This window comes from Agelaius tricolor, unplaced genomic scaffold (assembly GCF_023055355.1).
Source record: "Agelaius tricolor isolate 1412-34295 unplaced genomic scaffold, bAgeTri1.0.p SCAF_2, whole genome shotgun sequence".
Taxonomy (NCBI): Eukaryota; Metazoa; Chordata; class Aves; order Passeriformes; family Icteridae; genus Agelaius; species Agelaius tricolor.
The window spans coordinates 45,318,040-45,462,218 of NW_027269262.1; the positions used below are offsets into that span (position 1 = coordinate 45,318,040).

The following is a 144,179-nucleotide window of genomic DNA, read 5'->3' on the forward strand; positions in this document are numbered from 1 at the left end:
GTGTGTGTGTGTGAAGGGGGATCTGTGAGGAGGGGTGTGTGTGAAGGGGGATCTGTGAGGAGGGGTGTATGTGAGGGGGCTGTGTGAGGAGGTGTGTGTGTGAAGGGGGGTGTGCGAGCGAGCCCCCGGTGGTGCGGGGCGGGGCGGGCCGGGGGCGGCGGGAGAGCACATATAAGGCGGGCGGGCTCGGCGGGGCGGGCAGCGTCCCTCCAGCGGCGGCATCAGCGATGGGCAGCGGCGGACGGTGGCGGCTGCTGCTGGCACTGCTGGCGGCGACTTCGCTGCTGTGCGTGCCGGGGCAGGGCCAGCCCCGAGGTGAGCGCAGAACGGGGGTGCGGGGGGTGAGCAGCTTAATGCAAAGCAGGGCAGTGCCTGCGGGGGTCTGCAGCCGCCCGCCGCGTCCCGTGGTAGCCTTTGGCTCCCGCGGGGCTGGGGCAGCCTCGGCAGTGTCCCCGTCCCGCCGGGCACGGCCGCTGCAGGGGCCGCGTTGGGCGGCGGAGGCAGCCCGCTGTGGGAGGCGGGCTGGGGTCCGGCAGTGCCGACCGCACGCTTCCCGACGGCCTCCCCCATCTCTTTTATCCCTGCTCTCTTCCCCCGTCTCCACGTTTTGCAGCCGCCCTCCCCCACTTCCCTGAAGTCCTTTCTCCTCCCTCGGCGGCGGGGGCCACTCCGCCTGGCCGCCTCCGGGGCCGCCCATTCCCTTTGTGGGAGACGCTGTGGAGCGGCAGAGACCCGGGGGAGGAGGGGGCGACCCCGCCGCTCCTGGGCCGGGGGCTGCGGCGGCGCAGGGAGCCCCTGGCCGAGCCTCTGTCCCGGCGGGAGATGGGGTCAGAGCCGGGTCCGGGCCGCTGTCCTGGGGGTCCATCTCTGGGGAATGAGAGGAGCCGGAGCCCTGAAGGATGCTGCACGCCATCGGTAATACAATCCACATTAAGCTCTGTTATAAGGAGCGAGAAGAGTCCCGAACCACTTTCCGGGCAGAGGTAGCATGAAGAAGTAATGGTGACAATTTAGGAAAGTTTTTTTTTTTTTTTTATTGCACGTGGGCCGGCCGGTGCGTTGCGGCCGGGACACCGGAACGCTCCGCGCCGAGTTCTTACCCTGCCAATGACTTCGTCACACGCATCCTCTTTGTTCCAAGTGCCGTAACTGGGGTTGTCCTGGAGAGACCCAAGTTGCTGAGCACATCGGCTCACTCTGTGGCTGGGTTAACAGTGATTGACTCTGCGGTGTGCTGGGTCGTGATGGGAAGCGCTGGTAGACACCAGATGCTCTCACCTTCGCCTTGGGTCAGCTGCTGCTGGAGTTCACCACAGAATTTCTACCGATCCCTACTCCCTGCACATGAATCCCCAGTCCCATTGGGTCTCTATTAAAAACAAAAAAAAAAAAAATCTTGAATGGAAAATGGTTGGAAGGCATATGTTGTGCAGATGCATGACTTGTTTTCTTTATGGTGAAGTAGGGTGTTTGAGATGGATATAGGGTGGGAGATTAGCATCTGGATGTTTACAGGCTGCAGTAAAAGCCAGTGTTTATTAATATAATTGTGTGTACAAAATAACCCCTAGGTAAAAAGGACAAAATCAAGCCCAAGTAAATTACAGAGGCCATATGTCTCAGCTTGAAAATAAATATGCTTTACTTGGCTTATGAAAATTCAGTTGTAGAAACAAATGAAATTCCAGACAAAGTGATATAAATTTTGCTTTTTAGTTTTTTTTTAAGGTACCATCTTACATCAAATAACCTTAATTCAATACTAATTCCTATTTGAATATATATGATAACACGCAGTGTAAAAGTTAGGAATTTTCCTGAAGCTTGTCATGTATTGGTGACAAGAGCGAATACCATTTTTGATTTTTTCATTGACATTTGCAGTGATCTCACTGCAGTAATGTGCTGCTTTTATATAGCAGCCCACGGGTGCTAGAGGCATCTGGATAAAATACTTGCTTTTTATGTCAGTAATTGAAGCTACCAATATATTTCATTGCTTCTAAGCCGCCCCTCCTGGGAATATTTAAATTCATAATTACGTTTTTCTAGTTGAAAGATCAGGTCGAGAGACCATTCCTCCTATTAGATTAAGTTGATAGAATTTTTTTTCTCAGCGTGAGAGCACAGATCATCCGAGGAAGCTGTGAGTTTCAACCCCCCTGGTGGTGAACTGCCTTACAAAAGCCACAATTCAAGATAACTGATCCTAAAACAATGTGAAGAATGTGATGCAGATTAGAGTAGCAATGTTGCTTTTACAGAAAGTAAACAACTTAAGCTCAGAATTGTAAGCATCTTGTTGAGGTATAAATACATTTTGAAGTGAGGATGGAAAGGTTTCTCAGAGCAGTTGTCAAGAGAAGTTTGGGGAAAAGGTATCTTGGCATGGTGGTGGAGAGGGCTGTGGTAAAACTCAAAGCATTTCTTGTTTTTCTGTTCAGTTTTGCTTTTGTCCTGTCAGCAAATGACAGGGGGGGTACCACAGCTGCAAGGGTCTGTCAGAAAGTGCTGAAGTCCATTTTAAGGAAAAGAAACACACGGTACTGAAGCCACTGCACTGAACAGCTTTCAAAGTTAATGATTGATTCTCTCAGCCTAAAGATTAATATCTACATAGCTATAAAATTTAGTTGGAATTTTAATTACAGGTGTTTTGTTAAAGTGTTCCTATCATGATGAAAAGTTTGGTTTGCATTTTCTGTTGAGTCTTTTGTATTCACTAATGGAGTAACTCTTCATGAAGCATGTAACTCAGTGTCTAGATACAGAGGAATTATTTTATGTCAGAAGCAAAAAAGCCATTTCGGAGGCGTGTTATAGCAGCTTTGCTCTGTTGGAATGCATTCTTTAATATACTGGAGTTAAGTGATACATGTCTTCAAAGTAGAAAGGAAAATCAGTTAATAATTTTTATCACTATTGCCTGTATTTCATAAATTTGACTCTGCCACTGCCAGGTGGTATTTTTTTCTGTAATTAAAAAAAAAAAAATCTTGCTACTGTAAACCTGTGGTAGTGTTAACTTGGAAGGCTGTAGTTGTAGACTAAATATTTCCTCAGCTGCATCTCAGTTTGTTTGTGTAAGCTGGTATGCTGAAGTAGCCTGCTCTGTTCCTGCCTGGGGTTTTGGATAAGTGCTGGTGCTCAGGGAACTGAATGGCCATGGGAAGGTGCTCCATCTGGGCAGAGATGAACATAGGAATTTCATATGCCTGCCACCCTTTGGGCTTCAGACCTGCTTTGCTTCAAGTATCTGGTTTAGTAAGTACTCTTAGGCTATGGCTAATATACAAATTATGACATTATGGTTAGCAACCACATTTTTTTTGCTGAAACATAAGTGATATAAATTATATTGTTAGAGCTCATTCCCAGGCAGTGGGAGATTTATGTTAATCTCCTTAGTTTGAGATGGTTTGAACCCACATCTCCAATCTCTGAATAGAGTGCTGTATTACCAAGTTGCTGTGACAGGTAATGCAGAGGAGGAGTGTGTGAAATCTCTCCAGACCTCTCTTTGAAAAGGAGCTACTGTACAGCCAAGATGGCAAGTTTCCTTCCAGAAGGACAAAAAGCTGATGCTTCAGTCAGATCATTACAGTGCTCAAAATGTAAGGAGAAATAAATCCAGGCCTCCCTCTCTTTTATTTATTTGCCACAAGCGGCAATAATGTGTTTGATTTCGGGAGAAACTCTTATTGTACCAGTGTCTGCTGGGATTTGTTTGTTTGTTTGCTGTTTTAGTCTTTAGTTGCTTTTTACTAGATTACTCAAGTCTGGCACCACTCATGGGTACCACTCACCCTTCACCACCTAGTGAAGAAGGGCTCTCTGGTGCCTAATTCAGGGTGGCGAGTTCCACCTCAAGTAGTGATGTACTTTAATTGTAGGAGTTACAGGATTTGACAGAAGTTTGGGGTGTTGTAGATTTGGCTGTTAGTCTGTGAGCCTGGGTAGGTGGATCTTACAGTCTCAGCTGCCTCACTACAACCTCATGCATTCAAACGTGTTCCGTGCAGTGAAATAGTTTCTTCTGACACTTTTAAAACAGAGAGACAGACTTCCAGAATGAGCTTGGAGGAAGTTTTTCTGGAGTTTCAAGATGACTTGGATGTTGTATTCACAATTGTTTTCTGTATGAGGTGAAAAAGTATCTTAAGTGGTTCACAATACTGCATCTTGGGTTCCTGTATGCTAGTAGCTTGAATAGACCTTGTTGCCAACAGTCTTAAATATCAGTTTTTTTCCCAACATCTGCAACAGAGTTAATTGTTCTAGAAAATGAGAAAGTTTATATTCCCTGCCAAGTTTGCCTTTACTTCTAAATATTTTCCTTTAACATTTCTCCTGTGTTTCCACCGATGTGGATATTGTTTCCTGATAAGAGAACACTAAAAGAAACTTCAAGTTCCTTGAGGCTTTTGGAAAACTTAAAAGCAGTGCTGTTTGCAGCTTGCAGTGTGAGGCAGGAGACCAGCGAGCTAAAAATATGACTGGAGTTTGAGGCAGAATCACTTAACATTGTGGTAAGGTAAAAACTTATTAATTTTTGGCAAAATTTGGTACAGTGGTATACTTGGCTTAAGTTTCCAATTTTCTTCAGGGTTGGAAATCTCAGTTACAGTGAACCTGTACATCTCTTGTGTCTTAGGGTGGGCTAAGTAGCAGGGCCCCAAGATGCTTATTAGCTGACTACACTCTTATTTAAGTTCTTAGGTTGTGTGAGAAGTCTCATGTCCACCCACAAATCAACACAAGATCAAGGTGCAGCAACATAAATAATGAACCCAGAGAAGTGAGCCCCTGCCAGGGCTCTCTGACAGCCACTGGTGTGTTATGGGAGCAGCTCATGAGAGCTCACAGGATGGGGGTGGTGGCAGTCTGCAGGGGTATGGGACCCGTCCTGGGATATATGGGAAGAACATTTTGGGATTGCACAGGACTAATTTTGGGATGAATGGAGGAAGGGCCAAAGATGCAGGGATCAAAGTGGTTGAGCAAAGAGTGAGTGTGTGATGGGGCTGGTGTGTGTGCAGGGCAGTTTGTGCCTCAGTGCCTGGGATGCACCTGTGGGCCCCTGGGGCTCATGTGCCAGATGCCAGCAGCGGGGAGACCTTGGGTGTGGGGGAGCACAGTTACTGGATGCAGTGAGTCTCCAGCTTTGGGTATTTAAGAAATCCACATTGTGGATGGGCATTGAAGAAATCCATCTCTGTGTATGAATCCATGTTTTTCCCTGGAGCAGGGAACAGGATGAAACCATTGGTGGTGGTTGCATTTGTGCATTTCTGTCTTTGTGAATATGCCATACCTATTTGCATATATCCATTGCATTATGTGGGTGGCTCTATATGTGCCTGTTGGGAATACTTGCTCAGCTTTACTAGTGGCTGGGCCTGGGAACATGGAGCTGCAGCAGTCACATCTTTCTTGGCCTTGGTGCACCTCAGCAAAACTGTGGAAGAGTAGATGTAATTCTGGAGCTCTTGGCTTTTGTTTCCTCTGAATCCATTTGACTGTCAAAGCCTTAATGTAGTGGACTTTATTCTATATAGCAATCTAAAAAGGTCAATTTAAGATGACCTGTTGATGATGTCACCTCAAGCAGAGGCCACATTGCTTGTCCTCGGGAATGCTGATTTTGTGGATACTATTGTCTTAAAGTTACAAGGTTCCCTAAGTTAATGATAAGCAACACAAATATATTTTGAAACTTTTATTAAGTAGAAATGAGGTTTTATCTAATTATAAGGAATATGTAGTGTAAAAAAGTAATTGATCTCAATTAGGGACAAATTTTGCTGGTTGAGACCTGACTTGTGGTTGGGGGAGAAGAAGAAAAACGTTTTTTTCTGGTAGTCTGGAAGGAACATCATGGACATTCTGTGGGGAAAATGTGCTTGGTGTTGATAAAAGCCCTAAATTTAAAATCTGCTTTGTGTTTTGTTCCCTGATTTATTTTGCAAGAAATCACCAACAAGCCACAGACCATTTTCTTTTTTCTTGGAGTACAAAGGTATGTGACAGAGAAAAATCCCATGAAAGCATTCTAAGTTAGATTGAAGATTAAGATAAAAAAATATTTGTCTGTCGTAAATATTTTCCCTATTCCCTGAGGGCTTAGAAAATGCATCTCTAGAAGTTTAGGGCTATCAGTGTATGTTAATCAGTTGTTGGTATTTGCATCAGTCTCAGAAAAGGTCTTCAGGTGGGGTTTGTTACTGCCCCCTACTTTTTTTTTTGTTTTTTCTTTTTTTTTTTTTCTGTCCTGCAGATATCCCTTCCTGACCAAACAGAGGAACAGTGTGTGGCAAAAGTTTTGCAAGGCAAGATTAGTTAGGTCAGCTTGCAGGAATTGTGATTTGTTAGTTGGTGTAAACCTTAGGAGCGCATCAGTCAAACTTTTTTATTTATGCTTTTAGGTACTTAAGTGACATCTGAGTCTCTGTACTGTGCCTCTGAGCTTGCAGATATGGGTACAGCCCTCTGTCTTTGAGATTTGAGGCCACTGCTTCATTTGCTTGTGTGTCAGAGCAAAAATAAGGCTAGATATATCTGTGCTTATTCTTTCTTAGTTACTTTTGCTATTTAAGGACTTCAATGATTTCTCAGTCATTCTATGCTCTTTTTTAGAAGCGGGAAAAGCTGCTTTTCCCCTGAAAATAATTATTTTATACACATTTTTGAGTATTAAATTGTTATACATAACAATTTTACAGGAAAACTGGACGATTTCTTTTGTAATTACAGTAGAGATAAATAACAATCTGAAAATAGGAAAACATAAAATTTTAAGACTAGAAACTAACTCTCAGTATTCTAATAGCAAATATTATAGATGCACATAATTTTAACTTTTCTTTCTGATGTGAAGCAGCAGTTCCAATTCCTAAGAAGTGCAGGGCAAAACATAGAGACAGAATGCTTAGCTTTTACCTGAAAACCTGATTTTTTCTTTTTATTTCCTTTTAAGTATCTCTGGAAAATCACAACTGTTCTAGTGGCCATGTGAGCTCAGAGAGCCATTGGAAAGGAGGTGGATTCATGGCAGGCATTTTCACCCACTGTCCTTTCCACAAGTTCGACTTGGCAGGCTTTGTAAGGCAGCAGCTAATGTGGGTCGATGGGCTGACACGGTTGGTTTTTTCCTTGTCATTTCTGGGCTTTTCCCACCAGGCAAAGGCCGAGAAGATCCCACTGCTGCTTTGTGTAAGCAGAGTAGATGTCAGCCTTCAGCAATAAATTCCTTCTGTTTTGTCATCTTTAACTTGTTAGCTTTTGCTGATTTTTTTTTTTTGAACTGTCATTCGATACAGTAACAACTCTGTCAGAGATATTCCCTAACCAATTCTTTTAGATTAAAGATTCAGATTTGAAAGTTGTTTTGCAAGCATAATGTAATTCCTTTCTGTGAACTCATTTATTGTGCTGCGGGACTCAACCCCCATCTTGATTCCCGCATGAAAATAAAGCTTAAAAAGCTTTAAGTTTAAGAAATGGTCTTTCCAAAGTGGAAACTTGTTTTTTCTCCTTGGCTCTGCCTGCATTTTTTATTGCTGTTTGCTCAAAAATGACCTTGAAAATAGGCTGATGTCCATTACCTTGTTAACTGTATTTCCATAACTTTTATTTGCTGAGAGTGTGAGAGGACAGTGCAGAATCTGTGCAGGTAATTCAAAACAACTTCTCTAGCCTTGATTTAGTTCTTTGATTAGTATTTTTTCTTGTGGACCTGATGAAGCAAGAAGTTTTTAATAGCAAAATCCTAACTCTGCAAATCAGTGGGGTAGGTCTCACTGACTGTAAAAAACATTGGAATTCAGTCATTGAGCATAAATGTGAATTGGGGCTGTCATTGATGGTAACTTAGATAAGTATTGATTGCTTTTATCAGGTTTTTTGAAAGCATGACTGGAATTTTGCCTTCTGTCACAAAACCCAAAGATGTGTGTAAAGAAATATTTGTGTGGGAAGGAGAGGAAAAAAGCCCAGTAGCAACTGAGACATCCAGTGCAATTTGATTGTGGCTGGGTGCAGCCTTGCTGGGGAGCATTGAAGCAGGGATCCAAGTTATCCCTTATTTTTTTGAGGATGCTGGCAGAGTGAGATTTGCAGGAAGCACACAAGGTGTTGGGCAGGCTGGGGAGCCTGACTCCGCTTCTGATGCTCCCTACCCAGGCAGAGCTGCTGCCAGGCTGGATGGTGTGCAGCCAGGCTTCACTGACTCCTTGGGGGACTCCTGATCCACTTAGGGCTATCTAGACAGTGAGTGAATTGGGAGAGTCTAGCACCAGCAGTGGGCTTGTACTTTAAAAACCAGTTAACTGAATTCCATCTTCTCTGTTTCTGGCTCTTTACAGAAGTGAGAAATCCAGCTCCTGAAAGTGCTCCACTACTGATAAAACTATGGCAGAGATTCCACTGCATTTTCCTGTCTGGTTTTATTCAAATGCATGAATAGCTAAAGTGTGTTATGCTATTCTCCATGCCTCACCGTTCATATATTTTACTTTCCTTTGCTGTGCTGTCTTTTGTGCATAGGACAGGAAGGCAGAAAAGGCTTGTAACATTGTGCCAATGCCTCTGAAGATTAGGCTGTTTCTACTTTATTGGCTGAGAAGGGCTAGATAACAGAAGTTTGATGTGAAGGTTCTTTGAATTGTCAAGATCTGTGGATACCCTGGTTTAAATTAGGGTTGTGAAATATATGCTGTTGAAATTTCTAGGATTCTATTTATTTACTTTAGCTTGTAGTCTCTGAAATGTGTGCTCAATGCCTTCAACTAGAAAGCGCCCTTTAAAATATGCTGAAGAGATAAAAAATTTGATGGCAAACTGAAGGATTAAATCTGCTTCACTGGCTTGGGGACAGTTGCTGTGATTTTACATTACATCTACTCACAGTTCTTCATTCCCTCAGTAGCTGCTAACTAATGCATTCATTTTGTGTGTCTCTTTTAATTGTCAGAGTAGTTAAATTGATAATATAGCTCTTACAGCATAAAGAAAATGTTTGTATAGATGGAAAGCAAATCTGCTAAGTGTCTCTGTGTTTGTTTTTTTTTTTATATGTAGCTAGGTTATTTAGATATTATCAATAAATCTCACTACAACTTGATTAGAATTTTAGGAACCACACATTTTTTTGCTAATGCAAAAATGTGAGCTTGATACTAAAGCTGTCTTTAGATGTAAACATGAATTTTAAACTAAAAGTTGCAGGAATTAAGTAATTTCCAGACCTATCCCAATTCATCTTCCTTGAAGTTGGTTTACAGTGTGCCAATGTTCTCCAGAGCAAGTTCATCAATTCTAAAGGCATGCAGCAAATGCGCAGTCCGTCCTTGGATGACCACACTTTACTTGGGAGTGGTCACACTGGGGACAGCTTGGTTTATGCACATTTGATAACATTGTAATGGGAATATTTCTAATTGAAGAAATGATTCTTCAAAGTGCAGTGCAGGTTTTCAGTGGTGTGGTGGAGGCAACCCTTGGCAGGCAATGAGAAAGAGATGTGTGTGATGGGATGGGGAACTTCCAGAGGAATTGAGTATCTTTCCACAGTGATCAGCAGTAGGATGTGACCTAAAGGCAGCAATGAAGCAAGAGGTACCAAACACAGCTGCTGATGTACAGCTGTGTTCAGTGGGTATCTTGGTGTGGGTCAGAGGTTTCCATGCTGGTGTTCAGCTCCTGTGATGTGTCAGGTTGCTCAGAAACTTTGCTGTGGGTACTTGGTGGAAAGATCTGCTTGTTGCTGTGCTGCCATGGCTAATAGTGGTAATAGACACATCCAAGTTTGGCTGTTTCTGGTAGGCTGAGAGCCCTGCAGGAGTGATAGGGAAAGAGGGTCAGAAAGGGATTCTTGGTGGTACAGTGGCAGGGAAGAGGTCAGGACGTTTGCCCCAAGGAGGGAAACCCTTTTTGTATACCACAGAGTATTGACAGATGATACAATCTCTCTAAAATTTGAGCAGCCCCCCTTATCTTTTCAGTTCTTAAGGACAATGGGAAATAAGCTGCCCACTCTGCAGCTCTACCCTTGTTGCTCTGTTTCCCACAGTCATCAGCAAAAAATGTTTGGGGTGTTTCAGGCAGGATCCAACTGTGCCTTGCTATTATTTTAGTGTCACTGAAAACATTGCTGAATTTTAAATTAAACTACTTGAACTCTCAGTATGTAAGAATTTTCCTTAAAAATTGTGCTTTGGGCTGAAATGCATCATTCTTGTTTTCAGGCCAAAGGCAAAATACTTTCAGAACACTTGATTAAAATTCCATGCGACTGGCTGAGTTCTTGAGTATTAATGGCAGTTCAGAAGAGAACTTGTTAAAATATTGTTTTCTGTTTCCTCCTTGTTTTTTGGGTACTTAAAATTACACTTTTTCAGGAATTTAACCCAAGTGATACAAATGCTTTTGAATTTCATTTCAAATAATGAAATAAGAATTTGCACGTGGTGAGAGTTTGAAGCATAAAAAATGTGCAACAATTGACTCGGTATGAATTTTTTTCAATAGTTGCAGTTTGTGCCCTGTACATTTGTTAAACTGTGTGCCTGGAGACCAGCAGATGCAAGACCAAACAAAGCATGGTGATTTGCAGTTTTACTTTGTTGCCTAGAGTAAAACGCCTAGGAAAAAAATAGTAGCAAGATATATTTTACTTTTTACAAAGAGCAGAAAGCTACCTCTATCATGTCAAACAGTTGGTTACTACTGAAATAAAATTTTAAAAAATTGCAAAAAATACCCCAATAGGTTTTTCCCAATTAATCTTGAAAATTAGAGATTGCTAAATCTTGTCAGTAGAGATCGGGGAATGACCAAGCTTTGCATGTCCTTGGGGTTACACAGTTGCAAATCCTTTCAAGTCCATTCAAGCCGGAGGAAATGTGCTTCCTTCTACCCAGGAAGATCTGGCACTGATACAGGGCTGTATATGCCCTGATAATGGTTTTGTGCCTGTTGGAATGAAAACATTTTTCTTCTGTGCCTGAAAACAGGAGAGCTGGTAGTTCTGAGATGCCAAAACCTCTTGAACTTGAAATAGTTTTTGTTAATAAATGGAAAAATTCTACTTAATTTAAATAGAAATTTAGCTTCATCTAACACAGCTGCAATTTCTAACATTAAGGAAGTGACAAATCTTTTTTTTTTTTAATTAAGAAAATGAAATAAAGTTTGGATTTGTGTACAGGTAGTTATTAACAAACTTTCACTAAGTGAAAAATACATTTCAGACTTCCTTTGTAGTGCACCTACTTCATTTATGATCACAAGGTGATGCCAACTGTCTCAAGGGCATTTCTGACTGTTTTAACCTTCTTAGTGTTTGCACAGGGCAAAAAGCAGTAACTTTTTGTTTGGTTGTGGTACTGAGTTACAGTACCAAAGCGAGTGGGACCTCTAAGCCTTTAAAATTCTTCTCAAGCTCAGGTCTCCCAGAGTTTGCTAGTGATAAATGGAAGTTTAGAATCAGAAGACAGCTAATAGATACTTGGATCATAAGTTCCTTTTTCTTATAATGAATGATTTGGTGTGCAGACTGAAGCTGCACATTTATACAGGCGAATTTAATTAGGATTAAACCCAAGAGGATTTTCATTCACTAGACAGTTGCTTCAGGTTGAAAACTGGTGATAGAAAAGAAGTTCAGGGGGAGATATTATTTAAGGAATCATATTAAGGAGGCATGAGGGAAGTCTGCTATGGATCCTACATCAGTAGGAACAAAAATGTTTTGTTTTGTTGGTATTGGGGCACATCATAAGTGACAAGTGACTGAGGTCCCTAGTCTTTGACATGCCAGTCACACTGCCAGTGCTTCTGTTATGTTGCTCTAAGCTAATACTATGTCTTAGGCAGCATATAAGCAAAACTGACAAGACACTGAAGTCTTTAATAGCTGTGGCTTGTATTTACTTCAGGTTTGAGCAAAGATTGTTCCCAACTGATGACTTCAGAAAAAAAGCTAGTGTACCGGTAAAAGAAAGAACAACCCCCAAACCAACAAGCACAATGATGCAGACTCCTCAACGTGTGGAAAAAGCTTTGGGTGAACAAGAAAGAACTAATTTCATGGTCTGGCAGGTTTGTTGTTCCTTGGCAGCCTGCCCATCTGTCAACTTGTGGCTCTTTTGCTTTGGTGTAAATGCTGTGACAATTTCTGGGCAGATTCTTGAACTGGCCAACAGCATACAAAAAATCAATACTTGCAAGACATGACTTGACAGAAGAAATATTGATTATAGTTTGGAAATGCATGATAGAATACTCAAAATGACTTACCTTTCATATCAAGTTGTACTGTCTGATGCTGAAAACTAGCATGAAATCTAGTTTTTTTTTATTCCACTACCCCTTAGTTTGTGCTGATCGAAATAAGCAGTAAGTTACTGTCAACATTGAAGGATTAGAAATACCTGTGATAGATTTTTTTATTTTTCCCCAGGAACTAATTTTTTTTTCCTCAAATCCCTGAAATCTGTGAAAGGACCAAGCCATAATACTGGGAACCACATTCAGGGTTGGGATGTAATCTATGAAACGTATTGAATTCATCAGTGTTTTCTCTGCTCAGGCTGTCAAAGATGATGTGCACTCCTTTGGGAAACAAGGAAGCACATTTATAGGAATGTCTGGTTGGGGCTGAAAACTTGAACTTCTTCAGTTTCAAGCATCTGCACCCTGACCATGTCTTTGCAGCCTTATTCTCTCCTTAGTTTTCCAATAATTTTGTATATAGCATGCTTCATACACTTTGAAATTTAAATAGTTTTTTTTTAGAACCCAGGTTTTCCTTTGGAAAAGAAAAAGCACTTTTTTAAAACCTTGTTCAAATTCTGTTAGATTGGGCCCATCAGCCTGGCTATATGCTGGTGCTTGGGAATTTTAAGGAAGACATGTAAGTTATGCCAGACACTTGCTCCTTAACCTTCACAAACTATATTGAGGAAACTAGTTGTGGGAGAAAAGTGCAGCTGGTGTTCATTCTTGACTGAGAAAACTTTTGCTTACTTTGGTTCCAGTCTGAGTTTCATGGAATTTTATTAATCTGTAGTGTTATGACTTTATTAACTTTATTAATTTGCAGCGTTGTAATTATTTTCAATACATTTCTGAGCACACAATACTAATTAGCACATCATCTAGCCTAAAGGAGACCACAGTAGGTAAAATGCTTTTGCTGTAGTAGCCTGTCTGCATTATGGCCCTCATTAATAATGCTGAGTGCACATAAGCAGCTGCAGAAAAAAATATTTGGCAGAGAAGACTTTGCATTTAGAAGAAGGGGCAAGGTTTCGTCCTCTGTAGCTTGTTTGTGCTCTAACAGCTTGTGGAGTTCAAACAGAATGTTTTTTGTCACATTAACTGGTGTAATGAACTTGTTTTGTTGTCCTTTTTTCTGGGGCTCCAGTTGGATTGCTTCAGTGAGTTTTGCAAAAGCTTGAGTGGATCAGAGCTGTAAAATAATCAGCAGACTGTTCTGAAAGCAAGTGGTTGAGTGTTCAGCAAATGGCTGCAAAGTAATCTGTTTTACAGATAACCTGAACTCATTCAGGGTCTGATGTGGAGTATGCTTCAACAGACCAGGATCTTTTACTTACCTTGGTGTGCAATGCAAGCAGAGCAGCAGTACCTGGAAAAAATACAAAACTTATTCTCATGTGTGTTAACAAAACTGTCAAGAGTTTAAGAAGTTATTCTACTCCAGTTGGCGCTGATGTGGTCTGAGGATCCAGACTGTTGGAAAAATGCAAGCTGCCAAGAACTCAAAGGATAAGAAGTTTAGAAGATGGACTGTAGAAAGATTGAGAGGATTGTTTACATAGTCTGGAAAAGGCTGTGTGATAACAGCTCAGGTAAACAAAAGTTGTAATCAAGATCATGACTGATGATGAATGCAGCAAAGAGGACTGAAAATTTGTAACTTTTAAAGTAATAAAATGTCAGAATAGACTTGTCAAGGATGTTGAGGAATAGCCTCGTTGGAAGCTCTTGAGAACAGACAAACTTAGTGTGTTCTTACATTAAAAGCTGATTAAATTAAATAAATGTAATCTTCACTATCTAGTATTTCTGTGATTGATTCATTAGCTTTGCTCTATAGCATGAGAAGAAATAGAGAATAGGTTTTAGGAAAAGATAATGCTCTGTCATGGTAGAGGTTTCTTTTAATACTGAAGTAGTTTTATTTAAATATGACAAATTAAAATTTACAGATGTTCTGCTAAAAAACCCTAAACATATTACATAGTTAAATCCTGTAAACTTGATGTTTTGCTAGCAGAAATTCTCCTCTCTGTTGAGCTACAAAAACAGGAGTGATGAGTTTCAAAATAATTTTTAACTAGTGGCTTGCTACCTAACCTTACTGTGTACCTAACTGTGGTGAAGCTTTCAGCTTTTCAAGTGGGCTAATGCTGCAGCTAACACACTTTAGGCAATGTCTCCACAAAGTGGATTATAAGGCAGGTTGAGTGGTAAACCCACATTTCTTGCTGACTGTAAGAACAGAGAATTAGTATCTTAATTCCTGTAGTTGGAAGTTAACAATTTCAGCCCATTTATTTTAGGGAAACCAGCCTAGATATTTGATGTGATTACAGGGTAGAATTCTGATGAAAGTGTATAGAGAAGGTTAAACTAGGGGCACTTGTTGGTAAAATATAATGAGGGTAAATCTATTGAGCAGGCTAGGAATCTGAACCCAAGCCTCATAGTTCCAGGGTTTTTATTTAGTAAACTCATTTAATCCAAAACTTGAATAAAACAGAACAACTAAATTAAATCTGTGCTATTGAAAACAGTCTGAGAATGTTACCAAGAATGTGACCTCAACTTCTGTGTGTAATGCTATTACATATTCTATACATTCTAATACTGTGACATTTTATTACATTTTGTCTTTAGTCTATTTGGTTCTCCTGAAGTGCATCAAACTATTCTGAACTGTGTACTCTGTGTATGTTTTCAGTGAAGGGAGAATCCGTTGCTTGTGAGCAAACTTCATCATTCCCAGCTTGTTATGAGCTGCTGATTGCCTTTACATTTTTAAAAAATGCTAACTTGCAAATGAGATTAGACCCCTTCAAGTATTTCTGTGTTCTGAAAAATTACACAATAAAAGCTCATTGTTACTGAACACATCAGCTCTTTATGTTTTTAAGTCAGATCTACTTTGTTCACTTGCAAATTACTGCTTTATTACACTCAGCACAAAAAAAGCCAAAATACTTGGAGAGCAATCAGGCTGTTGGCATCGCTGAATGTCTCGATGTTGCTCACTGAAGTCTGGTTTAGAGTCCTCATTGTATACACTGATGAGCAATCCAGAAAACTTTCTGAACTCAGTCCTTGGCTTGCTTCATATAATCTTTTGTGTTCATTTCCCATTAGTTTGTCTTCTTTTAAAAAGAACCCCAAGAAACACCTCCCTAATTTAGTTAGCTTTCTAGAAATATCAGACAGATCAGTGAATCTGGATTCAGGAAGAAGCTGTCTTAAACGTGGTATTTCTGTAAGAGTTTTGCCATCCTTACTGCGTTGACCTTCATACCAAAATGTATTATCTTTATTGTGCTTTTGAATATATTTGGTGGTGTAGTGAAGCCCATGTAGAATAGAACTCTCATGTGCATGCTTCTGTTTGTGCAGCAGTTTGTAAAAGAAATGATTTTAATCAGCTATGCCTCTTCAGGGAAGATTTTTATTCTTGGGACTGTCTTCCTTCACATACCGTTTGTAATAAGTAGTTTTACCCTGTCACACTGTGAGGATTCATACAGTTAAACATGGTCAAAACCACAGATCATGCATGTGTTTTGCCAAAATGCACAAATCCACTTATCTTCTACCCAAAACCCAGTGATTAAATATTATTAGTTTTCTGATTGAACAAAATCATTAATCAGAAAATGCAATTGGAGTTTCGTTCAGATATAGCTGTATAAAATGCAGCCAAAGATCCTACATCGAGAAAACTTAAATAGAAGGGAAAAAAGAATGTCTAAAAAGCCTTCGATAGATGGCACACAAATGCATATGATTTCCATATTTGCATTTAATGATGGATCTGTGGAGCATGGAGAGTAGACTGCACTGATGCTGCTCTACATGGACATGATATCTGAGCTGGACAAAATGCCCAGTAAGCCTAGATATGTCAGACTCATTGCACAGTACTATGGAATGATTATAATTGCTGTGATCTGCTTGTGTGCTGTAAATCAGGTGTATCCAGAATGAAGCCAGAAATATGCGTTGACGGCAGTTAGAATTACCAGAATCCTGCAAATGTCCCAAATCCTTGAAATGGTGAGAACTTCTATATATGTAACAAAGATAAAGCTTACAAACCCACAAAGAATTAACTTGAGTCCCCAGGAAAGATGGTGATATTTACATCAGCAACGAGGAGCTTCTGAGGACTTCTGTATAATCTGGTTTAAAGTAGAATAATTCCCAAAGAAATGTAGGCTGTATGCTTGACCATTAACTTTACAATAGAAGGATAGCTGTCCTGGCTAGAGTTGTCTTTTACTTAAGCAATACCTGCATGAATTATCAGTACTTTGTATCTCCACCAATAAGCTGCATGCTCCACCTGTCCCTGTTACTTTGAGGAATCCAAGTCAATAGGCATATTGAAGCACATAAAATAGAAATTGCCTCAACCACCTTAAAGCTTTTTGCCTGTCTTCTTTTCCCCTGGCATTCTGCATGCTGACCAACTGTTCATCATTTGAAAATGTTACAACTGGCTTCATTATGAGCAGGACTTTTTCCTAAGTTTTGCTGAAACGCTGATGCTATGTCCTTCACCATAAGGTCTGCCTGCTAGCTGTACAACAAATCCCTCTAACTTCATAATTACTTGTCATTTCTTGACGGATTGATTAATGTAGAATGTGGATGCGACAAATTCTGCACTGTCCACATTGCAGGTCGCCTTAGTAGGAATGTAATTCCCTCCATTTCCTCTGAGCTTGAGGTCTTTTGTCTCTCTAGGAAAGCTCTGAATGACATAATTCTGACAATACCCACTCATATTTTCAGTTCTCCCTTATTGAGTTTTAGTCATGCATCTGGCTAAAACCAAGTCCTTACAAATGAGAGCAACTTGTTTGAACTTCTAATGAAAACATTGTGCTTAGCTTTTTGTGCTGAGCGGTAGTGAACCAATTGTTATTCTTTCTCAAGGTCAAATTAACATCTACACACTTCATTTTCTGGCATTGGGGTGTGCGCAAATCTCTGGTTTGAGGCAAATGAGCATCTGAGTAGCTGGAAAATAATGAAAGAGTTCACCTTACCATGAAAAGAGCTGGCCAGCAGTTAGAAGTAAATGAGTTTAGTTTAAAAATTCTTCCAGCCTTTCTCAGGACCACCGTAGTCTCTTGCAAAATGCTGAGCAGTAATTCCCATGCTTTTGCATGGAGCACTTGCCTTGCTTTCTAGTGGGAATAATTTAATAAATCCAGTTTAATCTATCATTTGTGCTGTACTTTAGATAGAAAACCTTGAAAGTTAAATGAGTGAAGGGTCTAGAGGATAAGTCCTATGAGGAGGGACTGAGAGGGCTGGGGTTGTTTAGCCTGGAGGAAAGGAGGCTCAGGAGGGGCTTTATCACTCTCTGTAACTACCTGAAAAGGAGGGTGTTGCCAGGTGAGGATCTATTCTCCCAGGCAACAAGTAATAGAATGAAGGGACATACCCTTAAGCTGTGCCTGGGGAGATTCAGGTTTGACCTCAGGATCAGAATTTCTTCATGGGAATAGTTGTTAAACATGGGAAATGAACAGCCCAGGGAAGTGGTGGAGTCACTGTCCCTGGAGGTATTCAAGGTATTCATTCTGTGTGGCACTTGGTGTCATGGTCCACAATGTGGTAATCAGTTAGAGGTTAGACTTGATGGTCTCAGAGGTCCTTTCCTAAAGACTAAATGATATTGTGATGGCCTTAAAAATGCAAATATCATTGCTAAAGTTTCAGTTTAATGAAATCTATTATCTTCTGATGGAGTTTTATGTCAGTTACAGCCACTTGCATTAAACACCAAGATATGATGACAGGCCCCTGTTTATCTATAAATGGCTCACTTAAGTGACTGATTCTTTGGTTGATCATCTTTATCATACCTACTGCTTCCTACAAGGCATAAAAATATCTTAGCAGATGCTTGGTTTCCTGTTTTTTTGGGGGCTGGGGGAGGGTGAAGAAATGAGGGAGAAGGGAGGTTGGCAGAGCAGCATCTAAGAGCTTTTGAATTCCTGACTCTAAGTACCTGGCTCTCCTTAGTAAAAGAATCAAGGGGAGCAATGTTCTTTGAAGATGCAACTAATTTATTTGAAATTTATGTTTTTTCAATTTCATTTGTTACAGATGCTTATTGTTTCCTAGTAAATCATCTCCGACACTATTCTTGATCTTTCCTGAAATCAGTGGCTGCACCTCTGCAGTTTGCCTTAAAATTGAATTGTGGGAAAGAGATTCAGAGGTGAACATATTCAACTAGGATTTGAAGAGATGCAGTACTTTGCGGGACAATGCTAACAACCTCTTGGTTTTCATTTGTGTCCTGGGGCAAATCTCCAGTGCAACTCACTTGGATTGAAGTGCTCTATTTTTATGTCTGTGGGACCCAGAAAATAGTGTTGCTATTCCTTTGGCACAAGTCTGTTGACTGGCGGTTGTTGGAGACAAATTATTTCACTGTAGCAAATGGAAAGAAATGGCAGGGCTATTGTATAATGTGACTGAAGGTCATGGGTGACCTGGGAAGTAATGGATAGCTCTTGAAGACAGGCTGGTAGACCCCTGCATGAACAATAATTAATAGTGAATAAGAAAGATTTCATATCATTGGAGAGCAGTGTTAAAAAAGGTACCCTCTTCAACCACTGAGCATTCTTGTGGAGTAGGAAAACAGAGGCAGCATTTTTTCTTTGGCTCCAGCTTTACATCTGGAGATGCACTGCGCACATACTCCACAAGGTGAGAGAAGCCTGTGCAGAAAATATCTTACCGGCAGAAGAGCCTCACTAGAGTAGTCATTAGGATGTCTTCAGCATCCTCATCTGCATCAGATTTAGGTGTAATGAGAACAAGGCATCTGACCTAGTCTGGATTTAACATAAATGAAGTCGGGATTCAAAAAAATACAAAGCTCCATCTCTCTCCTATTAAATTTCAAGTATAGCACAATTGAAAATACACAGTTAGTTATTCATACAGTGGTGCAGAGGGTTAGAATTTAGCCAAATTTTCAGTAGCTGAAGGCAAGTCTTAAATAACACAAACTTGTCTCCAGGGTTTCTAAGGTAATACAATTACTGGCCAAAGGTGCTTGAAAGGAATATTGAATGTAGCCTTGTTGAATCACAGAATTGTTAGGGTTGGAAGGGACTTTTGGAGGCCATTTGGTCCAATGACACTGCCAAGGCAGGGTCACCATGAACATATAACACAGGAACTTGTTCAGGTGGGTTTTGTGTGTCTCCAGAGGGAGACTCCATAACCCCTCTGGGCAGCCTGTTCATTGCACTGCCACCCTCAGTGTGAAGAAGTTCTTCCTTATGCTGAGGTGAAACTTCTGTTTTAGTCTATGGCCATCACTCCTTGTCCTGTTGCTGAAGAGTGCTGAAAAGAGCTTGGAACCCTCCTCTTGGCACCCGCCTTTGAGATATTTATATGTATAGGCAGCTAAGGAAAGCAAAACTTTAATATTGCAGTCTCTTTTGATGTATATTGTGTATAATGAAGTAAGAGAATTCATGCAGTTTTACTAGTGGAATAGGAATATGTTTTCACAAATCTGGCTTGATTTTTGGTTTTTTCAGATTTCCTTTTAACAGAAGCCAAATGATTGTAATACCGTACTATTGCAACACAAGCAATTCTTGTGGCATTTTTCATGTGCCATACCTACTCTCTAGATTTGATTTTAGCCCACTGGATTTAATCTCTAAAGACAGGACTCCTCTTTCCAAAATTGCTTCTTTTTCAGAGTTACTTATGAGTGGAAATGGAGTATCTTTGTTACACCATAACCATGCAAGAAATAAAAGTTTTTAGCTCATGAGGGACAGCTGGAAGCTGATTGAGAAACTGTGCTTAACTTCTGTCACAGACAGTATTCTAGAAATTTTATCAGCAGCCTCCAAACCAAAGTAAAACATTACTCCTTTTCGAAAAAGAGCAGGATTTCTGGTCTGGTAACTGTAATCTTGAAATTTAGTCTGTTGTTACATTATTCCAGTGCAGAAAAGCAAAACTATTTGAAAGTACACTGAAGTGTTTGTATAAAGATTAATAAGTGGCAAGCAAAATATCCCTTAGACTTTACAGAGACTGCAGAAGAAGCCTGTAGCAAAGTTCTAAAGTTCAGTCCTTAAATTTTTCAAGTCTGGTGTGTCCTGTTCAGGCCAGTGGTGCTGCTGCTGCAAAGAGCTTGTGTAAAATGCTGATTTCCACACCAGCTGAGTGTGTGCTCTATACGCCCTCTTTGATTCTGACAGTGGGCCAGTTGTCCCCCAGGGTTTGATCAATTCACTGTGCAAGGGAAGGTTTAGTAACTGGGAGAGTTGGTTGGCAAACTCCTGTGTTCCTCAGTATAAAGCATCCAAATGTGGAGTGAAATAACAGGGATACTGCTGTCAGGGTGTCAACTTTGCATGCCTTACAATGTGGCTGATAAACCTTATTTCTTTCAAGGCCTGTTTCCTGCCATTTTGAACCTGGCCAGCAATGCTCACATCTCCACCAATGCCACCTGTGGAGAGAAGGGACCGGAGATGTTCTGCAAACTGGTGGAGCACGTCCCTGGACGGCCCCTACGCAACGCCCAGTGCCGCGTTTGTGACAGTCACAGTGCCAATCCCAAAGGCAAGCTTCACATGTTTTGGATTTTGTTTGTTTCATGAGTTTGTGTCTTTTTTTAACCCTTCCCCTTGAATACAGAGTGTATTGGAGTCAAATATGTTTTGGTTTTAGTCTGTCTACTCTGTGAGTGCAATTACCTTGGAGCAAAAGGCTGACAAAGTGTGAGCGCCATGTATCACCACTGAGCACTGTAAGATCCAGTGACAACCTTTTTGTCTGGGGGCAGATTTCAGCCTTTACTTCTTTATGACAGGAAGAGATTGTTCTTTGTGTGAAACAAATGTGCTGGGTCAGAAGAGCTCAGTGAGATTTATTTTCAAGAGATGTTTAATTTTTTTGCTTTGAAACAGAGCAGCACCCAATTTCCAGTGCCATCGATGGTACCAATAACTGGTGGCAGAGTCCCAGCATTCAGAATGGAAGGCAATACCACTGGGTCACCATCACCTTGGATTTAAGGCAGGTGAGTAACATTTATGGGAGTATCATTAAATGGATGTAGGATACAAGCCAATACAAATTGATTGCAGCTCTTTGTTTAGATTAAACAAAAACAGTTTTTAGTAAAAACTATCATCTGTGTTCTTTCTGTCTTGGTAACCAATTCCATCTGTACCAATTCCTTTGTCTTGGTAACTTTCCTCTGCCTAACCTTCTGTCTTTCCCCCAGGCTTCTGTCTTTCCCCCAGCACTCCTATGATATTGTTTTCCTCCACCTTTTATTTCTTAAAAGTTACTTGAAGTCTGTGTTTTCAAGAACTTATTTTTAAACAGGAATATTTTCAGGGTATTGGACAAAGCACATATTTTATATGTGAGGATGCATCTGACTGATTCCGATCATCATCTTGTTGGGAGGAGCACTGGAAAAACATGTTCTAAACTATATCTTCTAAGAACTTTTGCTGTCTGCTGTTCTGCAGAGCTGGAGTTTGAATTTCTGAAACAGTGATTTGTAACCCTGGGGAGTCTGGAACTGTCTGGGCAAAAGCTGTTTCCCCTGTTTTGGCCACTCTGTAAGGCCAAACTTGGAGGGATTTATCATTCTTAGGCAGGAGCATGCTAAACTGTACAGGGCATTTGCTAATTTATAAGTTTATCTGCTAGACACGAGAATCAGAACTCTCCTACCCTGCTCCAAGAATAGATAAAGTAATTGGTGAAGAGGTTAATTTTTCTTGCTTTTTCTGGTTGTTTTGCTTTGAACAGATCTATGTGCTGGCCTACCTAAGTTGTTTAAAAATCATAGCTCAACAATTCCTTATTAATATGGTGTTACCTCCCAACTCTGGAAGAAGCAGCTTTATTACTTACTAAGAAATGCTTACTTGAGGTGTAGAATTGGTAAGAAGCTTCTGCAGGATTTCTAGACCCTGCTTAAAAGTAATTTTAAAGATTAAAACAGTGGGTTTTACTTTGATGTTTTCCAATAAAGCATAGATTAAGCAGATGCCTAGTTTGCTCTTTAATTAGAAAGCAGAACTGTTAGGATAATGATCACAGGGTGTCTTTTGTCAGTGACAGGAGGTTTGGATAGGATGTTAGTGTTGTTGGAAGAGTTAACTTTGTATTTGGTTTGTAAATGGACAAACAGGAGGAAAAATGAAGGAGGAGGAGGGGATGCCTTAGTTTTTATCCTCCTAGAACAATTTCACTTTGGAAACAGACCAGCTGAGCTGCACTCTGAATCATTTCTTCTTCAGTCATAGTGCTGTTGAGGTTTCAACAAATACATATCTTTCCTCTCCTGACCCATGCTCAGTTTCACTAATTTGATTTGAAAAGTTTCCCCTAAGGGGCCTTTCTTCTGTTTTCCCTAGAGGGTTTGAGAGAGAGAAGGCATCTAGGGCTATGCAAACTGAATGTAAATTACTGCTCTGTGAGAAAGGATTTGGTTAATAGAGATTGCTTGAAGTCAGTGAGTTATTAGAGCTGACTTGGTGTGCTTACTTGAAACGAGTCAGCACAAGTAAAGAAAACACAAAAGAAAAGCATATGAAGGACCTTAGTGATTTTAGCAATCGTTTACTTCATACATTTTTTCAGAATTACTTTAAATAGGACCTGTAGAAATATTCCTGAAAGTCAGTACCAGTGTTCAGTATAATTTGATCATTGATACATTTCGTTTGCATTTCAAGCATTGTGCATTAAATCTGTCAAGTACCATATTAAAGCAAACAAGTACATCAACTTTCCTTGCCAGAGTATAGAATATATTCACACCTTTTTGTGATGTTAAAAATCCTGTCATTATTTATGGGTGGGTTTTTTGTGCAATTATCAGAAGTTCTAGGACTAAGAGCTTCTTGGGATTATTACACAGTTTAGAGATATAATCCAAGGCACAGTTTAGAGATATAATCCAAGCAATTGGGTTGGTAAGTGTGGAAACATACCCTTGGCTGGCAAATATGGGGAAGATTCCCGTAGCTGGTGAACACTGACTCCAATCCAGTCTTCTTAGGTGAACCTCTATGACTATTCATTTCTTGGCTTCAAGTTGAATGGAATAGAGGATGTTCTTTTAGCTAATCTACCTTGTTCTTAGTCTGTTTAGTCTAAAACCAGCTGCTCTACAGAGTAGTTTGATGGGATCTCAGTAAGAAAAGAAGTCTATCTAATTAAATCGGCATTGAAATTGCTGTTTTTATCTTTCTCCTTTGCAGAATCTGTGCTATTTGTAGCTAATATAGCATTTTATAAGGATAGTGAGTGCTTATGTTATGATTTTCTAGCTCATATACATCCTGACAGCTAGGTACATTTACTCTAGTGTGCCTTTCAGTCTTTCCAGGACCCACATGTATGATAGCCTTTCCTTCCCACGCCCTACACCGCTGCCTCCTCCTCCCCCTTTCCATTAAATGTATGGCAATGATCCAGAACTGAGGAAAGAGCAGTGTAGCAATGAGGTGTAGGATTGATGTACAAGACACTAAGATTTGATTTATGACCTTGTGCTTCCTACACTGGTAGTTCTACAGAAATAAAATGCACAGCAGTGGTTTTCTATAAAAACAGCAATTTTTGTCTGAGTTTGACTCCTCTGGGCAGTTGCACTGTGAAATTACAATTCTAATAAATCCTGGCTATGATACATTTTACTGGTGTGATTGATCCAGCTGTAAAATACTACTCTGACACCATTAAACAAAGACTACTTACCTCAGTTTTATTACCATGCTTTGGACTTTTAAAGGTATTTAAATGAACTCCGTATCCTCAGTGTAGCAGAAAGGCAGATGTTGGTATATCAAAAAGTTCTTGAATTGCAAAACAAGACTAGTTCTTCTTGGAAGACCCATAGTATTAAGCTGAGTTGAAAAAACAGCTCCACTTCTGATTAAGTCATAACTTATGAATATTCTATGAGTACTGGATTACCACTTGGAGGCTGATGTAGGAGTAATTTGTAGTTTCTGCTATTACAAAGTAAAAAAAAATGTAAATATTATAAAATTATTTTTCTAGAGCTTTCATCTTGAAATCAACGGGCAAGAACAGGTTTCTGTAAAGATGCATGGTTTGCTGATGTCAAAAAATGGTATTTTGTTGATTTTACAGGACAAATGCTGATTTATTGTATGTGGCAAGCTTTCTTAAAAGCCTTTTGTGGCCTTGTAAGACTGATGATGCAACATTCAGGGTGTTCATCTGTATATTCTTACAATAAAATTCTTGAGTAAAATGAATTTCCCTTCAATTCCAAATTAATGTTTGCACATAATGAATCAAAATCTTGAAGAAAAAATAATTAATGAGACTAGAAGTTTTTCTGGATTTAGTGTATTTTGCACTTTTAATGTCACAGAATCATCAGAGAAAAATATTGCAAACAAATCTTCTTCACAGTGTCAAAGAAGATGAAGCTGTCTTTAACTCTTAAAAAGATATTTCTGTAAACAATATAAGCTGATAAACATCCCTTCATCTAGTCTCCCACTCTGAGAGTACTCAAGAATGATGCATTTGGTGTTGCTGGATCAGCATTCAGGGAAACAAAGTTTTTTAGAAAGTCTAATTAAAGCAGAAATTTCTTGTTTTGTTGGCATTGCAGCTATGAAAAAGGTTTTTTAGTAGAAGTTTATTTGGTTGATCTTAAAAATCAGGATTGAAATGCCTCTAAAATGGCACTTTTAATATATGGCTTGGGAACTGCTAACTTGCTCTGACTTGCCTTTTTACCCTTGTAGTTCAATAAGGCAATTAGTTCTGAGAAAGTTATACAGTCAAATTAAAGTATACAAATCATTAGCTCTTGCTCAGGTTTATCGCATGGCTGGTTGGCGGGCACTGAATGAATGTGGAAAGTGGTAAGAAACTGCCATTGATGTTCAAACTTGAAGAACTTATAAAAGTCAGATTCTTTTAAAAAGTGCTCAAAGGAAAATCAGTTTTCATCACATGGGTTTCTTGACCTATTATGGGTTGCAGAGTCTGTGAGATAGGAGGTCTATTACAGATATTCCTTAAAACATCTTTATCTGTGGACCCTGTGGACACCTTGGTCCCTTTGTCCAGCTTCATTCCCTTGCTGGGAAACATAATCCCTGAGAATATAGGTCGTCCTGGTAAGCTGTCTTGTGATTTCTCAAGTCTGAGAGCATTTATACAAAATCCTTTTTTTATTTATTTAAGCTATATTATTTTCAGGTACTGACAAATTCAGGTACTGACAAATTTTCATGAAGTTGTTGTTATTCATTATCCTGTCAATTTGCCTGTGAAGTAAAATGGGATACCTGTGAGCTATGTGTAAATGGAAGAGTTGAGAGGAGATTTAATTTTTTGAATTGTGCATTGAATTTGTGCACAGTTGCTGTGAAAATGTTAATATTTGACTGTCTTTTCCCTCCACTCCCCCCTCACCAAGGAACTTGGTATTTAAAATAAGTTTAACTTGCATAATCTTGTAAATACCTGTTACTGCAGCAGTTAGTTCATGATGAAGGATAGCTCATTGTTACTAGTTGGAACTGGATTTAAAACTAGCCACATCAGCTGCAGACTATAATGGGTCTTGAAAAATCTCAAAGTAATCAAAAGTAGATCATTTGTTGTTCAGCCAACTGTGTAATAAGTAGGAAAGCAGTTTAGTTGATGACAGCAAGCAGAATGGGGAAAAAAAATAAAGGACATATGAGAGTTTTTGAGGGAGATTTTTTTACCAGGGTATTTGAAAAAGGTTTGGGTTCCAGTCTTGCATCTTTTATGCATTTGAGAAATATTACTGACTTCAAAGAAACTTGGAAGTGCATAGCTGTTTCTAAGCCCAGTCAATAAAACTTTTCTAGTTTTAATAGTTTTGTGATGTTCCCATGTGTGATGGAGAAAATACCCATACAAGCAACTCCTGTCACATACAAGTGTCTTCAGGTTTTGGGTACTGAAATGATGATACACAAGATTCTGCTTGGTTGTAACTGAGTGCAAAACTCCATACCACTAACTGAGTCAATGAAATCCAGGTTGTCTGTAGGAAATATAGTTGTTTGGTTTGAAGTCTGCCCAAATGGTGTACTTTGTTCCTTTAAAACCATGTATTTTGGCTTTTATTTTTCAGCTGGAGATTGTTGGCATGATGTAGGTTTTATTTAAAAGGCATTCCTCTCTTCATGGAAGCTGGATTATAATTCTTGATATTCATTTAACTTTGATCAGATTTTAAGGTTATGTGAAACAACAAAAGATTCACAGACCCCAGAGAAATTTTATTTCTAAGACTGACTAAAGAGTGAGTTGGCTTCTCCTGTTGCCTGTATCTGCTTGCATTGCTGAAAAGTAAAATCCTGATTTTCTGTAAATTTTTATATTTATTGCAACAACTAGAAATGTTCTGTTTGTGTCTGACTGATTTTAACAGGATAAATCTGAATTGCCTGTAAAGAAAGTCAGACTAAATAAACATTGTAGTTTAAATTGTCTGATTTAAAGAACAGTAAGATTGTTTTACTTTTTAAAAGATATTATATGTAGTAAATCAATGGAAGATAAATATCACCTTTTTTTTTTCTTCTCAGGTGTGCAAGATCTCCTAATCAAAGCTTTGTTCACCTAAATAATGTTTTGTTTCAAAAGTAATTTCCTGAATTGCATCCACAACACAGTTACTATTTATTTTTGTGACTTTATTTCCCCATTTGGCAAAATCAAAACCTGCTCTCATGTGGCAAGTATTGTTCTTGCCCTGGCTTTAATCTGCATTGCAAAAAAAATAAAAAAGTCCTAAAAATTTAAATTTATAGTGTATGAAAGAACTGATTGCAGCCAGATTGGAGCTCAACACAGTATTAACAGTGCACATGCAGGCAGGAATTATGATGATAATAGCAGCCTGCTCAAGTGGAAATACATTTCTCTGAGATGGCTGAATAATACAGAGCTTTCTTTCATCTAAACCTGCTTGTTACTCCAGTGTATATGAAACATTAAACTCCTGTACAGAAGTGTTATGAGTTTGCAAATGCAGCCTTTTTGAGTGGGGTGATGTAGCAGGTACTGGGTAAGGGAGAACATGGTGGCTTTGCAGTAAATGCTCTTCAGTGTTCATGTCTGATGCTGTCATGAGTTGGGGGGCAGTTCAGGTTATCTGGCTGCATGACAAAGTAATTTAAAAGGTGGTATGAGCTTAATTCCTGCCCTACCTACTCACAGAAGTGCTGAACAGTCCTGTTGTGCTCATGGGGATTTCACTTTGGGTTGTTAGAAAAATAGTCAAGATAGCTGCATAGCTCACATACATCTCAATGTTACTTAAGAATATTAGCTCTTTTATCATGGTCATTTTTGTCACATTCAGCTTATTTGTCTCCGTATATTTTTAGCAGTGACTGTAAGTAGTCTGCTGAAATAACTTCAATAAAGGATGAAATTGTAATGCAAGGAGGCTTTCAACATAGGGTATAAAAAGTTTTTCAGAAATGTTCTTACAGAGAAGATCACATTCCCTGCTACATTGTAAACCAAGGAGCTTTTTGCTCTATATCTATAAAAAACCTCACAAAAACAACCAACCAAGCACAAAAAAACAAGTAACAAAACCCAACCAAACCCTACTTTTTTGATGCTGTCAGTGGTTCAGAAAAGCTAAACATTTCCCACAGATTGTTATACCCATCTAATCCTGAGATGTGCAGTATAGATATAGCTTTCAGCTATTACATCAGCACGAACGGATGTCCTGGACACAATTAGATGGACCTCTAGTCAAGCATCTGTGCAAAAAATTTATCCAGCGTTACTTTACCAAATTTTACCCTCTGCCCAGGCAAACTGTATACTGCTTTGAAAATTGAAATTTATTACCCAGTTGGTTTCTGGTGGTGTTTTACAGTACAATGAAGTGTTAAAATTTTCTTGCATTTTTTTCAGGTCTTTCAAGTTGCATATGTCATCATCAAAGCCGCTAATGCTCCACGACCTGGAAACTGGATTTTGGAACGCTCCATAGATGGCATGGAGTTCAGGCCATGGCAGTACTATGCAATTAGTGATACCGAATGTTTAACTCGTTACAACATCACACCAAGAATTGGGCCGCCAACTTACAAGAGGGATGATGAAGTGATCTGCACCTCCTATTATTCCAGACTAGTTCCCCTGGAACATGGAGAGGTATCTTTGTTTTTGTAGTTGCAGTTTGTGATTAAGGACATGGAGTGATAACAATTTGAAAATATTTGAACTGCAGTTACAGAGTTTATCACCCTCAGAACTATCAGGTCATCTGCTATTCTTTTTTAGTAACATTATCTTTATATCATATAGTATAGCAAACTTCTAAATCATGGGATGAAATGTGTCTTTGGTTCTATGTGTTCCCATTGCTAAACTCTTTGTTCTCTCTTTCCATATAATTTGATGGTAGCAATTAGCTGTGAATTATTAGTTCCTTTATCCCGAAAAACTATAACAGAGGCTCTGTGTTCTGCCAGTTTTTTCATTTAGTAGAGAAAACTCCTGTGTTAGGAACACCTGGTTGTGTGAGATAAAGCAGCTAACACTGTTGAAGTGCTCTGCACAGCTGGAACTCCTAAACAAGCCTTGGCATTGTTTCAAGGATGCAGCATAATTAAAAGGGCTACGAGTTGTGCAGTCTTGCTGTTGTTCTTTCTTTTAGTAAACTCTATTCATAGTACTTGTGTAATTTATTATGGAGAGACAGCCACACAATGAAATGATACATTAAAACCAGTGGTTATTCCATCGTGAATGCTATAATGTATGACTGTGATAATAAGTGTGGTGTTATCCCATGGAGGGTGCTAGTAACTCCTAGCTTCATAGAAATCAATATGTTTTTATTTCTTGGTTAAAAAAAGGATTGGACTGTATGTAGACATTCACATAAAATTAAAACTAACAGCAAGAAAAAAAACCAGTGAAATTCAGTAAAGTCACTCTTACTTTAATTCAATGTTTATTGCAATGTTGTGAGCATGTGATCAATATAAAATCAACATAAAACTGACAGATCAGATGGAACAAAGGAACCTAAACCTGGCTCTCCATACAATTAACCAGAAAACCCTTACTGACTGTATAGGAACAGTGCTGCTTGTAATGTACATTTAGTAGGCCATACAACTCCAGCTCCAGGGATGCCAGAAATTCAATTTAGTTACATTTTTTTCTAATTCTTTTTTCCCTGATGGTACACATAATGAATTGGGCTATACTATCAAAACACTGCTTTTTTTCTGAGTGTGGTGATGGAAAAACATAACACAAAAAATTGGAAGAATTAAATTTCTGACTTTATGGAGAATCTCAGAATCTTTTAGGTTGGAAAAACTTTTAAGGTCATTGAGTCCAACTATTAGTCCTACTAATAAGGACCAAGGTTCAGCATTGCCAACTTCACCCCTAAACCATGTTCTTAAAGTAACACATCTTCATGTCCCTCCGGGGATGGTGACTCCATCACTTCCCTAGGCAGCCTTCTCCAATGCTTGACAACCCTTTCTATGCAAAAAACTTTCCTAGTTTCTCATCTAAAACTCCCTTGAACAATTTGAGGCTATTTCCTCTTCTTCTATCACTTGATGCCTGAGAGAACAGGCTGACCCTCATCTGGCTACAGCCTCCTGCCAGGTTAGGGGGTGATAAGGTCACCCCTGAGCCTCCTTTTCTCCAGGCTGAACACCCCCAGCTCCCTCAGCTGCTCCCCATAGAACTTGTGCTCCAGACCCTTCACCAGCTCTGCTGCCCTTCTCTGGACACACTCCAGCCCCTCAATGTCCTTCCTGGATTGAGGGGCCCAGAAGCGAGCACAGGATTTGGGGTACAGCCTCACCAGTGCTGAGTACAGGGGGACAATCACTGCTCTGGTCCTGCTGGCCACACTGCTGCTGACACAGCCCAGGATGTCATTGGCCTTCTTGGCCACCTGGGCACAGCTGGCTCAGGTTCAGCTGCTGTCAGCCAGCACGCCAGGATCTTTTCTGCTGAGCAGCTTTCCAGTCACTCTGCCCCAGCGTGTAGCACTGCCTGGGGCTGTTGTGACCCAAGGGCAGGACTCAGCACTTGACCTTGTTGAACTTCATCCAACTGGCCTCAGCCCAGCAATCCAGCCAGTCCAGATCCCTCTGAGGAGCCTTCCTGCCCTCCAGCAGATAAAGACACATGCATAAAAGCTGTCATTCACAAAGGAAGGGCTCCTCCTTTGTAGCTGGATTGTCTGTCAGACAGGAACATTGTCTGCACAGAGTATTTCACAACCTGCATTAGTGAATCTTGGAACTCTAAGGAAAATATATGTATTTAGAGCTTTGTAATTTGTTCTAGCCAATCTGTTGCACTTAAGAATGGCCCTGCAAACCAGCTGATCTCTGTAAATGCCTGCCTTGTATCCAGCATTTGCTAACATCCCAGTTTTCTGCCATCAGCTTGGAGTGTCTTGATGTGAAATAACTGTTAGCATAAAGAGACCACATATTTAAATATGGATGTCATTAATAACATTTTTTTGCCAAATGTGACATTTTGCCAGTTTGGCTGCTAGATTTTTCTCAGGTTTGAAAAGATAGAGCTGCTTGACTGTAAGTTCTGTTGTTTGCCTGATTTATACTGCTTGAAGATCTGCTTTTGCAATTTACACAATCAGTTTATGACTCATGATGAATTGCAAGGCTTAAATTGCAGTTGTTTGAAAATGGTCTTGAATTATGAAAGACAGGTAAGCCAAAAATACATAATAGAGAAATATCAGTTTGTATAAGCTTATATAAGCAATATATTAGACAAATGTAGCAGTGTGCAAGGAGAATCATGGCATTTCTTCTTTAGTATCTTAGTCAGTATCTTTTCTGTTTCTCTCTTTTTCTGTTTGTTAAGATTCCTCTACAGTCCCTATAAAGATTTAAGTGTATTGTTACAGAGTTTCTACTCAGAATTTCTAGACAGTAGAATTTCTACTGTTCAAGCTTTAAACTTGAGAGTAAAAAAGTGAGTCATAATTTAAATTTCATCACTTGAAGGCACTACTTTTGAGAAGTGAGAGTATATATTAGGCAGGAAAGACAATGTAGAATGAAGCGGCATGTGCCATGTGGCCAATTGGTTGGGACAGGCATTTTGGATCTTTAAATGTCTGGTGTCTAAGTGATAAAAAGCAAACACAGTGTGTTATAAATTCCAGTGCCATGGTTGGATCCTGCTGTCTTTGCTGAGGAAATCAAAGTATTGCAGCAAGCCCAGCAAATTCTATGTCTGTACTGAAAAGTAGATGGGAGTAGGATATGGTGCCCCATGCTGAAGTTGTGCTCATCTATAGTTGAGTATATATGTGTAAATTTTTTCAGTAAAAGGAGAACAGTGATATTTGAATATTTGACCAACAATTCTGCCTTGTGATTCCCAGCAGAAAACATAACTTCGGAATGAATATTGCACAACCAATTTGCCTGAAGAGAACAGACTGAGATGTGGTGGGCATGTTCAGTCTTCAGTTGCATAAAACATGGGTACAAAAGAGGAAAAATGTTTTCTGCATGTCTGTGACAGGATCCAGGAAGAGTTCTGAAATTGCAACAAGGAAAAACATGGTTTAGAGATTAGGAGCATTTCTAACGATAAAGCTGGATAGGCCTGAAGTACATTGCCTTGGAAGGTTGTAAAGTCAGCACCAACACTGGTCTTTGAAAATGGGTTGGTTAAACATCCAAAAAAAAAACTCTAATAAATCCTGCTTTAGCAAAGTAAATGGACTAGAAGAATTCTCTGTATTTCTATGAGAGCTGAATATTATATCAGGTGGTACAAATTTGCAGGATGAGACCTGGGAAAGATTTTGGTTATCATAACTGTTATTCTGCAGTTAAAAAAATGGATGGGCTATCAGAAAAGTAGAAATCTTTGAACATGCTATGTTAGAATATTAAGAAGGAATGGTGCTAATCAATAAATGTCAAAATTATAATTTTGGGAATGTGACCTCCATTACCAGTCTGTTTGTATGTCTTTTAAATAGCACAGTTACTCCCTAGGCAGCCCCTATCTCTATTAGATAATTAAGATTTTTTTTTTAGAATAATAATTTAAAAAAATCCATAACATGTAGGAATATTTTCAGGGGAACAATTTGACAGTACTGGACAAAGCTGAAACTATAAATTCAAGAGTAGTTTATGAGAGAAAGTTACTCTTCATAAATGAGAATATATCCTACACTCTGAAATGCATCTGACAAGCCCAAAACTTGACCCTTTGTTTGTTATGGACACCAGGTGAACTGTTGAATACTTGTTCATTGTCTGTAGGGTTGGGTCTTGTTTTTCTGTTTTTTACATAAAATGGAGCAGGGACTGTGTGGTCATAGGGGACTATATCCTTGTATGTTCCTAAGTAGCTTTGGAAAGAAGAAAGGGGCTGTGGCCAGAAAAAGCTGTGCGGTTTCACACCTAAAGTCATCTTAGTGGGGCCAGCTGGAATTGTGCAAGAAAGATGCAGGTCAAATGAGTGGGTTTGTGTTGACAACTTGCTTTCAGTTCTCGTCTGTGTTGGGTTTCCCACTGCATGTCTTATCACTGAGTACTTCTTGCTGATTGTACAGCCTTGTCACTGCTAGGTGTAGGATTAATGACCCCAGATTGAGAATGTGGACCAGATTGTGCTTTGTAATAAGATCTTTCTATTTGCAGAGAAGAAATCTGTAAGGACAAAATTGAGCTTATGGCCAGAGTTACATACTCTATCTCAGTGAGGGAGAGGAAGGAAGACTGCAGGACCTAGGGACTCACCTTGATACTGCACCTTGGTTTTTCTCCTTATTTTATCTCCACAAAAGCCCGGGATACTTGGGACTATGATGAGTTGATAATGGTGGTTTCAGAACAGTGTGACTCAGGCAGCAGGAATTTTACCTGCAGATAGACAATGGGGAAATATAAAGAACTCTAGGTAGTCTAACACATCACCATCCTGAGTTGTTGGGAAACAAGATTAAGTTCTGTGGTTTTGATTCTCAGACTAATGTTTGTTGTGGTAAGTGAATTGCAATGTTTGTGACTAAGTCAGCCTTTCTTTCCAGATTCACACCTCACTGATCAATGGTAGGCCTAGTGCTGATGATCCTTCGCAGAAACTGTTGGAATTTACTTCTGCACGATACATTCGCCTGCGACTGCAGCGTATTAGAACTCTGAATGCTGACCTCATGACTCTCAGCCATAATGATCCTAAGGAACTAGACCCCATTGTTACCAGAAGGGTAAGCTGATTATTCATAAATGGTATTCAGTATAGCTTGATGGGAGAGTCTATTCTGACCTATTTGAGAAGGAGAAATACTTAATTCTTGTCATTCAGAGTGGCGTTAATAGGTTTTAAATAATTCTTGCCTTGCCTTTGACACCATTAACAACAATATCTTGTCACAAACAGCTTTTAGAAAAAAGCTAAATATTTTTTCAATTTTCAAGATAGTTTTTGTTTTAATTTATTTGTTTGTGTGAATGATTTGTGCTAGGAGTAGTGTTTATAATGCTTTATCATCAAAATGCAAATTGTGGTTTGGCTGATGGAGATGACTTTTGTGGTTGTGCTTGATGCCACCGCAGTACTTTCTGTGGTGTATCATGGATTTCAGGACCTAGTGCTGTGGTCCATAAACATAATTACTTGAAAACATTGCTATTGTGAATTTTCATGTCTTCATTTCTTAAAAGCTGTTATAATCAATTGTTTTGGAGCTCATTAATTAACATAAAATGTTTCTGTAGAATTCTGAGAGCATTAACTGATTTCCAGGTTTGATACTGAAACTGTGGAAACTGAGCCCCAAGCACTTGGGCTGATTTCTTCAGGTTCTCACACAAATTTAACATTGGAAATCTCAACAGTTTTTCTGCTGGAAAAGGATTTCTGTTTTGTATCTTGCCATTATGATCTTAATTTGCCCATGTCTCATAGGTTAACACTTCAGAGACTTCAAGTTTTTCTGTGAAAGTAGGATTTCTGATGAGGACAGGAGAACATGAGAAGTGTTTCCTCCTTCCCTTTCCTTTGTAGCTCCTTTTCCTGAAAAACATCTGCAAGCAACTCTTCCTTGTGTGGCAATGGGATTCTTGCTGTTTGTGGCTCCTCTGATACAGGCAATCCTTGTGCTGCCTGGATAGCTGAGCACAGAAGGGAGGAAGGAACTTGGATTTGGTCAGGGATTCATGGGTGCTTTCAAGGTGTCCATTCAACTGCAGCATTGTAAAGTGTAAAATCTGGATGGTTTGCATTTTCTGTCAATGGGAATTGCTAGCATGGAGACTACAAGAGCAGAGTATTGGAGAGCTGCTCCAGCTGTGCCTTACTTGGCAATAGGGAATTGCACAGCCTGAGAGGTGAGATGTTCCCACAGAGCAAGCTGGTTGATACGTAGATCTATTGATAGTATTGGCATATCAAGACATACACCCCGAAAGGAAAAGTTTGACATGGAAGCATACAAACATACAGCTGGGAAACAAGAATTTTGAGGCCAAGCACTGCCACTGGTTTTGTAACATATACAGTTGTGCAATCCAGGGCTTATTACTTCTCCACCTAACACTGCTTAGCACAATTTTACATGAAGAACTGCACATATTGGCCAGGCTTCCCAAATCCTGATGTCTCACCTTGAGTCTCACTTTGTTGTGCAACCAGCTGCAACAAAGATAACCACTTCCAGCTTTTTGGATGCTGTTTTTATTGGCTTTGAAGACTTTGCTATGGTTGTTGATACCAATTATGTTTAGTTTCCTGTACATAGTCTTGAAAAATGGCCAATTCAGATTCTGAGTGTTCAACAGGACCTTTATTTCTGCGTTCTCTTTATTTATTTCTGTCTGTAGCCTTTGATTATTACTGGTTGCTCATTCAATTCCAAGCTGCACACAGCTGCTGTGAGCTGTACACTGGCAGAAAATAAGACAGAGATGTAGTAGGGAATACAGTGAGAAATTAAATTCTGCTATTGTCCTCTTCCTTTCTCAGCCTGAACCTCCTTCTTTGTAGTTTAGGATTTACTGTTCATGGTTAGTCCCTGAATGAATTTTGTAGTTCAAGCCGATAACATTAAAAATCCTCCCAAAATAGTGCACATAAGAAATTTAAGACCATAAAAAAATAAGTATGAAATCAAAGAAGATAGTTTGCTCCAAGTCCAAAAGCCTTCAAAGAAATAACAGTCCAGGAGTCAGCATGTCTGACCACCCAGGGCTACCTCTCTTCCTGAACCAGCTGACATTAGGGTTGCTAGGTCTGAGAGCATTGAACTCTTCCCTTAGAAGTATCCTCAAAAAGAGTTTCTTTTTCATTCCCCTGTAGTACAAACTTCCCAGGATACAAACAGGCCAACCATGTTGATACTGCAGCTGTAACTGAACCCAGATGGTCATTTCCTGCCTCCTCTTTGCCTTGAAAATTAAATCCTTTCCTTATGTATGTTGTTTCTGCTCACCACCTGGCAATATTAATGGATAGTATTCTGCTGTATCTGCAATTTTTAAGCTAAGAGTTTGGATAGAATATTTCACTGGCTACACAGTAGTTGCAAAGAGCTGGTCTGGAAATGAGTGTGCAAAGTGGTTTTAAGGGAGGGATAGTTCCCATTTTAAGGAAGCATACTCTTAGTCCCCAGACTGACTCTAAAATACAGCAATTTTTTATGCTTTATGGCTTCTTGTAAAGTGAAAAAAGTTGGATTTTTTTTTTTTGCAAGTACATTTCGGTTGAGGTCACATTTGGTGCTCTTTCTCAAAGCTGAGGAATTTTACATACATACCTAAAAGTTAAAAGCCAGTTCGTTTTTCATACCCAATAGGGAAAAATAAAACCCGCAAAAATGGAAGTTTTTCCCAAATGGCAAATAGTTTCAAGTATTTCTTTTATTTACACAGAGCAGTTTAATGCTGGCATTTTGTTTTGCAGAGTAGGGCAGGGAAATGTAAATAGGTGTAAATGTCTTTTATTCATACCTTTCTCATCTTTGTTTTTTTGTAGTACTACTATTCAATAAAGGACATCTCTGTTGGTGGCATGTGTATTTGTTATGGCCATGCTCGTAGCTGCCCTTTGGATGAAATCACAAAGGTATTCTTTAATCTCATTATTTTTGCAAAACAACTTTTCAAATTAAAATAACAACAAAAAAAATTCCTAAGGAGAATGAGAAAGAGGAAGCTAAAATAGATCTTATGATGCATACAAATTATTTGCTATATTTTTCTTTTTTTTTTCAGAGGAAGCATATCTGGGTTTTGTAGTGTATCTTTCTTGAAGTTAACTCTTCTTTGGCATTGAATTAAAACAATTCGAGGGACACAAGACATAGTCTGTCTTGCGTCAGAGGAGATTTGCCCCTCCTGTTCTGGAAAGGCTATTGCCTAGTAGTTGGTGTACCATGGTAGAGCCACTTGTGGGGTATTTGTGGGTCATGCCATTTTTTGAAGTAAGATTGATACTGAGCAGACTTTTGGCAAAATTGATTAGGTTGTACATTAAAAAATATTTCAAGAAAGTGGATTTTTTCTTCTTAGAAACTGCAGTGCCAATGTGAACACAATACATGTGGAGAGAGCTGTAACAAGTGCTGTCCTGGCTACCACCAGAAACCATGGAGACCAGGAACCCTTTCTGCTGGGAACAAATGTGAGAGTAAGTAGGCACAGGCATTTAGGTAGTTTCATGAAGCCTTACTGTTTTCTTGTTTGAGATTGAATTCATACAGATCTGTAATTTTAGTATGTTACTAATTCCCCAGAAGAAGGCACAAACTATGAACTGTTTTCATGGGATTGTTCAGAGGTAGAGAACCTACTTCTAATCATAAATGTTCAGATGGTTTTCAATAATCTGTTCAGTGTAACTCCTTGGCTAGTGGAGTTGTCATGTAGTATAGCTCCCAGAATCTCTTTTTCAAAGGGACTTGGGGATTTATTGTACTCCTGTAGAAACTAGCAGATTTGCATCAATCATTTTGTTAGCTACTTGAAGTGCAAACTTCATCAATTGATCATAAATTTTGTCAGATGAAGAACTTTGTTCTCATAGCAAATGTTTTGAAAGAAACTCCTTAATGGCAATTATGCTTCAGATTATCTGATAGATTGACTTAGGCTGTGCCAGTAGGGCTGAATGTGTTCCTAGGGCTAGTTGGTGCATTTTCTCACCTCACATTACTAATGCATAGCACAAGCTGCAGACAATTAAGAACCTATTGGATAAAATTTAAAGTTCCAGATGGAAAAGCAATGTTTTTAATTGAAATCTTTGCACAAGTCATAATACCACTCTTTAAACTTAATAAAATTTATACTTAAGTACTTTGACTTCTCAGATTTTGTCTCTAATACAAATAAGAGAAGAATTAGGCAGCTTTTCATCTGTAATGCAGAGGACAGAAGAAGGAACAGTTATTGCTAATTGCACACATCACTGTTGACAACAGTGCTGACAAGATTGTCTTAGTAGGATATACAGAATAGTACTAAAAACAGTGCTGTTAAAATGATAACAGTGGTTTTGAAATTTGCTTACTTGCTAAGAAATATAGTGTATTATATCTGATGAAGCACATGGCATGTTAAAGGGGGAAAACACACTTTTGAGGCCAATTCATGGGCTCTTCTACTTACATTTTAAACTTTGAAAAATGTCAGTATTCTAGGAAATGTTACACATTGTGAATAAGAAAAAAAAAATTATTTCTTTTCCGTTCCTTCTCAGAATGTAACTGTCATAACAAAGCAGAAGATTGCTATTACAACCAGAGTATTGCAGACCAGAAAAGAAGCATGGATATTCATGGCCAGTTTATAGGAGGTGGTGTGTGTTTAAACTGTACTCAACATACTACTGGGATCAACTGTGAAATGTGTGCTGATGGATATTTTAGACCACATAAAGTAAGATTTAGAAAATACCATTCTAATGTTTTGGTGAATTATAACAAGGTATCATGCCTATTTCAGCTGATTGTGATTAATATATTGTTTTTTTATAAGTTGCAGAATAGCTAAGAACTATAGAGGGGTTTTTTTTGGTAAATGACTTAATGCCAAAACTTTCAGAAAAAACCAAAATGCTTGTCCAGTTGTGTAGGAGGGCACGTCAAGATGTTGGAGAAGAAAATGATGTGAAAACTACATTTGATATCCTTGATAGTGTGGAAATGTACATGTTCTGATAGGAAGTCAATTTCTCCTGTGGGTAAAGCTCTAAAAAGGTCCAAAGTACTGAAGTTCCACTGTCTTCAAAAATGCCAAAATTGTGCACCATCCTCTATCAGCCCATTTCAACCAGCATTAAAAAGGACCTGGCTCAAGGATCAAAATCTTTGGCTGATAAGAAGTAGCAACAAATGCTCTTCTTGATATGATTGTTGCAGAACTTGTGCTCTGAATGTACTTTCCAGTGTCACTCTTTGGATAAAGGGCATAAACTCTACGAGACATTTGTTAAGATGTGGCTGACAAAGTTAAACATATGAACTTATGTAACTTAGCATTGCATATAACTGCAGTGTTAGAGGTCTCTGTATAATGAGACTGAACTAAATTTCTACTTCACATGGTCTTGCTTTGGTAGGTTCATGCATATTTTGAAAAACCCATACTTTAAAAATCTGGCATAAATTGGTGCAGAGGGCAAGGATGAGTCCATAGGAGTATGGGCATACAGCAGGTACAGCTCATCCAAAGAAGTAAATTGTGTCTCAGAGCTGCTGTAAAAAGCATTGAAGAAAGGTCTTTGATCAACTCATAGCCATTAAATGTGAGGTCATTACTAGTTTGCTTTAGAGCTGAAGCACCTCAAAGGACAGCTTTCCCTGCAAAAAAATAAAATCTTGCCATATGATTTTCCCTGCCTTATATTTAAGAGATTTATAGATCATGAACTCAGAATGGGTCTTTATTAATAGATAAGCTGTCCTTCCATTGAACACAGAGCCAAGGATTTCTTTAATTTCCTTCCTCTTTGAACCAGAATGTCTTTGCAAAAAGCATCCACACTTGTCTTAAACATTTCCATATCTTTTGGCAAACCTTCACAGTGGTTAATTGCTGTTACTTAAAATAAAAAAAGTATTATGCTGAATGTGTCAGACTTCAGCTTCCAGCCATTAGCAGTTACTATATCTTTGTGCTATTGAAGATCAACTTTTGTTCCCACATTTAAGCTTTTTGTAGACTGCAATCCCCTGATCCTTCTGCTTGCTAAAGTTAGACTAGTCCCTTTATCTATTGCTCCATATTATCTTTTTCCAGTCTTTATTCATTTTAGCTTTGGTGATTGAAGACAGGAAACAGATGTAACTTTACTGTTCCCAGTTAAAAATTTGAGAATTTGGCAGTGAACTTTTATTTTACAGGTTTCTCCCTATGAGGATCACCCCTGCTATCCCTGTGACTGCGACCCCTTTGGCTCTCTGAGTTCTGTCTGTGTTAAAGATGAGCACCATTCTGACTCCCAGCGTGGTAAGGAAACAGCAAGTGCCTTTTCCCTGAACTTCCAGTCTGGCTGGAGGTCATTGAAGTTGAGGGAACACTATCTACCCTTGAATAGCTGCCTTTTAGATACCACTTCAAAACACTGGTAAATCTTTGGGAAGGTGAGGCTGGGACATAACATAATTTCATGATTTTAAGGTATGTCAGGTCCCTGAACGTGTTCTCCTGTGGGGATTGTGGGCTCCTGCTGTGTAAAACAATGTGAGGTGTTGAGATCTAACACTGTTTGTGAATGCTGTTACAGCTGTAACAAAATTCATTTTGCTGCAATTTCTGTGCATTTCATTCTTTAAATGTGAAAAATAGATGGTGAGACTGACCTTGTGCCAAGTGTCTGCAGAATATGGCATGGAGTGTAATAAAAAATGAATGCTAAATTTTTCGTACCCTGTGAGACATACTGAATCCAGCCTATTGCCTGCTCTGTTTTTTTTTTTCCCCTCTCTACTTTTGCTATTCAAGGCACTTGGCCAGGCCAGTGTCAGTGCAGGGAGGGTTATGCAGGAGAGAAATGTGATCGCTGCGCATTTGGTTATCGGGGCTACCCGAACTGCCTGCGTTGTAACTGCAGCCTGGTTGGTAGCATCAATGAAGATCCATGCACGGAGCCTTGTCTCTGCAAAGTGAGTACTAAACTTCCACTTTTGTTCAACATGGAATCTGTGGTTTATTAACTCCTTTTTAATAGTGAAATTACTTCATTTACTGGGGACATCACTTCCTTTATAAGATGTAACCTGGTGTACACCTGACAGCCTAGAACTCAAAACTACTAATTATTCTCTGTACTGAAAAATATGGTAATTTATGTTGTGTAGTTCTGTATGTTACTGATACAACATTTGCTATAATAATTGGCCAGACTGACATTAAAATGAAATAAAACCTGTACATGTGCGAGGCAGTCATAGAGTGAGAATGCCTGGCTGGGTTTGGTTTTAGAAATGAGCTGATATTTCTCTTCAAAGACACTGATTGCTTGTAAACAAATGTTGTGTTTAAAACATCTGCTTTGTGTAAAGAAACAGCAGGCATTTGGAAAGAACTATTGGAACACATGCACTAGACATATGTATGAAATATTTAATTATTAATGAAGGTTTAATTATTCAATTACACAATATAAACCATAAAAATGTTTAAAAAGAGCAGTTTTGCAGCATTTTATTTTTTGGTAAATATCCAAACCTCTTAAAATTTCTTGCAGCTGTAGATTCCACTGAATTTTATTAAAAAACTGTGTTAATATTTAAAGAAATTACTCAATTTTCTGAACCAAATGTTGGAGTAGTTTATGTATTTCTTGCCAAATATGATAGTGAACAGGAGCCAAAGATAACATGGTTTGTTTGACAATTTTTCTGAAAATTTAGTCCTTCAGCATAATTTGTATGATCCAAAAATCAAACCTATTTAAATAATAAGACTCTGGAAGAACAAAATGGCTCCAATTGCCAATTTAAATACGCAAAAGGAGAGAAGTGCCTGATTTTGAGTTAGGGTGACACTGTATCTGCCAATGCAGCTAACCAGTGAAAATTTTGTTATGAATTGGACTAGAAACTGCCCCTTTTCAGTGCTACTGTGGGCATGAGCCTGGTATACAGAATTTTTAGGCCAGATCAAAAAGAGTGTCCCAGCCAGCAGACCACCTACGAAGATGAAAGGAGAAAAGTTGTGTGCTCCAAATAGCAAATGAAGGAAACAGGATTTCTAAGTCTTTGCAGACTCTATTCTTCTTTTATATAGTGCATTTTGTGATATTTGATCTTTCCTGAAACACAGCTCTTGAGTTCTAGTCACTGGGTAAGATTTTTATTTTTCATTAAGAAATAAATAATTTCTGTCTAATACTGTTAGACAGTGAAATGTTTGATCCAAATCCATTCTGAAGACTGAGAAATAAAAAAGTTCAAAATAGGATACAAATAGTATTCCTGTAAAAATTCAAGATTTTTAGTTCTCATTATCTCAGGGGGCACTTTACCTGAGATTTTTCCCAAGTTTGCATATGAGCAAATAGAAGCAGCCATCCTCAACCTTTGAGTCAGAACTGGAGATCATAAATTTTTAATATGCTTTGCAAACACAGGTTGTACTTTGCTTACAAAAAGACATAATCTGGCTGTGTAGAGAGGTTTTATGTAATCTTGACATGCCAAACACTGTTCCAGAAGGAAAGACAGTTGGAAGTCTCAGATTTCTCTCTGGTAAGCCTGAAATACACTCCATAGGACCAGATCTGATCTAAGTCTGCAATCTGGAGTGATTCTTGTGACTGACGTGAAGGTACCCTGGTAACTGCTTCTGGAATCAGACTTTGGTCCACAGGCTTTGCATTTCACGTGACAATGCAGAGCTTGTATAGGCCTCCTCAAAACAGTAAGATGGTTGATCTTCATAGGATACTTGCAGTCTTAGTGTCCTAACCATATGTATTAGAGAACTTTGTGAGGTGTTCTGTAAAGTTATTTTTGCCTTTTTAGTGGAGTTTTCCCATAATTGAAACAAAAGGTTGGGATTGAAGAGTGGTGTGTGTTCAGGTCTTGTCCTGATATGAAGCTGGGACATTATAAGTATCTTGTCTCTTGCAGTAGGAAATGTTCGTATCTTAGTATGTGAAGATGCCCATGGAGATCTGCTATTTACACAGCTTTGTGGGTATTTATCAAATATTTTCTCTGTTGGTTTGTTTGTCAGCAGCAATTGTCTAAACTTTTTTTAAGAAATAGCCACATATTTGCTGCACAAATTTTACGAGAATAGAATATTGGGTGCACCGTTTTGGATTTTTTTTCCCTGTAAATTCTGCTTCGAAAGATGTTTATAGCTGTATGTTCTGAACTACCCAATTTGCATGGCAGAATACCAATGAAAGGAGCTAAAGGAGTGCAGCATCTCTACTTCTGGAGCAGGAGTTTCTGGACCTTAGCCAGAGCATATTGGGTGGAGGAGTTGCCAGCTATCATAGTGTGGTGCTCTTCCAGGAAGAGGTGGCAGAAGTAGTGGACATCACAGCATAAATATTGAGAGATGGCTGAGAAACTATTGTCTTGAGGTGGCTGAGGTGGCTCCTAGAGCCTGGCTTTACAGGTGAACTTTCTGGATTCTATCTGGTGAGATATCTGAAAGGTAATCTGAATTCAGAAAACGTGAGATCTTTCTCCAGAGCAATCTACAAAGTCAAGCTACAAGAGAAGTAGACTGGCAAGCTGACAGAAACTTTTCAAACCCTGCATGTGTGTTGAAATTTTACTACAATAGAACCCTTGCTGGGGCTTGTTTAGATTTTGATGAACTGGCAAATTCTGATGAATTTTTCCAATCAGTTTCAGTTTTAAGCTCTGAGTCTTATTCAATAATCCTGCTGTGCTGAAATGTGTTTTCTTTTACAACCTTCTGAATGCTGTTATGCCTAAATCCCACCTAATCCATGGTATTTGTTACCATAATAATGCTGATGTGATCCAAATGTTATATGCCTTTGACAGGAAAATGTAGAAGGTGAAAACTGTGATCTCTGTAAACCAGGATTCTACAATTTGCAAGAAAGAAATCCTCAGGGCTGCACAGAGTGTTTTTGCTTTGGTGTTTCTGACGTCTGTGACAGTCTTACATGGCCTATCAGTCAGGTATGTAAATGTTATGTCCATGACCTAATATTCTTTCTTCAAGCAGCTCAAAAATGTACTATATTTCTCTTTGACACGTGCCCAAGTTAGCTTCAAATTCTGGTGTGTGTCTCCTTACAGAGGAATGGATCAGTATCATTGGGCAGCTCTGAGGTAGTCAGTAACTCATCCCAGTGCAGTCTTTGGCCCTGCTGGCTTGCAGTCATATTAGAAGCATTGGGTAGTGAAGGCTGCATTGGAAAAATTTTTTTTTTTCTGACTGTTAAAGTTTCTTTTCATGCTGAAGAGATAAACCCAAACCTGTTTCCTTGCTCTTATACCAAATGGACAAGGCTATTGGACCTCTGGCAATATGGCCAATACTCTTTCTTAGCAAACACTGTTTATAAATATAATTGTTTTCTGATTAAACAGTTCTTGAGTTATGGGCTTTGGGGCCACTCTTTTCCCACTAAATTCCTTATGTATCTTTGCAGAGCTAGCTACACTTTGGTCTCCTGCTTAGTGTGCAACAAAAAGGGAGGAAAACATATTGAATTGACTGAAATTCTAAGATGATTGAATAAAACTCTCTCTGTGAGAAGAACAAAGTTCTCTCATCTTGGCCTCTCTTCTGGGACTGTAGTTTTTGCTTTTCTCCAGCTCAGCCCTATCTATAAATGGGGACAAGTGGCCTTGAAGCCTTTGAAATTCTGTGTTTCTGTCTCAGGGAGCTGCATTGGTGTAATGTTCATTTTGTTGGAAGGATGAAAATCAAACTCAAATAGAGACCTGGAGACCATCCTAGTCTGAAGTGGCAAATTTGCATGGTTTGGGTGTCAGACTTGGCTAATGGAAGCGCTCTAGATCCATCAGTTTGAATGACTATCTAGGAAGAGGTGAATGCTTTCTCAGTGACACAACTGCCCAACTTTCATTAATATTACTACTCTTGCAGATTTCAGACATGACTGGATGGCTTATTACTGACCTGTACAAGGCAAGCAGTGTGCAGCCTCAGCGAAGCCAATTTGATGGACCCCATCAAATAAGTATTAACAACACTGAGGCTGTGAAAGTACTGAAAAATACTTATTACTGGTCAGCACCTGAGGCATATCTAGGAAATAAAGTAAGTACCCACCTAAGTGTCAAAACTCTTTCGTAGGTTCTCTATCTTAACCATAACCTGTTCTAAATATATAATTTCTGTAATTAAAGCTTGCACATAAAGCTCAGTATTACCAAACTTTTCACTGTAGCTCTGCTTTTTAAATCAGGATGTTCCTGTTCAGACATTCCCAGTACCTCTTTTTGCACTTTGAGTTCATCCATCTCTCCACTTCCTTCCCTGCCTATCCTTGACACAGTATAATTTCTCTTGACTGTTACTGACTTATATGCTCACATTTCCCATGCATTTGATTCCTATCCCAAAACTTACACCCTTAATGCCTTGTCCAATAACAGTAGATGGAACCATTAAAATCTCTTGCCTGCTCCTTGGCCATCATTTGTTTCCAAATAACTAGTCTCTAAATTTTTCCCTGTTTACTAGCTAAAGCTCTGGGTCTCCTAGTTTTTGCAGCAACTAGAATAGTTGAGGTTGGAAGGGACCTCTGGGGGTCGTCTTGCTTCAGCTCTGTCCTCAAGTAGGGACACCTAGAACAGGTTAACTGGTACCATAATCAAAGAGCTGCTTCTGAGTATCTCTGAGGATGGAGACTCCACAACTTCTCTGAGCAACCTGTGCCACTGCTTGGGCACCCTCACAATAGATGTTTCCTGATGTTCAGCAGGAACTTCCTGTATTTCAGGTTGTGGTCATTGCCTCTTTTCCTGGCAGTGGGCATCACTGAAAAGAGCCAAGCTCCAGCCTCTTTGCACCCTCTTTTAAGGAGTTTGAATATATAGATAAGATCTCTCTGAGCCTTTTGTAGGTGGGACAGTCCTGCTACTCTTGTTCTTTCCTCATATGAAAGATGCTTCAGCTCTTAATAATTTAGTGGCCCTTTGCTGGACTCTTTCCAGTATGTCCACCTCTCTCTAGTACTGGGAGGCCCAGAACTGGAGTCAGAACTCCAGCAGTGGCCTCACCAGTGGTGAGCACAGGAGATCCTTGAAGCCTTACCTGTAATTATTTTCAGTCCACTCTCTCTGCCCATGCAGCTGTGTTTATTATTAGTATAGTGACACAATAAATGAAAACAAGTGTAAGAAGTGTAACATTAAGGAGCAGATTTTGCACAGGGCAGCACTTACTCAAATTCTGATTTCTTATTCATTTATTATAGGTTTTACTGTTGCTTAACTTGCTTTTAGTAGTCAGCAGCAGGTGAGGGGCTAAGGACACTGAAAGGTGGTGTATGGAATGTGAAAAACTCCCACGTGCCCCTTGGCTGGGATGATAGATCTCAGCTGTCTGTTCAGAGTCCTGTTAGTGTTTCACTGAATGAGGGCACTTATCTGAATCACCTGTAGAGCCTTGAGCCAGCTCTCACCACCTGCACAGCAACAAGCCAACTCTTGTTCCTGTGCTGACACTCATGGCATGTTAAACTTTTTCTGTAAAGTGGTATTTGTAAGCCTAAAACTGTCATATAATTTGGAGGTGGTACTGACCCATGTAATTTCTTTGTGTTGGCTGGAGGTTGTAGTGTTGTTAAGACTTTGCTTTTTTATTTCAGCTCACAGCTTTTAGTGGAGACTTGAAGTATACAGTATCTTATGACATTCCAATGGAGACCGTGGACAGTGATATAGTGTCTAGTGTGGATGTCATCATTCAGGTGGGGTTTTTTCAGCTTGTTACTATTCAAATGTTATTAAGAATCTACAAAGGGGTTAAAAAATAAAATAATATTTCTATACTAGTAGTTTTGTCAGTTTTAAGTCCTTTAAATGTCACTGTCAAAATTTTATTACTACTCATTTCTCTGATTATCTAATCCATACCATACTAGTTTTAAATGCTTAATACCTAGAATTTAATCTGTATGTATATGGGTGAGTTGTTTATTACCAAATGTACAAAGCTGTGTTTACAAAACAAAGTGCAATAAACTGGAAAGACTTATGCCTATGAAAAAGGTGAGTGTGTTTGCTGATTGCTTACTTCTCTAGATTTATAGTGCAGTTAAAAAGTAAGGCTCTATACTGAATCCAGGCATCTCCAAAACCATAATTTTTTTATATGTACTAAGCAATAGAACAAAGAAGAAAGGAAATTCTGTTTCCTAGAGGTATTAGATTTTTGCAATTTAATTTATTCTTTTACAAAAGAATTCTGAAGTCTCTAAACCATGAGAGAATGGTGTTGTGGTCTCAAAGCCACAGAAAATGTTGACCTTTTACTTACTTTTTCTTAATGCAAAGAATTTATTTTGATTGCTTCTTCTCTGTGTTACATGGATGTGTATTTGACACTAAATGTTATTGCTTAATAAAAATTACATGCAAATATGCAGAATGTTTTCCCTTGTCCTTCAATTTCAGGGTAATGGGCAGATTCTGAGTACAAGAGCAGCGGGCTTGTCATTACAGCCATATGAGGAGTATTCTAATTCAGTGAGACTTGTAGCAGACAATTTCATAGAGTTTAATACAAAAAAGGCAATAGACCGAGAAATGTTGATGACTGTTCTGGCAAATGTGACCCATCTTCTGATCAGGGCCAACTACAACATTGCCAAAAAGGCTGTGTACAGGTAAGTGAGATAAAATATTCAAGTTAGTCTATATACTTCTATTATTTTTCTGCATATGAATCATGATTCTTAGTGGCAGTATTCCTGAAGTTTGATGTTAATAGTTTCTAGAAAAAATGTTGTTTATTGAATTTTCTTCGGACCAGTCATATAGAGTGTGGGGTAAGGGACATTTGATTTTAAAGATATCTGATAGCAGAGATGTTGTCTTCTGCTTTAAAATAGTAGTGCACTACGTTGTCTTATTACAATGGCTGCTTTTTAGGGGGAAATGCCTCCAGAACTCCCTGCAGTATGCTTATTTGGGTATGTGGCAAGTTAATCCATCACTGACTATTGAAAACCTATCAATAAGGACATTGATTTTAATTTCTTTTGATGCTTGTTTGTGGATGTTATTGAGACTCATCTCTAAGGGAGTCCTTAATAGGAAAATAAGGCTGCAATGGATTAGCTGATCATTCCATAGTCTCAAAGCAGCATTTGCAGTATCTGTGTGAGACCTTACAGATCTTTGTTTCACCTCTTCTCCAAGATACAGGAATAAAGTTGTGTTGCTCTCAAGGGAGTCAGCTTCATCATTTACTTAATTTCCTTACACTCACTGACAACTTTCTACGTCATTCCCTAGTGAGAGCATGGTACTAATAACACTAAAGTTATGGATTCAAATCCCCAAATGAGCCATTTATTTAAGAGCTGGACTTGATGATCCCTTTCAACTCAAAATATTCTGTGAATATTCTGTCATTTGGTAGCATTTTGTGTCAATAAAATAGGAACTGATACCAAATTTGCTTTGTGCACCCACACCACTCTGGTGAAATTTATGTTCATTTAGGGATAGTGTGTTTGTCTTTATGGAATGTTTGTAAAGATTTCTTACAAAAATGTGTAAGACAACCTCCTGTGGCTGAGGAGGTTGTCTCTTCCAGTAACAATAATGATAACAAGAGACATCTGGAAATGCTGTGATAAGAATATGATCACAGACTTCTTGGAAAAGAGATTTGTGCCTGTTCTTCCATTGTTCCTGCCAGGGAGCAGTGCTCAGTAGTGTTACCTCCCCAGAAGGAAACTGTCCTCCTGAAGATCAAGTCTGGGGAAACAAATGATGTGAGGTTTTCTTGCTTAACCCTAGGCTGGACTCTGTGACCCTGGATACTGCAAGTGCAAATGTTATAGATCTTTCTTCAGCTCCAGATGTGGAATTCTGTGAATGTCCTCAGGGTTACACAGGATTATCCTGCGAGGTAACCTCTTACAGTGTTTTGTGTATGCAAAATTATCTCTTATTGTGAAGGATCTAGGCTTAAAGGCAGGCTGCCTTTAATTAAGCTGCCATTAAAGTGTATGTTCTGTGGTGAATTGCTGCCTACTATACTTTATGCAATCCCGAAGGTATTTTCTTTCAGATACTCTAAACAGGATTTTAAACTTATTTATTGAATTATTTTCATGGCACTAAAATATGATGATGTGCTTCAGAATATCAGTGTTTCAGAGGGAGCAGCTGTTAAAGCTCTGTGAAGCTATTTTGAGCTTACCCTACTCATTAATAGTGCTTTTTCTGGAGCTGGAGCATGTGCAGTTTATTCCTATTATGTGCCATTAAGTTTATGGAGGCAATGAGAAACCTTAGCAGGGAGAAATGCTAGCTTTTGGAAGAGCCCACAAGGGTGAAATGCATTGTGCAAGCTGGTGTTTTCTGTATCTGTAAATAGAAGATTTAGAGAGGCACAGTCCTACTGCAGAATAGCAGGAATTATTTTAGCAAATAATTTCAGTATGAAAATACTGAAATTGTGCTCTAGCATTGTTAATGATTCTGCAGAGGTGGTAGAATATCTTTTCTATTGTCCCATAATAACGAATTTCACATATTAAAACACACAAAAGTTAACTTTCATGCCTCCAGGGAACAAAGGGATGAATCAAAGTTTTATGGAGTTAATTCTTATCCTCTTTATCCAGTGCAAGTAAAAAAACAACGACTTGAAAAGAGCTACAGTGACATCAATAGGGTTGAAAGAGCATTCAGTTACCACAGTGTGAAAGGGTTGGATGGTGGGTGGTCGGAAGTGCACTCTTTGAAAAAGTTTTGATGTGTATTTTCAGCACACATAATGCTACTGCTTTTTCTCCCTTCATTCCTTTTCAGTCCTGTCTGCCTGGGTACTACCGTGTGGATGGAATACTCTTTGGAGGCATTTGTCAGCCCTGCAAGTGCAATGGGCATGCAACTGAGTGTGACATTCACGGTGTTTGCTTTGTAAGTCATCCTTCAAAGTGTTCTGCATTTTAAGTACCTATTTAGGAGTTAAGAGAGCATTTTGACTGTAGGAGACAAGTTTACAGTGTGCATAATTTCAAGCTGTGGGTACCAAGTGTTTATTTTTGTTGGTTTTCATTGTTTAGTTCAGAGTATGTTTCAAGACTCCATTATTGTGTTTTCCAATAAACAATTTGTTTTAGTTTATCATTTCAAGTGGGGCATAGTCAGAACTAATACAAATATGTCGTCATATACTGGCTGATAAACATCTTGATTTTGGTTGCTGCACATTCCTGAAAAGAACAAATTTAAGTGGTGAATATCTGTTTTCAGATATGTGTGCATCTTCCATGACTAACACCAGTGGAAATTGCACATTACCTTGTGAAGAGAAAATTTAGCTCTCAGATCTCTTCTGAAAATTAGAGGTTACTGGAATAAAATGGCTAAACACCAGTAAAAACTATATAAGTTTGTTACTGCAAATGTATGCAATATGTGAAATACATTTAAGTATGTGTATACGTAATGTGGCTGGTTTCATAAAGTATATTCTAAAATGTAGGAAAAACCAATCAGGATTGTTATAACTCAGGAAAAAAAACCCCAAAACACTTATTTTCAGAGTTCTAGGCAGTTCTTCATGGCTTGAAGGATGGCTTCCTTGGATGTCATGCTGCATGCAGACTGCTGTAGGAATCCCTCAGGGGCTGAAAAACCATCAAGAGAAAATACAAAAAGATTTTTTCCATGTCTCACAGGCTTGTCAACACAACACAACAGGACCTTTCTGTGATCAGTGCTTGCCTGGCTTCTATGGAAATCCATCCCAAGGAACATCTGAGGACTGCCGGCCCTGTGCATGTCCTCTCAGTTCTGCTGCAAACAAGTAAGCTTCTTATGCAAGACTGTCTTTTGCATCTTCAGCAAAAACAGAAAGTGAGAAAAAGAAAAATATCATGACATCTGAAGGAGAAAGAAAAGGAATTTTTTTCCTTCATCTTTCTTTGCATACATTTCATAGAAACATTCTTTTTTGAGGCAGTCTAAATATATAGACTAGGCTAAGGCAGGCTAAGTGAACTGGTATGATTTTGCATGGTGGATGAAAGTAATAATTCAACCTGTCCTTGAACTTTGCACCAAAACCATGGTTATTTTCCTTGTTTTTTCAGAAAACAGTAGAAGGACAGAAGTGTTGCATCTGAAAAAAAGTAACTCAGTACAGCAATTGTACTGCTTTGCTAGAATGAAAGCCAAGTTTTTAGGAAGTTTTAAAATCTTGTTTATAAAATACAAAAAAACCCCAAGAGTTTTTTAAAATTATACAGTTATTTTGACACATTATAGTGTTAAATGCATTGATAAATGAGGAAAAATTGCAGTTGTGTGTTTTTATAGCTAGGTGCAAGGAAAGGTGGATATTGAATGTTTGCAGAAGTCTTGTGATTCTGTGCATTGATACCAACTGCCATAAATTTTGTTAATAGTTTCAGTCCCACTTGCCAGCTGAGTGAAGAAGGTGGAATTGTGTGTGACAAATGTCTTCCAGGCTATACTGGTTCTCAGTGTGAAAGGTATGTACACTAATTTTGGGTGAAACATCTGTATCATTGCCATCACTAGGTGTTCCTCATCCTATCTTCCTTGTATTGTTCATACCACATGTACAGAACATTCCTAATAATATTTTCCTTCTTATTTGGTCTTTCATTGTAATACAGAGACACTTTAGATTAAAATTTAACAGGAAAAACTCCCTTCAGTGAAGAGAGTGTATGACATGTCCACACTCCAGCTGACAAAGTTTTTAAACTCTGATGCAGGTGTGCTAATGGTTACTATGGGAATCCTCTTATGGCTGGACAGTTGTGTGCTCCTTGTGAATGCAATGGCAATGTAAACCCTCAAGAAGAGGGCCACTGTGATCCCTTCACAGGACAGTGCCTGAAATGTCTGGGGAACACAGCAGGTCACCACTGTGAAAAGTGTGCTGATGGCTATTATGGGGATGCAGTGATTGACAAAAACTGTCATCGTAAGTTGTTATTTTTATTACTCTCAACATTTAAAGAACACAAAAATGTAGTGTTCGTGTACAAAATGGATGGGGACATGTGCACCTTTGCTGAAAGAGTTAACCTTCAAGTTGTGAGTTGGCAAGTGCAGGTTGAAAACTGGGGTTGGGTTAGGCTGAGGGAAGGGTATTATGTTAGGGTTTGACACCTAGTATCCCTGGAACTTAATGGCTTGCTTAACACTGTCCCTCCAGTGACATTCTGGACACATTCCCTACTTCTGAATGTCACATATAGGGCTGGAAGAAGAAAACTTTTCTAATACAGCTATTCAGAGGTGTTTTGTTTTGGTTTAAGTTTTGGCCCAAATGCGCAGGCATTTCTATGGTATATTAGCATCTGTGGGATATAAACAGATGAAACACATCATATACCACATTTTGAATTCTGTATAATAATGAATGCCTGTAGATACACATGACTAATTTTTAAACTTGGTTTCTTTTTGTCTGAACACAAGCCTGTGCCTGCCACGTGAATGGTTCCCTTTCAAGTACTTGTCACCATGAGACAGGTGTCTGCTCCTGTAAATCAAATGTAATTGGAGAAAGATGTGATAAATGCTTGGTAAGCAGATATATTGCCTGTTGCTAATGTATAGATTTTCTTATCTTCCTCTTTATCTATAGATTGTGATTTGAGCAGATACAGAGAATAGCAGCAAATAGGTTTGGGGGAGAGGGGCCTGTGGAGTGGAGACCGAAGTATTTGTGGCTGAAAATTGCTCTGCATGTACTCCTTGCAGATATGAAGCTATGTAATTGACTCAGCACCCTCCTGCATAGGGCTGTGCAGGCTGGTGCTGACAGTGTGCAGTCAAAAACCAAACCAAACACTGTTAACAAACCTGAAGGGATCTTAGAGCTGTGCTTCTGTAAAATGAAGTCTGAGTTGGGAATACCTGAAGAAATGTGGCTGGTGATAATACATACATCATGGCTGAATGCCAACAAGGGATTCAGCTGAAAGGCAGGCCTGTTATAGCAACATGCAGATATTCACTGGTGATACAAACCAGCAACTTCCAGTCTATGCTAAGTGTAGAACTACATCAGAGACCAGAGCAGGAAATCTGTGCCCAGTTACTGCCTTTTGTGCCAGCCCAGCTGAATGACTTTGAGCACACAGATATACTGAGTCACTGACCTGCCCTGTTCTAGGCTTTCATTCACAGTCACAGTTATCTGTGCTTGATCAGCACAGCCCACCCTCACCTCATGCAAGTCTTTAAATTAGAATAACATCAGGCTTCAAAACATAGTGTCTTGCTTATGAGTTTAAGGACCATGAGAGCATTTCAGGGTTGAGTTTTTCACCCAAGGGCATATTGCTTTATAGCTGGCAGCAGTGAAGACATAATGCCAGGGAGTCTTTCCACAGCAGTCACACAGTGCTGGCCAAGATTCATGCAGGTCAGACATCATGGGGAGTAAACAAGAGAAAACAAGAGTGTATATTGTAGTATTTTCAAAAATTTATGAAACGGGACAAATCTATTTATTTCTTTTCCAACAGAATGGGTATTATGGGCTGCTTACTGGGCTTGGCTGTGTTCCCTGCAACTGCAGTCAGTTTGGCTCAGTGTCCAAGGACTGCAATGACCAGGGGCAGTGTCACTGTGTGCCAGGAGTGGCTGGAGAGAAGTGTGATCGCTGTGCTCATGGCTTTTACGCATTCCAGGATGGTGGCTGCACACGTAAGCTCTAATCCACGATCCTGCCAGAGTTTGTCTGGAATTTCTTTCAGCAATATATTGTAGGTTGAACTCTGGCAAAGGTCACTTGTTGTGATGACAATACAGAAGAATCTGTAGGAAGGTCTACTAATACTTTGATTAAGCTAGGGAACAAAACATTTCTTTGCTTACTCTGTGGCTCCTTGTAAAAGGTGGTGACTATGAAATAACTCATAAAGAGTGCATGAGAGAAATATTACATCCTCAATGGCTCCTTTGTCTCTATTACAAAACCCTTCAGTCCTTCAAAGAGAATGAAACCTTTTTTTCTGTAGTTGGGAAAGTGAAGATCTATGCCTAAAGATTTTTAATTTTTTTTTTTTTCATTTAAATCTTAAATATGTGTTTCATACTTTGATATGAAGTCATTGGCTCTGTTTTCCCATCATCACCTGGACATATGCAATTTTTAGTCATGATAAGGAAGAAATTGTTCATCTAAAAGGAGAACATGCCATCAAAACCAAATTTTTCATGTTAATAAGATGACCTTTTCAATACTGTATAGCTAAAGGAATGCCTGCCTTTTCTCCAGTCAGACAAAACCACTTTTTTCATGCCTCAAACAGGACATTAAAATGAAATATGCAGTGAGATTGTGATAAGATTGTTTTGAAATTAATATTATTTGTCTGTACTAAGTATCAAAGATCCCTTGGGTACCTTTAACCATTTCATTATTGGAAAATACTTAAATGTTAAGAAAAAGATGATTAAAATCACTTCACTGAAATTCTGCTTTTTAACTGGAATTGTATTTTGTTTCTTAAATAGCCAAGTACATCCTGCAGTAGTGAGTTATTATAAAAATAATTATCCATCTCTATTATTCAATTCTTGAGTATTAATCCTTTCACCTGCTTGAAAACATTAGTTTATCTCCTGATGAGTTTTGTGTCCTCTGTAATAGAAAAGTTTTCCTCAAATGTACGCTACTCCAAAAGTAACTTTATTTTGTCTTGTTGATCCCCCTGTGAAAGTGCTGCTCTGCTTTCTGAAACACCAAATAGGCTAAGTCAATTAGCAATAATGGGCTTCTAGTAAAAAGATGAAATGTCACTGCGGTCATGATTTGTTTCTCAGTGATTAGAGATGGCAAGGAGTTCCTAGTGGAACAGACAAATGCACTGTATAAGAAAAGTAAGACTACTTCTGGTCTTGGAATTTCTTCTCTGTAGTAAAGTGTGGATAAAGTTAACATTTGGTCCTGTTTCTCTTGCAGCCTGTGACTGTGCCCATACTCAAAACAACTGTAATGCTGATTCTGGCCAATGCATTTGTCCCCCTCACACTCAGGGACAAAAGTGTGAACTCTGTGAAGAAAATTTCTGGGGACTCTCTCCTAAACTTGGTTGCAAGGTATGGTAGGCTGGGTGAAAAGCCGTGGCTTTTCAAAAAATTGTTAAAAGCAATTTGCCTTATACAAATGTCAGAAATGGACTCTTTTTTTGAGAACCATGATCTTTATTCTGTCTCAATGTTAATGCACCATGGTCACATTAAAACAAAAAACATCAAAACAACAGGTGGCACAATGTTTATTGAGCAACCTTCTAAGAGGGCTGTTTTTGAAAATACTATCAGAGTGCTTATTCTGGATAGGTGCATAGTTCATACAGAAATTTTGAGGTGTGTATTCTAACATTTAGGTGTTTAAATGGTGATACTAAACCAGATTTATAGCAGCACAGCAAGGGGCAACTGGTAACATAGTTTCTGTGCAAATCAGTAAGTGATAGTATTACGGATTTAAGAATAATATTGGAAGTGTCTTGAAAGTTACTGCAGGCATGTTTTCTGAAAATTTATAATTTAAATGGTATAATGTAGTTAATGTTTCATGGATGGAACATTGGTAGCTCCCATTATCTCAGCTTAATTCTTATGATTAAGCAATAAAGTGCCAAGTCAGTGCAGATCCAAGGAACAGCATCCATTTATGCCTTTAGGTTCATGCAGTAAATTCCTTTCAGGTATGGCATAGGTTCAAACTCTTTTATAAATGTTGAGATTTTAAAAAGCCTCAATTACATGAATGTAATGGATAACTTCAGTGGAGAAACCACAAATACAATCAACTTGACAAGGTCTGTCATTACATGTTGTAAGTATTTAAGTGTCAGCCAAATTGGTATCCTTTTTCTCTCTTTAATTTTTTAGAGTAAGGATGATAAAGTAGTCCTAATAAGTCTGCAGAGTTAACCATCTTAGTGATTTATAGTAACATAGTTGGCAACTGGTCTTTAAACCATGGCTTTTTTAGCTGTCAGCTTACTGTCATTCTTACCTAACATTCTGCAAATACAATGTGCTGGTCCTTCTGCATTTCTTTTGAGGTGTTCATTTCATAGGGTGATTCCGCAACACTTGCCAATGATCAGGTGCAATTAAATATGCAGTTGATTAGTTTTTCTAGGTTATTTATCATTCCTTTTTGTTGCAACATCACAGTAATGAATGTGAAATATTATAACATATTTTAGATCCCTTCTTGATACAACAAACAGTAACATGATCTCCAGATAATAGTCCCAACAGCGGGATATACCCTATGCTGAATAGTCAGATGTGGTAGTTTAAGATGAGGAGCATTGTCTTCTGGCAAATCCAGGAGAGACTCTTTGTGTGCTCTCTACATGGATAAAATGGGGGAGATGCTGAGAAGCCCAGACTGTCTGGTTTTGCAACACGGAATGCATATGTGGTTACTTCATCTGGCTCTGTTTCTAGAGGTTTTCTTGATATTTAGTATCCATTTCTGGGTGCAGTAGTGTAGCAGAGCTGTAGTCTTGTTTAGATTACAGTGCATTGTACCTTAGAGTCTTTATTTATCTTTGTCACAAGTAGCTAGAGATTGAACACATGTAAATTATTACTAACTTAGAGTTTGATGTTCAGAGCTGTGGACCTTTACTGATACTTGAGAGCTGAAGTTGTCAACCTGTGTGACCATAAAGTGTATTAAACTAGGTATTATAGTACCTGGTGCTGGAGTAAAAACTTGTATTAATACAAAGAGTGCCATGGGTAACCAGCAAAATTGTGAGGAATGCAAAAGGATAGACAGTAATTCTTCTGGAACTTGTGGGTCTTGGCATGCAGGACTTGGCAAGGTAAAGGCTTTTCATCTCACAGAGAGCTGATGAGCAAAATAACTCAGGGAAAATGCTCAGTAGATAGTGATAGATTGAATGTACTTTTTGCCTGTTCAATTAGAAATAACCACAGACCAAAACTGGATTTGTGAAGTAACCACAGATAAGAAATTAAGAGTGAAGGCTAATCCAAACTGCTTCAAAAAAGAATGACAAATAAAGTACACCCACTTTGCACGTTTGTAATACCAGGTTCATATTACTGATTGCATAATGAAGGATGCATTCTGCCAGGAAACAGTTTTCCTTCAGTACTGAGCTGCAACTGCATGTTGAGCTTCCCACCTTTGGGATGCAATGAGATTCTTGGTTCTTCATCAAATAGTAAAATTAGCTTGAGCATGATGCAGAAGCTATTAATGCTTCTTGAAATCTTAACAGAATGTTAGTTTTAAGATTTTCCTTTCTGTCATATTTATAAAATGATGATACAGATTTCTTTCATTCAGAATTTATACAACATTATTTTATTTACTTGCTGTACTCAATTACTAGTGCTGTAAATTAAGTATTTTGGATATATTTTTGTTTTCTGGAACAGATTCCTTCAACTCCTTTGGTTCCCAACCCATATTTGGGAACCAACAAAGCTTCTAACTTTTTGCCATCCACTGTTTATTGGAAATGCAGTTCTTTGCTAAAAAACAAACCAAACAACCTCATTTCTGTGTGGAATTTCTTCCCTTTTATTATTGTACAGTATTTGTTGACAAATACTAAGTTTTAAGGGTCATTTTTAAATTTACTGTGCTGTTTCTCCTGTAAGAAATTTTTTTAAAAGATCTGCTATTTATTAACCTTTCTTCTCTTCCACTAAGGCTTGCAACTGTAGCAGCGCTGGTTCAGCCAGTCTCCAGTGCGATGTGTTGACAGGCCAATGCCAGTGCAAAACTGAATTTGGAGGACGAGAGTGTTCCAGGTGTGCCTTGGGCTACAGGGACTACCCGGACTGTGTTGCCTGTGACTGTGATTTGAGTGGAACCAAAGCGGAGACGTGTAATGGCACCGAAGGAGTTTGTGGTTGTGAAGAAGAAACCGGTGTCTGCACCTGCAAGGTACTGAGTCATTCTGCCCCTTCTAGGAAAGCATTGGTCCTTTCTAGACATTGATTGCATTGAAATCAGGGAAGATACAGGGCTGAAAGGACTTCAAAAAGCAATCTCCATCATTTATGAGTACACCTAGATCATTGCTAAAGAATTTCCTGTGACAGATCTTACTATTAGTCAGGAAAAATTCAAAACCATTGAAGTTTTTCTGTTTGTACACATTTGGTTTTATTAGGCTGGGGAACAACGCATTAGTTCAGATGATGCAGCCTGCTTTTTTGAAAATTCAAATTATAATGGTAGGAAGAAACCAATAAATATGAATGGGAGAATCTCAGTGTTTTTTGAAATACCTTTATGTTGCGAGTTCGAATTAATTTCCTTTGCTGGAACCAAAGACAGTGCTTAAGAATAACTCAGATATATTGCTAATAGTGAACTCTGATATTCTTGTATATAGGGGAGGAAACATTAAAAACACATATATGGATTTTTCTGAAAAGATGGGAATCAGTTTTTGAAAGACTGAGTGATAGAAAACTTATTTCAAGACAACAAATTTATGCCTTCATAGTGTCTGTCCAATCTCTGGTTAAAGGTACCATTGGGCAGTGTCTGTAGTTTTGGGTGTTTCTTGAGGTTCAGCTCACCAATTGGGAATTGAGTGCAAAAATAGACACTTGGGAATAGATCCCTTGATTCCTATTCATACTGAGCAGTTTATTTGGCTTTTAGAGCTCATTTTCCAGATGCACGTTTGGGAGGAAATTCTGTCTTGAGTTGAAAGACATAGCTGCTAATTTTTGATAGACAGTCAAATATATGAGCTTAACTTAAATGTTCTGTGGTTGTTTGTGGGGAGTTTTGTGTGTGTGTTTTTTGTTTTTGTTTTTTTTTTAAGAAAGAAAGCAAAACAGCATTGGAAGATAAAGAAAAAAGTAATGTATTGCACAGTAAAACAGATTGCATACAATAATTGATATTCTGCTATGTAGTTTATGTAACAACTAAGATTTCTTCAAAAAATAATAATCTTTCATTTAGATAGAGAGGCATTATGAGTGTACTGTTACTTTTTTTTTTTTAATGTCCTCCAGGAAAATGTTTTTGGTCTACAATGCAGTGAGTGTAAACCTGGTACTTTTGGTCTGTCTGCTAACAATGCACTAGGATGTACTCCATGCTTCTGTTTTGGGTTGTCTGCATCTTGTTCAGAACTAGAAGACCATGTGAGAATCCCTGTAAGTAAAGCAATACAATCACACAGAGACAATTTGCTGTTATCCTCATGTTAGGTACCACGCTGGTGTGCACATTTAATGGACCAGGCTGAGTGTCCTGACTGGCTTATGGGGTCAGTGTCACAGGTCTGAACAGAAAAGAAAGCAAGTGGTAAATGGTCATACTCTTATTTCTGGAACCTTGTGTTTCTCTCTTCACTTCTTAAAAAAGTAAATATCAAGTGTGTTTTCCAGTTTTTTGGGTTGGGCATTTATTACTCTTAAGATGGACTATTGACTGTTTCAAAGCAGCTAAAATTGTTAACAGGATATTTGTTGAATGAATCTTTTGCTCTTTGTGTTGCAGATAACATTAACTCCAAATCAGACTATTCTGCACATAGTAGCTCAAAGTAACCTGACTGGAACAGTGGAAGGAGTATTTTCACAATTTCCTGATGTTTTATTGGATGCTGCCATAGTCAGAAAATACTTAAATACAGAAACATTTTACTGGAAGTTGCCAGAGCAGTTTCAGGGAGACCAGGTAAGACCGTTACATAATTGGAATGCTTTGTAGATAACCTTGTTGTCTGATAGACACTCCTTTACTTTAGAATAGTAACTTTATCTTCATAACATATTTCTATGTTAGTTCTATTCTTGTAGGTCATAATATTGTAATTATTCAGTGATAGAACTCACATATAGCAAGCACAAACAATATATTTACATTACCCTTTCCTACCAAGATTTTTCTTGATCCTGTAAATTGGTAACACCCATATTTAATTACTTCACAGATTCTGTGGGGGGGAAAAAATGATATATTTGGTGTCATTTTAGAAACATAAAAAAAATTTCAACCTTGATGCTAGAATCAGTATACAGATCATGGAATCTCTGTTGCTTACGATTTGAATGTAAATTGAGCGCACACCTTGAGAGGTTCTAGGTAAAGAAACTAAGACTGCTTTTTAGAAATATGTATTTAACCTTGATGGAAAAGCCACAGAGTTTAAGTCAATTTTCATGTTTTATTGCCAATTCTTCAATGGACTGGCAGTTTTCCAGTCTACAGATGATTTTAAGATATTTTCAACTTGTAGCTCAGACCTTAGAATAAATAACAGTAATAATTTTTAATCCAAACAGCTCATGGCCTATGGAGGGAAGCTGAGATATACTGTTGCCTTTTATGCTTTGGATGGCTTTGGAACTTCAAATTTTGAGCCACAGATTCTAATGAAAGGAGGTCACACCAGCAAGCTGGTCATCTATGTCGACATCCCTTCTCCAGAAAATGGAATAAGAACTGACAAGGAAGTAGAAATGAAGGAGGTAAGCCAAAACACAGCAGGAACACAGCATTACCTTGAAGTAAACATGAATGTTCCTGGTTTTAATAATAAATAAATAATAATAATAAATGTATTATCTTTCCCTAGGATTCTTGGAAGTATTTTAACTCTGTATCTGATGAGCCTGTCTTACGTTCTGACTTCATGTCTGTGCTCAGCAATGTTGAATACATCCTTATCAAGGCAGCTTATGGCCAAGGATTACAGCAAAGCAGGTAAAGCAACCTCTGACTGCATTTATTTATTGTATTGCATTTACTGTAATTTAATTTACAAATAGCCCCAACTGAGCTGTACAGTAAAGACTTACCTCAGAGAAATTTACAATTTCCTATTTATGACTTCTGCTCTTCCTCTGACAAATAAAAATTATGATTTTAATTGCAACAAAATCCCTTTTGAATTATCTTTTGTGAAGCACTAAATGACTCTGCTGTTTACTGTGATAGCAAAACACACAAAGGAGAACAGGCTGACGCACTGTTCTGCAGGACTGATGATATAGTTAAATAAGTTATATTTTCTAAAATATTCCTTTTCCATCTTATTTTTATGGATGTTGAATTTTCTGTTTCTTTTTTCAGTTGAAGCATATGGTCCTCTGAGTTCTTGGGTTTACATCAATCTAGATGTGTCCTGTAGCTTGAGAGACTCTGAGCAATGGCAATAAAACAGTCCTACCTAAGAATAGTAGCATTTTATTACCATTTTGTCCAGAACTGTTACTAATGTGAGGGAGGGGATAAGATATCATCATGTCATCTGTCAATCTGGAAACAAACAAGACAAGCAAAGGTGCATCCAATGAAAACCCAATGTCTCTATGTCTTCACAGCTCTGAAGAAGTCTGATTCTACCTCCAGATTCTGTGTTATTTTTGATTCACATGCCCTCAGTTTTGGACAGAGCTTTTTGTTAGCTCTGTCCAAAATTGTCGCGCAAGACAAATGTAGTTGTCTTATATTTCTGATAATGAAGAATTACATACACTTGCATGGTGGGTTTGGGAAGTTTTCCAGACTGAGAGGGGAGGGATCAGCTTTTATTACTTTTAACAATTTCTGATGTGTTTGGTTGTAGATTCTTTAATTCCATAAATAAGTAAAAAAATCTTCAGGTTTTGAGATGTTTGCATGGGACATTATGGAAGATTATGTATTGTAGCCCTGACCTTGAAGCCTGAAAATGTTTTTGGATCTTGTTTTCATGCCTCCTAAGATGTTCATACTCTCTTATGCATTTATCTTGTAGAATTGCAAATATCTCAATGGAAATTGCAGTCAGGTTTGAAGAAATGCATCTAGGCAGACCTCCAGCTCATCTTGTAGAGCAGTGTAGGTGTCCTGCTGGTTACACTGGATTGTCCTGCCAGGTACTGAACCCTTGAATCTTTTTTGTATGTCTAATAGTGTGAAGAAAAAAAAATTAAAATAAAACCCAAAAAACCCCACTTTATTGCTTTTTAAAATTGTTGTTGCCGTTGATAGCTGTGATAATTTCTTTAAAATTTTATTTTACTCCTCTTACAACTAGAGCTGTGCTCCAGGATACTACAGGGGAAGGCATACAGAACTCAATGTAAGAGAGCCTCACACTCTGCTAGCACCTTGTGTGCCATGTCAGTGCAACAACCACAGTGAAACCTGTGATCCTGACACTGGGAAGTGCTTGGTATGTACATCTTACACATTCTTCTATTGATTTCACTTGAGTGAAATAGCAGTGACCTGTCCAAGGAGTTTTTAGGAGAAGTATACAGCTGTACTACTTGGATAAAATGTGATTTTTTTTTTCCCCCCTACAACTCTGAAAAATGGCAAATCTGATTAGTTTCCCTTATGGTCCATTCAGTAAAATTAGGAAGATTTGGGGGCATTAACATACTCAAAATCATTAATTATTTTAGTTTTAATTTTAATTTTAATATTATTTCTATATTGGTTGAATTTGTCTGTTTTTCTGTGAGACTTTTTGGGCTTCTGGACAAGGTCTGCTTAGGCACACAAAAAAAAAAAATAAATAAAGGATGCAGTAAGCCATACTGCACCACAGACTTAAATCAAAGATAAATTCTTTCTCAGGAAGAGAATCCTCTGGGCAGCTTTAAATGAGGCATTTTTTTTTTTTTAAGCACAGAGACTACAGTATTGTAGGAATATGCCTCAGCTAAGTTGATTTGCTCACTTTTCTCATTTTATCCCAAAGGTTGCAAAGAGGGGTCACATATGACTAACACATTTCCTCTCTCTTATGGTCTGACAGGCTATGGACAGCAAATTCTCAGCTAACCAAATAAGACATATTAAATCCATTCCCTGGCATTGCTTAGTATTTTTTTTCCAATTATTTTCCCCCAGCAGCTTTATTTTTCCAGTGGTGACTGGGTTAGTTCAAAGTCAACTTCTGCTGAATTCATTCTTGAAGTTAGTTTTTAAGTGAGTTTCCTTAGTCCTTCAGGCATTTCTAAGCCATTCTTTTGCTTTCGGGTTTGTACAAAAGTATGTATCTCATGAGTAAGAACTAAAGTTCTCACTTTTGCAAGGCTAAGATGCATAGGTCTTTCACAGAGGTGAATATTCATCATTCTTCCTCTTAGTTTCTTGTTGAGGGTTAGCAAGTCATCTGTGTTTTGGGATTACTGCTCAGACATTTCCAGCTGAGTGGTGTAGGCAAGAGAGTTGTTTTTCACCTGACTGCTGCTCCCATAAAATAGGAGGTTGCATTGCTACTGTTTACCTCACCAACCAACCTAAAATACTCACCAGCAGGTATATGAAATACAGAATAAGAAAAAAGAAAGGTTAAAAGAAAAAAAAGTGGGGGGGGAGCAGAAAAATATTTTTGTTCACTTGGGAGACTAGTCAGTTAAATTGTTTATAATACCAATTTAGTGTTTTAATATTAACAGCACTGGTTATTGATAAGTGCTCTTGACAAATAAAATGCAGTGTCTGCTAATCCTAACTTCGGATAGTCCTCAGCATTTGCTGAAATACTGAAACAGAAAAGCTAGGTATTCTGTTTAATTTGTCCTTTTTGTTTGTTTGTTTCTTTTGTTTGGATTTTTTGTTTTGGGGTTTTTTTAGGATTTCTTGTTTTGTACTGTGATGTCCTGACCTGAATTGATTAATAGTAGCAAAAATACATAGACTTTATGGAAATTTAAAAAAGAAATTAGGTCAGCCTGCCTGAAGGGGCATTCACATAAGAGAAAATATGCTGGCATTCTGCTTGCATAAAAAGTTTTTTCACTCAGAGAATTTTGACCAGGGAGTAGTGACATGCAGAGATCATTGTTGGAATCTGTACACATGTATTGATAAAGTAGATAAAGTTATTCCTGTTGTTTCTTGTTGTTTTAAACCATCTGAATTTTTTGTCTCAGAACTGCAGAGATAACACAGTTGGTGATTACTGCAGTGCTTGTGCCCCAGGCTACTATGGGAAAGTAACTGGATCTGCCAGTGACTGCTCTCCTTGTGCCTGTCCCAGAGCCAACCCTATCAGGTAACCAGGACTTACTAAATCCAGTGCACATTTTACCATTCCCATTTCTTGTGTTGTTTGTCCAACCTCCTACTCCTTCTGCTCCTCCTACACTATGGCAGTAGGGGTTGGTTACTGTTAGATGTTCTTAATTTTTATACATTTGAATGCTGCCTATTCTTATTTAGTAAATGGAGCTTGCATTCTGAGCTGTATTAGTATGAAACTAAACTGAACTGTATGAAATTTTAAAATAAAATATTAGGTGATAGATGAGTAATTTTTTTCTCTAAGACTATAACAGACACATAGACTGTTTTATTGATAGTTGACTAAGTTCCTGTGACATTGTTTAGTATCAAATGTGAGTCTCCTTCTTCATTCAGAGAACACTACTTTTGTATTTACAAAGATTCAAGCCATCCCCACTCAATTCAGGAACTTTTCATGAGATCAGTCCATGGGGAAGAACAAACACTCTTTTGTCTGAAATTTATACATCTGCTTGTTTGGTAGAGGAACAGTTAACATTGTATTTTGAAAGACAAAATGCTGAACAGGCTGGTTTTTTTCAGAAGCTTAAGAAGCATATTTGTTGTTTGCTTTTGTATAATTGAGTCAGAATGAGAGTCTAGCAATTCTGGTGTCTTCATGCCAGCCTCAATTAAATACATGCATTAGCCATATCATAGAGCATCCATTTTACATTGTCTTACCTTTTCAAAGGAAGGCCATAATGGGCTCTAGCATGTTCTGCAGTAATGGAGCTGCATTGGGCAACCAAACTTAACTAATTTAAAGTACAAATTCAAGAGAAATGCAATCAGATTAAACAGAAGGTTGCTTACAGTATTTAACTCGTGGCTGAGGGTGTTATCTGTCTTTGTATGGTATTATATGATAGCAGGTATTTGTTTATCCTTCCCCTAGTTTTAGTCCCACTTGTGTCCTGAAAGGTGCTCATGATTACCACTGTGATGCCTGTCTCCCAGGATATGAAGGACAGTACTGTGAAAGGTGAGTTACACATGATGTTCCAATTTATTCCCAACTCCCCAGAACAGTTTGGTTAATATGAGCCATATGTGCACTCAGATTATTCAGTGTTCATAAATAAGTGTATGAATGAGCGCTCAAGGACTTGGAGTGATTTGCTAGTTTCTGTTGAACTATTCATAACAACCCCAAGCTGTCAGTACATGTAGCATCTGATGTCATGATGAATACTCCATGATGTTCAGTGTGCCATTCCTCCCTGTAGGTGCTCCCCTGGCTACTACGGTGCCCCCCAGCTCCCTGGTGGCAGCTGCCGTGTGTGCCAGTGCAATCCGGGCGGTTCCGTTCATGGGAATTGCGACAGTGCCACCGGGCAGTGCCTCTGCAAGCCGGGGGTGACGGGACAGCTCTGCCAGGAGTGTGAGCCCAGGCACCTTCTGCTGGAGGACGAGTGTGTCTGTAGGTGCTTTTTAAATTGCTTGCTTTCCCAAGGGGCTGTGGTCTGCTCCAGTGGTATTTATGTGCACGTGGTTATTCCTTGGATGGGTTTATATGATGTCAGGCCCTGTTCTTTCTGTGAAGGAAAGAAACTCTAACAACTTATTATTTCTGTAAAACAGAGAGGTCTGGAGAAGGTGTTCTCTGGAGGTCTCATCCAACCTCAGTCATTCTGTGAACGCAGAGGAAACTACAATAGAGATCATAACATCAGCCAAGCAGTTAATCCTTAAACTGCCTTAAACAAGTTTAAGGAAAGATAATTTCAAGAATTTTGCTGACCATATAATATCTTATTTATTGAAAAATCCTGAATTCCTATGTCATTGACCCTTTGGATGTGAGGTTCCTGTAATAATGCTTTTGGTATTGTGCCAGGTTTATAGGCATTCTCCACCAATAATAAGTCATATTCCCCCAATAATTACTCTTATAATTCCTTATGGGAGTGTAAGTAGCAGAAAGGCACATCTAGTACAGCAATCTGCTTCTGTGATGAATCAGGATTTAGAACTCTGGTTTTATTTTGTATAAATAAAAAAAAAATCTGAGAAATAAATGGAATTACAGGACTGTAGGCTTGAATTTCCTGTCTGCCATACCTGTTTGACTGAGTGGCTTCAACATGGATTTATTGCAAAAAAGCTAAATAGGCTCAATAAGCTTATAATGCAGCAAGCAGCTCAATAGCTAGCAGGACCAATAGGGCTCTAATGTGTGCTAACCTAAGGAGAATGTGTTTGGAATAAGTTCACTCTTGGGCAAGAAGGGAAAGGCAAGACTACAAATCTGTACATTCAGAGTTATTATACTTCATCACTTCTAACTCAGAAGATGAAGGCACATATTGTCTAAATCAAAAGTGCAGTATTTTTTGCCTTCATTTTAATAATAATACTGCTTCCTTAAATTTTTTATTTAGTTTGTGATGACAACTGCACAGGAGTTTTATTAAACAGTTTGGACAATCTCGATGAGGCCATGCTTTCAGTGAACCTCACTGGCATTGACCGTGTGCCCTATGGGATATTGTCAGAGTTGGAGAATGCAACACAACATCTGAAGGTAAATGAACACATCAACAGCAGAAATATTCAGTCACTTTTAAAGCAAAACTTGCAGCCACCTACAGGTGCTAGTAATTTGATAGAAGACCTCCTGAAGTTCATAGCTTGACTATGTGTAAGTGATTAAGGCCAGATTAAGACCATTATGTTTGCTGTGGAAATATACAGGCAGCCAAATAAGGTATAAGTTTCTTTTCATCTGTTGCACTGGCATTTAAATAAATGGATTGATATATTTTTCAATCACCAATTGAATTTCTGAATGTGCTGTATGTATGTGCTTTGTGTAGATTATGTGCCTTCTTAAGTCTGGCTAGCAAGGGGATTAACTTTCAGTGGTGAAATAGAAACAGCAGGCCAGGTCTTCTCCCTTTTTGGTCCCTTTGCTAAAGAGCTGCCAAGGCATAGATTTAGGGGGTGTTTCCCTGGAGTTCCCTGGGTCCTTCCCTGGATTGATGTACTGCTTTTCCTTTGCAAGGGTGCTTGGAGTGCAGCAGTTTGCTTTCTTTTTGGCTGTGTGGCAGTCCAAGTGCTTTACTCAATCCTTCATCTCAGGACACTAAAGTCAGGTAGAATGTTTCAGTGTTGGACACTTTCAGACTGCTTGGGGCTAACTTCCCTTCAGCTCCTCCCCCCCTTAAACAAAGCATGAAATACCACTTTTTGCAACTGCAGAAGGTCGTTTATTGTTGCTGAGAAATAGGTTCATGTGGCCTCTGCACAAAAACAGAGATAAACAGGAACCTCCCTTTTTCATGACTACTAAAAATAAGCACAATTCTTGGTGTCTTCTCAGTAATAGTCAAGCAGAAAAGCTCTGAGTTGGAAACAAAGCTATCTTCTTTGTATTTCACCGTATCAGAGGAAAATCAAAATAATGTGAGTCTTTTTGCACTGTCAAATTCAGCAAATTAAAATATTGAATTATAATTTCTTCTGTTTAAGATATAAGGCAGATTGAGTTGCAATCAGTGTACTTCTAAATGTTAATAGTTACAATAATTGATGGCAAACTTTATTAAATTACATGTTTATGCTTCAGCAGAGGTACTCTTATCCTTTAATTTTAGTTGCTAACCTTTCAGTTTGAAAGCTTCGGTTATGCTTCCCTTCCCATATATCCTAAGCATAAATGTACTGAACTATTGTAATACTTCAAGGATTCACTTGCTTTCTATAATTAGTTTGTGTTTGTTTGCTCCTGCATCATCATCTTTTACTTGGAAACATTATTCATATGTAGTTTTTATTGAGCACTATATTGCAAAGAAAAGTCAAATCTTAGGTAAAAATAAGGGCAGTTTAAGTTTCTATTTACTTCTTAAGTAAGTTTAGCTTTCCTAACTGTAGTAAGTTTGTAGTAAGTTCACCTTAAGTAGTTAAGTAAGCTTCTACTTCTTACTTTTTAAGTTTTAGTATATACATTTTTTCAATATTAAAATTAAATCAAAGCCAGATGTCACTGTATTAGAAGTGGGGTGCTTAAAGTGATATAAAACTTCTTGTGACTCATGAAATTTCATTTATTTGGGCCATGGTGTTTTTTAAACAACTGAATTGTGGGGGTAAGTTGATAGTCTTGAAATTTTTCTCTGTTTAGAAGAAGGTATTCTCCTTTTTCTGGACATTTAAAGATTATGTTGCCTTTTACCTTGTACCAAAGAAACCATGGCAGGAGGCCAGAAAATCCCCAAGGTTATTTCTGTGAATTACAGATCTTCCCTGAAGGGCTGTCCCCTCACTGTGTTGCCTCTGCCTCATGCTGGCAGCTCAGGAACTTTACTTCCTCTGTTTTGTACCTTTCTGTGGGTCCTTTGGTAATGACAGCATTATCAAATCAGATTGTCCATTGGAAGACTTCAGTAGTTCTGTTTTTCTAGTTAAAGCCTCCTGCTTTACTCCTCCTGAGTAACTTTGTTGCTGTCCTGTCCTGCTTTTTTAAACTAGGCTTTTAAAGAAATCTGCTGGGCTTTAAGGCTCAAGAGCTTTAGCTTTCTCTTTCACTTGTTTTTCATGCTGAGGAAAAGACTTTGAAATTTCCATTTGACACAAGGCTGGATACTCTTGTGTATTACTTTTTAAAAAATTTGGATTTTACTTACGTGTGTGTGTGTGTATATATATATGTAACTTATTATTGTATTTACAATGATTGGCTCTAAAACATCTAAAATCTAAAAATAACCTTTGCTAGACTTGCTCTCCCTGTAAGAGATGCCCTAAGTGTCTTTGCATCTTCAGAGAAGTGGTATTCTGTTGCAGGCCTTGACTGTATCAAATATAATAGACTTGGGTACAATGAACCTATTTATTGCTGTATGGAGCAGGTTTGAGGTGACCTTGAAAGCAAATGCAGCCTATTATTCTTTCTCATTGACAAAGGGACCCACAGGACTGCTGATCTCCAGGGTCATCTTCACAGATACACCCTAGTGCAGCTGTTCTGATAGGACCGGCTGCTGAAATGATAGCAGCTGTAGGACTGGATGAAATATTTAATTTGAAGGGCCTTGGAACTCCTCAAAATAGTTTATTTGGGCAGCTCAGACTGTGGAGAAATTGAGAATCAGGAATGCAGAACTGCTGCTTCCTTCCTTTTTACTCAATTAAAAATACAAGCTGGCTGGATTCTTGCTTATTTAAAGAAATGGTACACTGTGTTGCATGAACTGTATGTATGTAATTGCTTTGTCATCTGGTGTGCTTTGAAAATCAGTCCTTTCAAACATATAAATAATCTAAATAGTGTGCATAATTATTTTCTTCCCAACTTTTCTGGACCCACAACAAAGTCTTCAAATTACAATGAGCTATCACTTCTCATTTCTTATAGAGGTCTATAATTCCTAGAGAAGACCCAACTTACTCGTTAGATACAGCAAAAGAAAATCTTTTGAATTTATCAGGTGGAATTGATTACCTGCATGAAGAGGTAGGTGCTGGCTTCTTTATTCTTAGCCTATCTGGAGAAATCATTTGAGATTTCATAGCATAATAGTGTAATGCTAGAAACTTGTTCAGAAATCATCTAAAATCTGTAGAGCTCATTGAAAGAATTCAGTCCGTACTGTAGTCTTCCTGAAAAGGGGAGTTAATTGCTTTGTAGAAATCTTCTGCAAATGATAGTGGTTTATGATATTGTCCAGGAGATTTACATGGTTTCTGTTAAAGTTAAAAGTTTTTTAGTACTGTTTTCATTTAATTTCCTAAAACTGGAGAGAGTGATTTATTTTCTTCTCATCGGTTTTCGTATGTGGAACTAATTAAAAGTTCTGTCATAGCTGAATGTTCACCAAAAAGTCCTTGATACCCATAGTATTATGTTTAAAATGGTCTCAGGAGAAATAAATCTGCTGAAGTCTCACAGGAAAGATAGATAACATCTGTATTCTTTATCCAGTCTTAACAGAAGAATAATTGTAGGTAGGAAATAGACCATAGTACTTCAGCCATTAGATCTCATTTGCTTACCAAATGTTCTTATAATTTTCTGGCCATGTATAGACAATCTAACCAGGTGCTTCACTGAATGCTATTATTGTATTGCATTAATATTGATGTATCCAGAACTGTGATTTTCTTAACAAACATTAGTTGTAGCTAAAAAAATTCTATAATATTTACTTAGTTAAAGAAATAGCTTTGCTAATTATCAGCTTACTGATTATGGAAATAATTGATAACTCTGATCTGAGAGTCTGGAACTTTAAACACAATTAAGGCATCTGCAAGGATGAAAGCATCAGAGATTCGAAAGCAGTTAGGTTTACTTTACCAAAAAGCATTGTTTTCTTAAACTAAAATATTCTCAGTATTAAGAAAATAAGCGTAAAACCATAGTCAAGAGTCAGGAATTAATCTTTGGTACAATGGAGTTTTAGGAGAACTGTGAAATATCTCTGATTTTATTCTAGACAACTAGATTTTTGAAAAAAGCTCAGCAACTTGACACAATGACTCAGAAAACCAGGAATAAAAGTCAAGAACTGACTGGCTTTATTGACACAGTGCATACAACCATCAAAGGTATCTTGTTTTTAAGATATTTCCATTTCTTTATAAAATTTAGTAAGGGTATGTCCTTTGAAACTCCTAAAGTCCTATCTACATGGAAAATGCTATAGTTTGCACCGGGGATTCAAATATGTTCCTTTTTTTAAATGGTTTGACTAAATTGTTTATTCTCCTCCTCAGTACTTGCTGAAGTTGCTTTGTCATTAAATGAAACACTGGGCCTGGATCTCCCACTGTCAAATGCTACATCTCAGAGCCTGCAGGATGATATTTCTGCCCTTTTGGATGCATTGCGCAAGAAGGATTTTGCTCAGCAGCACCATAATGCTACCACAGTCCTAAAGTAAGGCTGTTGCACCAAAAACTTTATTTCACATATGTCTCTGCCATGCAACACTGCTTTTTTGAGGAGATATCTGGAGAAACATTTTGCCATAATAAGTGGCAGTATGATAGTTAGCCCAGGTGGAGCTATGTGAACTTTGCTTTGAAGTTACATGATTTGGTAGTACTTGGTCATCCCATGTGATACAAATCAATAATAAAGTCTTTTAGAAGTCTGTAAAATCAATAGTAAGGGCTGTTAACTTGGATGTGATACAAAATTCCCTTGCAATAAGTCAAAAGACTCACTGATTTCAGATTCTTTCAGATCTGACCCTAATACACATCTCTGTGTTGGTTTTGGCTGAAAACTGTCTCAGTCAATTGCAAGCCCAGGACACGTCAGGCCTGCGTGAGGACATGACAATTGATTGTCACTGGAATATGTAACACAAAGATCTGCAAATAAAAGCATTTTTTTGAGCATTCTGAGCCATTACTTAGGATTGTATTCTGTTGTCTTGATTTGTCCCCAGTTGAAGGCTATTTTGAAATGGCTTTTATAGTCACTATTAGTGCTTATTGCCAGACTTGGCAAGATAAAAAAATTACTGTTCCAAAAGTCAGCAAATCTTTTGTTCCACTTTCAGAAATTCTAACTAATGCTATATCACACCAAAACATTAGGAATGTTAACATTGGCTTCAGGGACCAGGATTTAGACCAGAGTAGAATATTTCTGAAAATTTGACTTTTTTTTTTTTATAAAGTGCTTTGGATTAAGCAGGATAGAGTGTTTGTGTTGGTAGCATGTCTCATTTTGTTCAGCAGACACTTCTGCTGAATATAGAACTGTATAGAAACTATACAGACATGAAAATGGACCAGAAATGTACCATTTATTCTTATTAGGAACTTCAAATATGTCTCCAAATGTGTTGTTCCATAGTAACAACATGTTCTGACTTTCAACATCAACAGCTTTTGAGCTGTTATAGAAGGTGTTTGAAAATTAACTTTTTCAATTATAGTCTCTGTTGAAATTTCTGAAAGCTCTCTGATAAGGGCCCTTGACAGATCGAAGCTGAGAGCTAATAAGTTCTATAAGGTTGTTTGCTCTGCAGAATTTTTTAAGAAATGCAGCTGTAAATTCAAAAATTATTTAAATAAGCAGCTTGCTAGTCTGTTTTTTAGAGAGTAGATGTTTTTTAGAGAGTAGATGTTTTTTAGAGAGTAGATTGCCACATGAGTCACAGTGGACTGAGTTTGTGATAATGTACTTTAGGCAGCATCTGTAACTGAGGTCTCCACACATTTGCCATGAAAGGCAAAGGCCCCAGACAATTTGGAATATAATGTTTTTACTCTATGCTGAAACAGAAGCCATTATTGACTTGTAAAATACTTTAGATCTTGTAATTTTTTAAGGCTGTGGCTTCTGATTGAAGGGACTCTGAATTTTTTGTTTTAGGAAATACATGCAAATGCACATCTGCTATTCAGTAAGAAAGATGGGAATGCATTTTGCTGTGTATAACTGTGAAATAAAGTAGGTTTCTTTCACTTTGGCTAAAGATCTATGTTATATGCACTCAGATTAACAAGGACAAACATTTATGCAAAAATACCATTTCAGGAGTTGCCATGTTCAGTATATGTGCTGAAATGAAGAGAAACGAAGGAATAAACTTCCAGGATAATTATAATTTCTGTTCCTTCAGTTCTGGAAAGTGTTCAAATGAAGATGCAAATATTCCCAAATAGAATGGCTGAAGCACTTAACAGCTGACAGATTTTGGAGAATTTAATATTTGCCTGATAATCTCTGTTGCTGATTAAAAATATAACTGCAGAGATTGTTCATATCAGTGTTCATTTTAATGAGACTCTTTATTTTTATTTGATATTTAAACTTTTCTGGACTCTTGCATATATGTCTTTCAGTTCTGGTTACTTGTTTCTTTCCAATGTCAATCCCTGTAAATGATGTTTTGGTCCTACATTCAAAATATAAATCACTACAATTAGGATATAGAGTATTCCCAGAGGAAAGTTTCACTGAGATTTTGATGTGGACAGGTATGTCCCAAATCAAGTCCAAACAAAAGCGATTCATACTCACCCCTTTTCCCTCTGGTCCTTACAAGCAAAGTTTATGAACTGTATTACTGTCCTCTCCCCAGGCAGTCGTAATTTTGTGTGGTAAGATGAATAACTAAACCACCATGTATGCTATTCTAGAAAGAAATGGAAGACTTTAGCAGGAAGATGCATATAAATTAATTTCACATGACACCATTTTCTCCTTAAGAAATCCATGCCTAAGTTCCTCCTTTGCTGATTCTTTAAGCTCTGATTCCTCTCCTTTTTCAGAGCTGCAGAAAAGTTGTTGACCCAGGTTCAGAAAGAGTATCTCAAACCCCAGCAGGAAGTTGCTGAACTGATAATGAATGCCAGCCAATTCTTATCAAAGCAGAACAGCAGACTGCAGGATGCCCAGGACCTGGTGAACGAGGCGCTCGCTAACATCAATGAGACCCATCGCTTGTTTCCTCTCATCTCCAGCAACCTGGCAGAGTTAAATGTAAGATTGGACAGTCGGTGTTGCTGCATAAGAAATACCAAATATGTGATTGTGTTTAAAAAGCTGATATTTTACATTTTTAAGCATATTTAAATGTTTTAATATATACGATACCTTAAAAATTTAAAGGAAACCAGACCCCTGTTTGAAAACCACAATATTATCTTATGTGAATTCATCAGTATAGCTGGCTTATCAGCCTGCTGTAAAACACTTGATTTATGCTATAGGACAAAAAGCTAAAAATAAAGGAAGATGAAGAAGTCTCGACCATGCTCATTAAAGAAGGGGAGGTCCTACTGAGTGATGCTGCTGCTCTTACCCAAGATGTAGAGAACTCTACATTTGTAAGTCCTAAAGTTTTAACATCCTCTTAGAGACTCTTAAGTTTATTTTGCTAGTGAAACAAAAACCAAAAAAAAAAGAGAAACATTTTTTTTGCAGAATGTGGAAGTCCACCAGGATGGGTTGGTCCTGTGGAACGCCAAACTGCGACATCATGTGGATGAGCTGGTGATGCAGATGTCTGTGAGAGGAGTGCTTGACTTGGTATACAGAGCTGAGGAACATGCCACCCACTTCCAAAGACTTGCAGATGCACTAGAGAGGTGATCAACTCAAGAATTACAAAATTATGAGGTTTACATTAGTGTCAGATTTAATACGTAGAGGCCTAACTCACTAAACTCATTCCCTGCCCATGTTTTGAAAACAGAAAATTTTGGTTGGAGTAACATTAAGCAATTCTTGACCTCATCACTGCTAGATAAATTCAATAAAGCAAAATTTAATTTCAGAGATTTCAGATGCTTATAATTTCCTCCTAGAACCTGCGTCTGTACTTAGCTTTGAGTTTCAGATAGGGGCTTGTTTCTGTTCTGTTTAGGCAATATAATTTGTTTGTTCTAAGGGTCTTTATAAATTGAAAAAATTAACATAGGCAAAAGGGAACAAATTAGGAGAAAAAAAATAGAGATGGAATGGAAAAAAGCAGAACAGCAACTAACAAAATAGAGAAAAGTCCTGTAATTGAAAACCTTTTAACTTGGTCTTTCAGTTCAAAATAATGAATTGAAAGCCCCTTATGCAACCTTGGGCAAGGTGTGCTCATTTTCTTCAGAATGCATCATGTATTCTGGAAAGATGTGCATGTTGTAATTGAAGATATGGAACTCAGTGCTTGATTGAAAACAGGATTGCTTGTTAATTGTCTCTTCAGTGACCTTTCCAGAGTAAGAAATGTGACTCTGAACACAACTGCTGCTATCTACACTCACTCCAGTGTTAAAAGTGTGATTGAAAGAACAGAAAGTTTGGCAGATGATGCATCTAGAGTTGTGAATGGCCCCTTGGATTTAGTAAGTACCAATATTAGTACTTTAATTTATGTCTTCTCCTTTCTCATTTAGGAATATTTGTTCTAATTGTTTCTGCATTTGCTGAAAACTTGAGTCTTCTTGATGGAGGCATGTCCTTGATGGCAGCCTGTTGTTTTTGTTTCACCAGCTAGTATGTACTGTATCCTGAATCACTACTCCAAGGCAGTAATGACACCACATCTCAAGTTCTGCTTACCTTGCTTTTCTCTCTGCCGCAGTACCATTTTCCTTTTGTTTTGTTTGCTTTTTAATGTCTAATGCATGTTTAGCTGGACTGGACTTGATTCTGTGAGGATTTATATCAGACATTTGACATGTATTCCTGTAGAACTTAAATTACCAAACCTTTAGTGCTCCCTTCCACCTGTGGAATTATGCAATGATCTCCTTATTTTACCTATCCCTCTTCCATTTCTCTCTGAGTATTTCCAACCACAGCTACTTTGCTTAGTAGAGGACATTTCATAACAAATGTATGTTTGTGTCTCATCTACCATCCCTCTGCCTTCAAAGATTATCTGATTGTTACTGAAACAGTAGGTTAGAAAGACCAGACCAGTTCCCAATCTGATCTTAACAGTTTCCTATAATTCTATTTCCTCCCTCATACCTCTTTGTCACTCACGTTATACCTGCACAAGCAAACATATGAGAATGCATTTTTACATGACAGGGATCAAAATAATTGACATTGTTTTGTGAGCTTGTATATTTTTATATAGCACTCTGTCTTATTAAAGCTGTCTACAGCATGAATCCTTCAAGGTGTTTTTCCAGTTTTTTTCAGTAGGAGAAAGGTAAAAGAATGCCTCTAAGACTGTGATTTTGAAATATCTCACTTTAAATTGCTCAGGGCTGGAAATTTTGAATTAGGTCTGGAATTAGAATTTCTTAAAGACAACACAATCACTAGCAGTATTGAAACTAAAATTTTGTAGGTTTTGTTTCATAGTCATCTTTTTTTTATTATTAAACACAAAGCCACTCAATGTCACATTCTTGAATAAAGGATAACAACATGTATTATTTCTAATGGATGCTTAATAAGGTAATGAATAGAATATCTCATAAATAACAAGAATATTCAATAACTTTATGTAGGTGTCTGCAAATACTTAAATGTTTTCAGTTGAATTACTGTTTTGCATATGTGGCAACTTAATGTTTGTGTTTTTTAGCCAGAGGAGTCTTTCAGTCTTCTGGGAAAAGAAACTCTACTGCTTAGCTCCAAATTTCAGAATGAAGCTAAAAATCTGAAGAAAAAAAGTGATGGTCAGTTCCATAGAATTCATATTTCTGCCTCTGTTTCTTTTCTCCATTTTCTGTTTTGTGCTGCTTTTTTTTCTGTTTCTTTTTTTTTTAATGAGCATAAGCTAAGGTACATATATACATATGACTATGTACATATTATCATGCAATTAAGATTAATATTTTATGGGTTCTCATAGTACTTTCATTTTTTAGGTAAGAATAAAATTTTTCTCTGTAAACGTTTAAACATTTGGCTTTCACTATACCCCATTTACCTATAAGCAGTGCTTGCAATGCCTGTTTTTCCAAACTTTATTAATTAAATCATTAGAGATCATGTACTAGACAATGCATAATTCTTGAAAATTCCATTCATTTGTTTTTATTTAATAAATCATGGATGGCACAGGTATGTAAGATGACATGTTTAAATCCTAATCCTTTTTATTTGTTACTGCTGGACAGCTGAAATACCAAAAAAAAGCTGAAGTTCTTTGTCTCCATAAACTTAAAAATACTTTTGGTTTTTCTATTACTCCAAGGCAAGGCACTGAACCTTGATACTAGCAAGGCATTGAAGTCTACACCGTGAAAATTCAAAAGCATCTTGAACAATGGCTTTGTTTAGGAGCAGAAGCCAACCCTAAGTTAAATTTTTGACAAAATGGGACAGAAAGGGAATGTTTCACCAAGATAAACCGTAACTGTAAAATAGTGTTGTCTTGCAATACCGGTGGTTTACAAGTATGTATAAATTTTATGTAATTCAGATGGACAGAATTACCCTTTTTTGTTCCTTCTATTCTACATTTTTTAATTTCTAATGAGAGGATTCTGCAAGCAGATCACAAATATATAGGAAAAAAGCCACTTCTTTGGCTCCTGTTAGATAACATAAAACATGAAGAACACTGTAAAAATATTAGAGTTCACAATCATGGAATAATTTTAATTTATAGCTGTTTCCTCGCTATGTTTGTAGCCATTCAGTCTCATGAAATTGGCCAAAAAGGGTAGCTTTGAACAGAGCAGTGCCCACAGGAGCTTATCTATTTATACTGCATTCATTTTGCATTCCTGTTTATGAAATGCTCTTTCTGTTGAAAAAAAAAAGCTCCATTGATGAAATAAATGAATACTTTGGTTTTGTGTGGGTTGTACGGTATTTGTTTATGTGTATGTTATTTCTTTCAACAGGACTTCTAGTTGGATTGAATGGGTTGAACAAAAAGGTAGAAAAGATTCAGGAAAGTACAAATAAAATTGGCAACCAACTTAATGATTCTCTGTTGATACTCAGAGCATTGCGTAGCAGTAAGTGAAATTTATATTGACATTCTCCTTATTACAGAACTCTCTAGTACAGTTGTAATAAAACCCTGTTCATTATCTGATTGCAGAAACCTAGCAATAATCTATACTGGAGACTTCATTTAGCCTCCTAAATATTTCACATTCTTTTCAGTAAACCCATTAAACATAATTGTGTTATAATATAAGGTCTGTAGTCTGATTCACATTTCACATTGCTGTGAATCAGGAGGGGCTCTGGTAGAAATATAATTGCACTGATAGGCAAGGAGAGTGAAGTTATAGAATGTTTAATCCCACATGCAGAGACATTTAATAGATTTCACTTTTCTGGCTTGTTTCAAAACTGTTTATAATAATCTATGAATTTTACAGCTTGCATGTAAATGTTTTCTTGTTGTAAATGCAGACTTCATTTAATTGATTAAAATCTATTTTCTGGGCTTTTCTAAATTGAAAGAATTCCTCTTTTTTCAGTCATGATTTTGAATAAAGGCAAGACCTAAAGCTCATGGAAACTAATTGAGAAAATAAATTTAAAGTTGTGAATAAGAGTGTCCAAAATATTTAGTCAATCTAAATAATGTGTTTTAAGTTAGAAAAACCGCTGATAAATACCTCTTGCTAGGGCTGTTTGATTCTACTGTGAATCTGGATTAGAATGCTGACTTCAAAGCCTTAAAATACCCATTTTACAGTTCAGAGACCTAATTCATGCTAAAGGGTAATAGTAGCGATCATGTTACACTGGATATGAACTTCAGGGTGCTATCTATCATAAAGCTACACATTGAAAATTAAGTCATTAAAATCACAGGAGTGTTCTCCTTAACTCACAGTTTAACATTGTTTGATTTCAGCTTTGTTGTTAAAATTCTTGAAGTTGTCTCTTTTTTTTTCCCTGATCAGAGATTGTTGGTGTGGCATTGCTCTCTGTGTAGAGAGTGGTGAAGGAGGATCCTTGGGGGTCTAACTCAGCCCTGTTTTGCCAGCTGCAGCCTCTTCCACTCTTGTGGGCAGAGGGTGTAAGGGGCAGGCTGAGACTGGGGGTGATGTACTCAGTATACACGTGATTGTAGCCAAAAACAGAGGGTGTAATACACAGACTTTCTGCCTCGCCAGCTTTGCATAGGATTCAAATCTTCAGTCTCAGACTAAAGTGTCTCTGGGTACCAACATCATTTAGGGAACTTAAACACCAAGAGCCTGATGCATTCATAAAAACTTCCTGATGAGATAGGGAGAATCAAGTTCCCCGAAGAAACAAAAAATTCTTACTATGACAGGAATGTAAGTGACAGCATTCCTAGTATTTTGACTATGTTTTCAGCTGCTGTTACAAAGCCAGGCATTTGTTAGTCACAAGAATGTATGAAAGTTTTGAATGTTTTTTAACCTTGGAACTGTGTTTCAGATACCAGGAGATACATGCTTGAAGTGAAAGAGCTGGCTGTGTCTGCAAACACCAGTGCTGTGGTGGATTTAAGTCACTTTGGGGAGTTCAGTCAAAAGCTAATGAGTACATCTTCTACATTGTCCCAAGTTAATGACACTTTGAGGAAAACAAGTGAACTCATAACTGATTCATCAAAAGCTGGTAAGTTTGCTCTGTGGCAATGTCACTGCTAGCAGAAGCAGTATTAAAATTCAGTTTTAACAGGCATTAAATAAGAGTCTGATGGACTGAGAGTTTATTCCTAATTCAGTAAAAATATGCTAACTTTTAAAAAAAGTCCTCTAGAGGGTTCACATGGGATGTATATCCCTTACTGATGTTACAAGTTGCTGAAACCAAAATGATCACAAGCTGGCTAAGTATTTTAGCAATTTCAACCTGCCTCAACATTTCTTTTATGTTTCCACAGCATTCACAGCTGAAAAACAAGTTAAAGAAGTTGAAGCACAAGCAAGTCTTTTATTGGATAGACTCAAACCTTTGAAAATGCTAGAGGAGAACCTGAACAGAAACCTGTCTGAAATTAAAGAACTTATCAGCCAGGCCCGCAAGCAGGCAGCATCTGTAAGTTCTATCATCCCAGACTTAACTGAATTTTCACTTTTGGCAGGGAGGTTGTTTGAGATAAGAAGCTTAAAATTTACTTTCCAGGTGCCTGGTTGTTGTTGCTGAGTCTCAGTGAAGTCCAAAGAGCACTGACTGATGCTAAAGTCATAGTGGCAACATTTTAAGGTTTTAGCATCAAGGTTGTTTTTGCATTTGTGAGTATGTCATAACAGCCAGCTAGTAATTTATCTGCTATTTCCTCCTGTTTCCTATAAAAATAATGAAACATAGTACGCCAGAGAACTGTCATGAGAGATTTTGATAAGAAAGAGTCAAGCTGGAGGATGGTACTGTTATTCTCTTTAGTATGAGATGTGAATTTTTGAGATTATTTAGAGATTGATCTGGGGTGCCCCATATGACATCAAATACCACTACAAACTTCTTGTCAAGAGTGTTGATTCTATCAATAAGTTTGCCATCTGTGGCCTGTCATGTCCATATGTTCTTTGCAAGAAGCAGCTGAGTATCCAGAGTACTTTAAGACAGTGTACTTGTTTTTAAGTCTCTGCTTCTACCTTAAAGACAGCAAAAGTGAATCAATTGTACTATGGATCTCATTAGACTGTGAGAGAAATATGAAAATTACTTTACAATGAGTAATTTTTGGTATGCCTTGGACATACTTGTGGATATATTATTATAAGGTTAAGAAAAAAGAAGGCACTCAGTTCTTTCTGCAAATCTTCTTAATTATATGGTTATTGCTTCTCTGTCACAGTCTACTGAAGCTTAATGAATCCACTGCAAAAAAAAGAGAATGGTATTTTCTGAGGTGTCATAAGCCACAGAAGTTCCAGGCAAGGTGAAAAGAAGTCAGAGTCCCTTTTTCCATTTTGGGGGGAATTTGTTCTGTTTGCAGGGGGAAGGTGGGGGGGGGGTGGTTTAAGGGTTTTGTTTTGTTTTGAGGGAGTTTGAGTTGTTAGTTTGTATTTTTGTTTGGTCTTTTTTGTTTGTTGGTTTGTTGGTAATTTTTTGCTACACAAGAGAAACTTTATGTATCTGTGTCCAGATACACGCATGCACACACGTGTGCTGTATGCATTTAGTAGTTACAAGTATATTCCATGAAGTTAAAGGAATTAAGGTTTTTTTTCTTGCTAAGATGGATTTTCTGTCATTATACTACCAAGCTGCTGGAAGTTTGGTTGCATTTAGCTTAGATCAATTTTTCATCAGTTTACTAAACAGTGGTCTTAGGGATATGACAATAGGAATATTATTTATTTAATCTTTAAAAAGTGGAAGTTGCCATATATTCACAAATGTATTTTTAATATTGTGTAAACTGTTACAAATTTGAAATAACTGGAATTGTTGCAGACAGTCTCCTTTTTCATTTGTTAAAAAAAAAATCTCTCCATATAGACTAGAAATGGTTTCCTTTATTTGAAAACGTTTTGAATTTCTGTATCTTTATTTTCTGATATTATGACATGGCTTTCTGCAGCTATATGGTCTTCTGCCCCAAGACTTACTGTTATTTTCTGAGGTGTTTGAATAGTTTGTTTACTGATTCAAATCTCCCAATTGAGTTTGTGTATTGAGACAGATTTCATGCTTTTCTATTGTGAATCTCTTTATTATGAGATACCTAGAATATTGGAAAAATGTAGTCCAGCCAGCAATACTTAGATTGCATGGAAGGATCTCAGCGAAAGGTTTGCATTTGTTGGTCAGAAACTAAGTAAATACTCCACAAAAGTGTGCTGTGTTCACTGAAATTTGTTTAGATTCTGTTTTCTTCTTTTCCCCCCAGATTAAAGTTGCAGTATCAGCAGACAGAGATTGCATTCGTGCCTATCAACCCCAAATTTCATCTACAAATTACAACACCTTAACACTCAATGTGAAAACTGCTGAACCAGATAACCTCCTTTTCTACTTGGGTAGCAATGGAAAGGTAAGTTTCTGGGGTACATTTACTGAAGGTGATGGTAGTCAAAAGTTTTAAATATGCTTTTTCTTTGCTTGTTTTTTTACCTTTGTTGGGGTCAGGATTGAAGGCACTTGAGACTATAGTTCACGTTCTGACTTAGGTGTTTATTGTTTCTTATCAGTGCTACAGCCTCACAACTGTGAGTTTTGTAGTCCTTCATTAGTAAGGCAAAAAATGGCTAACTATCTCTTGTTACAAGGTCATTTAAGGCTAAACTATCTAATTAGAAATTATACTTAGATTATTTTCCCTTTTAACCTAATAACTGATCCCTCGATGCCCTCAATCTGGACTTTTTTGTTCAATTACAAAACATCACCCAAACCCATGAAGAAAAAGGAGGAAGAAGGTAAAGAACAACTTGTCTCTGCCTTAAAACCTCCATCTTGCTTCATATTTATTTCTATATTCTAAAACCCCAAACTCTAAGTTTTCTACTCTGTGATATTATACACTTCTAAGTAACTACACACTTGTAATTTTAGTGCTGTCAATCAATTTTGGAAACTTTCTCCACAGCCTCAGGTCAAATACAGTGTTCTCTTGCGAGTCTGTGCCTTTCAGCATAGAAAGTTTAAAATTCTCAGCATCTAGGGTTCCAACATTTCCTACTTGATTTCAAACTAAGTAACCAAGTGAGGCCCCTTGCAGACAGACGTGTTCAATAGGGGTGGAAATATTTTCCTGCCTTAGATGATTTCAGACATTTTCAAAGGTAGACAATAGAAGCACCAGATTCCTTAGCTGCTGCCTCTTGGCCCTGTGCTGAAACTCCCCCTTCCTTTTCCTGTGTTGTGCATTAACTACATGGAATGTAACACCCCCTGTGACACTTTCATATAGCATGCTGGAGTGCATCAGATGATTTGCTTGGTAACACAGCTACAATTCTTGAAGCTGTCCCTCATGAGCATGGGGGACCCACTTGGAAGGGAGTGTGATGGCTCACTGTCGCATTGCTCTCTGCTTCATTCCCTGTGTAATCCCAAGAAGTGCACAACTGTTAATTCCTTGTGGCACACTATCATGGGATAGTACTTTTTCACAGACTAGTAAGTGTATGTGTGTGTATATATATATATATAAATAAGACATTCAGTTTTGTCTCATTAGAAGTGAGGGAAAAGCCTGATTTTGCTAAATGTCAACTCCTGTAATCTGGGATGTAGGGACATGAATCTGGAAAGACTTTCTCAATGTTGCTGGTGAAAATACACATTTGATTCCATGAATTAGAATAGGCTCTGCTGTTTTTCAGACAGACTTCCTGGCAGTGGAGATGCGACGTGGTAAGGTAGCTCTTCTTTGGGATTTGGGCTCTGGACCAACAAGAGTGGAATATCCTGATTTCCAAATCGACAACAACAAATGGCACAGAATACATGCCACCAGGTAATTAAAATGAGAATGTCATAAGTGGTGTACACAAAGCCTCCACTGTTTGGATGATGTCCACTCATCATTTTCAGTTATGAGATTTTTCTTGTCCTTAGAAGGAGAAGCCAACAGTATGTATGTGTTGATTAGGCCTGGTGATGTCTAAGACTATTTATTTGTATTTGGCAGGTTTGGAAAAACAGGTACACTCAGCATAGAGGAGATGAACTCCAATCAGAAGCCTTCACCTAAATCTGGAACCTCTCTGGGGACAGCCAGCATATTGGATGTTAACAAGTCAACCCTAATGTTTATTGGAGGACTTGGAGGGCAAATCAAGGTTAAATTCTGAGATGAGCATTCTGTTAATTGTTTTGAACATGTTTGAGAAATACTTTTGCGTTAGAAGTAATTGCTTGATTTGGTTACTTCATTAAGAGATGCCAGGTACTCCAAGCACAAAGCAGAGATGCTGTAAGGGTCTTCTTGGATCCTGAAGTTAATTTTCCCTGGAAATTTTTGCATAAAGTTTAACCAGAGCAGTCTGTGTGCACATGTACCATGTATAGACATTATCAAATGGTTTTGTTTGCTTCTTCCATGGCAATTGTTATTCATGCCATGAGGGGTGTGTAAGTAGGTCAAGGACATAATTATTTTACTTTTTTGATGTACTAATCTATCATTATTTCAATTATAATTGTTAATAGTTACACTAAAACATGTTGCTCTCCTATTATGATTTATATCTAACAAAGTTGAAGTTCAAGCAAAACAACCAAGCAAAAATTTTACTGCATGATTTTCAGAGTATTCAACATTAATTGTATTACTGAATTATTTCTTTTCTTATAGAAATCACCTGCTGTTAAGGTGACCCATTTTAAAGGGTGCCTAGGAGAGGCATCCCTGAATGGTAAATCTATTGGTCTTTGGAACTACGTAGAAAGAGAGGGGAAGTGCAATGGCTGTTTTGGAAGGTATTTTGTCTCACTCTCTTTAGGTTTTTTTCAACTTGTTTAGAGTAATTTACATTTGTAATATTATATTTTTGTGTTAACTAAGCATATGGAGCTCAGACAAATAGCAGTGTTTCACTGATTATTAACTTACAGTTCTGAGCACATTAATCTCAATATATCAGTGGTATCAAATAACTTCTTTGCATGGAATTTCAATTTTTGAATCACTTTATCAGAGGAGTTTTATTGTTGCTCTCTATTCTGTGCATGGGAAGTAGGGACTACCAGTGAACCAAAATACTGTGGAATCTTTGCTTTTCAGTAGTTTTCTGTAAGACAGATTTATTCTTTCCTAGGGTAAGAAATAGTGTAAAGCAGTCATATAAAAAAAATTGATAGCAAAACTGTAGCCACCGAGCTTGGTGCCTTTAGCAGACTACTATTTTTATGTTTAAGGAATAAAAAAGAAATATGCTTGTCCATATTCCCTTTGCAGAATATTTCATGCAGAAACAGCAGAGGGTGCTGCATGACTGTATGAGATATTTTTTACTAGTCTTGTACTGCAGGGAAAGGGGCTAATAGATCATGTATTGTAAGTGCAATTATGCAAAGCATTTTGAGAAATGGATGACATGTGTTAATTTAGAGGGTGTATGCTGTTACAATTTTTTTTCCCTTAGGAAATCACTGAGTTTGGCTTTCATTTTTGTATATAAGGGAAGAACACTTATCTTGCGTGCATCCTTCCCCATGGCTAAATCGTGTGTTGTGAGGTTGCATAATGAAAGTGGCCGTTGGCTGGAATCCTTCAGTTATTCATTACATCAGGATTGAAGTGTTCCCCCACACTTTATAAATTACGGCCTGGAGGCTGCACTGACTGAGCAGCACCTGAAGGGAGCCAGCTAGAGAGATGGAGAGAGACTATTTACAGGGGCATGGAGTGACAGGACAAGGGGTAATGGCTTCCAACTGAAAGAGAGTAGGTTTAGATTAGAAGTTAGGAGGAAAGTCTTTACTGTGAGGGTGGTGAGATGCTGGAAGACATTGCCCAGAGAAGTTGTGGATGTCCCATTCCTGCAAGTGTTCAAGGCCAGGCTGGATGGGGCTCTGAGCAGCCTGGTCTTGTGGAAGGTGTCCCTCACGTGGCAGGGAGTGGAATGGGATGGGCTCTAAGGTCCCTCCCAACCCAAACTATTCCATGACCTAACTTTTCTTATATTTTATATAAAAATAACTGGGAAAAACCAAATGTTCAGTTAACATTTTTATACTGGTTTTCTGCTTCTGCAGCCCACAGGATGAGGACACTTCATTCCATTTTGATGGCAGTGGATACTCGGTGGTGGAGAAGGCACTCCGGTCAACAGTGACTCAGATATTAATATCTTTCAGTACCTTTTCACCAAATGGGCTTCTTCTCTATCTTGCTTCAAATGGCACTGTAAGAAAATGGATCAGATTCCTAAACTGTCATTCAGCTTACATATATTAGAACATATTACTACTTTTGTGTAATTCATCACCTGTGATTGGCATCATATGCTAAAGGACTAAAGACAAGAACCCTAGAGGACAACTCATTAGAGCAAATATCCTCCTAAACTAAGGGCAAAATTAAACAATGAAAAGAATTCTTCACAATTTATTTAAATTTTAGAATAAAAATAAAGTATTTTAGACTAAAATGAATGATTACTTAGCTAAAGGATAGAAAAGGAAACAGTAAGGACAACAAGCTGTTTTTTTCAGTTGGAGGAACCTTTTCAGAATGTAAAAATGTTTTGGAATTGAGCTTGCAGAAGGACAATATAGTAATGAAAAACCATATTGAATTAAATCCATAAGATGGGAATTCAGTACACTGAAACAAATTAAATAAAACTCCTGCAAAAGCAATATAACTCAGACCCATCACCAGACCTTCATTGTCATGTCATGCAGTTTACTGCATACTTAGATGGTGGTTTTCTGTTCCTGAAGGAAGGAAAAGCTTTGTTTGGGTACAGATTCTTTCAGAGTCACTGCATTATTCATTTGCTGTACATACTCACTGCCTGAATACATTGTACAATAATATCTGATTTAAGCTTTACAGTTCAGAGGGGGAACCTTCAATGCAATTCAGAAAGTCTTTTTTACTCTGTGAGGATGGTCTTTGCTTCTTGCAGGAAGAACATCGTAGTGTTTGACCATTATGCTGTCAAATCAAATTACTTTCAACTTCATCCAAAACCAGGAAAATGTGACTTTGTTATTTAACCATTCTTCTGCTGAGTAATCAAACCTCACAATGCATTTAAGTAAGGGTAATAACAAAACAAAAATACATCCTTGTGAGGTACTTGTAACCTAATTTTCCTAAATAAAGTAAAGATGAGCATGTTGAGCCTAACAAATAGTCCAGGTACAAGAGTTACTAAATATTTTCCATACAGTAGGCCAAACCTGCCAGGCATGCATTCTTTAGGAAGATTTTATTTCCAGGAATGTAATCTGTTTGTTTGTAATCTGTTTTTTGTTTTGGTGTTTTTTTTCATCCTCTCAGAGAGACTTCTTGTCCCTTGAGCTTGTTGATGGCAAAGTGAGGGTGACTGTTGATCTTGGTTCAGGACCCCTTGCTCTTACAACAGAAAATCGTTACAACAACGGAACGTGGTATAAAATCTCATTCAATCGGAATAAGAAGCAAGGTAGGCTACAGGTTGACAAGACTGGGTGTTTGCACACTTACAAATACAAATATCTAAGATAGCTGCAGGGAACACCACTGCAACCAAATTTGATCACTTCCAATGCAGTATCTTTAGCAGCCACACCTAGGGTACTTTGCTTTTAGAAGGACTACAGTGTAAATCTTGTGCTTGGTTTAGCACATCTCACAAAGAGCAGGTAGTGTAGAAACTGCTGCACAAAAAACATACCAACAATCTTTAAAGACTGAAAGATTTTTGTCCAAGTCTATAGATGAGGGATCACATTTTCTGTCCTGCGTTTTAGTATTACTTAGTACAACTGTTTTGTGGGGGCCTGTGTTTTGGCAATAACATGTATGTGCTAATAGTCATAACATATTCTCATATGTATCTATTTTCCTGTAGACTTCTCCAGATTTGGTTTTGGCAGAGAGGAATGAATGAGATTAACAGAATAGCTGGAAGTACAATAAATTGCTCATTCTAAGAATAAGAAGATTGTCCATACATGTCCTAGTCAATGAATACATTTTCCTTTATTGTGGACAAGATTGCCAGAAGGGAAGAATGTATATTCATTTTCTTCTCCAGATCTTTACTCCCTTCTCTTTGCAGGAGTTTTGGCAGTCATGGATGCATATAACCTTAATTATAAAGAAACCAAGCAAGGAGAATCTCCTGGGGTTGCCTCAGACCTGAACCGCTCTGATAAGGACCCAGTCTTCATTGGTGGGCTGCCAAGATCGAGGGCTCTGAGGTAAAGTGTGTCACTTTTGCACCTTTGCTAAGACTCTTGTAAGGTGAGGGGAAAACTTCTACACATTCTTATCTCCTCTGAAATTAGAGAAAAACAGTGAATTCTGAAGTTTAGTTTATTTTAAGTTCTGAAGTTTAGTTGAAGTTTACATCTGTCCTTTGACTTCAGACTCTGATATGGTGCTTTCCACTAGTGGGTCTGATGCTGCAGTTCAAATCAGAAATAATTTTGGTTTTGATTTCCACCACAGCAGCTGCCACAGCAGCTTCCCCTGCTCTTTGGGGCAAGCATCCAGCACTGCTGTCTGCAGTGATGCTCCTTTGATCTCTACCTGTGCAAGCCTTGTGTTTTCCAGATGGCATTTATGGGCAAAACTGCACTTAAGGATAGAAGTTGTACTTCAGAATTCCTGTAATTCAGTAACTTGGAACAGAGGAAAACCAACTGTGAACACATCAAGAGAAAACATTGCAAATACATATTTTATAGCATGTCTCTACTTTATGGGTGTTTTTTGTATTGCATGTCTGTACTGAACTTGCAAAGTCACATTTCTTCCACTGGCTTCACTGTGAAAGGATAAATATGGCAAGAGAAAATCTAATTAAACTTTCTGCATGCTCTTGACAATAACGTAAATTCGAGTACATTATTGGTCTCTGCACAGTTATTACAGAGTGCAGACTTATTAATCTTAGCTGGCATTCCAGCCTTTAAGGGATTATGGCAGGATAGCCTTAGATTTCTCAGCCTTAAACCAGGAACCAAATCAGGCATCCTCCAGACTTGAAAACTAAAAAACTGCATAGTAGACAGCTACAGTTACCCTTTTACACAATCCATTTTCTTTCAGCTGAAGATACACGTTAAAGCTTTGGGAAATTACCTGACCTGACAGCACAGCATTACATACTTGTATGTTTTAATTTGGGCACAACACTATCTTGATTCTTCTTAAGATTCGATATAGTGTCTAAGAGTAAAACTAAAACTCTTTTGACTTACACCACACTGACTGCATCCTTTAAAACAGATCTCTCTTTTCTTATTGAAGAGAAATTAATCTTTTCTCCCAGGAGATTCTAAGTACTACTCCTTGGAAAGAAAGCCTTGTTTTTTGTTTCAGGAAAGGTCTTAATAGTAGAATGTATGTGGGATGCATCAAGAATCTGGAAATATCTCGTTCCACCTTTGACTTGCTTAGAAATTCATATGGAGTAAGAAAAGGCTGTGTATTGGAGGTAGGAGACTTTAAAGTCTTGTGATCTGATCTTTGTTTTAATAGAATAGTGAATAGTGGTGTTTACAGTGAGTTGTAACAGATTTATCTTAAAAAATTCTAAGAGAATCTAGTCTGTATTTGATTTTTTTTTTACCTGACACTATGTATGGATAAATTGAGTAATTACTTCTGTTCTTCATAAAATAGCCTATTCACAGTGTAAGCATCATGAAAAATGGATATATTGAGTTGGTACCAAAGTCCTTAAGCCCAGAGTCAGAACTGATGGCAACTTTTGCTACAAAGAACAGCAGTGGCATCATCCTTGCTGGGATCAGCAGGGGACTGGAAAGGCGACAACGAAGACAAGCACACTTGGCAAGTACCAGAAACAAAGAAGTTTTGGGGATTATTTATGCCATTTTTATTTTGTAAAATCAAGGCAGCTTGCTATATATATTGTGTATCTGAGTTGGAGCTTCTAGAATCCAAAGAGAAAATCTTACTATTTCTGCTCTAAGAGAAGGAGTGTAGGAGTGTCTGGGTGTGGGTGTGAGTGTATAAAAAAAAAGTCCTGCATTTTACCTAGAATAAGTTTGACCAGAGAAATGTCCAGCTTTTTTTTGTGTTTGCTGTTAGAAGGCTTTGCACTCTGAGAGGGACCAATACAATTCCTACTTGTCTGTGAGTTTCATTAAAAAGTTTGCAACAAGTTTGGAGGTAAATTTTTCCCATGTATGTTCTATTTAAACACTAAATGAGTGTCTTGAAAATAGAGCTAGAGTTAAAAATTAATCCTCTGATTAAATCTACAGCCCTTCTTTTCCATCATGCTGATTGATGGTCATCTTGCAGTGCATGTTAATGCTGGAGATAGAGCAAGTACTAGGAAAGTAGTTCTTCAGTCTGCTAATGGAACATACAGTGATGGACAAGAACACTCTGTCATCCTAATTCGGAATAAGAGGTACATGTGACTGCAAAGAGTACTACCTGTTTAATTATTGCATGTTGTTGTCAGTTCACTGCACTCTCTGAGGAATTGCCTTTGCTAGCTTATTAGGTGGGATAATCAGGGCTGTGTTTTTCTGCTGTCAATGCAGATGTTCTGATTTACATGGTAATTGTATACAGCATACAGCCACTGATAGAGGTGTAACTAAAAGCTCTCAAAATCTCTACAACAGCTTGGGGCACTTGAGTACAAAGCATACTAAATAGTATTAGTAAAAAGATACACAGCTATCAAAATAGTTTAGAAAGGTATTTGACAAAATTTCACATTTTAAAGTCATCAAAAGAAGGGCTTCCAGTTTTAAGATATTGAAATGATTATCAAAGTGATGGAACCTTTATTTATTAGAAGAGGATGTTTTTGAGGTAGATAGGAATGCTTTTCATGTGAAAATGACTCTCTAAGACCTTGTTGAATGTTTTCCCTACTTTATCTTTTTCAGGATCATAACTGTACAGGTGGATGAAAGTAAACCTGCAGAATTGAGGCTTGGTTCAGCAGCAGAAAATAGCCCCATTAATATTTCCAACTTCTACGCTGGTGGCATTCCAGCAGGAGAGGGCATCTTAGGACTGAAATTGGCTGGCTCCTTTCATGGCTGTATCAGCAACCTTATTTTTAACAAGGAGTAAGTCAGAAGAGTAACTGCCTAGTTTTGGGAAACCATATAGAGTGATTGTTAAATGTAGTTTGTGATTTCTTCCATGACACTTCTGTTTGCCTGGTTTTTAACATAAGATATGCATGATACTCATGATCTGGGTATTATAACAGCCAGAAAATGGGTATTACCAGCTATATTTCTAAATAGTATTAAAAATGTCTTTAATGTTCATGGAGATGCTGCACAAAGCACAGCTTTCTCTACTAAAATTTCATCTTCAGTGACAGACAAAATGGTTTTCCAAAAATATTGTAGATTTATGTTGTTCTATGAACTGATTATTTGCTGCTTTTCAATTGGTTTGTCACAGATGCCACTTTTTTTCTTTTCTCCTGATACTACTCTCCTTCTGCTTCAGAAATAAGCAGAAATGCACCTCTTAAAATGTATATATTTTTTTTAATATAGGCTTTTATATTTTACCACTTCCATGAAGTATGAGCATGTGGATATGGACAGCTGCTTTCTGTCAGAGAAACCTAAAACAGCTGTACAGCCATCAGACATCATGATTCAACCTGAACTTCAGGCTTTACCAGTTCCCCTGAGACCTCTCACAGACACAAAAAAAGTATGTATTGCAGCAAAGCTCTGTTGCCACCTCTTTTTTCCTTTCTTTCTGGAGAATTATCAAATTATAGATTGCATGTATTTGCTTCCTCTTCAGTATGGAATGGTTCAATGGATGTTGATTTGAAAGTATTGTTTCCTGTAGAAAAACTGATACTATCCCTTGCAGCAACCTGTTGGCCATTTGGAATGTATAAGTAGTTAGGTTTATCACTCTTCCAGCAGCAACAATAACGAAAGGAAAAAAAAAAGAGAAAAAAAGTGGAATGATATTCTCCCAACAGAAGGACTTGGCAGTAACTATTATCTTTAGTGTATTCCTGCCAGCGGGACTTGGTGCAGATTTGCATTAGTTGTGCAGTTCTGCATTCACATTTTGTTGGTCACACACATGCAGTCTCTGCTCTGTGTCAGAGAGGAGGCACAAACCACTTGAGAGAGACACAGTGTCTGAATGCAGCTTGCATGGCACCTGTTTCCTCTCACACAGTCCCTGTTCCCAAGAGAGAAGGCAGCATTACTTCTCTCCTCCTGCAGCTGCACATCTTTATAATGAAGGGTTTCCAAAGTATCCTGAAACCATTTTCCTGTGGCAACAGAAAGCAAGATTTCATGCATACAGCTTGGGACTATAAAAAGAAATAAGTTGTCCTTTTCAGAGCTAAAATGTAGCTTTGGCTCATGCTCTGTCACTCAGCTCTCCATACCCCAAATCATAACAAAAATGTGTGTCCTCATAAAATGGGAAAATATTTCTACCAAACTTATAAGATTTTTCACACTGAAATTGAACTTCCAGCATTTGTTATCAAAAAGGCTGTCAATTAAGACAAAAAGTGAATTGAATATGTCTCAAACTACAAACATTTCTCAGTAGAAAAGGTCAATGCTGTCTGCAAAAAGATATAGCTTAATCATTAGAACCAGTTCTTTTTGAGCCTGAAGATAGGTTGGAATGATTATGAGGTTAGTTAATTGATGTTTTGCTGTGTACTTTTTCGTTTTCTTGTGGCTTAGTTTTGCTTCCTACAAAGCTTTATGCAGGCACATTGTCATTCAACAGTTGCTGGGCAGAACCTGACACTATCCTACTTAATAAATTCCTTTCATTAACAGGTAGTTTGTGCAAAAGATGAGCTGCCTGATCATGTTCAAGGTGCCCATCAGTTTGGACTTGCCAAAGGCAGCCATTTGACCCTGCTCTTCAATCAGTCTGCTGTCAGGAAGAAGTGAGTGTATCCTGAATTACACATGCATACAGTGTTATTTTGTATTGAGCTGCAAGAAGTGCAGTGCTGGTTTTCATGATTGATTGTCAGCTTTGAACATGGTCCTCACTTCAGGTTTCTGTGGACTCCTCATGAAAGAAAGTATCATATCCCAGGTTTAGTAACTCATGGTCAGAATTCTGCATTTTTATCCCCTCAGACCTGAGTCTCACATTACCTTCTGTAAGTACTTTGATTTCTTTTTCCACATGCAGAACTCACATCCAGTTCCCATTCCTTTGTCTGATGCAAGTGACATCTCACCCTCTCCTCTCTATTTTCTGCAAGTACACCTTCCATCTTTGAAGGTGCACTTGAAGGAGAAAAGACTACTGAGAAGAATAATTTTGTTGGGACCTAATGTGTGATAGCATTTCTGCCTCTTTTACTTGTTTGAGAGGCTCCCAACAAGGTCCCCATCACACAGCCTGCAAGTCACTTGCATTTGCTTCTTTCAGCTCAGGAAGTCTCTGCAGGCATTGAGAAAAGAGTGTTTTTTCCTTCTAGCCCTTCTGTTACAGCTTCTGAGCAAAGGACACTGCAGAGGATTGATGCCATGTAGTCTGAACCTGGTGTCTCCATAATAAATGGCTCATTCGTCTCCTCTACCTTTTAATCCTCCCTCTGTTCTCAGTCTGCCCATAATATCCCAGCAAGCCTGGCTAATAGTAATGGATGCCATAAAGTTATCCTGGAATGGGTTCCTTTCTTGGGGCAATAAGCAAGCCTGCAGTCACAAACAGCTGAGCCTGTCCCTCTTAAAGTTCATCTCACTCTTTGACAAGCATTTTTTCTACTTCTGACAGGTCCAGCACTGATTTCCATTATGAAATACATTATAAGTCATGCTTTCCTAAAATCAACCCAAATTCTACTTTTCTGGCCTTTGTAATAATAAATCTCCTTTTATAACAATAAATTGGTTCAGGCTATGCTCTGTGTCCAGAAAAGCTTTTCATCACTGCAGAAGAAATACCTTTAAGTAACACTGAATTTTTATTGTCTAGACTTTCCGTCCAGCTGAATCTCAGAACCTTTGCCTCCAGTGGCCTGATTTACTACATGGCTCACCAAAACCAGGTTGATTATGCAGCCCTACAGCTTTATGGGGGACAGCTCCATTTCTCATTTGATTTAGGCAAAGGAAAAGCAGTAGCTCTTCACCCTGCTGTTGTCAGTGATGGAAAATGGCATACGGTAGGTGGTTGCCAATCTTGTGCTCCATTTTCTCTTCCCTTTAGGTACTGGTATGGATTTTTCTTGCCTTTTCTGTGTAATTTCTGTTTTGGAAAAGCACACTGGTTCTAACCCAATCATGAAGTCATTCAGAAAACTTTTATTTGATAATTATTTACTTTTAAAATTGCCATTAATTGTACACCAAATCCATCTTCCAACTGCTGTCAAGTATCTCAAACTATTTAGGAATTAAATAGTTCACCAGCTGTGTAGTGACAGTCATCTTCAACAGACAAGGACCTAATGGAAAGGTATAAAAAATCTGACCTTTTCCACAGAGAGCTTTCAGTGCATTATGCCACCAAAGACCTGCACTTCAGTATGTGACAGTGTGACAGAGATTTGTGGGTGCAGCATTTTCTTTTCTCCCACTTACTGCTTATTGCCTGAGCATGTCACAGCAGCTAGTGACAACAGGGAAGCACTGTCTGTCCTTTCCTTGGTCGAGGCAACATGAGAAAGAGGGACATTTGAAATGAATGGAGGACTTGTCTTAAGTAGACTTGAGGAGAAATTACGTCTACAGCTTGGAGGTGTCACATAGCACTCAGGTCCTTCTGCACAAAGACTGTGTCAGTCTCTACTGGCCCAATTCCTCCAAGCAACCCACCTGCCAGTGGCTCTAGCTTTCTGTGTGAGAAGTGACTGTGATGTTTGCAGGAGTTTTAGAGGTAACTCTGAAGATATCACTTTTCCTAAAGGCAGGTGAGGATGACAATTTCATCCTGCTAAGTTTCCCCTCCCTTATCCGTATGTGGAGCCTTCACTCTAAGAAGTGGCTTCTGTGGGACAAAGTGATTGATGACACAAAGCTGCCAGCTTTCCTAGGTCCCTTGGGAATCAGCAGAGTTATTTTGCTTTTCATAAATAATCACAAGAAGAAAAACCAGCAAAAATTAACATGAAGAAAGGAAATGTGAACTTCTGTCAGAAATATCACAGTTAAGCTCTGCTGCCTACCCTGAAAGGAAGAATGCTCCAGGACTTACAGCTGCACGTTTAAAAATGACACATACTCACATAAAACTCCTACTGACACTATCCACATTTTAAGAGCTGAACAGATTCCATACAAGAGTTGACCTATCTTTACTACCCAGGACACAAAGCAGGGGCTTCAGCCTTCTTCAGAGATTAAGGCTGAGTCACACCACTTCCCATCTGGGGGTAATCATTGCAGTCCCTCTGCAATCTATGCAAACTAATATTCATTGCTACTGAAAAAAAACCACCACTTCTTTTCAATCTCCGCCCTCTGCTCATACCACCCTGCTTTACCCCTTTATCCCCTTACCAGCCCAAATGTTCATGAAACTTTGTGTTGAAGCTATTCATGGTTCTGAGTGGGGCTAAAAGTAAATAGAGAAGAATAAATGGCTAGCTGACTTCCCTCAGCAACATGTAAGTAATTGTTTTAGGGCAAGGCAGGCATAAGGACATAAGTGAACAAGATGCACAGAACTGGAAAGCTTTTTTGGTCAAAACCAATGTAGCACTGCCTATCATAAAATGACAGCACAGGAATGTGCATTTCAGAGACCTGAGATGTCTCAGCTGTTGGGCAGCACAATAATTGCAGGAGGCCAGCACAGAATGCCTTTTTGCAAACTCAGTGACCTGCCCATATCCTAAGGCAATAACCTGGTGATTTAAAGAAATAATAAAACACTGAAAACCTTGGGCAGGACATTATGAAATCATTGTAAGCCCTTGGGAAGGCAAGAAAGCTGTTTAACTGCTCAGTTGTATTCAGAAATGGTCTCAGCCTCAGGAAGAATTTCAAGAGGTTGCCTCAGAACAGAATGTCAAAGCAATTGAACCACTAAATAATTGTCTTGCTTATTTTTATGGCAAATGATGACTAGGTAACAAATTTAGCTAACTCATTTATGTTTGCATGCTTCCCTTTTTTCCAGGTAAAGACGGAATATGTTAAAAGAAAAGGCACAATCATTGTGGATGGACAGGAACTGGTAGCAGTCAATGCCCTGGGAGATGGTAGCACCTTGGACGTGGAAGGGAAGCTCTATGTGGGAGGACTCCCCTTAGACTACGTGCCAAAGAATCTTGGGAATGTAAGAAGGTTTGGGGTGGGGGGTGCCTCTGGCATTTTGCAAGACCAGAATGAGCACAGTGCAGCAAACTCATCTAAATCAGCATCCTGTCTCTGACAGGCTAAAAAGAAATACTTAGGGAAAGAAGCAACAAGGAAAGTAATGACCCTTTACCAGATAAATCTTTCTAGCTTTCTGTGGCTTAATGAGTCCAGCTACAGCTTATATCCTTGTGTGTTAGTAATAGCCCTTAACAGAACTTTTTTTTTCATTCTGTTTCTTTGTTGAATAAAGAATCTAAATTCCTGTCTTTCACAGTATAAGGGAAAAACATGACCTACAATATCAGACATTTTGGTACCTGACTCCTATTGCATTCAAGCAGAAATTAGGTGCCTTAAATATCTCTGAAAGACTGGATTTAGCTGTGTTTAGATGAAAGCATATTTTTAATACATGCTTTTGGAGGGTAGGTTTTGTCACCTTCCTCCTTGTGCAGCCCATTATATTAATGAGGATTCCGGTGATGTGATAATGTTTCTCATAGAATTGTAGAATGTCCTGATTTGGAAGGGATCCTCAAGAATCATCAAAGTTCAACTCCTGGCCCTGCACAGGACACCCAAGAGTCACACCTTGTGCCTGAGGGCATTGTCCAAATGCTTCTTGAACTCTGTCAGGCTGGTGCTGTGACCACTTCCCTGAGGAACTTCTTCCAGTGCCCAATCACCCTCTGGAGTGATTCAGATGAATCTTTTTGATGAAGAGAACTTGCAAAATGTCCTACAAAAATTTTGATTACTCATTAATTTGCTAAAGCATGTTTGGAATGTTTTTATTGTTGGGTGTATCCCTGCTCACAGTCAAGAAAATACAATTCTTCCTGTACAGTGAAGAATTATTATAGAATTTATAATTTAAATATAAATTTATTAAATTTATATTTAAATATTATAGAATTTATACAGTGAAGAATTTATAGACAGTGTATATATTCTGCTTCTAAACTATTTGATTTTGACTCTAAGACATTATGTGCTTTACATAATTATATGTAATACTAGAAATTTAATTAAGTATTTTAGATTCTGCTGTGTTTTGTTCAGATAATATTTTATCTACAATAAGACCAGGTGAGTCCCTAAGAGAGCATCACAGCAGTTTAGTATAAACATTGTCTCTTATGTCTCCATATGCTTAGGTTACTCACAGTATTCCTGCCTGCATTGGTAGCATGACAATTAATGGCAAACAACTGGACAACGAGAGTCCTGTCTCTATCTTTGCTGTGAATAAATGCTATGAAACAGTGCAGGATGGTACTTTCTTTGATGGAAGTGGCTTTGCTGCTCTTGGTAAGTGTCTTTAAATGAAAACAGTGCCTTACTGAATTAATATTAATGAAAACATACTCCTTTCAGGTCTTACTGGAACTGTGTGTAATTAACTGACTCCTCACACAGTGAGTGCATGCCCTGCATATGGATTTCTAACTGAGTCCTTTCACTTCATTCATCCAAAAGTGGTCATTTCTGCAAAGGGCTGTCTTGCACAAATAAAAGAGATAATGGTTTTAGCACTGGAAAAGGAATGAACTACGTCTTTATTAGCTAAGAATATCCATGTTCATCATGTTAAGGTCTGATAAAGAATATGAAGACAAAAGACTTGTGAGGTAACATGAAGGATTGCATTTGTGCTCTTTACTGTTTCTTACAGATGAGATAGAATGGACTAAGTCTGAATTAATGAAAAAAAAACCTTATTTGGGAATTTATCTATTCCAGTAAAAATCAGGAATTATGACTTTGGAAAACTTATTTTCCAAAGGTTTTGCAAGGTCATATGCCAGCAGCGTAGTTTTTTAGACCATTTAATGGTAATGCATATATTTAGCTCTGTACTGTGGGTTGCAAGTCTCCTGCTAGAAGCTCTTTATTTTCAGTCAGGGAAGGCTACAAAGTGCGGTCTGACGTGAACATCACCCTGGAGTTCCGCACCACGGCGGCGCACGGCGTTCTCCTGGGCGTCAGCAGCGCCAGGGTCGATGCGATTGGGCTGGAAATCGTACACGGCAAGGTAGGCTGCCCTGTGCAGGCACACTGGTGCCACAGGGCTTGTTAGAAACTGTGAGGCTAGAGCCCTTGGAATGCATGAAATATGCACCAGCCAAGTGTGATGGAGGCAGCTTCCCACAGAATAAATACGGGACAGACTTTGTCTCATTGCCACCCTATGATAAAATGTGCGATTAGCGGAAGTCACTGGAACTTTTTGGATTTTTAATTAGTGCAATTTATGTTAGTGTGCAGCCACTCTGACCTCCTGTACTACATACCTTGTATTTTAGACCAAATATATATCTTTTTTATTGCTTAATACTTTTCCTGCCATAAAGCTATCCTTGTCCTTGAGAAAAATATTGCGTATACAATGCACACTGTTTTGTAACCTCTTCTTCAATATTCACGAGCAATTAACTCATTCTCTACTTCTACTGGCCATTATGCTCCATAAACCTTTTAACAATCAATATACATAGTTCTCCAGTCATCTCTTGCATAAAAAATTATTGCACACATATTACACTTGATTGCTCTTAAGTGTTTGTTTTTGCAGAAATAGCTCATTTTTTATTCAAAGCTTCCTAGCTGGACACAGTGTTAAATATCACTGTTTCTGTGGGACATACTTTCCCAGTATTAATATGTAATACTTACATATTAATCCTCACCACAGAGTTGAGGAAATGTCTGCTGCTTTGAAAAATAAATACATGAAAAAAATAAATGCATTTATTGGCAATGACAAGTGCTTTCAGGCCATTCTTCTTTCTCTTCAGTTATATACAGTGATTCTCTCAGATCTGAAGTCTCAGGTTCTGTGAAAAATGTCTTGATTTGTATTTATAAGAAACATTGAAATCCCTAGTGAAGTGTATCAATGGACCATTGCATAGGTAGACCTTATTGTTAAAAATTTTAAAAAACACTTTAATAAGGATCTGCTCTACCCATCAAAGTAAACATTAACTGTGTGTATTGCCAAACATTTAAAATGGAAATCTCTGCACCAGTGTGATTGTGCTTTTATCTAGGCAAATTAGTTAATGTACTCTTACTTTATATCTTCACTGGCATCTGGCTGTTTGCACAGGTTTTATTCCATGTCAACAATGGAGCTGGCAGGATAACAGCTTCCTACGAACCAAGAGGCACAAATAGCTTGTGTGATGGGAAATGGCACAAGCTTCAAGCAAACAAAAGCAAACATCACATTTCGCTGATAATTGATGGGAATTTGGTTCACACTGATAATCCCTACATCCAGTCAACATCTGCAGATACAAACAATCCCATTTATGTTGGAGGTTATCCTGGTAGGTACAATAATATTTCCCTTCCCTCCTGTCCCCCCTGTGCTCACTCTCACAAGAATGACTCTTAACATGTGCTCCCTTTTGGTTTGCCATGGGAACTGTGACTGTGTACAGCTCAGCTGTTGCTTCATATTCTGCTAGTTTCTATTTTAACTTCATAAACATCCATGCAGAGTGGCTTTCTCCTCTGTTTTTCCCTCTCATCTTCCATGTCCCCTGGCAAAAACTATTTCTGCGAACTCTGCCAAGTTATTGCTGTGCATGACTTATGCCTGAAAAGAGCAGTGACTGTCCAGGTTGGGATGTCACACTTCATCCAAACATGAATGGAACTCGATGCTCCCCAGGTGTTGGTTTAGTTCTCATTTCAGAGGGGGAGAATTTTAATAACCTGGATTTTCTTTTTTTTTTTTTCAGTTTGGAGGAAATAGATTTTACATATTTCATGTTTGTTTTTCAGCTGATGTCAAGCAAAACTGCCTCACAAGCAAGACCTCATTCCGTGGCTGTTTGAGGAACCTTGTTTTGACCAGGGGCCAACATACAGAATTTTTTGACTTTAGCAGAGCTTTTGACCTGCGTGGAGTATTTCCTCATTCCTGCCCTGGGGCTGAGCACTGAACTGTAGCAAAGCCCGTCTGGACTGAGAGAGGGTTTGGTTTTTTTTGTGGTTGATCTGTTATTTTGCATTCTCATTTCGTAACAAAAAGAAGAACTGATAAGAACCTGCATCTATTTGATTTTTCTGGTTGTTTTCCAACTCAGGTCATTTATTTTTTTTAATCAGAAGCTCCATGTCTGCATTTTAACTAAATGGTTTTAAACAACAAATACCTCTACAACAATTTTAATGGCATTATTTGGGTATTTTTCTTTTGGGAATTTTTATTAATCAGTGTTTACAGTATGTTTTCCTTTGATTACTTGACAGTATTTCATTTTATTGTGTGTTGGCAGTTTTGTAAGAAGGTAATAATTTTGGACCACATAATAGAGCTACAATAAACTGCATTATTTCAAGTAGTTCAGCTGTCCATGTATTTTAGTTATAAGAAAAAGAGCTGGAAGGCTGAGAAGTCACAAGTATGCCCACTACAGGGGGCTTGGAACTAGATAATCTTTAAGGCTTCTTCCAGTCTAGGTCATTATATGACTCTGATTATATGACATGTAAGTGGACGTAGTCCAGCAGAGGGAGCAGGAGACTGACTAAAGTCCTAATTTTGAAGGTCTCAGATTCAGAGTTTAATGAATAGAATTTTCTTAGTTACACTTCACAGGGCAGCTCCAGCTTCTTTTCCTTGTGCCTTACTATCCACATTTACTTCTGACACTCATTATAGATACATTGTCTAGATGGATTATGTTCCTGTTTATGCTTTCATGGAATCAGCTTAGGACAAGCAGCATCTCTATGGCACAGAGATGCCTGTGAAGTGATGTGCTGCTAAAGAAACAATTTGGGTCTTACTTGGGAAAAACTATGCATTTTGGCAATGCCAACTATTGCATTGCATTCTTTGGAAAGCAGTATTTCTTATGGACACTGGGAGGCAGTTTTGAGGCCAGCCTGCAATTGTATCTTTGTTTTTTCTTACCACGCTTGCCACTGTTTCAAAAATGAGTCTTCCAGTAGCTGTTCTTGAGCCAGGTTTGGGGGATGTGTGCTCAATCCCAAACAAGTAAGGACATCCATCATCAACTGGCCAGGTCACTGAGCAGTGACAAATGTGTCTCATACTTTAATATCCATCTATAATAAACATAGTTCTTTGCAAGTTACTTCCATCTCCCCCTTTTTTTTTCTCTTTGAACTAGCAGTATTTTTGTTTGCTCCTTCCAGTTTTATTTGGCTTTTACTATGCATTCGTACGATTTGTTCTAATGTTAGTTTTTCTCTATGCATTTTACACTAGTTTAAAAAATGTGGCTGAAATGAAACTCCAAAGCTATTGCTTTCAATGAGGCAGGATTCCAAGCAGTGTGTTTTGTGCATTGCATAGAGGTAGGCCAAGGGAAGAGCTCCTGGAGCAAAGAGCTTCTCCACTTCAGCAAGGGTGGCAGAACAGTGGTGCTCTGTACAGCTGTTCAAGTGCTGTAACAACACAGTTGCTTTTAAAAGTTTTTAAGTTGCTTTTCTGCCCCCTGCTTCTATCCAAAACACACATGCTTAGATTTGAAGAGCTGTCTTTGTTGTATTGTTTTTATTTTTGACATGGATACAATACAGTGGACACACTGCTGTACAAATACACTTGCATGGCGTACTTCAACAAAACACGTAACATAATGAGGATTGTAAGGGAAACGTACATACAAACACTTCACTTTGATTAGTGGCATTGTATTATTTTCCAGAGAAGACACACATGAATAGAAACCCATTGAAAAATAAAAATGAAACACTGTGTGTTTGTATTCATCGTCTATTAACCCCAACATCTGATCTCACAAGGTTCACATTAGAAGCATAATTTAGGCAACATGTTTTGGATAAAATTTCATCCATATCCTGAAATATGTATTTTTACTAGATCTTTTTTTTTAATTTCAAATCTTGCCTCATACAAAAAGAAATACTTTGTCAACATTAATGTGAAATTGATAATAGATTAAATAGTAAATGTCTAAGCCAAAATATTTTTCCTGGAAAATGCAGAGTGAGGTAGTTAATATTATACATGGACACAGACACATTTGCACACACGCACACTTTCTAATGACATTCGCTGCATATACAGGTTAAAGCATTCCAGTCTGTTTTGCAACACCTGCTTTTTACAATACTCCCTTTCCATGTGTTGATATGCAAAATGCTGTCCTTGTAGAACCATGGAGTATATAAATGATTGAGGCATCTTTGGAATTTCAGTAAATTTCTCTTTGCTTGCTACCACTTTCTTACTAACAGCTTTCCACATATGTTCCTTTTTTTTTAGGTGACAATCCTCTTGCAACTTAGTTTTGACTTCAGCTTCTGTTAGGAGAAAAAAAATTCCTCATGCCTCCACCAGCATCTTGAAATACAAGACCTAAAGTTGAAACCTCATATTTCAAAATGCCACTGAGCTTGTTCCATTTGTCTGCTGCATAATAAATGAAGTTAGTGTACCAAAACAATACAAAACAACTTAATGTGGAACAGTATTAACCACTACACATGGGTCATTAGGGCCATTTGTATCAAAAGAGAATCCTGACATCCTTTTTCAGAGACAGGAGGTATTTGGCCACTCTATGTAGAATCTAGTTCATCTGCTAATATGCATGTCTTACAAAGTTATAGGCAGTTTCAGCATAAAACAACAGCTCACAGGGTGGATTTTATGACATCATATTTGACTTTCCTAAGTTGTGAAGTGGTAAAAGTCTTCCAAACCCCCCTGGTATTCTATACAGAATGCAGGGAGATCTATTTCAGAAATAACATTGATGAGGTCCAGAACATGCTGAGCAAGTTGCAGCATGAACACAGGGCTGCTCTGTCCTTTCCCTTGCACAGCCATTGAGAACACAGAGTGAAGTGAGTGGGCAAGATGGAGGAGGTCAATGTATTTGTCAGAAAGTATTGTAGGAAGTTAGCTCATTTGCTATGACACTTCAAATTACTTTCTTAAAGTTTAGGCCTTCTGTATAGTCACAGAATGCCTTTTAGTTGGCTATAGATACAATGATGCTTAGCATTTATCTGATTCTCTTTATATTCAAAGCACTTTCCACATATAAAAGCCTTTGCTGAATTTGTTCTTCCCAGATGGATGTTCATTACTCCTGATCTGCTCAGGGAATTGTTTGGCTACATCTGAGAGTAGAATTTAACTCAACTAATTCTCATGTTGCCTTTATATGGAAAGCACAAGTCCTGCTTTACAGCTGACATTCAAGGGCAGCACAAGCACAAAGAGCTGTCCATTGCCACAGAGGGACCTAAAGGGTATCGGGAGCAAAGCACAAGACAAAACTTTTATGCTTAGTCCTATAAACAAGCCATAGGCCTACTATTTCTTGTATACTTAAAATAAATAGTTTTCAAAATAAGGAGTGTATTTTATAATACAATTGTCCTGTTTTTTTCCTGGCTGCAACTGCTTCTCCTTTAGTGTTAAGAAGAAAAAGGAAAAACAAAACAAAAACACCCAAACAAACAAGAACAACAACAAAAACCTACAAAAAACAAAACAAAAAAACCCAAAACAAAAAATGCACCAAAACAAGTTAAAAATATCGCTGTTCTAAAGAAAATGTTGCTAGTTTTTTTATCATTTTTTATCAGGAAGATAAGAAAGAAGACAGGATCTGCCCTCTGTAGATATTATTGTTGCTGGTGAACTTACTGATTCAATGTTGATTTCTTTCACTGACCACTAACAATGAAAGCTAACCACCACTGGAGAACACGATCAACTTGACACATTTTAGAGGATCTGCTTCTGGTTCAGATACTCATTGCACATCTTCAGCAGAGCATCACAAGTTACAGACTTTGTCTGCAGGACAGCAGACTTTATTCACCTCCAGTTCACCTGGAGGACTTGGTTCAGAGTTCTTTTAAGTTGCTATGTAATAAACAGAGCTTCTGCCTTATCCCTGTGTCCAGATCAGGAACAAAAATCATTGCTCAGGCTGGGGATGGTTTAATTGTGCAACAATTAATGATTGGGGACATTGTGCGGGGGGATTAGTGATGGGGACATTGCAGTGCAGTTGAAGGCATTGGTTCCCACTTATTGCATATGACACAGATGAAAAAAAAACTCTTTTCCAGGGATTTGTGATTTCCTTACTCAACAATCCTCTTTAGTTCAGCACAGCCCAAAGTGAGATGACTGAACACCGCTTGTTCTTGTGACTAGCTCCAAACAAGACAGCCTGTCTGACATTCCAAATTCAGTGGCAGCTCAGTATTCTCTTGTCAGCCTGTGTGCTTGCTTAGACTGCATGCCAGCTGCAATTTGCTGTGTATTTGCAAAAACCCCAGCACAACTGGGCCTAGACTGGCTATGGTTTTAAAGACCTAATGTGTAAATTATTAAATCCCTTTTCTCATTGGAAGCCCTGTTTCTTCTCCATGCTGTATTATACAAGACCTGAACAAAGATCTCTCTTGTTGATGCAGCTGAAGAGTATAAAAATTGCTTACATATTAAAGCTAAAATAAACAAAATAAAAAGAATTAGGTTACAAATTAGAAATGATAATGGTTAACAAAAAAGGTGATGATTGTAAGTGGCACCATAAACACATCTCATAGTCTGGCATTACACAGATTTAATTCTGAGAGTATCAAGTAAAAGGCAGAGCTAGGGCCATATGCCCCTCCTCACCCAGCCTTTGTCTCCTGAAACTTGTGTGACAGGGGAAGGTAGGGGAGCGTGGTTTGTGCCATTACAATTGCACACAGCTGAGGGATCCAGACAGATGATTTTGGAAGACTGGTAATGAGATTTACAGTGGCACATACACTGAGCAGTACAGCTGTCTGTAGTTCCTCCTCCTGCCTCCCTCCCCCAGCATCAGGTACTCATGAGGAGTGACTGAGAGACACAAGCATTGCAGTAACACACACTGTATGGGTTTACTTCCAGGAGAAAGGTTTGGTTTTCACACAGCGGTCTGGCACTGCTGCATGTTGAGCTCCCGCCTTCCATGCCCGACAGACACCTTCCCTTCTCCAATGTCTGTCATGCTTCTGTGTCATGCTGTGGTCAGTAGTGCTTCATTCATCTGATGCCACTGCATTATTTCCAAAAATTGTTCTAACACCAGGTCAGGAAACGAACACCGTACCTTGGTCTGCCCTCCTCACCTCCTGGGCCAACTGGCACAAGTGTAATCCATATGGAAGCATAAGTAATGTGATATTTTTCTGATGGTTTGGAAGCTGGAATACCAAAAGTCCTACGTGCTGACCATCACCTGGACAGTACAGTAGGAAGGAATGATGTCCTGTGGATACCATTTTGTTCTGTCTCTGCAAGAGCTGCTTAAAATGACAGGCATCACTCTTGTCCATGTGGCATTTGTCCAGTATTCTGCTGCCTTCTGCTTCAGCTGGCTTTTGGTTTTATCACCCATTCTGCCTGAGGATTTGCACGGTAGACATCTAGCATGAACGCATCTGGATCCAGACAGTGCTGACCTGAAAAGGAAATTGTCAGCCATGAATCATAAGATGTTCTGAGCACACAGGGACAGAGCTGTGTTAAAATGTCCTTGAATGTTTCTCTGACCTGCACACAGCAAGCCCAGTTTGGTGTGTTCATCCAGCTAACATCTTGCCTGGATACAGAGCGGACCTTTGGTAAATTTGCAAGTGATTTTACTCTCTGACAGTCATGAATTTACTGCCACTTCCAGGCAGGATGTCCTGCATTACACTGAGTAATGGACAAGACATTTAGTCAAATGGTGAATATGGTCTTTTCAGAAGCATCAACAACATTGTTAGTGTAAATGCTGCAGTATGGGGGATTTTATTTCTTTGGATTTACTGAACTGGAATTACAACTCTCTGACTTCTACACTATTTTTAAATGCTGAAAAAGTAGCTCTGTAAACAATGTGTTCCCATACAGTAGGATCTTGGAAAGAAATGCAGGGACTCTAACAAGGTTTTTGGGAGTTGCCAATTTGCTAGTTAAAAAAAAAAAATCTTTTGCACTCTGGCTGTTTCATTAGCTGGTGATTGGGAAGTTGTGGCTGCCTTTGCCTGAATGAGGATTTTGTGCCTCTTAGTTGAGTAATAAGGCAATAAATTCTAGAGTTAAGTTGATTTGTTGGACTATATTGCATTTACATGGGGTAATGAAGTAATTTCACTGGTAAGGTTACTTTGCTATGACATAAGATTATAGTAAAATTTTTGTATGGTTACTTATGAGGTCACTGGGGTCCTAATGATTTTTTTCAAGTGAAAGCAATATAAATGAATTAATGCATAATCAGTGGACTAAGGTGCCCTGAAGGATCTAGGACTGTAAAAATGATTTTAAATGAAGATGCAAATTAAATCTCCCAATTTTTTGGAAGATCATAGTAGGAATATTTAGGATTGTTTCACAAGGTCTTTAGGATCATTTTTCTGTTTTAGCATCAGTTGGTCATCTTGTTTGGACAGGCAAAACAAATCACTAATCCAATTTAGTTTTTTGTTATCATCAGTAATAAAGACTGATTCCTGATTGCTGCTGAAGTAAGTCTGTGATGTTTTGTAGTAACTTTACAGAAAGTCTTTAGAGCTGAATCTAGAAGAAATAAGGAATGATCTACTCAGGTAATTTACAACTGACTCCAACACAGCATCCAGAATTTTGGCATGAACACAGAAAGGAGAGAGAGTAAGAAGAGAAAGGATTGTGTAATATCAAATTAAAATTTTTTTTTTGACCTTTAGGCCAGAAACTTGTGGGCCACTGTTGTTATTATAAAAAGTGTCACTGCATGAAACAGAAGAAGACAAAAACCCTATTGCAAGGAATTTGCAATCTAAATAAAGCACACAGATTAATGTGAGTACAGAACACCTATATGTGCAGGGGCTGAATTCACAATTCTGTAGGTCTTCATTTGAGGGAGGTTAACACTTGCATACAGCAAGAAAGAAAGAGATCTTGGAAAAATGCTTGACAGCAAGGTGGAGTGTGCTTGCAAGAGGAAGACTAAGGATCTCTTAACCATGGAAAAATGCTCAGCTACGAGAGTGAGAGAGGTTAAGAAAAAGGTCAGATGAATTTGGCAAGACTGTAAGAAGTGCTGCTGAGATCCAGCCGCCGGGTTCGTTCTCTCCTGGGGTACCCCTCCTGTCACTCTAGAGTTGGAATAAATGATGCCATGGATTCTAACAGCTTTTGGGTCAGGCTCCTTTCCTCCAAATGGACTGGAGGGTAGGAGAGACCCAGCTGTGTCAAAACAGTGCTGCCCTGAGGTATTTTAGGAGGTTAAGGACATTAAGAATTAATTTTCAAAATTGAGACCTACCTATATTTCCTCCAATTTCATGTAAACTTTGGATCTGGCCTCTCACGTTCTGTGATGCTCCATGGCTAGGATAGAAAAAAAAACTTTCAGTTTGTCCTTCTGTTATAACCACTGCCTTATCATACACCATCTATGGTAAGCTAAAGTTTGGTATTTTTTCCCCTGTGAACTGCCTTATTAAAACCAATAACTTCTACCAAATGGACCACTACAGAATAATGAATCTGCCACAGAGGTAGATTACTACATCATAATCAACCAAACCTTCTATATTATTTATTTTATATTATTTATTCAAAGAACAGAATTATGTGGTAACATGGGAAGACTTTGCAGAAAAGACTTTCAGACACAATTTACCATTTCCCATAGCTGTTAATAATTATTACCTTACAGAAATAAAAACATTCTAGACTTATGAATAGAAGTAAAACAATCCCTTTGGGTTCTCTATGTGGTAAGTCTATAAAATATAGGTTTAATGTACATTTTTATTTGTGGTATAAGGGAGGGCAGATTGATTCTATATAGAAGCCAGTTATAAAGTAGAATAAAAAGAGTAAGATAAGTGGTTAAAATTTCTTTGATTGACATAACCATAAATTAGCAATTTTAGATTAGAAAAAGAGTTATTGTAACACAATGAATCTTTGAAGAGGGAGGAATACATTCATTTATAGTTCTGACATTGTTATTCAGAAAAAACAAAATGTTCTGCTTTACCCACCTGTTTTCACAGTGGAATCGAGCCAGGATGTCTTTGGCTTTTGTTTGGCTGTTGAGTTGAATTGCCATAGAGACTTTTGAATGCAGTGGAGCATAAACTCTTATCACCCCCTCGGGTATGTCAGACTGCAAGTATGGAGGGAAAGTGACAGCTCCCTAAAATCAATATTCAATAGAGTAAGTCTAAGGCAAATATTGCTCTAGCTCAATTTGGAAGCAGTTCTGTAACCTCATTTGAGGTTGCTTGCAAAATTCACTGTCCTGCATTCTCTTGGCTATTCAAAAGACATTTACAGTCATACAAATGCAAATTTGTGGACACAAATCAGATACAACACAAAGACACAAACTCTTTGGTAAGTAGCACATAAATGCACACAGGGTAAAGCCCTTGAATTGTAACTTTAACTTATTTCTGTTAACATTGGTTAATGAACCAGCTGCTTATTTAAAAACATAAAAAATTATTAAGAATATCTGGTTTTCCTTCTAAAGATGAAATTCTCCTGAGGCATAAAAATTCAGTTCTCTGTTTCTGCTTCCTGTAACTTCAACCAGATTGAAGTGTGTGTACAGTAAAACATCAAGTACCATATGGTTTCTGTTAATTTGAAATTTGACCTTGTGTAGGGTTCAAATGATCATCTATGAAGTTTAGGCACTCTTCCATGATTAATGGTGGATAAATCAATTAGCAAGGTTTGCATTCCAGTTCTAATCCAGTTAATACCATGCTGACCAGAACACAATAGTCTCTCCAGTCTCTGTCTCTGTGTAATTTAGAACATCTGAGACCTGGGGCTTGCGTTAAGTGCTCTCAACATTAAACTCAGTTATCCAAACAGAGTCTGCCGCCAATTTACCCATCATATTTCAGCTTCTTGCCATGGCTACCCTCATTTTTATTAGATGTAAAGCCAATTACTCTGATCAATGGACTTGTCTTCCCAAAGGTGCAATGACTTCAGTAATGGACTCTCCTCAGAGAAGGAGTCTATCTGTGCTCATCCCACACTGAAATTAACTTTGCAGCACAGTAGTCTACACTGCCATTTTAAAGAAACATCTCTGTCTCCATCTGCAGCACCAATGGATGTCCTACCCTACCTAAAATACTTCAGTCAGTGCTGGCAAATTCTTGAGAAAGGTGAATTGGAATGTATTTACCATTCATACATAACATTTACCTTTCTACATTTCCTTCCATACATTACCTTCTGCATTTTCTCTCTTGTCTGTACTAGTGGCTCATTCTCTATTTCTCATAACCTTGTGATATCATTCCTTCCTAATTTTTCTTTTCTTTTGTTCTTCAAGACTATTCAACAGCTACAGAGTTCTTCACCATTTCCTTGATTACTTCTCTTACAATACACCAGCCTTCATTCTTTCAAACACTCATGGAAGACTCTAAATACTTCCTCTCCAGGTTATTAGTTACTACATGGAAATACATGTAAGTTGCTATAGGGACTGTGTAGGTTGTGCATAGAGACATGATATGTCTTGTTGCCCAAATTTATGTTGCACCTAATATGTAAGATAGTTTTAGTTGCCTATCAAAGCAGGATACCCCAAGTAAGTTTCTAGGCAGTAGATTAAAATTGGTGGCTTTAACACCTTCAAGAAAGGTTTTTCTATCAGATTTTCTTAAGTCCAAACTGCTTCTGGAGCCCTGGAAATCCTCAAAAGTGTCCACCTCTCTCCTCTGACTATACAGGGAATAACAACACAATCTACTTCACAGAGCACATTTAGGCACAGTTTAGGTGTCTATGGTAGGCAAACTGAACTTTCTCTATGCTTAAAAAATTAGTGCAAGCTGTAAGACTAAATCTTGCAAGAAGAGTATCAAGTGGCCTGTACCAGGACATGGATAAATGCAATTAATCCTAATATGGATCATTCTACTATTCATCAACAGATCCATGCATTTGTTGAGTATCACTGTGTTGAGTATCACAAATCACTGCTGCCAGGGACAGTCCACATATAACCATTTCTTACGGAACAGGTTGAAAACCAGCTTGGCAGCTTTGGCTGCTGGAAATCATTCTGCCTTCCTTACCTTTTCTCAATCAATTCCCAAAACTTTGTCTTATCAGAGTGTTAGACTGGGAACCACATCTTTCAAGATAATTCTCAAATCAGCTTATTTTGTATGGCAAAATTTCCTCCCCACACTCAGAATCTTTCATGAGATAAACACTGTTTAAAGCTGCCCTTGAAACCTGTATTTTTTTATCACACCTCTGGTCTTTCAGGTCTCTCCCGTTCCATGGTCTTTCTCCTCAAAAGTTTTCTCACTCCTTTGTCAAACATCAGCTGTCTCTTGCTGTTGTTCATGGCTGCCTCATTCATTTTTCTCACTTGGGAAATTAGGAAGGATGGGACCTAGAAGGAGGAAACCAGATGTGAGAATATACAGTAATTTTTCCCAATTGTGTTGAGTCTTTAGAAGGGCACTGAATTTTAGGCAGCAGAAACTGTTTATTCCTGGAAGATACATGCAATCAGTAGCTTCCTCTAACAACCTGCAGTTATCCTTTGGTGAAACTGTAGATTGTCTTTCATGCCATATGAAACTTTAAAGTGATGTTTGCAGCTGCAGGAGCTTTATTAGGAGGTGGTATTTGCGACCCCCATTATACTCTCCCTCTGTTATGAGCAAACAAGCTGAGACTGTCAATATCTTCAGGCCAACCATCAGAAGTCCAAAAAGTTGTACACACTTTTGTCCCATATTATTGTAGGCTAGACTTTAAACAGACATCTAATCACATTCAAGTTTAGTCATATCACCTATACATCCAGATGAAACCATTCTTCTATGCATCACTCTGTATAAACAATGGTGTGGGAGAGGGACTTCCAGAAGGCAATTGATGCTAAAATAGATGTCTTAGATAAGTAAGGTAGTAAGTAATTTTTCAATCCAGAAAAATCTGCCAGGGTGCCTCATTCTAGACATGGAAGACTCCAGTCAGTTTCCAAAGAAACTGTTTCTCCTTGGAAGGTCGGTTTATTCTGATTTCTGCACATGTCGGGCACTGAAATGGGACCATCAAGGGGGAACCAGCACTACTCACAGTCCACAGGATGTCCTGGTACCGGATTAAAAGCCGCACAATGTGCGCGGTGGTGGCGGCTGCTTGCATTTCCTGTTGGTTTGCACGTTTCCCTTTGTAGATGAAGAGGTTTGGTGCAACAATCATGGACACGTTCCACAAGTTCATCTTGTTTTTCCCTTCATTAGCAACCACCTTCTTCAGGAACTGAAGAAAGGCCTGGAAAAAAACAATACTTGTTTAATTTCAGGGAATAATTTTCTTTTGAAATGCAACATTTCAAAAGCACATGTCTGGCTGCTACATCTGCACTTGGAAATGAAATTTAGTGGTTTTTTCATAGTATTTGGATTGCTCTGATATTTGTTGTTACAACAACCTTTGTCAACCACAGAGGAATAGTTAATGTTATCAAAACACACATTAATAAATTATCTATCACTTAGACCATAATCCCAAATTTATAAGGCAAATACAGTGTCTACAGTAAGGCTCTGAATCCTATACTAGAGGTAAGATGTACACATATTGCAAGAGAATAGTTACTTCATAGATTACCAAGTGTCCATTTGGAAGCATCTAACCAATGCTTTTTATGTCACAGTCACTTGGGGTGTTTAGTCTCTCCAAATCTGCACCAGTCCCACATGCAATACAACCTGAAATTTCTGCCAGCAACCCTCAAACTTTTATTCTGGGATAACAAAAGCAAGAAGAGCTAAGTGGTTGTTCACTGACATTACTTCTGCACATGCTTGGCAGAGTCCAAGGAAATGAATTTCCCCTTTTGGGTAGTTTATTCAGAATTTTGCTTGAATGATTAAATAGCACAGACTACAGCTGTGGTTAGAGTTGGGGTCTACCAATGAGTCCTTCTGCAATATTGTTCTGGTTTCAGCTAGGGTAGAGTTAATTTTCTTCCTTGCATCTGGTACAGGGGTGTGTTTTGGATTTAGGATAAGAATAATGTTGATAACACACTGATGTTTTAGCTTGTTGCTAAGCAGTGTTTTCACTTAGTCAAGTGTAATCTTCAGCTTCTCATGCTGCACTGCCAGCAAGGGGGCTGGGGCTGCACAAGGACTTGGGAGGGGACACAGCCTGGACAGCTGACTCCCAAGGGATATTCCATACTACATGGCATTGTGCTCAGTATCTAAACCATGGGTAAAACCAGTCTTGGCCCACTGCTTAAGAACTGGCTGGGCATCAGTCAGCGAGTGGTGAAAAATTGCATTGTGCACCACTTGTTTTGTGTGTTCTAATTAATGAATCATTATTATTTTCCCATTCATTTCTGTCCTATTAAACTGTTATTGTCTCAACCCATTAATTTTACTTTTTTTTTTCAGATTTTCTCACCCATCCCACTGGGAGGGGGGAGGAATGAAGGAATGGCTGTGTGGTGATGTGTTGGCTTTAGAGGGAGTAGAGTTAATTTTATTCACGCTGACTGGTATGGGGTTATGTTTGGGACTTGTGCTGAACACAGTGTTTATAATATAGATTCTTTTTTGTTATTGCTGATTAGGACTTGCTTAGAGCCAAGGCCTCTTCTGATTTTTGTACTGCCACACTGCTAAGATGCATGAGAAATCAGGGGGAAACACAACCAGAACAGGTGACCAAAGGGATATTCCAGACCATGGGACATCATGCTCAGTGTAAAAAGGTGGGAGGAAGATGAAGGGAGAGGGGGGACTTCTGGGGTGATAGCATTTGTCTTCCCAACTGTTACATGAAGGACATCAAGCCCTGCTCCCCTGGTGATGGCTGAACACCTACCTGCCCATGGAAGTGGTGAGTTCCTTTGTTTTCTCTGCTTTCATGAACAGCCTTTTTTTTCCTATTAAATTACATTTATCTCGAGTCATTAATTTTCCAGCTTTTACACTTCTTATTCTCTCCCTCATCCAACTGATTGGGGAGGGAGAGAGGAGCTGCATGTGCTTGGTTGCTGGCAAGGGTTAAACCATGACAGGTATTAGCTGCCTCTTGGTTAAACAACAAACACCATACCATTAAAATGTCTTTGTACCCTGACATAGCAATTCAAACATTTTTACAAACCCAAGAATTACAAAATAGAAACTGTGCTGGAGAAGTTTCTAAAACCTCATTAGAGACAAGAGAGTGGGGCTGTGTAGAGTTTTGTCATTACTTATATTTTCATACAGAAGCCTAATTAATGATAGAGTAATAATTAAGACTAGTCCTCTAGCATGTGTTTTACATATGCAGCTCCATACCCATAAGAACTTTGGTAGCAGAAACAAACCCCATTCTTCACAGAGCACTAGTAGACCTCCAGGTACTTTGAAGACAGTTGTTCTTGTCCCTTGTTACTGTATAAATAAATTCAGGTAAAGAATGCAGCTGAACTCATAAGGTTGTATCTAAACTGGCCAGTGAAAGGCTTCCAGAAGTGGGAGACCTGCATGGTCCCGATGAGCAGGGGACCTGGTGAAATGTCTGGAGGTTGCCAGGAAGCTTGTTCACCCAGGTTTCCTTGATGTAGAAACAGGCCCAAAGATGCAACCAGTGTCTCTTAGGGTCAGGACACAGCTGCAGTCAGATCTGGGAGCTCCCAAGCATCCAAAATGCTTGTAGCCACTGTTTTTGTATCAGGAATTAGGACATGGTGGTGGGCATGGGTTTGTAAGGCAAGCCAGCTGAGGGTGAGCTCCTGACATGTGTACTACAGATGCATGATTTTACTTTGGACTACATGCTGTAGTCTGGTCCAGTGCCCTGAAAGCCCTTCCAGAACCAGGAGTGCACTAGAAAAGCTCCTACAGGGCAGCTTCTCTTTTAAATTCATCCTGGAGAATTTCAGTTATACAGAAAATCCAGAAACTGGACCTCCTTTGTCCAACCTAAGTGAGGAATATGCCTCTTTGAAATGAGTGCTCCATAATAATGATGCCTGACATCCAGCAGTTGGAGACCCCAGCAACTATTTCTTAGTTGCTTGTAAGAGAAATGACAGCCAGGAAATTTGAACATCTTTTCAAGGAAATCATCAAAAACACAGATGAATACTTTTCTAGCATAGCATCTGAAAAAAATGAGTCGCTCACTTAAAAGTCAAAAGTACCACAGATGGCAGGTGATAGCAAATGAAGAACTCACCTTGGCTGTGTCTCTGTTGGCTTCAGGCATCAGCATGATCAACAGATGCAAAGCTTGTAGCTGTAACTTGATCTTGGAGATTTCTAAGGACATGAATAATTAATGCTTTTGAAATCCCAACTGCAATTGGTTTGTTCTAAAAACCTTGTGTGTCAGCAGTTCTAGACATACCAGCTAGTGTCTGGCTGAGACTAGCATGCTTAGGTGTTGATTAACCATACACTTTTGCCCTAATAAAAAATCACCTTAATGAGTGGCTTTTTTTCTCATCATCTTGGATGATGAGAAAAACCAGGGACATAAGGCGTTATAAAATTCTATCTACACAGTAACAATCCAGTATTTTTTAGTACTAGCTAGTTTCTCTTAGATATCTGTGTATTTGTTGTAGGGAATAAAATCACTTTACTCTGCACAGACATGTCCTGGTCAGTCTCCTCCAAACTGCTGAGCCATTGTAACTGCATGCAGCCTGGGACTCATAAAGAGTCCACACACACTCAGGTATGTGAAGTTATGGAAAGAGGTCACCTCCTTCTGCCCTTTAAGCTACTCATGGAGACACTGAAAGCATGACTGCAACCTTATGTAAAGTTTTCTGTACCAATTTGCTAATAAATTCACCATCCTGAGACTTTCAGTCTGTCCTAGCTTGAGTGACTTTACAGTGAAGTCATAGGTATGGCAAGGTACAACTGCATTCTTCCTGGAAGAGAAATGAACAAAATGTACTGAGATTGAGAGGGTGTATGTACACTGAAAACAAAGCCCAGCTGCCTGAACTTTTCTGTGCTCACACATATCGCTGTACCAATGATATGACCTCAATATAAACTTTAACAGAAATAAAATAGGTCCAGTAGGTCCAGTATGTAAAGGACAGTGATTTGAGTTTACCTTGCAGAAATTTTCATTTGTGAAACCTACAGTTAATGTGAATCAGAGTCTATACATGAAAGTCATTACTCAGTCACTGTTTACTCACAGGTTCCAAATTTTACATTAAACAGTTGTTTTGTTCACATAACAAGCCTGTGCCATTAGCTGAATGCAGACACCTTTCTCATTTGAAAACAAAACTTTGCAGAAAATTAAAATGTTTAGGCAAAGCACTGGATCTGTTTTTCTCTCTACTTCAGAGGGAGAAAAAAAATTGTATGACTTTATCTATATACTTCAGAGAGAAAAAGAAAATGTAATGTCTACTCTTGCATTTTATCATATTATCAGTCCATACTAAATCCATTTCCACATACTTTCTACTAATGTGATGAATGCAGGCAGATATTCTACTGTGAAGAGTGGGCTGGGGAGTTCTCTTATAAACATTTTTAGCAGTCCTGCTGCATCATTATTTCGTACTTGGTCCCAGTCAAAAGTGTCTTCATAAAATTTTGCCTCAAGTTCTTGATGGAGATTCTGAAAAATAAAAGAAACATTTGGCCTTCAATCATTGCTGCTGATCCAGCAATTTGTGATCACTTCAGAAACCCCATTACAAGCAGCAGACAGGTTTGTACAGTACTTGAACTAAAGCAGCCCTAACCCAGTGACAGCCATGTGGAGCTCAGAGCAGGTTAAGAAGTCAAGTTCCTGCAGATATTTGGCAACCCAGGCTAAATTTGGTTTGCTATAGCTAGATTTCTGCCAGTGAACAATTTGAACCACCTTGAAGCAAGGCATTCTGTGCTATGTCTTAGAACTAGAAGGAGAAAACTCAGTTAGCACAGCTGTTCATTTTGTTTAAAACACTCTCCAGAGGTTTTGACCCTTAAGTCACAAAGGAGTGGTGTTTCTTCCTCACTGCCAGTGAACTTGCTAGATACTCTGAATCCATGGGCCTTCAGCAAATGGCTTAAAATTCAGGTCTTCCCATCTTTGAAAGGAAGTTTTATGTTAGGATAATTATAGTTAGATTTGGTCAAACTGTAGAAAAATAAAGATTCAAAACCATTACTCTCAGAAAAAACCTTAATGCATAAAACCCCCCCTGCAAACCTCTAAAGACACAGGAGAGGTTTAAGATAGAATTGATGATGATACCATTTTGGGTTCCCATTTAATCCCCTTGTTCATCCTGCTCCATAACAGAGGTCAGTAAAGTTCTGGAGGGTCACTAGCCAGTGTTCAAAACACATATGTGAAAGGGAAATACTCAGCAAGGCTCCTAGTAAGAACAGGATTTGGCTTCAGACCCAGATGACTGTTCAAAAAATGCACGCTCCTCAAAAAATTGTTGAGTTTAAAAGATTGAAGGACAGTATTTTAATATAAGAATGTCCATAAATAATGCAGCTTTCACTATTATTACTGGCCAAACACTGTCCTCTCCCTAGAAAGTTTGTTGCTGCTTTTTATGAGACCATCTATGACAAAATATATCTGTAGCATATATTTGGTTTTGGATCATGATTTTGTCAGTTGTACTTTAATATAATGCACAGTTCAGTCCATTCAGGCAGAAAAGCTTTTAGAAATGAATTCTGCTTGCCACGTCTCACATGAATGGAAGGAAATTACATATCAAGTACAGTCACACATAATGAAGTAGAATGGCTGCACAAACGGAAGTAGAAAGTCGTTCAGGATTTGGCATAAAATGCTACAGTCTCATTTTGACTAGCACATTTTACTGGTTTTAATCTGGGCTATCTCAGCTTCCTCTGTATTCACATCCTTTGCACATAATCAATACAAACACCTAGACTGAATTCTCTCCTGTAACTGACTGGAAATGTGGAACAGAAATCCTCACCTCATCAAAAGCACAAGAGGACAGAATTCTACTCCACATTTTTCTGCTGAGTACTGGGAAAAAGCCACAAAAACAGAATGCAAGATTTTGGAAACATAAACATTATAATATATATATAGTTATATATATCTCTCTCCACACAGGTAAGCATGTATTTTATACACTCAATTCTCTCCCTTCCTGCCTTGTATACATGTATCTATGTATGCATCTAATACTTTTAAAATATGTGCTGCTTTTTTTTTTTTTAACATGACTGGTCCTTCACTAGACTGTCATACAGTTTTGGTTCACTGGAGCTTTTGTTACAGGGAAAAACTTGTATTCATTTCTTTTAGTCTTTGTTTCATAGAAGAGCAACCTTTAATCATTTCCATATGCCTTTTCTTTCTCCAAACAAGACTGAAATAAAGTTGGAATGCCCTTAGGTCCTAATGTCATAATAATGTATGAAGGCTTTTCAAGGATGAAATCTGGATCTGCTTTGAAAAAAATCTCTCTCTTGCTCACTGGTTTGTTGGGCAGACTCAAATGAAACCAAAACTCAAATAATTTAAAAACTTTGACATGGGCAGTTTAACTTACCACCTAGTATGGAGGAGTTGCATATGAAGTCATATCTCATAGCAGCTCCCAGGATACAGGTTGTGAAAAAGAAGTGAACAAGACACAGTGCAGTGTATGCAAAGAATATGAAAATAACTGAATTAGAGCACAGCCCTGCTGTGTAATCTCCAAGGAAAGACTGGAAAAATTTGAGATTGTGTGAAATTACATTCAATCATCTGTATGAAAAAATGAGGAAGCTGAAAAGTACAGGGCAAGTTAGGAGCTCCCTTCTGCAAGATGTGGCACTTTTCAAGGCTTTGGGGGCTTTTATCAGTGCATGGCGTCGAAGGAGCTGGGATGCTGCTGCCTAACTTTGGTGTGTTTCATGTGATGCTGCTTTTTCTTATTCAGCCATTTTTTATGATCCTCAGCCCACCCAATTGTTTAGCAATCCCCATCATTTGTGTGGCTGCCACAATGTTGAGACTTCCTGCCTCAGAACACAAAACTAGCTCCCTTGAGGATGAAAAAAGTGGGAGTAGGATGCACTGTAAGGTGTTGCTTAAACAAGATAAAAAAACAAGCCTAAGGGAAAAGAAAAAAAAAGAAAAAAAGCAAAAATCTGGGAAAGAGATAGACACTACTAAGCCCAGAAAAAAGCCCAACCAACCAAAAAACTGCCTTGTTTTTCTAATTTGCCTCCTCCAGCTCCTGGAATGAAGTTGGTCTGGAGAAACAATTGCAAATATTACTGGCCCACAGTGTCAGGTTATTGGGTGCCAATTATACTGTGTTCATAGCCCACAAATAGCCTGTGAAAATGCAGTACTTCAGGCTGCCAGCAGTGAACAGAGGCCAAATTTCTCTCACTTGGATCATGAAATTGCGAGATCACAGACGATAAATGGAAAATAAAATGACACAGAGGTTAAAATGACATAAAATAAGATCTTTATCTGATGTTCACTCAGTTTAGGAACTCTGCATTTCTAAAATAAATTAAAACAGAGATAAGATCACAGCAATTTTGGATGACAGAGATAAACTGAAAGGATGTCAGTTTTCTCCAAGTTTTGTGGAGAAAAATCACATTCAACATCCTCTGTGCTTTATATAGAACATTAACTAAATCAAAGTAATAGACCAAATGGTCTGTGATTTATTGGTTCCCAGGAACTAACCTGACCTTTCACTGGCAGGAGTAGGAATGCTGAGCTACACAGATCAGTGTTTATGTGCAGTCTGAATTTGTGTGTATGCTGTATTATTTTACATAAAGTCTGTGGTCCAGAAGACGGAAAACTGGCTTGAGTGTGTACCTTGACTCTGGAGGCAGATCCAGGAACCCGTAGAATTCCTTCAGTTTCCAAACCTGTTTCCTCAAGCTTGAGCAGCAGCTGAAAGAAGAGACAAAAAAATCTAGGAAAATACTCAGAAGTGCTTAATACTCCTGACTTTCTTTTCAACCTAGGTATCCTTGAAATGAATCTGAAAAAGATACATTTCTATGCAATCAGCTAACGAAATCCAGCCAGCTCATGTAAATAAATCTGCCTAATTTGTCTCCATAGTCCTGATCCTGAAGTAAGGAGTATGCAGAGTATAGAAAACTGCTAATGCAATAGGCCCCTCTGTCCTTGGCTTGAGAGTTAGCACTGCTATAGAACAATTAACACATAAACATATTAATGAAACAGCAGATATGCTTAAACACAATGGTGTTTTGAAGGAAAAATAACCTCTGAGGAATGTTTAAGTGTGCCCCAAGGGGCACAATGGAAAGGCCTATAGATAACATAGGTTTTTGGAACTGAGAACTCTGATTAGGGAACGATCCCAGGATATTTTATTTTCAAATTTCTGTGAATAGAGGACTAAACTTTTCACTCCAATTGGTTATTTAAAAAAAAAAAAAAAGCTTTGATTTTATTTAATTTTGAACACTGAGGAAAAAAATAAAAATTCCAGCATTTAATCATACAGCTCTGGAATTTCACCACCAGATCTACTTCTTGCCCTAACCTTGATTCTTCTGATTTCCAATGTTATCTTGATAGGACAGCAGTGGAGCTAATCACAAAGTCATGTAAATGCTCAAGTTGGGTCAGTGTTTCCCCTGACACTCCCCAACACGTCTTCTTTTGTCAGTATTTACAAGGAAATCTGTTGCCATTTTGAGTCTGTGTAAATCCGTGCAACTGCACACGTACTTGTGTCGGTGTACCTGCCTCCAAGACATCCACAGGATATCCCTGGCCAAATGTCTCATTTAAATACCATTGTCTTGTCATACAGACCTCAATCAGAAGATACCACCTCCATTCTGCAAACAGTAGCCAAGTAATATCTATGGTTTGAATTAATGTTAAATTAAAACTCCTGAAACAACAACTCATCTCTGCCTCTTCTGCACACACACAATTTTGCTTGGCTCTCTATTTTAATGAAAAAGGGAAACAGAAAGACATTTTCTTCCTGAAGTTTCCTGCATGGTATCACATAATTACAAAAATCAAAAAGGGTCCCCACCAGAGATAAAAAGCCACAAAAGGAACAATTTTCTCTCCTCATCACAAAGTTTTCAAACCACAATATTCAGTCAGACAGTTTCTAGACAACTGCCAGTCTGAAACTTCTCTGATCTGATGACTCCTTTGAGTGTCAATGCAAATGGTGGAAAAGCAAATCCTAGTGACCAAGCAGGCCAAGTGATACTCACTTTTTGGAAGATAAGGGGCACTTTTATTCCAGGAAACTTCTTTTGGTCATTCTCCAGCAGCACGGTGAGGGGGACTCCGAAAAGACCATTCTCTTAAAAATAACAACAACAAATGTGAAAAGGAGGAAACACAGCCTCGTAAGCACCTTCTTCCAAAGCTGATGGAACATGAAGGTGTCTGCAGAGGGGATGCCACACACGGTACCTCGTCCTCGCACCCTCTCCACGCGGTTCCTCTTCAGCTCCACGCCCAGCGCGTCGTAGAAGGCGGTGAGCTCGATCAGGGAGAGGTAGCGGATCTTCTTCATGTCTTCGGGAGACAGGTCCCCGACCTCCGTCAGCCCAAAGCGGCTCTTCCGAACAATGAATTTCTACAGCAGGGATGGGTGGTGTCTTTATTTGCACCAAAGTTACAGGAAGCGGATTTTTGTTTAAAAAGAGATGTGCAGATGTGACTGGAGGTCACGTTCAGGTAGATGGATAACAATAGAGATAACTATAGCCCTGTAGATTGGCCTGGTGACACAGCTGGCATCCACCTGAACATAAAACTGAGCTTCTTGCTCACCATGCACCCTTGCAGTTTGACTGGGAAGTGGTGCTGGAGCACCTCAGTGTCTGCACTTCAGCTGGGACAAATGAGTTATGTGCTTCTTTAAAAGTTTTGCCCAGTTTCTGAAGGATGTAGCATTTTGCTCTGCTCCTGCCTTCCCCAAAACATCTTCAAATGCTGCTGAAGTGGGTGACACAGTTAATCATGGATATGGCTCTATATCAGTTGTGTATGTGCAATGAATTCATGCCTGCTTTGCATAATGCTATTAACTTATGAGGTCTTACAGGGGAGTTCAAACTGAAGATCTGAAGAAAAGCCCAGAAGCAAAACTGCTTAGTTCAGAAGCCAACCTGCCAACTTAGGGGTATTTTTTATTACTCAAGAAAGCTTAGAAACAGGACTCCCGGCAGCCAACAAATAATTTATTCAAGTAGACTTAAACTAAATGATACTGAGTAATTTAGGAGCATGTGAAGATGTCTACATATTTTAGAAACTGCAGTGTCAGGGACCAGAGCCAGGAATGTTGTGTCATAACAGATGCATTTGTACAAATGTCAAAAAGAACAAACACCCATCAGTTTCTGACATAACTGTTAGACATAATAACAAAGTTATAGTAAAAAAAACATGGTAAAAAACATGCTTTTCAAAGAACTGTGTATCTTTGGTATTGTACTTTTTTTAAAATTTAAACCAGGTATTGTTAATAAGAGGCATAAATAAATAGTATCACAAAATCATCTCATTCCTTACGGAGCTGAATGGAAACTCAGCCTCTATTAATGTTTTGCTTCTGGAGATTTCAGCTCAGTCCTTCATTTTTTTAAACAAATTTAGACTCAACAGATTTAACCCATCTTTAAATTAAGCCAGTCAAACTGATTAAGAAAAAGGTAAACAAAAAAAAATACCCAAACAAACCTTAAACCTAATCGAAACAGAAATTAAACTTACACCAGATTTCAAAAGGAAGAGGGTACAAAGGACACCTAGATCATGTAGTTTAGGACTTCATAAACTACACTGCACATGGTCTTTCAATAGGGGTTAACAATAATTGGGGGAGAAAGAGTGTAGGGAATGGAATGACTTTTTTACTTGCTGCCTGGGGCATTTTTAGCCCAGAATATTCCCTCCTTAGAATGCACTGTTAGCCTTTTTCTGAGACCTAATGTAACAAAAGCGGCATGGGAGTTAGCCTTCTGAAGAAACATAAAATACTAAAGAATATCTACACATTTTGATTCCAGTGATGCAAAAAGTACAAAAGCAGTCAAAACGCAATAAATCACCTTGAAAAAAAGGGAAAAAACCCCAGACTGTATACATATATTTTCAGGGGGGAAAGAGAAAAAATTCTAAGCACTGCAAAACTGATTAAAAAAGGTACTACAAAGATTTTCCACAGTGGCTGTTTGACTCCTAGGGGTCACTATGATGTGATGCTGTGGTTAATACAAACTTTGGGGCTGGCTCTCTTTCTCTGTCTCGTGTCACAATTTTCCAGTGGTTTTTCTTACAGTGGTGTAATATGCAGGTTTGAAGAAGGCTGTGCTATCCTGAAATTAGATTACCATTGTTTTGGCTAAGGATCGTGTCTGATATTTTGCAATGTTGTTTCTGTGCAGTGTACTCAGACTTGTACTTCTGTGGTATCTTCAACTAAGTCACATGGACCATGGTCCCACACTGGAGAAATCACATGTACTTTGGGGAAATCCCTATGCTCCTGGGGATGTTGAGTTGATTCTTGTAGGAGACAGGGGACTGCCTGCTGCAGGGGACATGCTGTTTTATGATATACAATATCTGTGCAGCTCTGTACACACCATCAATGAAGTTGGTTACGTTGTCAGGCCCACCCTGGAGAAAGTGTGATGTTCCATAGCCTCCAGTGTAGCCCCATTGTCCTTCTGAGTGTAGGTGACTGGCAGCTCAGGGTAACAGAGTGTGAGGTGATTTTTCTGCTGAGGCCCATTACAGTCTGAGTCATTATGGGAAAGAACCAAACACCACGAGCAGCAGCAGTTGAAGCTAGGGAAAGGCCAACATCAACAGCTATGATTGCTCACTTTTTTCAGAAATGCTCTGCAATGACCTGGCATGTTTCTTGTGTGGCCTTCTGAACTCATAAAATTCTGTCCTGCACACAGAGCAGCTCTACTCCAGCACAATACTGGCATTTTCTAAGGCTTATCAATTATGAATCCACAGATCCATTATATTCAATATGGCATCTTCTCTTCCCTTTTTGTCATCAGTTGCCCAGCTCTATAAACTAAGAATTGTCTGTGCTGTTGCAGAGAATATTTCATGAGTGTGCATATGGGTAGTAACGACCAAAATCATGATGAGTGTAGAAATGCCCTTAGTCACCACCAAGTTATCCCCACCAAAAAAACCCCAAAAATCCGAACAACCAAAGACAGAAAAAACAACACAGGGATTTCACATAAATTATGTAATCTATGTGGTGTCTTATCATTTAACATAGAAGCTTACTTCTGCATCTTAGCTTCTTCCTTGATGGAATCTGAGATGGCAACTGACTAATTCTCAGATAATTCAATGTCTGTGTGGATTGTAACCATTTTAGATTAGTTTGGGACCTCAGGACATCATAACATTCAGGAAATTTTTCCAAATACTTTACAGACACTTCATACATGTCACTGAAAAGGTGGTACTGGAAGCACTAAATTAATGCTCCAGTTTTCAGTGGTGGAAGTTGTGAGGGCTGATCTGAGTAGAAAATTGACTTCTATGACTTCATTACATAATTCCAGACAATGACACAACTGCTCAGTGCATGTCTGGATGATATGGCAAATTTTTCTTGAAAAATTAATGTACAATCTCCTATTGTGTGATTTGCTCTCAATACTGACTGGAAACAGCCAGTACTGCTGCAGGAACAAGGTTTGCTTTCCTCCCTTCATCTTCAATTTTAAATCCACATGTTAACAAAGGCAGATAATCTGCGGGGGAAAAAAGTAGGAAAGCAGACAGGTAACAAAAATGATTGTTAGTTTTAATGACAAGAAGCAGTTTTTATTTCTGGGTGAAAAAATTGTGGATGATGCAATATTTGTGGACTGAGTTACACATACTCGTCTGGGCGCACACGTTCATGATGAGTACAAGTTAAAACCTGGCTTGGATATCCATATTAACTTTGGGAATGAGTCACAGGCAGTAGGCAGGCACACAGAGAAGCCTCTACAAAGCACACACTGCAAAGGCCAGATCATGTATCTCAACAGACTCCATTGTGCTGGGGATATGAAACAGGAAATTGCTGTGTTAAAGAAAACAATTGAGGAAATATATGGAGAAGAAACTTACTGGCAAAGCTGAGTCTTCCTTTTTGAACCTCTGGTTTTTTGGCCACTCTTGGGTTTTTGGAAGGACTGTAATGGATTCTGAGAAAGAGACATCATAGGAGAGCTCTTCTGTTATGGAGGGGCTGCCTTTATCTGTTCCACAGTCTAGACAGCTCTTAGCTGAAAATAAGGGAAATTATATATGAATAGTAAATTGCATTTAGTACAGAGACATTAAAAATTTGAACCAAGAAGACAAAATTCTTGAGAAAGTAATAAAGGAAGTGCTTCAAAGAGGAATTTCAGTGCGAACCACAGCATGTTCCTGTTTTGTCTTGAGGAAATAACCCCTTAGAAATAAAATCCCTATTTTCATTTTAGATTATTTAACTTGTTGCTTTCTGTGAGAAAGATAGTTAAACTGGAACTTCCTGTTTATCAGGAATTACCAAGTTTTTTTACTCCATCCTTGTCTTCCCAGGCCAGCAAACTGTGGTGGCACTTGTCAAATGAACAATTAAAAATAAAAGGTCTTGTCAGAAAAATGCTGTTGACACAGTTTCTCAGGTTACTGATGACTTATATATAATCACAAGACATTGTGCATATATTTTCTGTAGTCACATACACATATTTCTCATTGTTGATAGTTTAGGTGTACAGCACCATAAAAGGACAAAACATACAATATTCCAGTTTGAAAAACACTGTATCTACTGGCATTTATAGTAGATATTGTGAAATGACTTAATGCTTTTCTCTAAAATTTAGTCACCTCCTTAAATTACTGGATGTCAGAGGAAAATTCTTGAAATCAGTACAATCAAGTCCAGAAATATGCTATTGTCATGGAGGCCAAAGTGTGAAAACATAAATGAGTTACAGGGTTGCCAACTTTCCTGATGGATCTCTAGTATCTCAGGTCAATTTTTAGATTTCCTGTAAGGTTCAGCTCCTAAATCTATTTGGGATGGAATCATAAATTTAATTGAAATGAAGTAAAATTTCAGCCCCCAGGACTACAGAGAAGAATTTACTAACATGACACAAGTGTATTCAAAAGACGTGGCAATCAGAAAGTGAATTAAAAAAAATTACATGTCTTATAAACTTGTGCATGCCCCATGTTCTCTGAATCATTGCATTTACAGTTACAGGGACTTTTCTGCAACACTACATATTTTACAAGTCTAATATGAAAAAAGTTAAGTGTGTTATTAGGTGGCTTCTGGTTTCTGAACTGTGGCTTTAGTTGTTGTCTAATGTCCAAGCCATTTAAGGTGTTTTCCATCTCTCTTCCCATCTCTCTTGGACACAGCACCACAGACTGCTCATGGTACCTTTGGGCATTTGGTTCCCCATCTGTTTCAGTAAAACTGCTTGCAGAGCACAAGTATCAGCAAAGCAGCTTTTGCCACCAAGGAAAATGTCTGTGCCACTGTATCCAGAGGTAAACATCCAAGGGACTAGTTTAGAAATTTGGATACTAATATCCCTGCCTTGAACAATGGTGATGGGAAGAGCTTTCAAACTAAGAGATGAACATTCTCATGGAAGGTTGCTGACAATTATCCAGACACTGTGTAGAGGAGAGCTATTACTTTCATTAGCACTGCCAATCACTGTCAGGGTAAAGAATTTAAGGGATAACACCATTCATAGATCAGAATAACAGGGCAGAACTAGGAAAATTATAAATTTCTAATACTACAATTTCTGCAGTACTGGAGAAGAAATGTGGAGGAAATATACCTCTTTGATTTGCAACAAGAAAATACACTGATATATTTGGGACAAATTCTGCATTATATTGCTTACAGATTATTTTCACATTCCCACACTTGCAGTGATCAGCATTTTTTAGATGCTGATGCCTCAAGGGCAGCATTCTGTGTCTGTACAACACTGATCTTTAATGGCAAACTTTAGTTCCTGCATGACAATAAGCTGACAATGATTTTAAAGAAATATACGCAGCACTGCCCCAACATGAAAGAGGGGATGAACCTCTGAACCATAAAAGGGTCTTTCTGTCTGTCATTTTACCAAGAGGAAGTGAACACTGGTTACATGTTGTCATACTCACAGCTAACTGATTTCCAAACTGGCTTCTGCCCAGGAAGCTGGATACCATTAGAAGATACTGGTGACACTGGAACTGCCTCAAATGTGGGCTGATAGGCAAGGAAAAATGATCAGACTGCAGTGAAGGCAAACGTCTACGGACAGAAACTGATACAGTTCAAGCAAAGGTGTATCATTCTCAGCATACACTCTCTTGACAAGATTAAACAATCTGTTGTGATTCTTCAGAGCATATATTTCAAAGCCAAGCCTGAGAATCAATCTTCCCCAGACTGCATAAATTTGGACCGTGTGGAGGTCAGTAATACTGCAGCTTGCTGTACCTAATGAGTCCTGTCCTATAAAGTGACTGAAATTAGCTAAGTAAATTGCTGTACAGAATTAGGCTAACTGAAAGGTCCTCCTCAAATTGTAATTCATCCTGGCTTTAATAATTTTGGCCACAAATCGTTTTGAAGACTCTCTGGCACAAGTTGAATACCTGCTCTTCCCAGGGACCTGTCAGAAATCAGTTAGTCTGCTACCTCTTGTGATTTGGGCACCAGAAAGCTATTAAAGGATGGATGTCCTCCCACAGGTTATGCACTAATACTTTCATCAGTGAATTGCAACAAACAACTTGAGGGAAAAAAGAAACATTTTCTGTATTCAAATTAATTTCTTTCCGCTCCAGAAACCATTCTGCACTGCTGAGAGGTGGCTCGGCAGCCCAGAGGGTGATTTTCAAGCAGTGTCACCTCTTCTTAGCAGTGGAGTTTTGGCCTTGTCCTCAGCAGTTTTGTGGCTCATAAAGACAAATCTGAGTGTTTGTGTTCCATAGGTAATAACAGCTCAACTATTCATTCTTGAGTAAAAAAAAACCAAAACCAACAAACAAAAACAAGGTCAGGAATTATAAAACTGCTCTGAAGCTTACTCAGTGAAAGGAACTACAATGTGTACATTTTTTCTGCTGTTATTTGTGTCCTTGTGGGAAGCACCCAGCCCTTCTCAAACCTGCTGTCTCACATACCCTGAGCCTGATGGAACAGACCCAGTTTTCCAGCTGAACCTGTAGCTGTAGGCCCCCATGAGCCCTTAATAGCAGCTCTTTTAATTGCTCTTTAAATTGCTAAGTCAGCTGTTTATCAACAAGTAGCAATGCCTCAGGGCAAAAATTCTGTTTTCCCCAGTTGTAGTCAATGTGTGGGAGAAGTGTTCAGGCTGTCAAAAAATGTCAGATATTTAAATGACAGAAAGCTCTTCTAATTGGAAGCCTGAAATAAGATTTCAGTTGTTTTATCCAATCTTATCCTTTAGCTATTTGGGTAACAAAGTCAAATGTAACAAGAATAAAATCTCTCCTGAGAAAGTCCATTCAATGGCTTGTGAACTTGATAGCAAACAGGATCTGAGTCACATGGGCTTCCTTTGCCAGAAGACTGTAAGGACCATAGATTTTTTAAAAAAGAGAGCTGGATACTTTTATGATAAAATCCCACAACATTTTTACACAAAAAGCTTCAGGACATAAAAAAAGCACCATAAATTTCAGGTGGGAGTATAGATGTGGAGAGGATTGCTAAACTTGTCTCAGCAATTTGGGAAAATCAACCATAGAAGCAGATATGCTTCTGCTTAAGATCCAGATGGAAAAATTAATGGTAAATATTAGCAACTGGCTCATCTATTTTCAGTGCTCAAAATGTCGGACCCTGTGAACAATACTCAGAATAGATTTATGGTAAATCAAGTTCATGAAGAAAAACCCACTTCCAGCTTTGTTACATGGGTGAAACGAGTCGTGAAGCACCTGCAGTATCCTGGTTCTGATAAGCAGGGCAGAGCTGGCAGACAGAGATATGGAAGATGGAGAGGACTGCATACTCTGCCTGGCACCCAGCAGGGCTGGCAGCAGGCAACCCTAGCCTGGGGAACTGAATAATGTGAACTGTGCACAATACCTGGGGTACCTGAAAATGTCATATTCTCAGCCCCATTTCCCAGCCTCCACAGTGAGAGTCTATAATGAAACCAAATCTGTCTCTTTTGTTAAAATGTCTTCCTTCCCCCCCCGCCCTTACCTTTTTTTAATGTTAGAAAGACTGGGAATAAAACCTTTTTAATGTACGAATTTAAAGATCCAGATTATTTCTGTAGGGTAAAAGAAAATTAAAGAACTTTTGAAGACCTTTCCCCAATGAATGTGAAAGACCAAGAGTTAAACTGTGTCCTTAAATAAACTGGAACAGCTTTATTCATTTGCCTGGGGCTTCAGCAAAGGTGAGGCTTCCCATATCCTGATTTTGACTGAAAGTGATTCATTAGACACACTAAAAATGAGCCCACTGTTTACTGCTACAACATACACAGGAATTTCCAATGGGAGGATGAAATCAGAAGAGCAAGGACAGGATGGAGATGACGTAGGCAGACAGTTCTTTAGTAGCTATACTCATTGTAGAGATCTAAAACCAAATCATTGGAGCACCAAAGAGACCAAATTTTATATTCAGCCCTGAAGCTAAAGGAAACAAAGGCAAAGGAGGATAACCTTATAGCTCTGACCAGGATACAATTTGCCCATGCTTTGAATATATTCATATTTCCAAGCACTGTCACCACAAACACCTTTTCATGCAGATAGCTCTGGGTTAGTAAGTGATTTTTCTTTAACTAGGACATGATTTTGTCATGCATTGATGAAGTAAAATGCTCGTAGAAAGTCTTCAGGAGTTTTAATTAATTACAACGTACAGGGTTGGGCTGTTAATGAGCACAGTGCTTCATCTCCTCTGTCCAATAACAGAATGAATCTATGTGTGTCCCCCATTTGTATTCTGCTGTTGATTTTTCTAAGCTCTGAGCAGTAGCAGAGCCGAACGCTTCTGATGGAAGCAGCAGGGTACCAGCAGTAAGGAAAATCAGGCCACTGTGATTAATAAACCATCCAATTTAAAACTCAGTAGTGTGGCTGTCAGTTGAGTCTTCTGGCTGTGGACCTGTCTGAAGCAGAGCAAAAGCACCTCAGCTGGGACAGGCTGCTCTACTTGCTAAGGAGTGGCTTTTGTAACCACAGGGGTGGTGTTTTTATACCACAGGGGTAGCATTGTGGTACCACAGGGGTAGGTAGCATTTTGCCCCTAGGCTCCTTTCCAGGACAGGCAGCAGAAGAAAACAAAAAAATCCCCAAAGCTACCAAAACAAGAAAAGGAATAGCTGCATTTCCTTTTATTTCAGTCTATTCTGTCTGTTGAGGGGACACTCCTGCCATGAGGGCATGAACCCTGGAAAAGCAACTTGGCTGGAAAAGCAACTTTTGTTCTGTGCTGACCCATGCAGAGCCTGGCCACTAGGCAGTAGTAGCAAAACATCGAGCAGGCAGGGTTTTTTCAGAACAGAGAGGAAAAAACTAGAGCAAATCTATCTTTTTCTTCCCCCCCTCCAGATGACAACTAATTTATGCCTCTTTAGTGGTCCCCTAAATCTCATCTCAGGTGACCCTAGTGAGCTAATCCCCTTTTCTCTCATCATTAGCCAAGGAAGAGAGTAATCCATCCTGTGACCCATCCCTCTGGGCTCTTGTGATTCTTAGGTTGTTGGGAAGGGGTGTAAATCCATTCTCCTAATGGGGAGGATTATAGAGTTAAGTGAAACAATTAGATCTGATTTGCTATTTGCAGCATGTTCTGTTTACTTCTGCCCTTCCCAACTAAAAGGCAGGATGGGAAAGCAGAACTGCATGTCATTTCAAGCAGCCTCTCTTCCCCAGCTGTGCAGAAAAGATTTGCTTGTCCCCATCTCCTGCCACTCTTTTCTTTTGGCTGGGTTGTTTTCAATGTGCTTCTCTTCCCCAAACTGATAAATCACAAAGGTTCTCTGGAAGTGGCAGGGCCATGCCCAAAGAGGCAGCAAAGCTCCAGGGACTGCTGACACCCCCTTAAAAAAACTACTTGGGAAACCCTTAGGTCAGGGACACAAGCCCGCCTGAAGTGTGTTTATCCCTGAAGGGCTGATAATTAGTACAGAGTTTCTAAATCCCATAACAAGCAGCAGAGATAGGAGCACTGGTGAATAGGAAAAATAGAGTGTTAGGGCCTTGTAGGCTTTTAGAACTAAAACGTTTCACAGTCTGTTGGAGGGAGGTGATAGCGTGCTCTCCAGTTGTGTTTGGGCATCTGGGTTTAACATCTAGGTCAGCACCTGCAGAACTGCATATTTTTGTAGGAAGAAGAAATTAGAAGACTTAATTACTTATTTGATCTTATCTTTTAGATTTCACAATGCAGAACCAGTAAGCGAACTGACTTTTGGAGGAGGTGAAAGACTGATTTGAAGGGCAGCTGCTCTGAGCATCCAAATTCCTTTTGCAAGTGAGAAACTTTATCAAGTTAGAAGGAGAAAATAAGCAGGTCAAAAATAAATCAATAATGTGGCCATCTGAGAGGAAATGTACCATACTTATTTGGCTGACTTAAATTAATTAGGAAACTCAAGCTTTTGTAAAAAAAATTAAACACCTTATGGTTTACAGATACTTGAATCAGGGAAGTGAGCTAATCTAAGTAGAAGTACCAGTAGCTTTTTAATGTTCATGCAAACATGCCTGATATCTCTCATTAAAGAATGTCTGCCCACAGGAAACTACTGGATGCTTCTGGATGTATTAGTGGGATATGTGCAAGAGGTTCAAAAGAATCCAGATATGAAATTTGGAAACAAAAAGTTTAAATATCTGGACATTATATCTTTGTAATTTTAACATAACTACGCAGCTACAATTTTTGTTCCCAATTTTTTTTTTTTTTTAATAATCCAGGATATCAAGCCTTGAGGAGATGGTAGAACAAACAGGAAAGGACAAAGCATGCCATAATGAAAAATAGTTTCTGGGAGTTTTATAATGGCAACAATTTTAATATTAATTTCAAAGGTGAGCTTGTGATCTTATTGGTGACTCCCATTTAAGACATCATGAGTGATAAACATAAAATCATGAGTGTTGCTTTGAGCAGTGGACTAAACTCACACAGCTGACTACATTCACCAGAACCAAAACATGTACTGACAGGAACTGGTGCGTTCAGAGCTATCCTCAGGGAAAAGTGGATGAAGCCTCCAGAGGTACTGCTGATTTCTGAAGCCATGAAGCAAATGAAGTTAATAGGTTTTTGTTTGCTGTGTAAGTGAAATGTAACTGCCAGTGTACAAGTTACAATCGTGATGGCAGGTGTTTAATTGCTTATGCATATTTTAACCCCAGTTGCTTCATTAGACAAGTTTTACTTCACCACTGAGACTGCTGAGTAAATATCAAGTGTCCCCAGAAGCCATCAAAAATTTGAATAGCTGCCAAGAGTAACTCACCAATTTCCAAAAAATAAAGGAGTAAATGTTAGTCTTGACATGAGGCTGCAGGAGGAAGGCTGGCAACAGATACAACTTTATGTTACAGGTTAGTTACAAAACTGTCCCACTGCATTTGGTTTCTTCCTTTCCTCTAAAATATACTGTATCCAGCATTAAAAGTCTGGTCTTATGGTCAGAAACTGCTAATGACTGTCTGTGCATTGTCAGCAGGAAAGAGTTTCTGTCTGGCACAAACTTTGGTGCATAAAAATTAGGATCAAAGGCATGCATGGGGACACTTACAGAAGAGTCACTGGTGCCAAAGATGTCTCGCACATCCCGGACTGTGTGCTTGTTCTTCTTCCTCAGGGTCTGCGTGTAGGTGTTGTACCTCTTCTGTACAGCAGCAGCTTGAGTTCTGGTCAGAGTGGACAGCAGGGCTTGGCCATCCTCCTCTTCAGCTCCTGAGATCAACGTGGATAAACCTACGTCCTGCAGCCATTCCGCCTCCAGTTCCCCTTCTGTGGAGGAAGACAGCATGTTAATAAGCCTGGCGAGGAAGGGAGAGGGGGCTGAAGGAAAAGAGTTGGCATGATGGACTGCTACCACAGCCTTTACCTTGAGAATACTCTAATTCCAACCTTTCTTAGGCCACAAGTGCAAGTTAAGTTAGGTCTTCGAAAAACGTTCAGTTTGTCAGTGTCTGCACAAGAGAGGCTTATGAGGAGAAGAGAAGAGGCGTTTCATCAGCATATGCATGTGAAGAAGGCAGCAGAGTAACCAGGCTGACAAAGCAAGGTTCCTAAAAATTAACTTGTAATTCAAAAGCATAAATCTCCTCAGTTCCCATTTATGCCATACTCACCATTTGTAGCATGGTGTATTGGAGAAAGCCATTTGGCTGATGGAAATAAAATCAGTATTCCAATTCAAATAAACAGAAATAGCGGAGGTATGTATACAACAGAACAATGGATTTGCACTCTATTGGTGCAATTCCAGATTCCAGAAGGTCGGCTGGTAGCTAGTGAAGAAGCCACACTGAGAGAAGGGTGATGTCCACCTAGTCCAATTGCTTGTTTTGAACAAAATTATTAAGAACCACGGCTGCTCACTAAAGAACAAGGGTCAGGAAGGGGTAAGTGTCTAAGGGGTCCTGTAAGGGAGGAAGATGCAGAAATAGCCATCCTGGCATGCCAGGTATCACTCTAACTTCTAATTATTAAAGACTCATTAGCACTGTACACCCCAGTGTTTTTTGGGATCTCGATTTTAATACTTTCTTTGTTCAATACCTGCTTCCCAACTGGTTCAATACTGCAATTGGTTCCATAGTGAGGGTATGCATTGTGGGAAGAATTGTATTCTATCCTGGCTCTGTTGGACATGGCAGATGCTTCTGGCATCTTCTCACAGAGCCACACCTGCAGTCCTCTCACTACCAAAACCTGTCCATGTGAAGACAATATAGGTTTTCAGCTTGCTACCTGTTACCTGAAATAATTGTGCCTTGTCACTATCTGGCTGTGGAAAGGTCCCAGTCTACCTTCTCTGAATCATTCAGTAATTTTAAACTTTGCTCTTACTGCCTTTTGGTTTGTGTTCTTTTTAAAATAAATGGTCATAGTATTTTAAAATCTCTCTTCACGTAGGAGATTTTGAGGACCTTCATTTCAGTTTTGTGAGCAATCCTAGCTCAGCAGTAAGCTGCTTGACACAAGACAGTAATTTCATTCCAGCCCTGACTGAAGAAGAGGTACTACAAATAAACATGTCAAACAGGAAATGGATTAATTTGCAGCACGTTCTATAAAACAACTCGTCAATGCACTTATTGTTCTTGTCCCAGCACCAGTCTTAATGGCAGGTTGGTATTTCCACTCTCCCTTTATTGCCTCTTCTTGACATCAGAATGCAGGCTGATTGATGGACACCAGTTTGCTGCACTTTGGCAGTTACATACACAAAAGAGAAAATTACAGGACTGGGCTGTAGGGACAAGCAAAAGCATCTTATGCATGTGCCATCACTGACTCCATTGTTAACTGCCCTGCCTCTTTACAAAGCACTACAAAAATAGCTGCTTCTAAACCCCTGCTCTGTGTTAGCCAGGGATGTGACCAGCCCTGTATCCCATGAAATAGCTTGTCTCTGCTCTTATCCTTTCTGTATCCACAGACAGGATGGAGACTGTTCCTTTTCCTTCTCTGTAAGCTTTGAACCAGTGACTCTTCTGCCATTTTCACTCTTCTTTCTAAGAAGGTGTCTTCTCTTTCTCGTGCGCTGCTGTTGGAGCCACATCTGTCCATGTTTCAGCTTTTAAATTACATTAATTCTGGCTTTTGTCCTGCCATATTCTTTCCAAGAATTGAGCTTGTAATCAAACTTGCTATGAAAAATATCAGGGCAGACATTAAATTCTGCCTGCTTACGAGTCACCCTGTGATGTGTTTTCTCTGGCTTTTCCCTTTTCCTGTTCCAACCACACACAAACAATAGACTTACACATAATGACAGCAATCAGAGGAGTAAAAGTATTGAAGAGAAGAAATTATTGCATTAAAAAATGCTCAAAATTTTATGACACATTAGTATTAAATTAAGGTTAACCCCCCCCCCCCCCCCATGTGGTTTAAGAAAGCATTATTTTTATAGTTTTAGCTACTAATAGAGCATGGTCTTGATACTGTGTTTGATTCTGCAGCACCAGAAGACAGATAATTGAGAGAGTAGTTCTCTTTTTCTCATAGAGTTTGCTAGGAAAGATGTGTGTCTTGCTTTGAATCTCAGAGATAACCTGAAACAGCCCAGAGATATAACCTTAAATAACTCACAGCATTCAAGCCTTGTAACAAAAGTTGTAAAGCAATTCTGCACAGCATGGGCATCTTAAATACACCATGACTTTCTCCTCCCCATTTTCATCCCTCGTGTCACTTGTCATGATCTTCTGTTCTTTTTTGACTATATTTGCTAACATCAACAGAATAAGTATGCTGTTGTCTGCCCTTTGCACATGATGTCTGGCAAATCACACTGAGGTTCTGACAGTCATGCCTGCCTGGCTTCTGTCACCCCTTGGCCTCCTTCTTAAGGATCTTCATCTCCTCCTCTCAAAGACATCTGAAATTAATATTTACTTTTATTTTGCCCTGAGGGTTTCCACATTGATTTTTAGTGTTTTGATCACTGGCAAGGAGTATTATCCTATTAGGACCTTAATAGAACTCACTGTTATTTCCAAGATTTATAATCCCAGACTGAATATATTCCTGATGTTAATAACTAGGACAAGCACTGCCTGATTGCGTGTGGGTGTAGGCAATACATATATATATGTGTTTAAGACAACAATATGAAGGTAAATGAAGTGTGGAGATGTATTGCATTTTGACTTGCAGTCTCATTTTTAATTCAGGGCAAAGGGGAAAAAATCAATGTGATTTAATGAGGTGTACTCAGACAAAGGATAACATGGGACTGCAGCAGAGTTCAGGCAGTTGAGAAGATGTAGTTCAGCACTGATGAAACTGATGGAAAAGTTTCTGGAAAGTAAGATCTTGTATTGCCTTGTCCTATTAAGTTATCCAACTTGGCAGCTCACAGATTTGTGTCATTCCCCTGACTGCAGACGAGTCAAGGACACCTGCTAGTTCGTGCTGACAATTGCATGGAGGAGGCACCAAGAGGCTCACAATCTCCTTATGGAGTCTCCAAGCTGAAGAGTATGACCAGACAGGGGTTTTCCCAACAAAAAGGAGAGGAGTGCAGAACACTGGATTTAGGCTGACTGATCATAATCCTCACAGCAGACCAAGATTTCTGGTGGTCTTCTCCTTTTTCTTCCAGGAGAACCCAGCCGGAAACTAGTGAATGGGAGGTGTTTCCCATGGAAACAGCACATGGTTGGAGCTAGATACCTCTGCATGGGTTACTTACCATGACTAGTTGCATATTTGATTGCTTAATAAAGCAGTACTTTCCACCATTCTTCCTGGTAGCAGAATTAATGACATCCCATTTCCTACCCCACGTCAAGGTAGGAAAAATACATCATGACTCGTGTTAATGATTGTATGGAAAGAGCATGCCATCATTTCAAAATCTATTCCTACATCAGTAGTTACCAGACCAGGGGCCAGGAGCCACAGAAGGGTAGCAGCAGTTATCAGCAGGTCACGACCTCAGAAGAAATTTGGTTTCATTGTATAGTAACACCTGGTATTTTGTGTTACACAATCTAATACATTTGTGACGGGGGGTCCTAACTGGAAAAAAAAATGAGAACCACTTTTCTAGATGTTATCAAATCCTCTAACACAAAGGTGCATTGCAACAAGCTATCACATACTGCAGGTTTTTCCAAACACAGTGCCTAACGAGAGGGGAAAACATTAAGGTAACAGAATGAGGCAGTAATACCTTCAGGACATGTTGTATAAGTGATGAATGAATTTGGTCAAGTGGGGAGCCTGAACAATGTAGGCATCCCTACATTCAGACTTACCTCTAAACTTTCCTTGAACGATATCTTAATTGGGCAATCTCAGAGAAACAGGCAGATATCAAATTCCTGATAGGAGAATACTAAATCTACCCAAAAACTGCTTCAAGACTTTAATTATTTCTGAATCATATCCTATGAAAAGCCAGAAAGTTTGAAATTATAGCACACTAAATTAACATTTTGCTACTTTAAATGTTTTGGTTTAATCTATTTAATGCTGTAAATTTAGTTTTCATTGAGTGCCTCTCTTTTCTGAATTACACTGTATCTGTCTTCCCAAAGCACAAATAAAATCAATGCAACAAAACTTACTTCAGAAGTTAATTAGTGGCTTCAGTGCCTAAACCAGACAATTCTTGTTTCTCGCCAGTGGTTAACTGTGATGTTCATAAGAGGAGCTACAATGATTATAGACCCAGACTAGTACTTCTGCTCAGACTGAATGATGCGAGGAAGGAGATCAGGCCATGGCTCTTTAGAGAGGAGGCAAAGCCAGGGAATGAGGAACAAGTGGTGTTCATGTGCTCACCATCAGCAGGTTTGAACTCCAAGAGCATTGCTTCTTCAGATCCATCTTCTCTGCTCTCCTTGATGCTCTCTACTTCACACCAGAAGTCTTCCATGGAAGTGCTGTCCATGGAGGCCTGAGAATTGGAGCGACTGAAGGCAGGAGGCACTGACTCGTTGGAAAGCATCCTGTTAATTCTTCGACAACGAGAGAAAGACTTTCTGAAAAGAGAAAGCCATAAAAAGAAAATCATCTTTCTATCATGCTAACTTGTGCCATGCAAATGGAGCAGGCAACCAGTGCTTGACCTGTGGCTGTACCAGGAAGTAGGGACAAGATTTCAGAGGCCAAGTACACAGTCCTGGTAATTGTCATGATCTCCACTGCTCACAACAATAATGGCTGGACATGTATTTTGCATCTGATAATTTATCTCTTTAATGTCCTTCAGTATTTCCCAGTCTAGGGGGAACTCAGGAAACGCAATTTCTATTTCCAATACTGGTATCCATCTAAAGAGACACTGGAAAACTATTTTCACTTCTTTTTGCCTCAGTTTCTCTTTCTATCTCTTCCTGTTTTGCTTACTGGCTGAAATGCCTCAGTGAAAACTTCTCTGGGGAAAAATAATGAGAATTGAGAACACTGAAATAGTCTACAAACTCATCTTCACTCCAAAAAAGAAAAAAAAAACTTGAAAGATTTCAATTTTGAAAAATAATTACTTTTTATTTGAAAATCCTTTAAAAAAGATTTGGGATTTTTTTCTTAAGTTAAAAAAATTTCAAATAAAATTTGACTTTGAATTAAAGTAGTATATTCTATGTCAAAGAAAGGTTTTGATCAGAGGTTCAAAAAAATTATGATTCACCAAAAATCAAGTTTCAAGTCAAGATTTAATACAGGGATTGAATTAAAACAAAGTTTGCTCCTTGCTCTTTTGTTCTTGTCTTTTCCCCACTGTAAGTACTTGCAGCTGAAGAGAGATACAAATTCATTCGAAATCTCATGTAACACCCACCATGAAAATCGTCTGACTTTGTTCTTTTGCATTATTATGGCTGCAATACTGTAAACAGCTTTTGTATGTGTAATTGCAGTAGATACAGCAATCAGTAGTAATAACCACAACAATATTTGTACAAAGGAGTTAGGAGGTAACACAATTTTGGCAGAGAGCTAGACCATAGGAATTAATGGAAAATTCTGACCTAAGGTCTTCTGACCTTCACTTATCTGAATTAATTCAAATGCAGTTTCCCTTTCTCTTCCTCCTCTGTATGGCATGATCCTGCCAAAACAACTTTGTTTAAAACCACAGGCATCACTTTTACTCCACTAGAAAAAAAGATATTTCCTTTTCAGTGTTTTCCTCCTTATCAAAGTTTTCCTAATGGATGTATGAACAATGTATTATTTCATAAAGCTGACTGAGCATGCTTCTCCCTCACTGCACTGCTGCCTCTGCTTCATCCTTCCCTGCCAGTGAAGGGCTGGATGCTTCCCTGGGGCTTGCAGGGCCTCTCCACTTTATCTGGGCAGGTCCTTCTGGGCTAGATCTGAGCTCCAGGCTGGGGAGCTGTGATGGGAACAACAGAGCACAACAAACCCAGCTTTGGACATGATCAGGCTTTATGAAAGGCAAAGCTCAGGCCTTTGCCTCTTTTTGAACACTCACAGGTGTAATTTGGATGATTCATCTGCCAAATCAGCCCCTGTGCTCTTGGAAGCAAAGCTGGGAAGCAAAGCTTTCTGATGGGTGACAACATTGCAGCAGGAGAGAACACGCTATGTGGTGGTGGAGACACGTTCTCTGGAAAGAGAAGTGCTGTCTTCAGTGTTTCTCTCCGTTCCTCCCCTCATAAACAGTTTGTTTGCTTTAAAACACAGCGCTGAAACTGTTATTGTTTTAATTAGAACAAGCCACAGTCGCCAAATGCGAGAGGAATTTGTGACACAAGTGTGGTTAAAATGCTTTCATTGTAGCTCTCCCTCTGGGGAGATGTGAGTTTCAGTTGGCTTTTATTCCCAAAGCCTCACATGGCTGGGGTACCTGATAAATTACAATCACTGGAATTATGCATCTGGACATGTTGGCCTCTGGGGTTTTTGTATGGATTTCCCTTTCTTTTGTGGATTCATCTATGTCTCATCCTCACATTAGCAAGTAAGAAAAATGCAAGGATCACTGGACTTAAATATGATGAGTTAATACTGTACCAAGCATCCCTGAGCAGTGGTTTTAACCAGCAGAAGCAGAACTCCTGAGAATGTGGGAGTTCTTCATCTGGGAGCTAGGTGGGATGGGGCAAACAGCACCCACCAACCCATTGCTTGTTGCTGTGAAAACCTGAGCTCATTTGTTTAAAAGGTGACAGTGAACACAAATAAGGAAAAAGGCAAAGCTGCCTGAACTCCAGTGGTGTTTGGGGCCTCCGTTCACTGGACATTGTGCAAGCAGAGGAGACACCAAGGGCTGTCTGTCCTCCTGCCACAGCTTGTCCCTCACCAGCCTCCTCTTCAGCTTGGGGCCTGAGACCCCAACACTGCTTCTCACTGAGAAATTCATGTCCCTGCTTAATATAAACCTTTGTGGAAAGTAGGTCCCTACACATGCTATATAGCACAGCCCAGAGCTCCTGAGCCAGCAACTGCAGGAATGAACGCTCTCACCATTCTGGAATCAAACACGAGCTGGGATGAGAAGAGGGCACCACTGATAGCATCACTGGCTCCCATCATTTAGTCATGCTCAGGGAATTTAAACATTTCCTGCCCTCCCAGTGTGAATCTTGACCACGACCTTTGTGCTCTTCAGGCGCCACACCACACTGATCCTTGGGCTTTGGCTCCATCAGCACTTCAGCTGGCTTGGACCAAGGCTTTTTATTTCACCATATTAGGAAGAAAGAGGCTTAGTGGGTTGCTGCTTTTCTCCCCACAGTGGGTGTGCTTATTTTGCAATATTACCATACCAGAAAGCTAACTGCTGAAATAGACCATGTAAAACAGCAACAACTGCTGTGGCAACCAGCTTTGCCAAATACGTCTACGGTTCCTGTGTAATTAATGTGCATTTACAACAATATTACAAGTGGAGCTTATTTGGAAAATCAGCTGAATAAAGTTCCTGAGAACTCCATATTTGAGGCTTGTTATCTCAACCCAGATTAAATCAAGCTGTGTAAAATTCTGGTAACAAGAAAGGTTAAGCAGAGGTGCTTTATCCTTATTGGTAAACATCTGAAGCTTGCTTCCAGGTGGTCTGGTACAAACCTTCTCCAGTTATTCTGAGTCTGCCTAATTAAAGCTCATGTGTTTGAAAGACTTCCAGCTTTCTTCCAGCTGCTGTTTTGACCCATATACCTGTGACTTTTGTCCTGGAGGAAGTGGTCTTGCCTTTATGTGATAATGGCAGTTGTCTCCCATTTCCTCCAGCCAAAGCTGCTCAAAACAGTTTCAGGAAAAAAAAAAATCCTACTGAGGAAGCAAAGCATATTCTTCACTGCTTTTAATTAATTCTTGAAGGACACTGTAAGAGCACTGACTCAGCAATCTGCCTGTCTCAGAAATAGCTAAAGAAGCCCAGGTTGCCTGTTACCTGGGAACCCCTGCAGCAGACAACCTCTGTTCCTGACACCTTTTTCACCCTCAAGCCATCCTTTGTTTTGGTCTTTTTTTCTCAGTGTCTCAAGAGAAGTTCAGAACAATAAAAAGTTTTCACTAAGCTGATTCTGCTGCTCCTACAGGAAAGTGGTAAACCAGTCCTGTTAAGCAAGCAGCAGTCACAAAGTTCATGCTAAGTTTCTTTTGTTCCCTCACACACATGGGTGGTAGTGAGCTAATCTGAAATGCTGATTAAATTAAACACGGGAGGGATCTCAGATCCTGGCTTCCTCGATGGAAAAAGTTGGGAGAGGAGTATGAAACTAAAAGCACTGAGCAAAAATTATAGCAACTCCACTGAATGAGCTGAAATGTTTTTCAGGATGGAATAAAATAAAAAAGAAAAGCCACATAAAACACTGAGAAAGAAAAGAAAAAGAAAGGAAAAAAACTAATGTTATCAAAGAACTTGTCTATTACTGGATACTTGCAGAAGAAAGAGTTAAAGAGTGTCAGGAAGGAGAAATATGATACAATTTAGAAAGCTTTCCATGGAAAAACTATTGCAGGGAAGGAGGGTATTTCCATGGGGCACTAGAAAACTAATTCAACTGTGTTTGACTTTGGTTTTGGCCTGGTGTATATTTATAACACTGATGAAATGCATCAGCTAAACAGGCCTCCTGACCCTATATTTTATCTTGCATATGTACTGCAGTAGTGTGTTCAGGCTCTGATACCACCTGTCAATTTTGGGATAACCAAGCCAGATCCTATAAGCTGTTCCCACCCTATTCTCAAAATAAAGGTTTGTAAAACCACACAAAGAGCTGGCTCAGTGACACTTAATGATTGCTCACAGGCTCAGTAATGATAAAGCCAGCCTTGTATTTTGAGTTTAGTTGAGTAATGGATGGTGAAGAATCCATAAAACAAATGGGAGCAATAAAGCCATCTTGTAGTTAAAACAGCACTTGATTGTTGTTTACACAGAGGGAGAGGACATCTTATTCTTGTGGGCTGTTATCCTTCATTTCATTCAGTGGGTCCTGAACCTGCTTCACCACAATTAGTCACATTTATAAGAATGGGAAAGGTGAAGCAATCAAATTGCCCAGGTCATTGTAGGATGAAGAACCATCCTTTCACACTGCAATAATTCTATCAGGATAACTACCTGTTCAGCTTTTCCCATATCTAAAAAAGGGGATAGTAGCTTGCATTCACAGGGAAAAACATTTATTCCTTGTTATTAAGAACTGTTCTGAATTTTTAGCAGTCATGTACCAATATATCTCTTTCTTCTAAATAAAATGTATACAAATTCCAGGCAAAGGAAGAGACCAGCAATGGGAAATAGTACTTTTGTGCACAGTTCACTCTTGACCCAAATCTCTCATCTTCTGGTTCCTTCCTGATGACCTTGTTCCTGCACTGTTTGTGGTCTGCTTATTTCCTTCTCCCCATGCTTCATGGCTTCTGATCACAGAGAAGGGAATATATCAGACAATATCCCCCCAACTCCATCTACACACTTCTGTTTCTGATTATCTTGCAGATGTTAGGCAAATTGTAGAGAGTGGATGCTAAAGCTTCCTCGTCCTTTCTCTAGCATCTGGTATAGCAAATATTTAAATATCATGCTCACTCTTGCTGTCACACTGCCCTGCTTTCTAAAAGAGTATTTGAGTGAGAGACAAAGGAAGGTTTTATTTCATTATTAATTTTCTCAACCTGTGGCCCAGCAGAACTCCAAAAACATGTGAATCTCATCATTCTTTGTTAACAAAGATGGGTTTGAAAATAAGCTATCACCTTACTATATTGGTTAGATTTCAAAACACAGGAATTCTCAATTTTGCCTGTCTTTGTATTCTACAAAACATTCTTCAAAATATGTTTCTGTCAACTTGAATTTTACTCCAGATTCTGCACCTGGGGTGGGTCAACCCTGGATATATGCACAGATTGAGGAGCTAAATACTGGAGAGCAGCACCACAAAAAAGGATCCTGGGGGTCCTGTTGATGGCAAGCTGAACATGAGTCAGCCGTGCCCTGGCAGCCAGGAGGGCCAAGCCTATCCTGGGGGCATCAGGCACAGCATGGCCAGCCTGGCAAGGAAGGGATTGTCCTGCTCTGCTCTGAGCTGGGGCAGCTTTGGGAGCCACAGTATAAGATATAAAGCTATTAGAGATCATACAAAGGAAGTCTACAGAGATGGTGAACTGTCTACAGGGAAAGCTGTATGAGAAGTGACTGAGATCACTTGGTTTTTTCAGCCTGGAAAAGATGAGACTGAAGGGAGACTTCACAGCAGTCCACAGCTTCCACATGAGGGGAAGAGCCCGGGCAGAGACTGATCTCCTCTATGGTGACCAGCAATGGGACATGAGGGAATGGCATCAACCTGGGTCAAGGGAGGTTTGAGCTGGATATTAGGTAAAGATTTTTTCAACCACAGAATGGTTGGGCACTGCAAGAGGCTCCCCAGGGAAGTGGTCATAGCATCAGCCTGACAGAGTTCCCTAAGAGTTTGGACAATGTCCTCAGGCACATGGTGTGACTCTCGGGGCTGTCATGCACAGGGCTAGAGGTTGGACTGTGATGATCCTTATGGTCCCTTCCAACTCAGGATGTTCTACGCTTCTATGGTTTTTAGGACCAAAAGAGGTTGTCTACTGAATCTTAAGATTTAAAGACTTAAAAGAAAAAAGATCTGTAATATTTACAGGAATTAAAAGCTTTGTTTATTTAATTATATTTTGTCTGCAATTCATCAAGGTAGTAACAGAAGTTAGGAGACTGAGTTGCAGAATTTGCATGCCAGTGTTACCCGCCAACATTTAAAAATGCATTTCACCTTGGGTTCTTCAGCTGTCTCTTACGCAACATCCCTGTAAGTGGCAGGGAAGTTCCCTGCCGTAACAAAGGCCACATTGTGGCCCCTCTTCAGCCAAGCATGGAGATTGCAGAAGAATCTCTCTCTGTTTGTGGGTTCCAGTGTGAGGGCTCTCACAATCAAACCCTTTGAGCTTGGGGAGTTCAGGGAATACACTCTCTAGGTATTGCCTGCTGGCAACGGTGACCTTTGGGGACATAACCCAGACCTCTCCTCCACTCTGGCAATCACATCACTTCAGCGCTGGCCCGATGCAACAGAGACAGTGCACTACATGGCTGCAGTGTGTCTGTCAAAAGCTGAAAGGGACTCTATTTCATCTTCTTTCTCCTAACAAAGCTGTTGCTAAAGGGCAGAAGGGGTTCCCAAATGATTAACAAGAGTATGTTCTGTTAAGCATTTTTTTTCAAGTTAATTGGAAAGAATTCTTTTCATATACTTTAAGAGGAATCAGTATAAGCCAGTTTTCAATGCTGGTGATCAAGAACATGAACAGATCAAGGCAGAATGTGTTACATGTAATTTTCAGTGGGTATGGGCAAGATAAGAAACATCTGGACACGACCTACAGGAGGCAAAAGCTGGACATGAGCAGCTGGTTCAAACACCTTAAACATTTCCAACACGTATTTATTGTTAGAAGTGACAAATTCTTTTGTTGTCATGATGCTTGCCTAAGACCTATTTATTTTCTATGAAAAACAAATCCATGTATCCAGGGTAGGACAAAGAAACATATGCATGTGGGCCATGTACTGTGGGCTTAGAAAACCCTGTGCTTCCAGAAAATGTTTGCTCTATTGTGCCTTTACAGTACAAATGACTTGTGTCTGAGCACTGAACCCACTGGATGTCACACTTTATCAGTTAGAGCCGATGAAAGGCTCTGGGAGCACCAGGCTCACTGCACATGCACTGTACAATTTATCCACTTCTGTTGAGTAGATGCCTCCATAAATTGCATCTGGCACTCACCCAGAGAGATCCTAGTTAGCTGAGCACTCCGAAATCCAAGGCAAACCCTTCAGATTCCACCTGGACTGACCCTGAAAAAAGGTTGTGTGGCAGCCCTGCATTTGCTACTAGTTCTTGGCATGAATTACTCAGTGAAGGCACACAAATAGCATGAGGCAGGAGTGTTTTGTTCTGCAGTTTAGGGAAAGCAGTGTGTTAACTAAAGTAGAAAGCAAAGATGATTAAGAGTCACATGAAGGAAAAGGAGAGCAGGAAGCACAAATAAATTAGATTCTGTCTAAACACTGGTACTGCACGAAATGTGATGCTGTTTGCTGCATGCGCTCAGTCCCTCCTCAGAGAGCTATCTGTAGCAGTGAGGAAAACCTCACAAAAGGCAGTGGAGAAGCTGTCATGCTCTTCTGCTTCCTACTGCTCTGGTAGTGTCACTTCTAAGGTAACCAAGAGCCCTGTAAACACTCCCTGGGTACAGCATGGTCTCATGTCAGCTGGAGTACATCAGGTCACTGAGCATCCTTCTGTGCGCAACTACAAGTACCAAGGAGTTAGAAGGAGGAGGAGGAAAGTAATGTGCAGACTGATCCAGAGTATTTTCTCACAATAAAATTGATTAGCCTCTACCAGCAACTCACATTTAGCCAGATTCATTATTTATAACACAATAGGATAGTTAAAACTACAGGAAATGCACAGGTTGAAGAGCTCCAATGGGGCTCAAATCATTGACCAAGCAAAGGAGCAACAAAGTACAATCTATGTGAGATGTAAACTTGACAATATTAGGAGAGTTTTGGCTCTAGAACCACAAATTAGGGTTTTTAAAGAAAAATAAATATTAAAATACTCAGCAGACACAATAAAGCACTGAAACACAAGGGATCAAACTTTCTACAGCTTTCAATACATCTTCTAACATTGCCTGCATTTATGATGAAAATGTGAAAGAATATACATTTTTATTTTTATATCATTCTAGAGGAGCTATCCTTTCAACCAGAATGATTATTATCATTAAGAAACTCAGAGTATTTGTATGACTTTCTGAAACACTTCAAAAGACAAAATCAGTCATTTTGGTTGACTTAAGGTAAGAACATAAGGAACTGGACTATATTGTCTACTGGAAGGTAGAATGAAACTGCATATATTGCAAATGTAAGCACTCTAAGGTCCTGATATAAGTAATGAAGGGAGGCAGATACATCTAGAGAGTGAACATGTAAACAGGAGCTTAAAGTCATGCAATATGTGTTTGAAGTTTTCTTTGTGCTTAGTT

The 144,179-nt window shown here is 38.7% G+C and overlaps 2 protein-coding genes across 3 annotated transcripts in view; one reads left to right on the plus strand and one right to left on the minus strand.

The window, feature by feature from the left end:
• Positions 1–213: 213 nt before the first annotated feature.
• On the plus strand, positions 214–99,209 carry LAMA1 (laminin subunit alpha 1). The gene is made up of 63 exons (XM_071417399.1): positions 214–315; positions 20,725–20,895; positions 21,243–21,355; positions 28,267–28,509; positions 33,425–33,604; positions 36,370–36,459; positions 36,906–37,023; positions 38,095–38,273; positions 39,740–39,845; positions 40,341–40,501; positions 43,370–43,510; positions 44,448–44,621; positions 46,177–46,278; positions 46,985–47,196; positions 48,338–48,449; positions 49,358–49,468; positions 50,233–50,360; positions 50,962–51,048; positions 51,298–51,509; positions 52,010–52,116; positions 53,065–53,245; positions 54,507–54,643; positions 57,258–57,494; positions 58,586–58,729; positions 59,076–59,255; positions 59,864–60,049; positions 60,157–60,284; positions 61,321–61,441; positions 61,603–61,740; positions 63,455–63,576; positions 64,486–64,572; positions 64,817–65,010; positions 65,972–66,114; positions 68,950–69,048; positions 70,031–70,142; positions 70,311–70,473; positions 72,828–73,038; positions 73,269–73,385; positions 73,483–73,646; positions 74,258–74,396; positions 75,596–75,689; positions 76,866–76,982; positions 78,394–78,576; positions 78,845–78,999; positions 80,801–80,944; positions 82,239–82,372; positions 82,547–82,697; positions 83,213–83,337; positions 84,616–84,766; positions 85,871–86,015; positions 86,634–86,775; positions 87,902–88,016; positions 88,205–88,375; positions 88,813–88,964; positions 89,455–89,640; positions 90,085–90,247; positions 91,363–91,475; positions 92,522–92,711; positions 94,670–94,828; positions 96,009–96,162; positions 96,753–96,886; positions 97,964–98,186; positions 98,647–99,209. Exons 1-63 carry the CDS (start codon positions 228–230, stop codon positions 98,805–98,807), a joined length of 9,300 nt encoding a protein of 3,099 aa, XP_071273500.1. The 5' UTR covers positions 214–227; the 3' UTR covers positions 98,808–99,209.
• Positions 99,210–104,085: 4,876 nt separating this feature from the next.
• Positions 104,086–144,179, minus strand: part of ARHGAP28 (Rho GTPase activating protein 28) — a 72,689-nt gene continuing 32,595 nt past the window's right edge. The window contains exons 2-15 of one of the 2 annotated variants that reach the window (XM_071417417.1): positions 135,444–135,643; positions 130,711–130,928; positions 125,081–125,168; positions 123,017–123,174; positions 119,318–119,483; positions 119,113–119,204; positions 117,713–117,790; positions 114,346–114,508; positions 113,090–113,172; positions 109,979–110,176; positions 109,140–109,283; positions 106,891–107,015; positions 106,164–106,228; positions 104,086–104,325 (exon numbers count right to left, since the gene is read on the minus strand). In XM_071417417.1, coding sequence (XP_071273518.1) covers positions 104,234–104,325; positions 106,164–106,228; positions 106,891–107,015; positions 109,140–109,283; positions 109,979–110,176; positions 113,090–113,172; positions 114,346–114,508; positions 117,713–117,790; positions 119,113–119,204; positions 119,318–119,483; positions 123,017–123,174; positions 125,081–125,168; positions 130,711–130,928; positions 135,444–135,643 — 1,870 coding nt within the window. In that variant the 3' untranslated portion in view covers positions 104,086–104,233. Of the gene's footprint in view, positions 104,326–106,163; positions 106,229–106,890; positions 107,046–109,139; positions 109,284–109,978; positions 110,177–113,089; positions 113,173–114,345; positions 114,509–117,712; positions 117,791–119,112; positions 119,205–119,317; positions 119,484–123,016; positions 123,175–125,080; positions 125,169–130,710; positions 130,929–135,443; positions 135,644–144,179 lie in introns of both variants that reach the window. The other variant, XM_071417411.1, reaches the window with a different exon arrangement.

What these genes read in the sequence shown, in the direction of transcription:
- LAMA1 (XM_071417399.1), top strand. Translation starts at nt 228, where the DNA reads ATGGGCAGCGGCGGACGGTGGCGGCTGCTGCTGGCACTGCTGGCGGCG. An exon ending in AATGCTACCACAGTCCTAAA is followed by an intron (nt 70,474 to 72,827) that starts GTAAGGCTGTTG and finishes CTCCTTTTTCAG; the next exon opens with AGCTGCAGAAAAGTTGTTGA. An exon ending in TGCAATGGCTGTTTTGGAAG is followed by an intron (nt 83,338 to 84,615) that starts GTATTTTGTCTC and finishes CTGCTTCTGCAG; the next exon opens with CCCACAGGATGAGGACACTT.